This window comes from Pan troglodytes, chromosome 8, assembly GCF_028858775.2.
Source record: "Pan troglodytes isolate AG18354 chromosome 8, NHGRI_mPanTro3-v2.0_pri, whole genome shotgun sequence".
NCBI classification, from domain to species: Eukaryota; Metazoa; Chordata; class Mammalia; order Primates; family Hominidae; genus Pan; species Pan troglodytes.
In genome coordinates this window covers 77,779,986-77,924,164 of record NC_072406.2, presented here as the reverse complement: position 1 = coordinate 77,924,164, position 144,179 = coordinate 77,779,986, and the positions used below count along the sequence as shown (strand labels likewise).

General features: G+C 34.3%; 1 long non-coding RNA gene across 3 annotated transcripts; it reads right to left on the bottom strand.

Moving 5' to 3' along the window:
• Window positions 1–24,901: 24,901 nt before the first annotated feature.
• LOC107966702 (uncharacterized) lies at window positions 24,902–133,405 on the bottom strand. 3 transcript variants are annotated; one of them, XR_010146911.1, is made up of 6 exons: window positions 133,088–133,380; window positions 132,268–132,422; window positions 130,793–130,914; window positions 118,059–118,376; window positions 88,095–88,220; window positions 24,902–27,162 (listed from the first exon to the last, which is right to left on the bottom strand). It is a non-coding gene; the product is annotated as an uncharacterized LOC107966702 (long non-coding RNA). The 3 variants fall into 3 exon arrangements; XR_010146909.1 differs by lacking the exon at window positions 24,902–27,162 and adding an exon at window positions 29,528–32,268 and having other exon boundaries at window positions 133,088–133,405; XR_010146910.1 differs by lacking the exon at window positions 24,902–27,162 and adding an exon at window positions 73,906–75,102.
• Between the last annotated feature and the right edge of the window lie 10,774 nt (window positions 133,406–144,179).

Here is a 144,179-nt window from a genome sequence, read left to right as displayed (position 1 = left end):
TAAAATAAATCCTTCTATATGCATATATACACACATCTTAGTAGTTCCGTTTCTTGGGAGAGCCCTGACTGATAAAACGTCTTTGGAGGAATGGTTGAACTCAAGGCTGATTTAGGGAAAATACAACATGAGCCTAGAGCATCTTGTGTCAGAAAGTAAGCACATGTTCAGAAAAAGGGGGTAACATGTTGAAAGCACACATGAGTCAACCTTAAGGAGCTACTCATGGCTAGAATTGGAAAATTTTGAATAGCAAGATAAATGCTGATAGTAATTATTATAATCCATAGAATAATAGAAGCATATATGGATCCACACTGATAGCAATACATTAATTGCTATCAGTATTTAATCATGTTTTAATGATAGCAATATATTATTGAATAAATAGGTAAATTATGAGAGAGGAAAGATCTTCCTAACAAAATAATTTTGATTAATAAATTTAGGGGTAAAAGGAAAATATAAAAATCACCATTAAGCAAACATCACAGTAATGATTGCTGCAAACAAGACACACCGATGGATGCTAAATTTAGTGGGCTGCAACTTGAAAAGAAACAGATTTTTTACAAGGATTATCTTTCTGGGATGTTTTTAATTATAAAGGAAAAAAACTGTAGATCAATACTCTTCAAAAGTGTCAAGGTAATGCGATACAAAAAAAGAAGGAGGAACTGTCACATATTGGAGGAGACCAGGAAGATATATGCACAGTGTGAAAATAAGATTCTGGGTTGGACACTGAAATAGAGAGAAGTGGATACTGATGAAATTCATATAAAACCTGTTGTTTTATATGAAACATTTTGTTTTTATAATTATTTATGGTTTTCACTATTATTAAAAGTTATACTTGCACACAATATAAATTGGGGGTAAAATAGTTCTACAAGGGTCCTTGTAGCAATTCGCACATCCTAAATTCCCTTCTAACCTGAGGCTACCACTTTCAACTCTGTTTGACGTTTATTCTAGAATTTAACTGTATATGTCCAAATAATATACCCATTTAGCTACTCCTTGATTATTTTCTAAGTTTTAAGCATTATATACTATTATATACTGCCCCTACCTGAGAATATTAGAAGGTAGGTCTTTTTCAACCCTTTTCAAGCCCCTAAACCACCCCAACACATGTAGCCTCCCTTTTTCCCGTACATCTAGTCTAGTTAAATTGTAATTTTGATTTTTGTTGATTTCAGTATTCATGTTGTAAGTATGAAAACATTACTCAAGCTGAACCATCTATTTTACTATGGCCATTGAAAAAATTTCCTGCTTCAATTTTTTTTTTCCTCTGGAGTTAATAATTATCTTATTTTTAGGGATGCAGTGAAGGAAGGTTGCTTAGTTTTTGATGTATTTTTCACTTATTTAATGCTAAACATTCTAACAATTGTCTAAATCTTTCCCCAATGTCTTCATTCATGAATTATTCTATCAAATCAGTCTAACTGAGGAAAGTTTTCCTGGGGCCTTCTCTTCTGCTCCAGTCTGGTACACAGTTGTTACCTGTCATCTCTCTTCACTTATTATATTGGCTATTTCCTTCTGTTGCCTTTTGTCTTGAATCTCTTATTTTATGCACCTTTTGTACATTACTTTCTTGACTTCAACCTTGTTGAAACCTGAATCTGGTTCAGCCTGGTTTAGGTAGTGTACAGTTTTCAGAAACTTTCTAAGGAAGGATACTGGAGGAAAACATTTTATGACCTTTCATGAATGACTTTTGTATCGCCACATAACAGATTGTCACATAGTGGCTTAAAACAATAGTTCTGTGAGGTCAGGCAGCTCAACTAGGCTTTATACTCAAGATGTCACAAGGCCAGTATAAATTTCTTAAGACAATGACGTCTTATCTGGAGGCTTGGGACAAAGACCTAAGTAAGCTTCATTGGATTCCCCCATTGTTAGTATCTTTATCCCTTTTATTTTGGTCTGTTCAAATTTCCAGGAGAAAGATTTTTTTTTAAATTTTTTCCCTAACAATTTAGGCTTAGGTAACTAAATTCTGAGAAACTAGGAAACCTCAACACACATTATTCAGATATTCATATAACAACCTGATTTCAGTACAGTATCACCACTCTAAATTATTCATGATATCCATCACTCCAGACACTACTTTTACTGTAACTGTGAACTAAATCTCTATGGGAGAGCGGGGGCGGGGGGATCAGACTCTCTGTGAGTATGGTAGATGTTGGACTTGTTAAACCAAGTCTCCACTTTTATTTACATATGGGCACACATGCACACACTCACACGCACATGCACACACACATACAATCATAATGCCCTCCTTGTACGAGGAGATGCTACCCATCTCTAAGTCTTTTGAGGGATCTGTCAACTAAATTTTGTTGTTCCTTAGCTTTTCCCATTTCTGATATATAATTTGGCTGTATCAGATTTTCTAAATCAGTTATGCTTTGGCATGCCTTCCATCTTTCCCAATTATTCTTTTCTTGCTCTTGTCTCTTCTCTTCATCATTGTGCATTCCTGAATTTAAGAAAAGTCTCTTTTCTTTTCTTTAAAAGGACATTGAGGAAGAGGTTTGCTCAATATACATGTTGAATCACTGTATTTACTTGGAGACCCTCCATAATTTTAAACAAATATTCTTTTTCATTTGCAGAAAAATCCACTTCTAAATAGTAAAATATAAAGAATATGAATAATAAAATATATAATGCATGAAGAAAAATGCTGTCATAATCCCACTACAAAATAGCAACTTTTAGTTTTTAATACATATTTGTAGATGTTTTTCAAAATAAACATTCTAGAAATTGATTTTGTCAAAATAAAGCCACTAGTACATATAAATATACAGTAGCAAAAAATTGGAAACTATTTAAATATTAATAGGTGAAAGGATAAATTGTGATATATGCATTATAAGAAATGGTATATAGTCATGTACTGCATAATGACATTTTAGTGAACAACAGATTGTATATATGATGGTGGTTCCATAAGATTATAATGGAGCTGCCCTATACAGCTGCACCACTGTTTATCTTTCTTAGTATATTTTAACTGTACCTTTTATACATTTAGATACACAAATACCACTGTGTGACAACTGCCTACAGTACTTTGTATAATAACATACTGTACACCTTTGTAGCCTAGGAGCAATAAACTATACCATATAGCCTAAGTGTGTAGTAGGCTAGACAATCTAGGTTTGTATAAGTACACTCTAGGATGTTCACACAATGATGAGATTGCCTAACTATGCATTTCTCAGAACCTATTCCCATTGCTAGATGACGCATAACTGTACAGTCACTAAAAATAGTTTGTGTCCTATGCATTCACATAGAAAAATGCCCAACAGGTATTGTTAGGTGAACAAAGATCAATATTTAGAACATAATAAAATGAGTGTATATTTATTGATAGATAAAGTATATATATATAAAGCTAAGACAAATTTCTATATGACATAAAAATTTAGAAACAAATTAGGGTTTATCACTATGAGTGAAAGCTGAATATATACACACAGACAGAAACATGAAGGTATGTTTGTATGTATGTATATATTCATATATTTCTAGTGTGGAAGAACAAAATAATCAGCTATTTTGTGTTTTTAAAGTATGTTTCTAAGGATTATTTTAACACAAGAAAAAGAAAAACTCATAATTACTAACTAGGAAAATAATATGTGACTACATAATTTTTGCAGAGAATTTTTAACTATAAAATGAAAGGAAAAAATGTAAAAAAACTCTTAACTACATGCAAATTAACTCTGACCAAAATCATCCATACAATAAAAGCCACAAATAATAATGAAAAAACAGAAATTGTTTTAAAACAGTAAAATGATATACCCAAACAGGAAAACATATTTGCAAAATTATGACCAAAATTTTGATTATTAATATTTACATGCTTTCCAAGTCAATAAATATTTGTTTTTCCTATACAAAAGTTAATTAGGATAATAAGAGACACTAAATAAAGAAGGTAAGCAAATCTCCTAATTTAAGAAAAATATTCAAACAGCATTAAAAAGATATAAACAAATAAGATATGATTTTTATCGTTAGATTGGCAAAAAATTAGCGAATTGTGAATAATGAACTTACTACATATTGTTTATGGGTTCAAACTGGCATAATCTTTCTAAATAGAAATTTGGCAATTTAGGTAATAACTCAATGGTATTAAGTGTGTGAATAATGTTAAAAAATTTATCCTAAGGAAATAAGTATAAAAAAACACACATTAGCATTGGCTAGAAAAGAAAGTATTAAAAGTCAATATTTCCACACATTAGGAGAGTGGATATAAAAATTATAGGCCATCCATATAATATGATACTGTATAGCTATTAAAAGTGAGTATATATATCCATACTTGGCATAGAAGTATAAATTTTTGGTGTGTGTTTTATGATATCAATTATATTTTAAAAAGTGAAAAGACACTATATACACTTAGTGAAATAACTGACAGATGATAGATAACATTAATCATGTTTATCTTCAGTAAATATATTAAGACATTTTATTTAATTTTTGTGTTTTCATCTTTTATTTTAAATTCAAAGGGTTTGTTACATGGGTATGTTGTACGATGCTGAGGTTTAGAAATGGATAATCCTGTCACCCAGATGATGAGCATAGTACCCAATAGGCAGTTTTTCACTCCAGGCCACTTTCCTCCTTTCCACTTCTCATAGTCCTCAGTTTCTATTATTCACATCTTTGTGTGTACATGTACCCAACATTTAGTTCCCACTTATAAGTGACAACATTTGTTTTTCTGTTCTTATGTATATTTGCTTAGGATAATGGCCTCCAGCTGCATCCATTTTGCTGTAAAGGACATGAATTTTTTATGGCTGCGTACTATTCTATGTTGTATATGTACCACATTTTCTTTTTCTTTTACCATTGATGGGCACCTAGGTTGATTCCGTGTCTTTGCTATTGTGGATAGCACTGCGATGAACACATGAGTGCACGTGTCTTTTTTGTACAACTATTCATTTTCCTTCTGGTATATACAGAGTAATGGGGTTGCTGAGTCGAATAGTAGTTTTCTGAGATATCTCCAAACTGCTTTCCACAGTGGCTGAACTAACTTGCATTCCCACCAACAGTGTATAAATATTTCCTTTTTTCCTCAGCCTTGCCAGCATCTGTTAGTTTTTGACTTTTAAAAAAATCACCATTCTGACTAGTATAAGACAGTATCTCAGTGTGGTTTTGATTTGCATTTCTCTGATGATACAGTGATGATGAACATTTAGTTTATATGTTTGCAGTTTGTATGTCTTCTTTTGAGAAGTGTCTGATCATGTCCTTTGCCTATTTTTAAACTGGATTATTTGTGTTTTGCTGGTTGATTTAAGTTCCTTGCATTCTGCATATTAGGCTTTTGTTAGATGCATATTTTGTGAATTTTTTCCCATTCTGTAGGTTGCCTTTTTATTCAATTGATAGTTTCTTTTGCTTTGCAGAAGCTCTTTAGTTTAACTAGGTCCCACTTGTCAATTTCTGTTTTGTTTCCATTGCTTTCGGGGACTTAGCCATAAATTCTTTGCCAAAGCTGATGTCAAGAAGGATATTTCCTAGGTTTTCATCCAGGATTTTTATAGTTTGAGGTCTTACATTTGTATCTTTAGTACACCTTAAGTTAATTTTTATACATGGTGAAAGGTAGGGGTCCAGCTTTATTCTTCTGCAAATGGCTAGCACCATTTACTGAATAAGTCCTTTCCTTCACTGTTTATTTTTGTTGACTTTGTCAAAGATTGGATCATTGTAGCTGTGTGGCTGTATTTCTGGGTTTTCTGTTCTGTTTCATTGGCCTGTCTATTTTTGTACTGGTGCCAGGCTGTTTGGGTTACTGTAGCCTTACAGTACAGTTTGAAGTTGGGTAACGTAATGCCTTGGGCTTTGTTCTTCTGGCTTAGGGATTGCTTTGTCTATTCAAGTTCTTTTGTCGTTCTATATAAGTTTTAGAATAGTTTTTTCTAATTCTGTAAAAAATGGCATTGGTATTTTGATAGGAGTAGCATTGAATTTGTAAAATTGTTTTGAGCAGTATGACCATTTTAATGATATTGACCTTTTAAGGACAGTTTAAAAACATGTTGGTCTCATTAAAAAAAATTTTCTAAAATTTCCTAAAATTTAAATTACCCAGTAATTCCATGAACTACTTGAGTAACAAACAATTTTATGCAACCTAAAGAAACCTAAAGAAATGTCCAACTGTGACTTTAAGATAATCAAAACTAGATTTTCCTTCATGAGCCTGACATAATCAGGTGAAATCTTTTGAAGAGGTTCTAGAGTTCAGTGATTCAGAACCATGGATATTCTCTCTCTCTCCCTCTCTCTCTTTCTCTCTCTCTGTCTCTCTCCTTCCCTCCCTCTCTGTTTCTCTCCAACTCCCTCTTTCTCTTTCTGTCTTCATTATTGGCTTTGAAGAAGCAAGAATCTATGAATTCCATACCTATAAGGTGATAAATTCTGCCTACCAACAACCAGAGGAATCCTGCAGTCAGATTCGTCCCTATTTAAGCCTCCAGGGGAGAATACAGCCTGGCTGACACCTTGGTTTCATTATTTATCTTGAAACCATGAATGGAAACTCAGACCTAGACTGCTGACCTAGAGAAAAGGGGTGTTTCAAGCCGCTAAGTTTTTGGTAAATTGTTACCCAGCAATAGAAATCATGCATAGAGAAAAAATCTGAAAGGCTAAAATAACAATAGTTTTTTCTGCATACAAGAAATGTCAGGGTGAAGTGGGGTGTCATTAGTGAGAATGTAGGTGATTAAATGGAACTTGCATTTTTTACTTTATAATTTTATATTGTTTCACACTCTTCTGTACATACTATTTCTTAATTTTTAATTTAAAAGTAAATAAAAGACTTAGAAAGGTAAAATGCAGGTGATGATCTAAGGAAACCAAATCTAGGCAGATAAAAACTTATTTTTCTCATTATTTCAATAGGTGGTCTGTGAATTTTCACTTTTTTGACACTGTGTTATGTCAGTGTCATCGCTCAAGGTAGTAGATTTCAATGAAGAGCTATTCACAGAAAGGTGAAGGATTACTGGAAACCCACAAAAGTTGTGTGAAAGGTTACTGGAAATCAACAATGAAAAATCTTAGGGCTATCAAAAGTAAAGAACTGCTACTACCCACCTACGCAAGGTTACCAGAATTCAGAAGAACTATCATCATGCTGTCCAACAGGAGTTGTGGCCTTTGGTTGAAGAACACAACTGTAGTCCCCCAGAAAGTAAACAGGGATAATAAATATTCTGATCTTACTCTGTTTTTAAGTCTAATCTCCTACAGTTGCCTTCCATTTAACAAATATAACCAGAAGGCAGGCATCAAAGGAAATGCTGATGCAATATATAAAGATTAGCTTGGAGAGGCATAATCAAGGTGAAAAATGGATTTGGAAGGGCGGATAGGAGAATATATCGAAAACCATTCCTTCTGCCCTTCACATGTACTACTGATATTTTACCAGATCCTCTCAAAAAGGTTTCCACAACAATGTAGCACACATGCACACACAACACACACACACACACACACTTCCACAGATTGGCACTTGTTAACTACTACATAATTATTAGTTTCATTTGTCATATTCTTGCCTGATATGTATCATGGTGACTATCATCTGTGCATTTTATATAAACTGTTATAGAAGCGGAAATAAAATGATAAATTTACATAAGTCATTGTTGTTATAAAACCTGCTTCTCTGCTGGTTGTAAGGCAAAAATTGATAATGACTCTCAGGATATTTTATATGTGTTCCATTGACCTCTTTCCTTCTATAAGGACCTTAGCTAGACAGGGTTCTTTAAACAGTGACGTGAATCACAGATCCACTCCTACATGATACAAATTCTTAATGACTTGTTTTTACTGAGTTGACATTTTTTTTTTGACAAAAACTCTTGGCTAAGGGAATACTAACAAATGCCTCAATGAATCTCTTGGTTTCCAGGTGTAGTCTTCCTTGCCCTCATTAACTATCAAGGCCCAAATTCCTCTTGGAAATTGAAATAAATATCCTTAGCCAATATCTCTTTCTCTAGATACTGGTTTAGCGAAATGAGAGAACAAAAATAGTGATTGCATTTCTTTGTGAAAATCTTCCTGTCCTGAGTTTTATGACTTTCTAATTCACTGAGCCCAAGGTCACAAATTATGTAAGTCATTTATTAGGTATAATCATAAGGCAGTCACTCTAAACACCATCTATTGGTTTGCACAGCTGTCCTGTGGGCTTTGTGAGAAATACAACTCTATAGAGCCTATATTTTAAGACACATACCACATCCTGTGTATTACCTTAGTAGGGCATCAATCTATTCCAATACTTAGTATCCCATGATTAATTAGCCATCATTAAAGATGACTGTAAGTCAAAGCACTCTAATTAGTACTCAGTCTCTGTGGCTCATAGTGACCACTGTGCCCACTTTTTCTCTGATGTTGAAGCACAGCTACCTAGTGTCTGCTACTATTAACTTCTATAGTCTCAAGGACATTAAAAGATATGGACTCCTTCTTAAAAGTTGTCATAGTGGTTTCGTGGTTTCTTTTTTCCCGCCCATTTTGTTATGTTTGTTATCGAAAGCCTTCACATTTTTCTTTTTCCTGAGTATGTGCTCTCAGGTAATTCAAGGCAGATGTTTCATACTGCACTCCTTACAATTAGAATTATAATCTTGGCGACTAAATGCTACAGTGTCTTGATCGCCCAATGTTTTGCCTCTTCCTGAATCTGGTATCCTGCAACCACTGGTAATAATTTGAGAAATATGAAGTCATCACATGCCACAGATTACCTGTGTCCTGTTTCTCCCTGCCAGGTCAGTTTTCTGCACACTCTTCAAACAAGGAAGGAAGCCAATCCTATACATCAGCTTTGTAATTCAATTTCCCAGTGCCATTTCAGTGTAGGTCCAGATCCCAGCAAGTTAAGTACGTTCAAATATGGTAATTTGGAAGAGGTCAACAAAGAGAACATTTACAAAGCTATGGGTAGGGTTACATAAAACCAAAAAGGGATTGCAAGGTATATTAAGACTAGCAACAGAAAACAGCTTACACCACTCTAGATTGCAAGGGTCAAAGAATGTGGTTATTAAAAATGTTATAAGAGACAACCATCAATATAGATGCATATATTGCCCATCAGAGTGGAATAAATGCACCATCTCACTCTCCTTCTGCCTTCCAATTTTTTGGCAGTGATTTTTATTATTTGACCTCAATAAGAAACCAAAGTGTAAGAGAGCATACTTGTGCAGTCTATAAAGGTCGGTTTCCCAGGGCATGGAGAAGGATGGAGAAGGGTCGGGAACTGGTCTGAAATAGCCAACAGGGAAAATACAGAAAGCCCAGTTTCTGAAAATTATTCCATTCTCATATACCTGAAGGTGTTAGTAAATGCTTCTGGAAGAGGGTTTTTTTTTCATTTACAATTCATTAAACTATAATAATGAATGAATGCGTAAAAAAGAAGAACTTCTATCTCTATTACATGGTCTACCAGAAAACATTCCCTCTTTAATAGAAAACAAAGGAAAGGGAATTCTAGGAAATATCATTCAGCCTAGTCAATTTAACATTTGACAAAGTCATCAGAGTATACCTATTATAAACTTTACAATCATTCACATCTCTTTAAAAATATATTTTACTTCCAAATAAAGACAACAATATAATGTTTTTATCCGAATGATGCAATTGGCCTTGTGGAAATGATAACAACTCCTTCCCAGAAGATGTATACAAAGATCCTGTTTTGTCTTTAGGTGATGTTCATTCCTCTAGTTGATTCACACATAAATATTCTGCAACAGAAATACTAAGAGTAAAGTTAAATACCATTAACAAATTCTATGTTATGTATGAGGAAAATGTGAGAGTAGAAAAATATTTGGTTAACATATATACAAACATATGTAAATCAAAGTAATGAATATTTTTTTTTCTTTCTTTTTTTTGAGACAAGGTCTCATTCTGTCATTCAGGCAGGAGTGTAAGGTATTTTCTTTTTTCTTTCTTTCTATCTTTTCTTTTCTTTCTTTTTTTTTTTTTTTTTTTGAGACAGGGTCTCATTCTGTCATTCAGGCAGGAGTGTAAGGGCATGATTGTAGCTCACTGCAGGCTCAAATCCCTGGTCTCAAGGGATTCTGCCACTTTGGCCTCTTGAGTAGCTGAGATTACAGGTGTGAGCCACCACATCTGGCACACATTTTCATAATTATTTTAGTCCATACTTCTGAAACTAGTGACACAGTCATAGCTGGTATTTATAAATGGCAGTTATAACTACCTTCTTCCAATACCTACTCTACATCCACTTTGCCATGACTTAGAATGAGTGAAAGATAGGTAGGGTTAAATAGGGAGGGATATGTCTTTATTTGTACTGTTTCTTAATGTATAATCATCTAGAATTTACGAGGAATCAGGTACAGTGTTCTTTGTGTCATACTGTCACTTCCAGGGAGTAACAGAGAGAAGCAGATGTTTCCAAAGCAATTTCATCAACAAATAAGAATTCAACAGATGTCATCTCTTCTAAAAGTTAGCATGACTATCTCTTGTTTATATTTTCTTAAACTCTCTCAGATATCTCCTAGAAAAAGTACAGTAAAAAGTAAAATTGGCATTTTAGTTAGGTACGTATTTTTTACTTTTTTTTGTTTATTTTCTATTTTATTTTGTTTGTTGGTTTGTCTCTTTTTTTACCTAGTCCACTGCTTACCTCTTTCCTCCCATAAAAGCCTGTCACAAACTAAGCTTCACGTGAAAATTTTGTCAGTATCCTTTGAAGACTTTAATCTATGAAATTAATTAAAATATGTACAATATAGAAAAAAAAAACAGGCTTCTTCGGCTCTCCATTTGAGATTTCTCTACACTGAATTATTAATTAGAAATACCTGTGTATAGATACAGTTATTCAGATGGCCACTGATCTACCTCTTATGGCAAATATTTGTCTTTCACTTCTACCAAAAATATCAGGTTTTCGTTTTAGCTTTAGAAATAAAATTTTATGCCCACGTTTTCTGCCTGCATTCTTTTACTGTCAGTCATGACCAATGACACAGACTATGATTTCGAAAATGACCTTGAAAATATGCCTGCTATGTTTCCCTATAGTCCTTTTATTTTGTTGCTTTTGTTCTGACATCTGTAATATTTATAATAAGTCACTGAAATTTTCTTAAAATTTAATACCATATATATGTTTCTTTTTATGCAGAAGATGAGAGATATTAGATAGGCAAACACTGATAAGGCAGAAAGGACCTCACTCAAGTGTTATATCTGTGGGGAGATAGAGTAGTGAGGAGTCCTAGGCTGTCAGAAGTAGCATGAAGGGTGTAAGAAAAATTGCTCTCAAAATAATAATTTGCTTGAGAATTTAATCTTATGTGTGTATAGAATGTCAGATAAATATGTAGGGAAGTGTAACAGTACCTCTTTTTATTTATTTTACATTTTATAAAACAATAAAAAATAGAACTTTGCCTCTGGATAGAAGTCTAGTAGTCTCAAGAACAGGAAATCTGTAAGACCTAAATTGGATTTCTGCCTGAATGCATTTCTTCAGTACTATATTGAACCCGAAAGTTAAATCCCAACTAATTGAAGAGTTCAATTCAAGTCCTGTTCTTCAAGACAGGTAGCTCTAAAGTTAATACCTCCACTGAACACAATAAGAGATGCCTGCTATTTTCTTGTGTAGTTTCAAGAAAAAAAAAAAAACCCAGATGGCAATATTGTATTTACCTGAAACATAGAAAGAAATACAGTAAAGTTTTTGCCCAATTTTTAGAATACCCTATTATGTGGTATGGAATAATCATTGACTTTATTCTTATAGTACTAATAATTTTTAGGAGCTCAAAAAAATTCTTTGTGATAATGTTTTCAGAGATTGTACCTCTCAATTCATGCTTATTTTATGGTGAGGAACTTACTAACACTATTTTGGAACAAATTTATAGTTTCAAAACCAGTTCATTTAATATTGGGCCCTTTACAATCACAAATAACCTCAATAAATATCAAAGGTGTTTTTTCGTTTTTTTTGCACATACATAATTGGTGACAAAAATGAATCCATATAATTAGTTCCTGACTTAGTGAAATTGTGGTAGAGTTGAGTGATGCTTAAATATGAAATAATTAAACCTTAGAGCTTTTGAGACTTCTTTTGCATGAATGAAAGCTTATAGCAAAAACAATTTATACAAATGCAAAGCATTTTACAAAATATAATTAGATGTAAAATTTAAAATGAATAGTTACATAGCTAAATGCATATCCCAAATAATATTTACTTCTACATCACTTTAGAGTTAACAAGGCACTTTCTCATATATTACCACATTTGACCATCATAACAACCTATTTCATTATCATTATCCTTTTTATGCAGATGAGAAAACTGACCCCATGCTGTAGAGCTTGAAGTGGCATAACTGGACTTAGACACAGATGTTTTAATTCCATGCAACTATTCTGAATGCTAATAGAATGAATTTAACAAAGATGTATCGTGCACACCAATTCTGTGTGCAGCATCACACTCTGCATTGGTAGTGCAGCAAAGAAGTTGCTCTTGAGATAACTGTAGAAATACCTTGTAAAAAAATAAACATAACTTACACATGTAGCAAAGAAGCATGAGGTCAATCAGCAGCCCTATATGTCAGCTCCTTTTGAAAGTAAACCTTGCTTACTATATAAATTGGTAGCTTTTCTCCTTATAACTAAGGATAATGGAGGGCTTTTTAATATGTCCATTCAAAAAGCAAATTGAGACTATTGGTGTATTATCTTTGAAGTGCTACCAATGTCCAATATCCAATCTAAAAAAAAATCAAGATTTATTATGTTGCAATGGTGGAAATAGCTAAGGATCACAGAAAATTAGCACAAACTTCTTTATTAATATTTTTATGGTGTTCATTCTGTCAGAAGAAACCCACAAATGGCACCTCTGTCTGTTCCACTGGCATGAAGTTGTAACATCTAATAGAAGTGAAAAGATATGTTCATTTCCCCAGATACTCCGTAGAAAACTCTGACATGTCCTTGTTCACAGAGCAGAAATAAACATTTATTTCAACCATGGAAATCTCTTTGGGGAATTTAGATTCTGTGGCTATTCTGTTTTGTGATACAACACAGGTTTTATTCTACCTATTCTTTTTAAAATAAAACCTGTATTCCATGGTACATAACGAAGTGGCTCTTATTGATTTAAATCACAATCTTACGTGTATTACTTCTAAATGTCTTATTAGGTTGGCCTACCTGTAGTTACTGAGTCTTTATTATATGAAACTTTGTATTCCTCTAAACATGAAATTATCCAAGAAAAACAGATATGATGTGTTTTCTGTTTGATTTTCACCTTTATGCTACTGAGCTCAATCCCTATAATCTGTAGTCTCACATCATGGATGAATTATCTTTTGGAATCAAAGTCTGTCATTTCTGGTGCATTATGCTTTATGGAATAATCTGTAATTTAAGAAAGAGACTTCAGTGGCAATCTAACATATGGCATACTATCCTAAGAAGACCAATGCTTGTCTTACATTGCAATTAAGGTTGTTTAAAAATTGTGACGTTCAGTCTTTCAAATATGTCCAAACTACATAAGTACTATCCTAAACACAAATTGTAGCCATTGGCAGCCATACACATATAATTTTGATTAATTATATTGATCAAGTCTCATTTCTAGCAAGTTGAAGAGAATCTCAAGTGTCTATCTATATGCAGTTTGTTGGCATTGGGTAAAGAATATAACAAATTTTTCTTCTGCTTATAGGATTTTAAAGTGGAAATCAGACAACATAGTTCGGCATCATTTGAAATGCAAAATAATGTATGTGGTATTTGTGGTCTTTTAAAAACTTTGGTGAAGTGATTTTCTCAAAATCTTTTTCATTCTACATAAGAGTAACTAGATACAAGGTAATGCATTGTTTTACCTAGAAGCCAGATCTTTCAGCTGGTAAAGTGATTTGGAAAGTATTGCTTATGAAAGCAATTTGGGCAACCCATTTTGATTAGAATACTAAAGAAGAAAACCTATAAGCATTTCAATAAATAATATTTATGTACTCATTTAGGAAACAAATTTATAAGAAGTTGTTGAGATGTATTCACATAAATAAACACTTCTTTAAATCTATTGGCATATCTTAGCATAGTATGAAGCCAAGTTTTAATTAGGAGGAATGGCCTGTGGCTGTGGATTAGACACTGGCTAAGAGCTGTGAATCTGAATCTATACTCTTTCTTTAAATTAGTTTAAATATATATTGATTTGTTACAAATATTTGGGGTCAAAAATGTTTTGAATCTCTTGTTAATACATCACCAATTAAAATATACTGGCTATTATTGAATATTTCTAAACTGCAGTGTTACTCCCAGTATTTTCTTGAGATGCATGTGAGATTTAAATAAGTAGAGTTTAAAGGAGTAATCATAAAGAAACAAACAAACAAGCAATCTTTATGGAGCTGTTTTTGTTTCACAAAGTTAAGGCCCAGTCTACATTGTCGAGTAATCAATAAATTTTGAGCAATTGGGTAATTTAGCTATTTTAGTAGTAAATATCTGACTATACTAATTTGTTCTTTTATGTCCTATAATGTTACCAGGAAATTAAAGTTGTATTCTTATGGCTAGAATATAGAAAATAGCAAGAAAACAACACTGCCTTTTAATCCTTTTCATCCAACCAATGTAAAGCTCAGCACCTTACACATTATACAAATTAAATAAATGTTATCTCATTTTTAAAAACAAAGATTTTTAACCAATTTTTAAAACAGTTGAAGTTAGCTGGTAGGTAACTTCATGGATTTTTGATATGTAGTATAGAGACCTGGTACAAGCCTGGATTCTGAATCTGTTTTTTTCAGGTTCAAATCCTGGCTCTGGCACTTATTGATCTCAAGTGTATTAGTCACTCGTGTCTCAGATTCCTCAGTGTAAAATGGAGCAATACTATATACCTCAAAGGGTTGTTGTGAGAATACTTGAATGAATATATGCAAAATGCCTAGAACAGTACCTGCACATAATCAGTTCATTGTGTTACCTATTATTATTAATTATAATTAGATACAGTGGACATTATTCTATTTGCTCTAAGATTGTTGGAATGTGTCAAAGTCATTATTTGCTGTCTTTTTTGGGAGTAACTCACTGTATTTGATTTCTGAAACTCTGATTTCTGATCCTTTTATTTGCACTGCTATTATTCCGTTTACATATTGGCAAACTGGGTATTCTATTAGTAGCTTACTTCAGACTTTTTTTTTTTACATGGTAAGGGCTAATAAAATATATGACACTTTTCAAATAAAGAAATATATGTCTTCCAGTAAATCGGTAGAGAATTGCATTTAAACATGTGTAACATCATTCATCTGAGTATCTTAAAATGGCCTTAGGGACAAGTATGATTCTATTTAAGAGCCAGAGAAAATGAGATCTGAAATTACTTTTTCAAAAGGTCAAAAGGCAGAAAGCTAGTAACAAAATTGAGGTTTCTGAATTTGTACTTGAGCAGCCTAATCAGTAAGCTTACCTGAGTCTTCTCAAGTTGTCCTAATGACCTAGATGGGTGAACAGTTAATTTTCCACATGAGTGCATTAGACATAGGACCACTTTTCTCCATCACTCTCTTTGGCTCTTCATTGTCTTTCCCACGCTGATTTCCAAGAAGCCTGTGTGTTTCTTTGATGAGAAGTTTCTTGCAAAGCTGAAATAAGCTGAATAACTTTTTCCTAGTGTACACTGGAATTGTCCCGGTTTTTGCACAGACATGGTCTGATGAACTCTCAGAAAAATGGATGTAAAGCCTCTCTAGATATGGTATCCTGGACAGAAAGACCTTTAGTCTCCTCTCTTGCTACATGAGATAATCTTCTCTGGTTAATGTGGATTCCAGGGAAGGGGTTCATAACAATTGCATTGCTTCTGGAGGAACTTCCCTTAGTCAGATAAGGGAAAGTTCACAGAAAGCCTCTCTGAGAGTTTTAGGGGAGAAACAGGGTAGAAAGACGGGGTGGTAAGACAAGTTCAGAAAGATCTTCGTTCTGAGGCTGCTTCTTTAGTTCAAAGTACTTAGCATGTCAAAGTGCCACACTTTGTAGTGCCATTTTCTGAGCTTCAGCACATCTGTTGTAGACTTCTTTTTCTTTGTACCTCCAACGCAAGCAAGGTATTGATATATCTTTTTTCACTTATCTTACATTTTTTTCTCAATGAGATCTGCATTTGCTCTATCTTCATCATCTGATACATTCCATGAGTGCCCTTTTAAGACTTATCCCATGTCTTTTCAATCTTATATTAACCTCACTTTTCCTGTCTCAAATTGACTTCACATTGAATTACCAAGTATTTTATATCAAATCTACATTATCTTGTAATCTGGAGCTAAAGGAAATCAGGGTCTTCTCATGCAGAATTGGGTTTATGCCAGCTTGAGGTTTTCAGAAATCCAGATAGTCCACCAATATTTAAAGCTGGGCTCATAAACCCCTAAATAGCTCCTTGTTGAACCAGAGATGTGATGATTTGATGTAGGTCATGAACTCCTATGAAATTGGGTGTCAAGAATCCTGTGTGTCTGTGTGTGTGCAAATATGTATATATACATATATCTCATATGTATGTGTATGTGTGTATATATATATATATAGAAAAATATGTGTATGTATATATATAGAGAGATAAAAATAGATGACTTTTATAGGAGAAGTTTTACTGCTTTCATCAGATTCTCAACAAGAACCAAGACTCAAAAGAAGAAATGAAAAATTTGAAATATATATGTAATATAGGGGCAATAGAAAAATCATTTTAATAAATAGGAAAGGCTTTTTCAAATGCAAAGAATATGATATTGATAATAAAAACTTACAGAAGTGATCAGAAGAGTATTCATTAGAGACACTATAAACATTTGAGTTGGATATAAAATGATGAGTGGCGTTTACCTGTGTGGAGAGTAGGGGAACATTCAAGGAAACTGTTTCTATTTCATTAAAAGCCTGAAGAAAAATTTTGAAAAAGGGCCCACTTACAGGATAGCAATGCTAATAACTTCTATTTTTATCATCAATGACTACATAATCAGTCCTGTGTAAACTATATTATATAGATTTAGTGTTCACTGTACCCCTATAAGACAGGTACTATAGTGTATTTAATTATCCTATTTTACATATAAAAAACTGATGTTCAGTAATGATAGTAAGTTGATACGTATGATATATTAATAACCAATAAGTGGACAAGGCAAAATGTAAACCTTAACCATTAAACTCTGCCTAGCCAGTGCTAGCTGGAGTGGTTGGTTGATTTTATTATGAAAATAGAAATAAGATTCTGCAGGAATTAAATTGGCACATAAAACCCTATTCATCTCTCATTCAAATTTAGTTAGCTTGTTAATAAGAATCCACATCATCAATGACATCTTGGTCTGCTGTGACTGAAAAGCTGTTACCACTGATTTCAAATGTATAAAATTAGTATTTAACAAACTATTTTAAGCCTTTTTTCCCTTTTAAATGACTAAAAGTGTTATTTAATAATGGAAATTCTTGCTAGCCATTGTCTTCTTTACCATGTTACTGTCTTATAAGATACCCTTATTAAAATGCTAATTAAAGCTCTGAAAAAAGTTGAAGAAATTCTGCAACTCATTTTAAGTAAGAATAGATATTAACACCTTTCACTTTGTGATAATGTGCCTTGTCATTGCTAAATAATATAAAGCTGCTTTTTTCTTCATATTTAACAAAATGAATTGGAGACAAGCTGCTGACCTTTTAATAAGAGTCTCACTAGAACACTGAGTCAGAAAGCAAATTGAATTGGTAAGCAATTATTAGGGATTATACTTAGTTTTGGACTCTAATCAGTGTGAATGGAATGTGCAGCTACCATAGACATGGTTGGAGTTGAATCAGGAACTTGTATTATTAGACTACAGAATGCTTGTATGTTGAATGGACCAGAAGATATTTTGTCAGTCTTGTAAGACTCTAAGAAATAAAACAGATGCTAAATGCCTAAGTATAAAATGATTTTTAAAAATTAACCTGCTCAACATTTTTTCATATATTAAATGATTCAGAATAGAAACTCATAGTATTCCAGCTCATTGTAAATACCTTTATCTTCCTTGAAATAAACAAACTGACAAAAAATAATCCCAGAAATTTTAGAGTAGAAGGTGATGATTTTACACATTATTATTTTGTGGAAACTTACCTCATATTAGTCAAAAGGGCTCTCCTGCAGAAAATCGTTTTGGGATTTTTCAAGCCAGCCACTGTTTCAGTGTACTGCAAATGTCAAGGCACCTCCAGCTTTTGCTAAACTAAATGAACATACGAGTTAGCCACAGTTAAAAGGTAATAATTTTTTTCCCCATTTTTCCTTTAGGGAAAGGTTCTTGCTCTGTCCCCTAGATTGGAGTGCAGTGGCACAATAATGGCTCAAGCAGCCTCCAACGCCTGAGCTTAGACAATCCCAGCACCTCAGCCTATTGAGTAGCTAGGACTGCAGGTGCATGCTACCACACCCAGCTAATTTATTTTTTATTTAATTTTAATTTTTGTAAATAGTTGGGATCTTGCTATGTTGCTCAGGCTGGTCTTGTACTCCTCCTCCTCTCTTATTCTTTAAATCATTTCTAGATTACATATAATATCCAAGACAAGGTAAATGCAATGTAAATTGTTGTTACATTGTATTATTTAGGGAATAATGACCAAAAAAAGTCTGTACATGTTCAGTACAGATGCGACCATCCATTTTTTAAAAAAAATTTACAATCCATTGTTGGTTAAATGTATCAATGCAGAACCCATGGATACAGAGGGCTGACTGTATTTTTATGTTACAGAAACTTCTAGCACTGCAATGTTATCAATTTCTCTTATGTGTAAGTTTCTATTTTTGTATACTTAGTTCTTTAATCAATTAAAGGTGAACTTCGTGAAAATATAAGGAAGAGTTCTACTTCATTTATACATTTCTTTTATATTTTTGCACTGCTTATAGTGTGTTTAGTTTTCTTATAAGACCCTGTGACCATTGTTTCATTTCCCACCAATTGTTCAGATATACGTAAATATTTTACATATATGATAAAATTTAATTTGTCAAATTCTTAAGAAATCTGGTTGAGATTTTGATTGTTGAAATTTAAGTAATACATTTAGGGAGACTTGGCATATTTTTTATATTGAGACATTGCCACCAAAAAGAAGGCATGTCTTACCATTTATTAACATCTTACATTTATCATTAATCTTTCATATTTTTCTTTAAATGGTTTTTGGACATGTCTTTGAAGATTAACTTATAGGTGTTTTAAAAATTATTTTGTTATTATCAAATGTTTAATTTTCCCCAGTTAGTAGTTGCTGCTATTAAAAAGATCTATTAATTTTTTCATTTTTAATCACACTATTTTATTAGTTCTTATTCAAAGAGACCCTTCATACAATACCTCTTTATTGATCTAGAGCCCTCTGATATTGACCATGCATGTAATACCCTCTTCATTCTATTGTGAAAATACTAGTATTACAAATTTTGCCTACTAATTATTGTTCTTACCTAAGTCACACTAGATCTTCGGCCATCTTTCTTAGTGAGATACATATTACAGTCTTGCAGTATATGAATCCTGACGATGGGTGAATGCACAGATAAATGAGAAAACTTGAATTTGAGAGTGATTTTATGTGATTTCATGCCAGTCTCTTAACCAGTCTAAGGTTTTTTTTTTATTCACATCTATAAAAGTTGAGAAGAAAAATAATACCTAAATTACAGGTGGTTTTATGGAACAAGTAAAATAACTTTTTAAGCTATAAAATAATGAAAAATATCTCGTGTTATTTCTATTACTATAATACTTTGGCTATAAGTAATGTTATGCCTATAGGATTTTTCTTTTAAAAGTTCTTTGGTTTGATACATCTTGAGGGTACATTTTTCTTAGGTATTCTATATATTCGTTTATAGAAAAAAATACTGGGCCAATATAAGTGAAAAGTGGAAATTAAACTTCAGAAATTTCACACCACAAAATAATTAAATGTTACCTGTCTACGTAGAAATACACTATATGTGTCATTTGCCTAATTTAAAACTACATGAATTTTAGTTTTCACATTTTAATCCTAGAGAGTAACATGATGGGTAACTGAAAGTGGTCAATTTGATTTTTTAGTTTATTATCACCTTACTGTGGCTTTTCGCAAAGTTACTTAATCTGTCTCTCTTTTGCTAATTGTAAAAAAGAAAAATAATTGTTGAAATAACTATGGCTTAAAAAAAATGGATGAGCTAACCATATGGAATGTAGATTTTTTACAGATATTAAAATGTTACTTTAGCAACAATAATAATTTTATTTCAAGGAAGACTGATGAAATGTAAATTTTGGTCTCAAAAAAACACTCCAACAGGATTAGTAAAAAGGCCTATAAGATCTTTCAAGACCCTGACTACCTCTTTCAAAACATCATTTCTTGAGTAAAAAGTAATCAGAAACATTCTGTGTTCCTCTTGAAATTGATGTGATCTAAAAAAAAAAAATTAACACAAGAGAAATAAAAAAAGATGTAAGAAATTTGGGTCAAACTTAAATGTCAACAAATCCTCTCCTTTGTCAGGGACATAAAAGATGAAAATGTTTAAACTTTATTTAACTTGAAAAGAGCAATGCTTTAACACTTGGAATCTTCACTATTTTACTCTCTATTATTTTAGGAAATAAAAAAATCTCAGACTAGGAAGAAACATTAGGGTTATCTATTCCACTGCGGTCAATGACTTAACCTCTTTTATTGTATTTCACTCGAATGTTGGCTTATTCTCCTATCTATTCCCTCACACAAATTGTTTCAATTTGGAAAAACTGTACTGGCTAGCTATTGCTTATATTGATCTTGAATTTACTTCCTAGAGATGTCTTAGATCCTAGATTCAAATAAAGTAAAAGCAGAAGAAAGAGCAGCTGAAGCTACACAGTATGATGTTATGTGATAGATCTGTACCCTTATGTTTTGCAGAGAAAAGAACACAAACAAAATGAGAAAATAAAAAAAGAAGACACCCAGAAGGGTAATTGTTCTCGGTACTTTCTAACTGTAAGAAGAGGCATTGTAATTTAAACAAAGGTGTCATCCAGGAGACAGGCATGCATTTGGCATGATCCTAATATATAGTCCTTAGAAAGACAAGTAGAAGGAAAACACCACCCCTCACATACAATCTATAGTTGGAAAATGGATAAATTAATACAGATACAGACCTAGCAATTTATGCATATGTAAAGTTCTATGGCTTTATCTCTATATCTGCAATCATTTTTATATTACAGACACAGAAATTTTTCACGAGAACATGCTGGTATTTGAAATGTTCCAAAAAATCTGTTCCATTTAAGTAAGCCTATCTTAGTCTATTCCCCCATCTTCCAAAATCATGACGCAAAACAAATATCAACTAATGACAGAATCCAGAAACAAAGCTTTTTAGAGAGACAAGGAAAAGCATGGTAGTGGAGAGTAAGTTGCATCAGGCCAGACACGGTGGCCCACGCCTGTAATCCCAGCAATTTGGGAGGCCAAGACAGGCAGATTACCTGAGGTCAGGAGATCGAGACCATCCTGGCTAACACGGCGAAACCCCTTCTCTACTAAAAATATAAAAAATTAGCCAGGCGTGGTGGTGGGCGCCTGTAGTCCCAGCTACTTGGGAGGCTGAGGCAGGAGAATGGCATGAACCTGGGAGTCAGAGCTTGCAGTGAGCCGAGATCACGGCACTGCACTCTAGCCTGGGTGACAGAGTGAGACTCCATCTCAAAAAAAAAAAAAAAAATATATATATATATATATATATATATTTAATGATAAATGTAATAAATGAGACATTGTTATAAAAGATTTAAAGTTTTAGAGATGGTTAAAATTATGCATATATACACAGTAATAAAACTAACACTAAAATAAAAAATACCAAAAAGTGAACAGCAGTACCTTCCTCTGATTTTTATAGTGATTTTTTTCCATGTATTTTTCAACAAACATGACTCATTGCTATAACAAAAAATTGTTTAAAAATCCCCAAGATTTGCTATTTCATATTTCATATTACTTTAAGGAAACTGGTCTAATAAGTTAGTGACAAGATTAATTCAACCTGCATAGGCTATTTTCTGCTTTCAAAATGTATGTTTTCCACTTGCCATGAATTCTTAGATTCAATAAGGACCTCTCTGCAGGTTTCCTAACAAATCTTTAGATTCATGTCAGGTGTACATTCTGATTTATATACATTAAGATTACATAAAATCAGTGAAGCAAACACAGTCATGATTGCTAAATGCCAAGTCACAGAAATTCAGTATTAGTTCCACTAACTCTGTTCATTTCATATCTTAAAAAATGTTGATAGAGTTGGGGAGAAGAAAAATAAAAAGTCAATTGGGCATAGAATAATTAAATTGTGGGTGAAGCTAGAGATTGTTTCTGTCCCGTGAAGCCTTGACAATATTTGGGCAGTGTCTCCGCATTTCATATTTTTTAACTTACTTTTTCCAATAAAAATGATACATATTTATTTTCCAGTTAGGGAAACTTTTACTGGCTGGGACTCTTTTAAAATATGAAGTCTAGTCGCATTTTAAAAAGTAGCTTTTCTCATTAGGTTAAAAAATCAGGCCAGATAATTTAATCAACACAAACATTATTAGGGATACCCATAGACAAGTCTCATTAATGACAAGAACCATCACAGGAATTTTAGACAATGCCCTTTATTTCTGATGAGCTAGGAGAAAGACAGAATACATTCCAAATAACATTCCTTGGTGAACATACAGATTTTTAAAAACTATCACCAGGAGATCATAGTACAAAATATAATTTAGACTGCTAATCCACAAGAGACAAATTACTTACTATTACAAATTACTTCTTAGCTTCCCATTAGCTTATATAAGTTCTAATCATAGGAATGAGTAAAATCATGAGATTCTATGGTCCTTTTGCCATGTATGCTTGCTGTGTTGTAATAGTTTTGTTAGAGAAGATAGAAAGCTTACTACTCAGTGCCATAAGTGAGAAGGAACAACAACAACAAAAAGGATTGTGGCCAGACATGGTGGCTCATGCCTGTAATTCTAGTGCTTTTGGAGGTCAAGGCAGAAGATTATTTGTGGCCAAGAATTCAAGGTTACAGTGATCTATGATTGCACCACTGCACTCCAGCCTGGGTGACAGAGTGAGACCCTGTCTCAAAAAAAAACAAAAACACACACACACATATATATATAAAGAAAAATAATGAATGTGGAATGCTGTCATTGTCAATAAAATAGCATATAAAGTAGAGGAGAAAAGTTACCTACAGAGATGATGGTGTGACTTAGTTTTGTACATGGAGATCAATTTCAGATTTTGTTTTCCTTTCAGAAAGAAAGATTAAAAAGCATTTTAAGAGATAAAAGAGGCTTTTTCACAAGAATAAAAAGTTTAATTTATAAAGTACCAAGAAAATACATCAAATCAAAATATATATGCATCCAATATATGGCTTCAAATCATACGAAACAAAGATAAAGAGAAACTACAAAAAAGTAGCCATATTAACAATCATTGAAGGAGAATTGAAACTTACGTAACTGTGCATTCCAGTTATAGAAGAAAAAGTTGAAAAAAATAAGAAAGGGCAAGGAAGATTTGAGTAAAACCAAAATTTGCAGAATATGTTTTCTTCGAGCACATATGGGCCACTGATAAAAAGTGACTAATTGCAGATCTATAAACCAAACCTTAACATATGGTTAAGCACTGAAATCATACAGAATATACTCTCTAATTGCAGTACAACTGAATTAAAAATGAATAAAAAATAAAACTAAGAAATCTCCAAATAATTAAAATCTAAAAAATACAATTCTAAATAATACACATTTCAAAGAAGCTGCAAAAAAATAAATATTTGAAGTAAATGACAGTGAAAACAATCCATACATTGTTTGTAAGATACAGAAAAACAATTTCTTGAAGAACTTTGTTAAGTGAGTATATTACAAAAGAAGAAACATTGAAGATTAATGAGTCAAATATCCACCCCAAGAAGTTAGGCAAAGTTCAATACAAAGAAAATAAAAATAAAAGGATCCAAAGTAAGTAAAAATATACAAATAATAAAGAATAAAGCATAAATAAATAAAAAGCAAAATAAAAATACAAAAGAGAGGATCAACAAAGTAAAATATTAATTTTTTGAAAAGACCAGTAAAATTGATAAAACTCTGGCAAGACTAATGAGACAGAGAAAAAGAAAAAGAGAAAGAGAAATCTTATCACTGATATCAGGAATGAATAAGAAAATTTTATTGATTCACTTTAGGCCCAGCAGAAAATAAGACAATAAGATATTGTGAACGAATTTATTTCAGCTAAAATGAAAAACTAAATAAAATTGACAAAGCTTTTCACAACATATATAAAACAAGCAATATAGAAAACTTATGTAATTATATATTTAATATAGAAAAGAAATTAGTAATTTTATATTTTACCATTGTGAAAATTTTGTGACTTAATGTTTTCATTGGGAAAACTTACCAAATATTTGAAGAAACCATATTTCAAATCTTAAATAAATTATTCCAGAGACTGGAATGAGGAAACACCCCTTAAATCAATTTAAATGGTAATTATAACTTTGATATTAAAACTGAGAACATCAGTACAGGCAAAGAAAATTACAGATAAACTAAAAGATACTAGATACAAAATTCTAAATAAAATATGAGTAAGCACAACGAACCAATATAGAAAGAGAATTCAACATTACCAAGGTCAATCCTAAAAAAGCCAATCAACATGTTGCATCCCATTAACAAGCTAAAGAAGAAAAATCATTTGAGTATCTCAGTAGTTTTAGAAAAAATTATCTTATAAAATTTATGTTACTATACGAATAGAGTGGAGCTTACTTAATTAAACAAAGATTTTTTTCAACAATAAACAGAGAAGCAAAAACATAACAAAACAAAACAAAAAATTTTAGAATCATCATACTGAAAGTGAAACATTAAAATATTTTATCTGTACAAATAGGGACAAAAGAAAGACTCAAAATTACTACTTCTATTCAATATTGGAAAATGCTGTAAAGAACTAAAATAAATTAAAAGTATAAATATTGCAAATAGAAAATCTCTAAATGTTTACAGACAATAGGATTTTGTGTGTGTGTTTAAAAATTCAACAGACTCTAAACATTAATTTTTCAGAATTAATTGGAAAGTTGAGCAAACCTTCTGGTTTCTAGTACAACATTCAGAAACACACTACAAAGAAAAAGATATAATTTACAGTATATGAAAAATATCAAGTACATAGTAATAAATTTGACAAAAGGTGTACTTGAGTAGAAAAAATAAAAGTATAAAAATTTAATGAAAATCTTTAAGAAGGTCTAAAAAAATAGATTTATGGCATAGATTGCACTACAGAACAGTGAGTAACCTACAGTCTTTTCAAGTAATTAATGCAGAGGCATTTAAGTACTGATATGAAAATTATTGTACCTCCAATTTATACTGCAAAAATTCATTCCAAATAATGTATAGATTACATGTGAATAGCCAAACAAAGCTTTTATAATACAACGTAGGAGGCAATCTTTATGAATCCATAAGGGACCAGTTGAAAAGTATCATTCATTAATTATGTTTATTATTACAAAGTATGAGGAAGATTCCTTAAATTATTCAAAAGCATGAACATTGACCTGAAATGATACTCATGATATATAAAATGAGAAGAAGAAGTAAGAATAATAAATCCATAGTAATCAATGCCATTTGGCATTGACACTAAGAGAAGAGTATAGATTATGAACAGAATTAAAAGTCCAGAAATCAACTTTATATTTATGGTCAACTGACTTTTGATGAAAGTGCAAAGACAATTCAATAGAAAAAGAATAGTCATTTCACAAATGCTGCTGGAAAAATTATATATCCCCATTGAAATATTTTTTAATTAGAAAAAAGGGAACCTTGCACCTCTACCTAACATTATATAGAAAATTTATTAAAAGTGGATCAAAGACCTAAATATAAGAGCTATAACCATAAAAACAAACAAACAAAAGCATCTGGAAAAAAGAGAGAAATAAATTTTTTGACCTTGGATAAGGCAAATAATTCTTATATGTAATACCAAAATAATAATTCTTACAGGAAAAAAATTGATAAACTGCACTATACCAAAATTTGAAACTTCTGCATCTCGAATGACATCATTATGAAAATGAAAATATGAATGAAAAACTAGGAGAAAATATTTTCCAATCATATATCTGGTAAATAAGTTGTATCCAGAATATACAAAAATTTTCACCATTCAATAGAGAAGAAAAAATTTAAAAATGGGCAAAATAGTTGAGTATGTTTTCACCAAAGAGATACACAAATGACCCATGTTATTATTATGACTGCTTACTAAGCATCTACAATTCTCCATACCTTGTTAAAGATTCTCAACATTCCAAAACTAAAGATATTGCCTCTGTCCACCATTTTAAATGGCAAGAAAGTTTGAAGTCTTTCTGATAAATACATACATATGGTGATAATGGAGCTAGAGCAAGGGTTATTGAATTTAGCCTGAGCGGGGAGAGGGCTTTATGCAGGAGACACCTTGTTTCCAAGGAGACAAGACAATTGACTTCAACCTTAGAAGAGTCAGTTGTCTCAAAACATGTAAATTGAGAGTAGTCGGTTTAGTTTCACTTGCCTACTTTCATTAAATTATTTTTCTTTTTGGCTCTTAATGTTCTTATTCCTTCTGTGTTACCTTCCTCAAAAAACTAAGCCATTGGTCTTTATCTTCTGTGTAAAGTTTTCAGTTATCACGTCTCAGGTCCCAGGGTGGCTTGCTGCATGAGGAAATGGTCTTCATGTATTAATACCAATAGACTCTAAAGGCACATCAGACTTTTAAGGTTGCGTACACCTATGGAAACTTGGACAAAAAAAAAACCTTATAAACTTGCATAATGAAGTTCTCTCATTATTAAGCTGCCCCTATTTTAGATAGAAAATAAATGTACATTAAATTAGATTTATATTACTGTATTTAGTTGCCGGGTCCATTCCACAGACCCTGACCGAGCGACAAATGAAAGCAGTATTCAGACACAGGTATCCAGTGAAAGAGCAGGCTAGGGGACTGCCGGCACTAGGGGCCGAAGAAAGCAGTCTCCATAAGCCAGAGCCACTTGTATTTATTCAGTACAGATTTAATGACAAAGGCTTGGAGCCAACACAACCTGTGGATAATTAACATTGCCGTCCCCCCTTCCAGGGAGCAGTCTTGCACAGGGATGATCAAAGGTCAGTTTCCGGACAACATAAGTAAACAAATTTATCTAGATAAACTCCTTTACACTCCCTTGTTACCTACTTCTTGCCCTCAGCCTCAAGGTAAAAGAATTAGCCTCCTTCAGCTTTTATTCTCTCCCAAATCTTTGCAAAACCTCCCAGCCTTCAAAGAAGGTTTGCGTCTTTCCCTATAACTTTTCTTATAACTTTTCCCACCACCCAGATCGATATCCTACATTTTGTGATGATACATACCATTTTCTTTCTCTTTGTGTAGATACAACATAGATTAATTTACTATAAGAAATACCACTTTCAGAACCAGCCTCAGAACTTAGTGACTGATATGTTCTTCATCGAGCAAAATCATCTTTGAATTTGGAACACATCTTAGTGGATCCATGTATTAGCCATGTGATTTTCAAATATGTTACCTAACTTCTTTGAACGTAACCTGATTTTTAAAAGGGAATAATGATACCTACTTTATCAGGATTGAGTCAATCAAGGTTCAGTCAGGAAAATAGACACCACCTTATCTGTTGTCAATAGAAAGGGTTTAAATGTTGTGCTTAAAAAACAAATGGAAGATCTGAAACCACTGTCAACACAACAGAAGTATATGGCTATGAAGAGCTCAGTCCACGGCCATAGAAAATTCAAGATCTCTGCGAAGCTCATCCAGATAATCTCAGCTTGCAGCAATGATGCAGGTTCTTCTCAAATAGCTCATCTGAGTTACTTTGAACCTTGTAGCTGTCCAGGAGCAACTGTCTCTGGAGCATAATGGTCTCTCTTTGTCTCCTGCATCTTATGTATCAGACAGAATTTCTCATTTCTCTCTATGTCAAAACCATAAGTGGAAGTGAATTCACTAGAACTCAGTTCCTATTTTTCCTTGAATCAGGGAGAATTCAGAGGGGATGGTGCTGATACCAACTTTGTAAGACAATTCAGCACTGGTTATTGAGATATTAAGTAAGATTAAATGAAAGGGGTTTAGTATGTAGTGTCACATACAGTATATATTTAATAAGTGGTGATTATTATCATGAAGTAAAGTTCTAAGATGTTATATTCTCCCAAAGCAACCTAATCTATACTTAATAATTATTTACTGGAAAGACTGAATGTCCCCTCTAATTATTTATTGACACTTCTAGATAGTTATGTATGCCATTTTTTTGATTTTATATTAAATAGCTAAATTAAGACTATAGGAAAAATTGCCTTCATTATGATTTGATAGTGCTTTCATGTATAAAAAACCAAGGCTTATACTTTCAACATATTGTAACTACCATTTCTAAATCATAAAAAAAGAGAAAAGATCTTTCGAGTATGGTGTACTTTAGTAGGAAACTGTATATTAATGGTTACACTTATAACATCTAAGAAAAGTTGAAGAGGGCGCTTTAAATTCACTGCTTCTTAATTCTTTCAATATTCTTAACAGCCCATTTATTCTACTGTATCATGAGAGTTCCATTAAACCAATACATTAAATTATTTCAGTGAAATGTTTAAGGCACTTTTAAAATAAAGGCTGACTTCAAATTTTTTAGAGGCATTGTGGCTGACATTGAATAACCAGGATAGAACTGATAATAGAATACTTCACAGGGTACAAATACCTTTAGCAACCCTCTATAATTAGCAATTTAATTGTAACCTACCCTTCAGAAGATATCCAAAACCCTATATTCAGCTTACGAATAATGCATTGTACTCAAATTATATAGTGAAGTATTGAAACTTACAGAACTACAAACTATGCTTTCATTTAATATTTGAATGGATTAACAGTATTAGCAACAATTTAAAAAATGACATAACTGGTATAATTATGTATACTAAGTAATTTAATATCTGCAGAAGTTCATGAAGTATGTACAATAGTGATCATGGTTTTTATGTTGATGAAGAAACTGAATCAAAGATGACTGAAATAACTTGCCCAGTATACAAAGCAATCAAGTGACGAAACCAAGAAATTAACACAGCAGTTTGATTATGTAACTGTTTATTCTAAACAGTGTGTTTCTATAATAAAGAATATCAGGCCTACCCAGTCTCTCATTGCTCAGGTGAGTGTACCGAGGCCATACTTCCAGATTATTAGTCAATAATCTTATTATAATTAGAGAGATGACAGAATTACTATATTTTCTAAGTATCCTAAGAAAACCCTTAGCATCCTTACTATCTTTACTATCTTCAGGTAAAATCTAATATAAACTTATTTTACAACGTGATGATAAGTAGCAAAACAGGGATAATATCGGAATGTGAAAAGTGAAAAAGAGAAAGTGGTGGGAGACTATTATTTTACATGCAGATAGGTATCTATGTTTTCCAATCATTTATTTACCAATAGTATCACAATAATCTTTAAAATAAGTTGTTGTGGCACAGTCCAGCCACTAGTCAGGCCACACTGAAACCACTAAGGAGCTGTGTGAAAGCTCCTGGACCTTTGTCATCTTCAAAATTAGCAAACTCCAAGTGATTTTAGTTTATCAATTGGAATATACTTTAGGTGGTTTCCTAGAATATGAGAGAACAATATTTATAGAAAACCTGAGACTATTTTGAAGATTTTTACTTCTTTATGTGAGCAAAAAATGATAGTTGCTCTTTTGGTGGTAGTTCAGACTTCTATAGCTTAAAAACTTGAAGTAATGACCAGCTGATATAAACCTAATGAACTGACTTCACCATCTGATAGTCATCTTCTAGAAAGCACTATTATTATATGATAAGAGATAATGTGGGTTAATTAAGATTATCAAGCTTTTACATAACTTTGGGAACTCAAGGACTGAAACATTTCAGGGTTCACTGCTTTCATGCCAATGTAAAAGAAAAAATGAAGACATACTTAAAGTGTAATTCATTCTAAAAAGTTTACTAATGGAATTGCAAGAAGCTTTAATTACATCTAGTTTGCTGATTCATTTTCAATGCTTTTTTTCTTTGTGGATTTTAAATCAGAACATTTTAGAACCATGAAAATCTTTCAAAGAATATCTGATTCAGTTCTCCTAACATTTGCCTACAGACACTCAGATACTATCACTTCAAGTGCTTATTTAATTTGCAGATACCTGGACTCCAACCAAGACCTACAGAATCAGCGTTTCCGAGAAAACAAAAAAAAATTAATAAAAGCTCAGAATATGCAGTTTAGCAAGATTTTCAGACTGATTCATAAGTACAGTACATGTTAATAACTACCAATATGGTACAACTCCTCACTTTACATATAAATAAATCGAAGTTCTGAGAATTTAAGAGATTTACCTATGTTATTCAGCTAGAATCGGAAGCAAAAAGACATTATTGAATGCCTTATATGTCCAGTTAGTTTCGCTTCCATACACCCCATGTCCTTCTAGGAGTATAGCACAAACTAAAATTTGACTAGGCAAATATTTATTAATGGGCTGTAGGTAGAAGAGTTATTCAAAGCAGTATAGATATACCAAAAATTAGAATGAAACAATTTACTGAGATTACTATCAATCAATTTCAGCTATTCATACCAGGGTGTCTTAAGAAGTTTATTATTTCCTTGTTATCAAGAAATAATCCTTTAACAACTGAATGGAGAACTACTTATTTAACAATTAAGGGAAGGGGGAATCAGAGCTTTGCTGAATTGATTAATTTAATGGCTGGAATTAATGGTTCTCTGTAATCTTACCCATTAAAAATATCCTTATGTACTAATTGTGGGCTTGCCCATATGACTCTAACTAAAATAGTGGAAGAAAGAGTATTAGATTAAAATGAAAGATCTAGGTCCTCATTCCAACTCTGTTACTTGCTACTAATTAAGTGAAATTTTATAGAAATCTACTGAGGGACAATGTAGGACTCCTTCACCGCACAGACTAATTTTTTCCTACTGTACTCTTGTCTCCTCCTAGTATAGTGTCCATATCAGAGTGGACTCTCCTTAGATGTCACTGCCATTGCAAAGAGCATTTCCAAGATGTGGCTCCCAGTTATACAGAAGTCTGTTGATACACAATTGACTAAAATACTGCTGTCTTAGAAAAAAGACTTCTTTCCTTCCATTGTACTTTCTAGCAAAATATTCAAATAAAAACAAATGGGATTTTTATTTACCTTTATGAGTTTTAGAATTTCAAAACTATATTTTTATGCTTTTTTTCTAGAGGACTTGATTTACCTATTCTTTTCTTTGCAGAGGAAACTAAATGTGATTTTCCAAAAATCAAGGAATAATTAGGCATAATTAATCACTAGAAACCAAAGGAAGCAATCAGAGATAATTAGACAAGATCTCATATTTAAGTCAGTTGAGCAGTAGCCACTAATTTTTGTTTAGTTCATATCCTGAATATGATGTATTTTTCTGGTAAAACAAACATCACCAGAATACAGCATCAACATTCAACATTTTTGGAAAAATAAAACTTTAGTTCTTATATAATGTCATAGAAATTACTTCTGTATTACTCTGTTTTCACACTGCTGATAAAGACATATCCAAGACTGGGCAATTTACAAAAGAAAGAGGTTGAACTGGACTTACAGTTCCACCTGGCTGGGGAGGACTCACAATTATGGCAGAAGACAAGAAGGAGAAAGTCACGTCTTACACGGATGGCAGCAGGCAAAGAGAGAGCTTGTACAGGGAGATTCCTGTTTTTCAAAGCCTTCAGATCTCATGAGACTTATTCACTTTCACAAGAACAGCACAGGAAAGACCTGCCCCCTAAAACACGTGGGAATTCAAGGTGAGATTTGGGTGGGGACACAGCCAAACCATATCATCTTCTAAGCAAAATATCTTGAAAATTAAAGACTTACATTAGAAATTTTAGAAAGAATTATTTGACAAAAATTAAACTGTACCACAACAATAACTAGATTCTAGGGTAAACTGATTTTTCCAATGTGTGGTTGAATTCAATGGGACATAGCATCACAACTGAAAATATTATAGATGTACTGCTCTGGCAACTGAGTAGCAAGAAAAGAATGTGTTTTCTCTGCATTCTTTCTCCTGTATTATAAATGCTCATAGCTGGATTTCCTCTTTCACTGCAGTGAGAACTCACATTTTTGGCGATAACTTTTTGAGAAAAATTCAAGAATGAGTCCAACTCCCCAAGCAGACTACAGGGAAAATTTGCATTAAACCCTAGTTAGAACTTATAGCCAGTAGCTATAATCAGAGGAGACCCAGGCATTCTTTGTGGCGAGATTCTGTGGTCAGATTGCAATCTGTACTGCATTTGGTAGAGCTGACACCCAGTGCTGGGAATTCAGTCTTTCAGAGCTGTGCTTCTTCATTCATTGCAAATGAAATAAAAATCCTAAAATTTAGGGGAAAGGAGCAGAACATAGACTTATAGAATTAGTTTCATTGCTATCACATAACATAAAAGCTCTGAAAGAAGTCATAGTAAATATACAACATATTTGAATACTTTATAACTGTATGGCTTTTATAGTACTCTTTATAATTCTTTAATCTTCCAAATTACCATGATGCCATTCGTTGATATATACCTCCTTCCTCTTTATTCAAGAATCTCTGAATAAAAATGGGAGCTTCCCTTTTCATCAGAAAGGCCAAATGAATTTTATCTGTGCTTGATGGATTGCACTTGATCTTCCTTCTCCTCCCTCTTCTCTATTTTCTATATTCAACTTTATCAAGCTATAACTGATATAATAAAATGCACCTATTTAAGGTATAAAGATTAATGCATTTTGAATTTTTTTCTAAATTGTAATGCATGTAACCACTCAAGTAACCAGTATTCAATCAAGATAGATAATATTACTTTTATGCCCCAAAGTTTCTTTATGCCCAAAGGGAAAATGTCTACAGAGATTTCCAGGCCTGAAAATATGGAGATCTACAGGCACCATGAGGATTGCCTTTCCTTATAAGCTAAATGAGAAATAATTGGAGACTCTGCAGCAAAGGAGTGACTTGTTTGACTTAGCTGAGGGTTTGTATAATCAGCAGGTTGAATGAAATATGATGATGCTCCTCCTCATAGTTTATGGGATTAAAAACCTGCTTTGTGTTAAAAGAGAAAATTTGCTGGGAATGCATAAAGATAGCAAGTACCAACACTTCATGGTAATGTTCATTAAAGCTCTACCCATATTTTTTAACAGAGCTGCTATAAACAGAATAATTAAATAAAATTCAAAGAAAGAAGCTGAAATATTTTAGCAAGTCTTTTTCCTAACACCTTTCTCATTTTTAAAAAGTTTACCTTCTTGTTGACTATACATATTTTTCCTTGCGTTTTTGATATTGGCTAATGTCATTTTTAGGATAAACTTGAGGTTTTTTATATTTCTGTTTAAGCCTTTTATATAATCAGGGCATCACAATTAAGGTGTTCTCTCACTCTGTGATAATATTGTAACCAAGTCCAAACCTGTCCTGCTCACCACACAACAAACATTTTCAGGGTTTGCTGGCTCTCCGAAATAAAGTTGCTTTCCTTGCTCAAACAGGAGTTTGAGGAAGAAGAGCAACTTTATTTCGGAGAGCCAGCAAACCCTGAAAATGGTGAACTGATGTTCTAAAGAACTGTCTTAGGTCAGTAAAAATTTCAGGCTCTTATTATGTTAAAGGCAGGAGGAAGAGAAAGGGATTGTGAACAAGAGGTGACCAATGGCCACAGGCATTTGGGTACCAGTGAGGATCAGAAGAGGTTTGGAACTTCTTCATCCTTGGTCAGGTCACAATGTTCCTATAAATCTTTAACAAAACATAGCTAGTTGTTTACATATTTCCCTTTTAACCCCAGAGTTAGTTTCAAAAACTGCATGATTATTGTTTTTGTGTTTTCTCTTAGTGCTCTAAAATTATCCTAGCCTATGCACAGGAAAGGGTAAAGGCCCCTTAAACAAAAATGGAGTTAATTATGTTAGCTCTTTTGCTGATTCATTGTTACAATTCCCCACTGTCAAAGGCTCATTCCACAGTCTTGTAAGGTTAGGGACAATGGGACATCGTCTCTCATCTGGGCGCTTCCTGCTGAACATGGTCAATGTCGGGCAACTGTGGAAATGAAACTATTTGACCTGGCAGCAAGTTGGTGTTCAGGACCTTATACTTTCCAAATCTTTAGAAGGACCCTATCTCCCAATCAAAAAGGACGTAGGGACATGTCTGTGGGATGAGTGGTCCTGCTAGAAGCAAACTCATGACATGTAGTAAGCATAGTACCTAGAGTGTTAACATATGTGGCAATTGCTATATCTCTTAAAGCATCAGTTGGTTTTTCCACTGGGGCAGAAACCTGGACTTGGCCTACCATATCATATTTCAAGGGGACTCAACTTTAGCCTACATTGGGGAGCCACTCTAATCCACAACCGGGCAACCAGCAATGACTTATCTCAAGTTAAATTAGTTCCTCAACATATTTGCTCTTTTTTAAAAGATTATGGTTAATCTTTTCATCAATTGTTGTCACCAAGATGCCCATCTAAAGGTTGTAGAAAAGAGTGAGTCACAGTTTCCCCTGACATTATTGTAATCATCATAGTCTTTGAATCAGGGGATAGATGAGTGTTAACTATAGAATCTGTGGCCCCCGTAGAAGAAAGTCAGATGTTTGTACCAGCTGGGTGTGGTAACTCACACCTGTAATCCCAACACCTTGGGAAGCTGAGGCAGGTGGATCACTTGAGATCGGGATTTTGAGACCAGCCTGGGCAACATGAAATCCTGTCTGGCCAACATAGTGAAACACTGTCTCTACTGAAAATACAACAACAACAACAAAAATAGCCTAGCATGGTAACAGATGCCTGTAATCTCAGCTATTTGGGAGACTGAGGCTTGAGAATCACTTGAAAGCAGGAGGCGGAGGTTGCAATGAACCAAGATTGTGCCACTGCACTCCAGCCTGGGCAACAAAGCAAGACTCTAACACACACACACACACACACACACACACACACACACACATAAAAGAAAGAAAATAAAATTTAAAATGTTAAAAAAATAGAAGTTTGTATCCCACTGTCAGTTGCACCTGGGGCTCCTGTGGAGATACAAGGATGGGTTGGCTAAAAATATGTATTTAACTAGTTACAGGAGGATCTATATTCATGGAGGTGATTCTGACACATGCATATTGAACAAACATGCATGCAACATATGACCCTGATTACCTTGTGGTGGAGACTTAATCCTTGCCTGGCATGGCTTTAGACTTGTTCATAATTTGTGTCTTATTTCTAAAAGAATCTGTTCTGTCAGTTTTATAATCTCTATTTTAACATTAACTCTGATCAGTTGATGTGTCTAAACCATAAAATAGAAAGTATAATGATGCAAATTTTACCTCCTGTCCCATAAGTGTTGGGAACTAAATTGTTAAGACACTTTTGGAGAGGCCAAAGGACACACTTGCATTGTCTTGCCTTGGCCAAAGAAAGTGTCCATTCAGTTGGTGGGATGTTAGGGTTTTATTTTTATAGTTTACATTCTTCCTTTTTCGTCAAGACATGCCAGAGGCAACATCAATTGCCAAAGTTTATTTAGTTTAATGTCATTGCCAGGATGGTGTGGCTACCTGCCTCAGATCCATTATGTCACTTGGTGGGACCCCTATGGCCAAGCGGCTTAGAGTCAAAAGACTTACAGCCAATTAAACATTCTAGGCCATATGGGAATGGAAGTGGCCAGAGGGCCATTAACCAATAGAACCCTTTTAAGTAACATAAGAGTCAAAAACCCAAAGCCAAAAAGAATGGTTACAGGATTGACTTGTCTATAAGTTCTGTGTGTTGACTCATCAGCTGTATGGGCACTTGTGTACTTGTCTTTGATTTGGAAGTTCTGAGCTAATTTCATCCCTAAAAACTGGCACTTAACAATCTCATATGCCCACCTCTTTTACGATAGTCCCTGGGCTTAGAGGGAAGGTGGTTGATACTGTATAGCTTTAGCAGCAGTGTGTTGGCAAAGCAAAATAGATGGGCCCAGTGGGATTGAACAGTTTTCAAAATCTGGAGATATTAGATGAGAGAGAAATGTAATCTTTATTGTTTTACCCAATTTCTGTAAGTCCTAAATAGCTCAAAAAGAGAGATAAAAAAAGGTTTTCTTAGCTCTGTAAAACCAAACATAAAGAATTAGCAACATTTCAAAAAAAAAGGTCAAAACCCCTGTCTGATTTTGACAATGATAGGAAAAGGAAGCTCACAGATAGCTAAACATTCAAATTATCTAGAATCTAGGACTCAGATTGAATGAAAATTACTAAATGAATCTCAGTATTTTTTAATGCAGGACTGTTCATATGTCTCACGAGGTAGTTACTTTGATTGTTATGTTTTCTCAGGTCTGAAGATAAGCCTGTGGTTAACTAAAGTTTGGTGTCTGATACTGGCAGGAGTTGGTGCCATCTTTAGATAAGATCTTTGTACTCTGAATCAAAGCCCTATAAATTAACAGCACAGGATTAGTTAATAGCACATGATAAAGGACCTTTTCAAGGGGAGTGGAGGTGGTGATACTGGAGTTTATGATCTAACTGGAAGTTGTGAAAAGGATTCTTCAACCTCACAGTAATTTAATTTGTATAGCTTTGATAAGTCCCCAGTAATAAGTCTAGTTCAGAGACTTAGTTTAGAGTTTTGATTTTGAGGACGTTTTTCAAAGGTGTTAAAAGGCTTGCAACATTTTATCAACATAGAATAATAGTTACTCATTTAGGCAAGAGTGATAATCAAAAGACTTTACAAGCAATACAGAAAAACTTACATCAATATAAAAGCCTTAACCTTTTTAAAGTTTTTCTAAGTAATCAGAAACCTAATAAAGACAGCATAGTAATTATCTTGATAAAATGTAAACTCTTGTTTCTTAACTTGATTATGAAAAAAGCAAAGAAAAACCTGCAGTGTGACTGCTTCTCCTTATGGGAAGCCCATTTAGATAACCTAGAAGTCAGACTTGATAATAAAGGTATTTGACATTAACCATACACAGGGAGTGTGTTCAAGGTATGAGTATAGCAGGAGAATATATGACTCCTTGTAATTGCATGAGAAGTTTCCCAGTTACATGAAATGATTCAGAAATATGAAGAAAAGCAAAGAGGACAAAATCAAGTTAGATTTTTGGAAAACATTACTTTTTAGACATTCAAGATGAAGCATTTTAGCATCAGGCCACAACAACAATTAGAAACAGAGAAAAAGAGTTACAAGAGCTAAGATAAAAGTTGAGAGAGAGTGATCATCTCAGGCCTTTTAAAAGGGAGAGAAACAATGAAAATAGTGATACACAGCAAAAGCTGAAAATTCTTTTGTGATTTTTTGTTTGTTTGTTTGTTTAGAGACAAGGTCTCACTCTGTTGTCCAGGCCAGAATGCAGTGCAGCAGTTGTGGCTCTCAATGCAGCCTTGACCTGCTGGGCTCAAGCAATCTTCCTACCTCAGTCTCCTAAGTACCTAGGCCTATAGGCACATGCCATCATGTCCTGATAATTTTAATTTTTTTAAGTTTTTATGAAGGTAGAATCTCACTATGTTGCCTAGGCTATTCTTGAGCTCCTGGCTTCAACCAAATCTCTTCTCTCAGCCTCCCAAAGTGCTGGGATTATAGGTATGAGGCACAAAGTGCTGGGATTATAGGCATGAGCACCTGGCCAAAAGTTGAACTTCCGAGATATAAATCTAAGGAGTTTTCAAAAGGAGACAGGTCATAAAATTAAAAATAAAAACCTCTTATAATTTTATTAAGAGTAAATAAATACTTTCCTTTATAATTATAACGAACTTACATATACAATTCCTTTCATAAATTCCATTTCACAAACCTTATCATGACTTACAGAGACCATTTATGACATGTTTGGACTTTGTGTTTTTCCCATACTTCCCTCTCTTTTACAAAACCAGTCATTGTACTTTAGGATAAAAATTTAGCATACAAGATCCCTTTCCATACAAAATTATTCTTTTTTCTTTATAATTTTCCCTACAAAAATACATCTTCATATCCTTAAGTATCTTTGCATTATTCCTCCTACTTGTTTCTTCCTACCTTCTTTCATAACTTTTAAATAATCTACAAATTACATAATTACCTCTTTTCTTAATAAAAACACAACTTACAGAATTATGTATTAACTAGAATTCTTGTTCTTAGTAGACTTAAATTTTAGGAAGCAGCAAATTGTTACCTGCCTCTCAGATGTTAACATTTTATAGATGAAACCACTCCACAATTTTTAGTAACATGTTTTCCATATGATAACCCTTTCTTAATTGAAAATTACCCAGACATCCAACAAGCATCTACTATTCAATTCAAAATAATTTTAAGATTTTAAATTACAAAATTTATAATTGAGCATGTATCCCATTTACATGTACTTATTTATTTATTTATTTTTGAGACAGGGTTTTGTTCTATTGCCCAGGCTGGAGTGAAGTGGCATGCTCATGGCTCACTGTAGCTTCAGCCTCCCAGACTCAAGTGATTCTTCCACCTAAATTTCCTGAATATCTGGGAACACAGTTGTGAGCCAACATGCTCAGCTAAAAATATTTTTTAAATTTTAAGAAAATTTGTTTAGAGATAGGGGTCTCACTATGTTGCCAGGGCTGCTTTTGAACCCCTGAGCTCAAGCAATACTTCTACCTTGGCCTCCCAAAGTGTTGGCATTACAGGTGTGAGCCACTTTACCCAGAAATTCTTTATTAACATTTTATCCAAATTATTTCTGAAAACTGAGATATTAGACAAAGCTAGTCATCATTTCAAGTTATTTTCTTGTTAACCATTTAGTGTACCTTTGGAATACCAAGTATTCACCTAAGAAAGAACCTTAAAGTGAAACACATGAGCATCTTGCTGATAACTCAGAAAATTCAGGTGTTTTTATTGAATTAGCAATCTTAAATTAGTCTTATTTGTCAAAAAATTCACATAAACAAAGATTATTCTTTTTTTGGTTGGGTTTGTAGTCTTATAACTTTTGTGGTTGTGCCAACCCCTGACACCTTAAAATTTCTAGCAGAGGCAAAATATAAAATAATCTGTAAGCCCACATAAAAAATGTATGCTTACAATTCCAAAGGCATTTCTAGTTTTGTTTTACTAATAATTTTTAAATTATTTTTATTTACCAAAGATTACTAAATTTATGTGAACTTGAAAAGCATTTGGATTTACTTAATTTGTGAGTAATCATTTACTTATAAGCCAATTTGGCAACATGCTGGACATGACTTTAACATAATACATGTACATACACATATGAACACATATACACACAAAATCAAAGATCCTGTATCTTTTACCTTGGAACTCTAATCATAAGACAGCATCACAAAGTCACCAGCCTATAAAAGATATAGCTGGATCCAAATTATTTCTGACAAAATTGAGACCTGTCCACATGGCTAAACTTTGTCTGATTGGTAATCCAGTGAAGGTTGTGGACCAAAATTTTGGGTCAAGCACATTTCAGGGAAGTTTAGTAATTTAGAAAAGCCTCTTTTACCACCACCCCCTTTTCCCTTCAGTTTCAAATGAGTTTGCAGTGTTTATGTTTTAGCTAGAACTGACTTAACTGTATAAGAAAAACAAAATCTCCAAGTAACCTTGAATTGGTGTCAGCATAAACAGTGAGTTTTATCCCAACACCAATAGCTTACAAAGCTATTTCCTCTCACAGTAGATTCAAAGTAGGCAGAAAAATAAAGAGAAAAATAGATAGAGAGCTTTAGAAGACTTTACTTAACTCTATAATTGCAAGTTAACCATTTGAGCTCTGAATTTTTCTTGCTGTAATTTGCTGATCAGTTTAAAATGTGCAAAAATGGGCCATAGTATATAACCATCTAGAGTCCCAGAAAACCTGGCATGTCTTTTAACTTTCCCATTTTTTTAAAGATGTAACCCCAGAGCCCACAAAGACAACTGGAAGACAAATGCAAATGAACTGGTTCTCAAATTGGGTAAAAATCTAATAGCTGGCCGGGCACAGTGGCTTATGCCTGTAATCCCAGTACTTTGGGAAACCGAGGTGGGCGGATCGCAAGGCCAGGAGATGGAGACTGTCCTGGCTAACATAGTAAAACCCTGTCTCTACTAAAAATACAAAAAAAAAAAAAAAAAATTAGCTGGGCATGGTGGCAGGTGCCTGTAGTCCCAGCTACTCGGGAGGGTGAGGCAGGAGAATGGCACAAGCCCGGGAGGCGGAGCTTGCAGTGAGCCGAGATCATGCCACTGCACTCCAGCTTGGGCGACCGAGGGAGACTTCATCTAAAAAAAAAGAAAAATCCAATAGCTATTCCCCTCTCCAATAGGGTACTTCAGTCAATACACAAAGTGGCTTATTCCAAGGAAAAACCCAAATATGAGGTAAAAGGAGTTGTTAACTCTACCCACCAGAGTGACCTACTGAGTCCTGGAGCATGTCAGCTTCCCCAGACACACCACTTTTCCTAACACCAGTGAAGTGTTGCAGGCAGCTGATGCTGGGAAGAGGAAAGAAGGGAGATCCCCCAAGCCAAAGCAATTTTGGCAGCTGGGGTGTCTCTAGAATCCCAGCTATGGGGTCAGCTAGCAACAAGTAGCTTGCATTCAAAGTGATTGATGCTTTGCTTGGTAGTGTGAACGCTGCTGTTCCCAGTTGCTCCATCTGTTGGATACCAGGCAAGCTAGACCACTTGAAGTTTACAATCCCATGTTGGGCACCAAAAATTGTAGCTTAACCCAGGTTCAGCTGCTTGCTGCTCAAAAGCCAAACTCGAAAGAGAAGTGTTGATGAGAGGAAATGCAGGTTTATTCAGGAGCCAACAACCAGAGGATATGACCAACTAGTGTTGCAAAACTATCTCAGGTTTCTCAGGGTGGCCAAAATGGTTTTAAAGGGGAATGAGATTTTGTAATTATGAATATACATATATATTTTTTTTGAGACGGAGTCTCGCTCTGTCACTCAGCTGGAGTGCAGTGGCACCATCTCAGCTCACTGCAACCTTTGCCTCCTGAGTTCAAGTGATTCTCCTGCCTCAGCCTCCTGAGTAGCTGGGATTACAGGTACGTGCCCCCGTGCCTGGCTAATTTTTTTGGAATATACAAATTTTTAAAGGGAAATGGTGACTTGCCCAATAAAATGCTTAAATTTAGGTTAAATATGTCTCATAAGTATTAAAGGCAGAAATATTTTGTTGAATTATTATACTACTCTTTTTTGTATTTCATTTATGAATGCAAAGTATTTACTCTAATGCAAGGGTATCCAACCTTTTGGCTTCCCTGGGCCACATTGGAAGAAGAATTGTCTTGGACCACAAATAAAATACACTAACACTAACAATAACACTAACAATAGCTGATGAGCTGAAAACAAAAAAATCACAACAAAATCTCATAATGTTTTCAGGAAATTTATGAATTTGTTTTGGGCCACATTCAAAGCTATCCTGGGCTGCATGTGGTCAATGGGCTGTGGGTTGGACAATCTTGCTCTAGTGTATATCAAGATTTAACTTTTAGAGGCATTAGTATAGGTAATATTAAAAATTAGCCATTATATACACATACACACACATGCAACACACATGCATATACTGTGCTAGCATATACTATTAATTTATTTATTCAGCAAGCATATTTTGAACAAATCTGTTAGATTTCCTCAAATTTATTATATAATTCTCATATTAAGATGAACTAAGTTTATACGTAAGATAATTCAGAAGAATGCTGGATTAAATACCAACTCTAATATAATTGCTTCCTATGAATTTTATTTTTAATTTGCATAGAAGTGTAACCTGAGGCAGAGCGTAACATTGCCTCCACTGTTGCATGGATCATGATGAGATTTTGCCACACCAGGTCCTCCTAGGCTTTTCAGTTTTACTTTGGCCTCTTGGGATTCTAAAAGGCACTAGCATCTGTGAGCAAAGGTGAAACTAGGTGCAAAGCATCTAGATTCTAGGCACTGAAATCGGCTGAAGGACACCTACAACAAATACGTGTAAGGACATCTTGAGCTTTTTGTGGGAGTGTACAGGCATTGTATACTAGCACACAAAAGTCAGTGCTTAAAGCTGAAGAGCCCACTGTATCAGAAAAAGATGAAAGCCTTGGGCTTCATATAGAAGGCAAAACTGGAGTCATGTGACTCTAAGGCAACACACAGTGCTATAATCCAGTAGAACTGTATATTTTTTCATCAAGTCTAACTTGCCCAAAAACAATTCTCCCTTTGTATGTAATCTTAGAGGGTGAGGGAGGAAAATTTCTTCTTCCAAACCACAAGGGGAGCATTTAATTCAACTGAACAAAGACAATAATTCTTCCCCTCTTGACCTAAAGGAACAATAACAGTTTGCAAAAGCAACCAATTTATAAGCCCTGCAGGCTCAGAGCAAATCTGGCTTTTGCATCAGTGCCCAGAAACTCACATTTAATTATGGGCCTTGAGAAGGAGTAACTGGCAAAGCCAAATTAACAGTCTCTTCCTTAGATTTGCTGTGTGAAGTAATTCCCAGTTGCTTCTTTCTTGATTCCATATGCAATTGGAAATCTAGTGGAAATGTCCCCTCTTTAACCACAGGACTGATAGCTTTCCTCCTCTGTCATGCATCAGGACTTGTTTCCATAGCAGCCACTTTGGGGAATGAAAAGAGCTTACATGATACTCTTTCCATAGGTGAAATTTTAAGAATGAAGCATTAGCGTTCACTCGCACAAGAACAAGGATTGCTTGGATACATTTTCTGTAAAGATAGGGCCTGTGTTCTCTTTATATAACAAGGTGTTAAGCCATTTAACAAAGGCTCTTCTTACTTCAGGTGGGCTCAGAATCAAATCTATTCCCTGCCAACATTACAATCTTAGGCAGATTGCTCTCTATTAGCTCACAAAGGTGCAGAGAATCCTACTCAAGATTTTGCATTTATATTGTCATTTCTGCCCTGAATTACCTATCAGGGCTGCAAAAGAGAAACCTGTCACATGTGTGCTAATTTCTCTATTAAAGTACCCATTTTGTAGCCTGAGATCCAGAAGTATGAATATGGAGGGCTGACTGCAGTCCAGGTACCATGTAAATAATTTTTCAGGGGATTCCTTAGATTCCACAATTTTGAGGGCTCAAATTTGGAGCCATCATTGCATTGACTGTGAAATACAACTCAGCAAGAAGTATTGCTAACTGAAAAAACAAACAAAAACCAAGGCTAAATCATAGTTTTCACAACTGTCCTGTAATTTACCTCAAAATTCGTGGAACTCTTGCTTTCTGTTAAATTACTCACTGAATGTGAAATATTTTCATCTATTCCTGTGGTAAAATCATAACCTCTATCCTCTTTCAAACAGAAATCTCCAGAATTAATTTCACCTTAAAGGCCTATACCTATAAATCCTAAATGACTACCAATTATTACACATACATAAAAATTATTATAACCATTTTTGTGGCCACTATTTTTATTCCATATTCCATATCTAAGCAATGGTTTTATCAGGTTCCCAACTGGAAAAATGTAAGCTTCATCATGCTTTGCCTCACTTATGTAATGGCCACAAAATTATATGGATCTCATCTTACCTTATTTACAGCTCTTAAAATTCTTACCTCTTCCCACTACCTCATCATTTCCACTCACAATAATAAAAAGAAGAAAAAAAACTCTTTAAAATAATGATTTATTTACTTTTTAACTTTTCTTTTAGGTTCAGTCCAGGTTTGTTATATAGGCAAATATATAACAAGTGCAGATTTGTTATATAGGCAAATTGTGTGTTGTGGGGGTTTGGTATACAGATACTTTTCTCACCCAAGTAATCAGCATAATACCTGAGAGGTAGTTTTTCAATCCATACTCTCCTTCCACACTCCCCTGTTACGTAGGCCCTGGTGTCAGTTCCCTTTTCTGTGTCCATATGTACTCAATGCTTAACTCCCACTTATACATGAGAATATGTGGTATTTGGTTTTTTTGGGGGAACCATCCCCCAATATTTCAACATAGGTTCTTTCTATTTTCCCTAAGTGTCAGCTGGTCTGAGAAATAAAGAGAAAGAGTACAAAGAGAGGAATTTTACAGCTGGGCTGCCGGGGATGACATCACATATTGGTAGGTCTGTGATGTCCCACCTGAGCTGCAAAACCAGCAAGTTTTTTTAAGGATTTCAAAAGGGGAAGGGGTGTACGAACAGGGAGTAGGTCACAAAGATCACATGCTTCTAAGGCCAATAAAGATCACAAGGCAAAGGGCAAAGCAAAGATCACAAGGCAAAGGGCAAAATTAGAATTACTGATGAGGGTCTATGTTCAGCTGTGCATGTATTGTCTGGATAAACATCTTAACAGAAAATAGGTTCGAGAGCAGAGAACCAGTCTGACCAAATTTTACCAGGCTGGAATTTCCCAATCCTAGTAAGCCTGAGGGTACTGCAGGAGACCAGGGCGTATTTCAGTCCTTATCTCAACTGCATAAGACACTCCCAGAACAGCCGTTTATAGACCTCCCCCAAGGAATGCAATTTTTTTTCTAGGGTCTTAATATTTAATACTCCTTGCTAGGAGAAGAATTTAGTGATATCTCTCCTACTTGTACGTCCATTTATAGGCTCTCTGCAAGAAGAAAAATATGGCTCTTTTTGCCAGACCCCACAGGCAGTCAGACCTTATGGTTTTCTTCCCTTGTTCCCTAAAATCACTGTTATTCTGTTCTTTTTTAAGGTGCACTGATTTCATATTATTCAAACACACATGTTTTACAATCAGATTTCATTTTGTTCAAACACACGTTTTACAATCAATTTGTACAGTTAATGCAGTCATCACAGGGTCCTGAGGTGATGTACATTCTCAGCTTACGAAGATAACAGGATTATGAGATTAAAGTAAAGACAGGCATAAGAAATTGTGAGTATCATTCAGGAACTCATAAATGTACATGAAATCTTCATAATTTATGTTCAGAGATTGCAGTACAGACAGGCATAATAAATTATAAAAGTATTAATTTTGGGAACTGATAAATGTCCATGAAATCTTCACAATTTATGTTCCTCTGCCATGGCTCCAGCCAGTCCCTCCGTTCGGGGTCCCTGACTTCCTGCAACATGATTTTCTCTTCCTGTATTAATTTGCTTAGGATAATGGCCTTCAGCTTCATTCGTGTTGCTGCAAACACCATGATCTCATTCTTTTTATGGCTGTGTAGTATTTCATGGGGTGTATGTACCACATTTTCTTTAACAGTCTACTGCTGATGGGCATTTAGGTCTATTCTATGTCTTCGTTATTACTGAATAGTGCTGTGATGAACATATGTTTGCATATATCTTTATGGTAGAATGATTTATATTTCTTTGCATATATACCCAGTAATGGGATTGCTGGGTCAAATGATAGTTCTGTTTTTTGTTCTTTGAGAAATAACCAAACTGCTTGACACAATGGCTAAATGAATTTTCATTCCCACCAGCAGTGTATAAAAGTGTTCTCTTTTTTCTTCAACATTACCAGCATCTGTTATCTTTTGACTTTTTAATAATAGCTATTCTGAGTGTGAGAGGGTATATCTCATTGTGGTTTAGATTTGATTTCTATAATTGTAAGTGATGTGGGTGATTTTTCATATGCTTGTTGGCTGCATGTATGTCTTCTTTTGAGAAGCATCGGTTCATTTCCTTTGCTCTTTCTAATAAGGTTATTTTGTTTTGCTTGTTAAGTTCTTTAGAGATTCTGGATATTTGGCCTTTGTTGGATGCACAGTTTATGATTATTTTCTTCTATTCTGTAGGTTGTCAGTGTGCTCTTGATAATTTCATTTGCTGTGCTGAATCGCTTTAGTTTAATTAGGTCACATTTGTCAATTTTTGTTTTTGTTGCAAAGACTTTTAGCATCTTCGTTATGAAATCTTTACCAGGGTCTATGTATCTTCCAGGGTTTTTATAGTTTTTGCATATAAGTATTTAATCTATTTTGAATTGATTTTTGCATATGGCCTAAGGAAAGGGTCCAGTTTCAGTCTTCTGAATATGGTTAGCCAGTTATCTGAGCAACATTTATTGAATATGGACTCATTTCCCCGTTGCTTGGTTTTGTGAACTTTGTTGAAGATTAGATGTTTATAGGTGTGGGACTTTATTTCTTGGCTCCCTTTTTCTTCCATTGGTCTGTGTGTTTGTTTTTGTACCAGTACCATGCTGTTTTCATTACTGTAGCCTTGTAACAGAGTTTGAAGTTGGGTAATATGACGCCTCCAGCTTTGTCCTTTTTGTTGAGAATTGCTTTGGCTACTCAGACTCATTTTAGGTTTCATAGGAATTTTAAAAGTTTTTTTTTTCAAATTCTGTGAAGAATCTCATTGGTATCTGATAGGAATTGCATTGAATCTGTAAATTCCTGTGGGCACTATGGCCATTTTAATGATATTCACTCTTCCTATCCATGAACATGAAATATTTTTCTTTTTTTTTTCTTTTTTTTTTTATTATACTCTAAGTTTTAGGGTACATGTGCACAACGTGCAGGTTTGTTACATATGTATACATGTGCCATGTTGGTGTGCTGCACCCATTAACTTGTCATTTAACATTAGGTATATCTCCTAATGCTATCCCTCCCCCCACCCCAACCCCACAACAGGCCCCGGTGTGTGATGTTCCCCTTCCTGTGTTCATGTGTTCTCATTGTTCAATTCCCACCTATGAGTGAGAACATGCAGTGTTTGGTTTTCTGTTCTTGCGATAGTTTGCTGAGAATGATGGTTTCCAGCTTCATCCATGTCCCTACAAAGGACATGAACTCATCATTTTTTATGGCTGCATAATACTTTTTCATTTGTTTGTATAATCTCTGATCTCTTTCAGCAGTGTTTTGTAATCCTCATTATAGAGAGCTTTCACCTCCCTGGTTAGCTGTATTTCTAGGTATGTTTTTTTTTTTGTACATATTGTGAAGGGGATGGTGTTCCTTATTTGGCTCTCAGCTTGTATGTTCTTTTTATATAGGGATGCTAGTGATTTTTGTATATCGATTTTGTATCCTGAAACTTTGCTGAAGTTGTTTATCAAGTCTAGAAGCATTTGTCATTTCTGATTGTGTTTATTTGGAACTTCTCTTTTTAATTAATCTAGATAGCAGTCTATCAATCTTATTTATACTTTCAAAAAACCAACTTCTAGACTCATTGATTTTTTGTATGGTTTTTCACATCTCAATTGTAGTCAGTCAGTTCTGATTTTGGTTACTTCTTGTCCTTTAATAGCTTTGGGGTTCATTTTCTCATGTTTTTCTAGTTTCTCTGTGTTTGATGTTAGGTTGTTCATTTAAATTCTTTCTAACTTTTTGAAGTGGGCATTTTGTGCTATGAACATTCCTTTCAACACTGCTTTAGCTGTGTCACAGACATTCGGCTATGTTGTGTCTTTGTTTTCACTAGTTTCGAAGAATTTCTTGTTTTCTGGCCTAATTTTATTGTTTATCCAGAAGTCATTCAGGAGCACATTGTAAAATTTCCATGTAATTGTATGGTCTTCAGTGAACTTAGTGTTGATTTCCATTTTTATTTTGCTGTGTGATCTGATAGTGCACTTGGTATGATGTCAGTATTTTTTTTATTTACTGAGAATTGTTTTACGGCTGATTTTAGAGTACATGCCATGTACAGATGAGAAGAACGTATACTCTTGTTTTTTAGTGGAGAGTTCTATAGATATCTGTTAGGTCCATTTGGTCAAGTGTCTAGTTCAGGTCCTGAATATTTTGATTAGTTTTCTATATCAGTGATCTGTTTAATAAGGTCAGTGGAATGGCAAAGCCTCCCACTATTATTTCTCTCTTCTGGCTCAGAGAGTTTCTGCTGAAAAGTCTGCAGTTAGCCTGATGGGGTTACCTTTGTAGGTGATCTGCCCCTTCCTTCTGGTTGCCATTAACGGTTTTTTCTTTTATTTTGACCTTGGGAAATCTGAAGATTATGTGTCTTGGGGATGTCATCTTTTATAGTATCTCACAAGGGCTCTCTGCCTTACCTGAATTTTAATGTTGGCCTCTCTAGTGAGGTTTGGGAAATTTTCATGGACAACATCCTCACATATGTTTTCCAAGTTGCTTGCTTTCTCTCCCTCTCTTTCAGGAATGTCAATGGGTCATAAATTTTTTCTCATTACTTGATCCCATATTTCTCTGGGGTTTTCTTCATTTTTTTTCTTTCTTTTTATTGGATTGAGTTAATTCAGAGAACCAGTCTTCCAGCTCTGAGATCCATTCCTAAGCTTGGTCACTTTGCCTATTAATACTTGCAATTCTATTGTGAAATTATTGCAGTAAGTTTTTCAGCATTATCATATCAGTTTGGTTCCTTATTAAAATGGCCATTTCTTCTTTCAGTTCTTGTATCATTTTATTGTATTCCTTAGATTCTTTGGATTGGGTTATGGCTTTTCCCTGAATCTCAATGTTCTTCATTCCTATCCATATTGTGAATTCTACATCTGACATTCCAGCCATTTTAGCTTGGTTAAAAACCATTGCTAAGACACTAATGCTGTCATTTGGAGGTAGGAAGACACTCGGTCTTTTTTTTTTTTTTTTTTTTTTGAGACGGGGTCTTGCTCTGTTGCCAGGCTGGAGTGCAGTGGCATAATCTTGGCTCACTGCAACCTCCGCCTCCCTGGTCCAAGCAATTCCCCTGCCTCAGTCTCCTGAGTAGCTGGGACTACAGGCACGCACCACCATGCCCAGCTAATTTTTTTGTATTTTAGTAGAGATGGGCTTTCACCATGTTGGCGAGGATGGTCTCGATCTCCTGACCTGGTGATCTACCTGCCTCAGCCTCCCAAAGTGTTGGGATTACAGGCATGAGCCACCATGCCCTGTCTGGCTTTTTGAGTTGCCAGAGTTCTTGCACTGGTTCTTTCTCATCTCTATGTGCTGATATTCCTTTTATTTTTTAAGGTGCTATCCTTTGGATGGCTTTTTTTTTTTTTTGGCCTTTTTCTTCTTTGATGCCCTTGGAGGTTTGATTGTGGTATAAAGTGGGTTAAGTTGACTGGTTTTGCTTCTGGAACATGTTAGGGGACCAAAGCACACCTCAGCACTCCTGGGCTGTGTACTCTAACTCTGGGGCTGGTAACAGGTCCCCAGCTCTGTTTTCTGGCCCCTGGTGCTTGGGAACTTGTTGTGATGGAGGGCCTGAGGAGTTCTCAGTCTGCTGACCACAGCACTTCAGTGGATGGTGTTGGCCAAAGCACTTCATCTTGGCAGTGACAGCAGAACCCATGCTCACTTGTGTGTCTCAGCAGTCACAATGGCACAGAATGTATACTGTTATTTTTTGGTGGAGAGTTCTGTAGATATCTGTTAGTTCCATTTGGTCAAGTGTGTAGTTCAGGTCCTGAATATTTTGGTTGGTCCTCAACAGTGGCATGTTGGGGTGCATGTGCATTGGCTTTGGTGGGGCACCAATGGGAGTGGGGTGGAAGCATTCTTGCACATGATTGCAGTGGTGGCATAGCAGGGGTAGTTTGCTGGCAGAGACAGTGTTGCCAGCATTCATGCCAGTGCTGGTGGCATGGTGGGGTGCCTGCATGTTAGTAGGGGTGGGACTGAGAGTTGTGCTCCCATTGACAGTGGTGAGATGGCAGGATGCATACACACATGTGCACTGAAGAGTAGGAGAGGTGAAGTCTAGAAACAGACACTTCAAGAGAGAGGCAAAGAAAATAGGAATTTATGCTAAATGGGGTGGTCAAATATACATATTTAATAAGCTATAGGAGGACTCATGAATACTTATGAAATGAGAAACATGTGCATGAGGAATTGAGTGTTATGACCCTTCATGGGTCCCTGGACAAAGAAATGGTGTGTTAGTATGATTTGAGTGTGAAATTTCTGGCCCTTCAGTGTAAAAAGGTGAAGCAGAGGACATAAAAATCCTCACTGCACATTCGCCTAGACTGGCCAGAACCCCACTCTGTGGTCATTCTGCAAATAAACGGAGGGGCAATATCAAGTGTTTGGTTGACATCAGTGGTAGTGGAGTCCTCTGAAATGGCTGGTTTTCTGTTAGCCTTTAGGGAAGAAAGCCTAATGGGAGTTAGCGAGAGAGGAGTATAATGAGGCATGTCCAATCTCCTATCCTGCCATGCCTGAGAACTCTGTTTTCAAGGTTTCTCTGGTGTCTCCTTGGTCAGGAGAAGGTATGCTCAGTTGGTTGGGGGCTTAGGATTTTATTTTATTTCTCACACATGTGAGTGAGAACATATGGTGTTTAATTTTCTGTTCCTGACTTCTTTCACTTAACAATGTCCTTCATTTCCATCTACTTTGCCACAAATGACAGGATTGTATTGTTTTTATGGTTGAATTGTATTCCATTGTGTATATTACCACATTTTATAAATTCATTTATCTGTTGTTGGGAACCTAGGTTGATTCCAAATCTTACTATTGTGAATAGTGCTGCAATAGACATCAGGGTGCAGATGTCTCTTCAATATCCTTGACTTTGAATAAATGCCCAGTATTGGGATTGCTGGATCATATGGTAGTTCTACTTGTAGTTTTTGAAGAAACTTTATACTGTTCACCATAGCGGCTGTACAAGTTTACATTCTCACCAAGAGTGTGTAAGTGTTTCATTTTATCTGCATCCTCACCAGCATTTTTTTTTTGTCTCTTTGATAATACCCACCCTAACCAGATGAGATGATACTTCATTGGTCTTTGAAAATATTTAACAGTTTAAAAGTGCAGGCAATAAAAGCAAAATAAACAAATGGAATTATATTAGACTAAAAAGCTCCTGTACAACAAAGTAAACAATCAACAGAGAGCAAAGACAGCCTACAGAATGGGAGACAATATTTGTCAACTATTCGTCAGACAGGGGATTAATATTCAGAATATACAAGGAATCAAACATTTATATGGCAAAAAATCTAATTTAAAAATGGGCAAATTATCTGAACTGCTGTTTCTCAAAACAAGACCTACAAATGGTCAGCAAATATATAAAAATATGCTCAACATCACTAATTATCAGGAAAATACAAATCAAAACTACAAAAAATTCAGTCTCTCAATTGCTTTCCCTCACTCTAACAATATTATTGCCCTCAAATTAGTTCTCGACTCTTATATCCAAACGACCTTTAAAAAATGCAAATCTGATAATGCCATTCTCTAGCATCAGATACTTAGGCACTTAGATAATTAATGCCATTCCCTTGCTTCAGCTTCATTAAGAAAAAAATTCAGAGTGGAAGGAGAAGGTATCAACTAAAATTATACAAACAAAATGTATTAATTTCATTACCAGTCATGAATAAGTATAGTACTAGAAAAGAAATAAGCCTATATTATACAGAAACATTGATGTAAAAAAATTCCAGATAAGCGTTAGATAATGAATGAATTCTAGATAAGTATTAGATAATAAAAATTCCAGATAAGTGTTAGGTAAAGAACACAGATATGATTTAATACAACCTATTAATATAATTAATTACATTAAAAAAAACTAAAGAAGCTAATTATTATCTCAATAAATGTAAAAGGCATTTCTTAGTGTTCAATAAATATTTATATTAAACATATTGGAAAATAATGGAATAAAAATAAACTTTCGTAAAATAATATTTTTATTTTTGCTTTTTACTAGAATCTACAATAAAAATTACAGTTTATGCTATAACTTGAGACACATTTCTTTAGGAATAAGGAAAAGGTACCTATAACCAAAGTTCCTCTCTTATGTAACACCATATTGGAATGCTTTGTCAATAATAAGATAATAGCCTAAAAAGAGAGATATAGTGTGAGTTTTGAAGGGAAATATATAATTATCACTTGTAGCTGATATATATTTGTAGCTGATAATGAAGGAAAATAAACAGATACAGTATTTTTACTAATAAGAGAGTTAGCAAGGTTGCAGAATATATGATCAATGTACCAACACAATAACAGCCATTTGTTACAGAAATAACTAATTGTAACAAAAAATAGTTTTATAGTTTTAGGTTTTATTTCCAGCTATAAATCAAATTATAAATTTTGATGAAGTTAAACTTAATTTGGTTTTATACGATGTGAGTATTGCATGAAGTTAGAGTAAGTGCTCACTTATTTCTACAAGGATAGTCAGGTAACTCAATACCATTTGTCAAAAGACTTTCTTACCCCATTGCATTTCCTTGGCACCTATTTGTAGATTTTACATCTATCTATCTATCTATCTATCTATCTATCTATCTATCTATCATCTATTATCTATTTTCTCCAATAACAAAGTGCCTTGATTCCTGTATCTTTATACTAAGTCTCCAAGTGAGGTGGGATAAATTCTTTTAACTTTCCCTTTATTTTGGGAACAGCTTTGGTTATTTTCTAGGTGCTTTGCATTTTCACATACATTTTAGAGTATACTTGGCAATTTCTATCAAAAAAATAGTAAACTGCTATAATATTTACTGACATTTGGAACTACAACTCAATTAGGAAAGAATTGACATCTTTATTTTTATTTTTATTTTACTTTTTTGGATGGAGTCTCACTCTGTTGCCAGGCTGGAGTGCAGTGGCATGGTCTCGGCTCACTGCAACATCTGCCGCCCAGGTTCAAGTGATTCTCCTGCCTCAGCCTCCTGAGTAGCTGGGACGCTGAGTAGCATGCCACCACACCCAGCTAATTTTTGTATTTTTAGTAGAGATGGGGTTTCACCATGTTGGCCAGGATGGTCTCGGTCTCTTGACCTTGTGATCTGCCCTAATCAGCCTCCCAAAGTGCTGGGAATACAGTCATGAGCCACCATGCCCAGCCAAGAATTGACATCCTAAGGGAATACTGAGTCTTCCAATCATGAATATGGTATATCTTCACAATTGCTTAGGTCTTTTGAAAAATTTCTTTAATAACATTTGTGTAAAGTTCAGTAATGCTTTTTCTTAAACTTAGTTCTAATTGTTTTTGTTGTTGTTGTTTCTAGGCTTTACTGTAAATTAAAGTGTTTTCCTCTCTTTATTTCCCAATTTTTTGAATCTAATGTAAAATAATATAGCTGATTTTTGTATAGCAATCTTGTATTATCTAATCTTGCTTTTTCTAAATCTATTGCAATGATCATGTAACTTTTATTATTTGTTGTTTGATATTATAAATGTCATTGTGTGGTTTTCAAATGTTTAAAACCTTAAGTCCTTTAAATAGTTGCTGCTTGGTTGTGATATACTATTCTTTTTATATACATTGAGTTTAGATTTGCTAATATTTTGTAAATATATTCATTCATATTCATAAGTGAAATTGATCTGTGCTTTTCACTTCTGCATCATGTTTGTAAGGTTTTCATATTAGGGTTATGTTGCCCTCAAAAAGCATGTTAAGAAATTGGACAACTTAAATGAAATATACAGTGACCATTCCTCCACAACTTGCTAAAATAGTTAGTATAAGTTTGGTATTTTTTGATTCTTCAATACTTGATAGAATTAATCAGTAAACTTCTTTAAGCCAGAAGGATTTTCCTATCTGTGATGTTTTTTTCATGATAAATTCCATTAACTTCATAGATATAATGACTTTCAGAATCTATTTTTATTTCTTATGTCAATTTCAGTAAGTTATATTTTTCAGGAAATACACATATTTGATTGAACTTATAAAAATTATTGATGTAATATGGTTTAGTCTATTAAAATCATTTTAATGTCTATCAGACCTATATTTAAAATATTTTATCCCTGATATTGAGTTATTTGTGTTTCCTCCTTATTTTTCCTGATCAATTTAAGTAGCAGTTTGGTAATTAGCTGATCTTTTCAAAGGACCGGTTTTTGCATTGTTAATCTTCTAAAACATGTCTGTTTTATTATTTCATCAATTTATGTTTTTTAAAATTAGTCCCCCATCTTATTTACTTTTGGCCTACTTTGATCTTCATTTTATTTTCTTTTATCTTGAGACTGTTTATAGGAACATATTTATAATTGTTATATCTTCCTGATGAATTGTCTTACTTTTTATTGTAAAAGATCTTTATTTATCTCTCTAGTAATACTCATGATATTGGAGTCTGCTTAATCCTTTATTTAAATGGATACACCAGTCCTCTGATGTGCACAATTTGTGTGGGTTTATCATTTTTCTTCCATTATATTCAACCTTTCTGCATATTTATATTTAAAATTGGTTTCTTGTAAGCAGCATACAGTAAGATCTTGCTTTTTTCCTTTCTAATCTATTCTGCCAATCTCTTGCTTTTAATTGAAGTATTTCGATGATTAACATCTGATGTAAAGATTGATGTGGTTGAATTTGAGTTTATCATTTTATTCTTTATTTCCTGTTTGCTCCATCTGTTTTGTTGTTGCTCCAGTGTTTCTCTTTTACTGCCTTCTTTTGGCTTATTTGTATTTTTCTAATTATCCCTTTATAATTTGCTTATTTTCTTTTTGGCTTTCTTAAAAATATTATTATTATTATATATATTTTTTGAGATTGAGTCTCACTCTGTCACCCAGGCTGAAGTGCAATGGCACAATCTTGGCTCACTGCAACCTCCGCCTCCCGGGTTCAAGTGATTCTCCTGCATCAGCCTCCTGAGTAGCTGGGATTATGGCCATCCACCACCACCTGCAGCTAATTTTTGTATTTTTAATAGAGACGGGGTTTCACCATGTTGGTCAGGCTGGTCTCAAACTCCTGACCTCAGGTGATCAACCCACCTTTTCCTCCCAAAGTACTGGGATTGCAGGTGTGAGCCACTGTGCCTAACTGCTTTCTTTGAATTATTTCTTTTTTAAGAGGTAGCTCTGGAAATTGTAATCTTCATATTAAACTTTTCACAGACTATTTAGAATTAATATTGTATCGCTTCACAGAAAAGATAGAAACCTTAAGAATAAATTATTCTTCCCCATGAACTATTATGTTATAGTGCTTATATGCATTCAATGTATTTGTATTTTAAAAACTTACCAGCAAATATTAACTACATTTAAAATACATATTAATTTTGAAAACTTAAGAGAAAAAAATGTAGTATTTTATGTGTTTCCACCTATTTCTATTGATCCTCACTCATTCCTGAATATCTGATTGGCCCTCTAGTATTAATTATCTTCAGCCTGAAGAATTCCTTTAGCATTTTTGTATGTAGCAAGTCTGCTGGCAATTGACTTCATATAAAAAATCTTCATTTTGCATTTACATATAAAGAATATTTTCATTAGTTATAGAATTTCATTTTCACATTTTTCATTTAAAATCTTTTTTCACTTTTTTCTATCATTTAGTGTTTCTTATGTGACACCTGTAGTCATTTATACTAATGGATATGTTCTACCATGTGTCATGCATTGTGTCATTTTACTCTAGCTGCCTTCAGATGATTTTCTTTATTTCATATTTCTATTATTTTTATTAAGATATGTCTAGCTGGGCGTGGTGGCTCACGCCTGTAATCCCAGCACTTTGGGAGGCCGAGGCGGGTGGATCATCAGGTCAGGAGATCGAGACCATCCTGGCTAACATGGCAAAACCCCGTCTCTGCTAAAAATACAAAAAATTAGCCGGGTGTGGTGGCGGGTGCCTGTAGTCCCAGCTACTCTGGGGGCTGAGGCAGGAGAATGGCATGAACCTGGAAGGTGGAGTTTGCAGTGAGCCGAGATTGCGCCACTGCACTCCAGCAGCCTGGGTGACAGAGCCAGACTCCGTCTAAAAAAAAAAAAAAAAAAGATACATCTGAAAGTGATTTTTAAAAATTTATTGTTTGTTGTTCACTGACATTTATAGTACACACCACTGTGCAATAAAATACACATTCTTCTCAAGTATACTTTTAACATTAACCAAGACAGATACTATTTTTGGAGAAACTTTAAAAAATTTAAAAGACTAGAAATCATGCAATGTATGTGTTGTTATGATAATATGTTTAAGTTAAAAAACAGTAATAGAGGCCAGGCACGGTGGCTCACACTTGTAATCCCAGCACTTTGGGAGGCTGAGGCGAGCGGATCATGAGGTTAGGAGATTGAGACCATCCTGGCTAACACAGTGAAACCCTGTCTCTACTAAAAATACCAAAAAAAAAAAGAAATTAGCGGGCATAGTGGCACACATCTGTAGTCCTACGTAATTGGGAAGCTGAGGCAGGAGAATTGCTTGAACCTGGAAGGTGGAGGTTGCAGTGAGCTGAGATTGTGCCACTGCACTCCAGCCTGGGCAACAGAGACTCTGTCTCAAAAATATATATATATCAGTAATAGGAAGATAACTGAAAAATCTCCAGTTTTTTGAAAACTAGCAAAAGTATTCTAAGTAACTCATGAGTCAAGCGAAATTCTCAAGATAAATTTGCAAATATTTTGGAGTGAATGAAAATGAAAATGCAGCAGATCCAAATGTGTAGAATTATTCTAAAGCATTGTTTAGAGATTTCTTTTGGTCTCAAATGCATATAGCAGAAAAAAAACTGTGTCAAATCAATAAATAAAATTTTCACCTTAAGAAACTAGAGAAAGGATAGAGGATTAAATTCAAAATTACTAGAAATAAGAAATAGGCCAGGTGCGGTGGCTCGTGCCTGTAATCCCAGTACTTTGGGAGGCCGAGACTGGAGGATCACCTGAGGTCAGGAGTTCACGACCAGGCTGGTCAACATGGTGAAACACCGTCTCTACTAAAAATACAAAAATTAATTAAGTGTGATGGTGGTCGCCTGTAATCCCAGCTACTTGGGTGACTGAAGCAGGAGAATCACTTGAACCCAGGAGGTGGAAGTTGCAATGAGACGAGACTGTGCCATTGCACTCCAGCCTGGTTGACAAGAGTGAGACTCCACATCAAAAAATAAATAAATAACTAAAAACAACAAAGAAATTAAAACTTGAGATGAAAATAATTAAATTGGAACAAAGAAATAATTGAAAAAATCAGTGAAATGGAAAGATAGTTTTTTGTTAAGACATCTATAAAACTGAAGAAACTCTAGCCAAACTGAGCAAGTAGACAAGGAGTTAAGACAATAACCAATATCAAAAATAAAGAGGGGCCACCACTATGGGCCACACAGCCATTAAAAGTATACTAAGGTATGCTAATTTTCTAATGCAATAAATTACCACAAACTTACTAGCTTAAAGCAGTAGATATTGATTCCCATGGTTCTAGAGATCAGAAGCCCTCAAACCAAGACATCAGCCAGATTGAATTCCTTCTGAGGACTCTAGCAGAGAATCTGTGTCCTTGCCTTTTCTAGTTTCTAGTGGCTGCCTGCATTCTTTTGACCCCTGCTTCCATTTTCATATTGCCTTATCTTTTATTTCTTTTACCACATCATGTTCCCTGATTCTGACTCTACTACCTTCTTTCTCTTATGACAACCCTTATGATTAAGTTGGGTTCCCCTGGATAATTCAGGATAAACATCTCATCTCAAAATTCTTAGTTAAATTACATTGGTATGGTCAATTTTGCCATATAAGGTTGCATATTCACAGGTTCTGGAAATTAAGATGTGGAAATCTTCAGGGGGTAGACATTATTCTGCCTGTCATATAAAGAACTCTGCAAAAAGCTCTATGCGTATAAATTCCACAAATAGTTGAAGTGAACTAATTCCAAAAAAGCACAAATTATGAAAACTCACTTAGACAACAGATAAGCTGAATAGTCCTGTATCTACTAAAAATTGGATTTGTAGTAAAAATATTTCAATCAAAGAAATCTTCAATGGTGAAAAATTTCAAACACTTTAGGGAGAATTACAGCACAGTTACAGTTACAAACAGCAACTTTCAGAAAAAATGAAACAATACTTCCAAATAAACTTTATAAGGTGAGCATTACATAAATATCAAAATCAACACAGAAATTACAATACTAGAAAACTATAGAGCAATAATATTTATGAACATAAACTCAAAAATCTTTAGCAAAATGCTAATACATTTATTTTATCAACATATAAAAATAATTTTGAACAACAGTTTTCCCCATGAATGTAATTCAACTTATCATCCAAAAATGATATGTCAATCTTAAAAGATGTGGAAGCATTTGACAAACTTTAACGTTAATTCATGGTAAAAATTCTCAGCAAACTAGGAATACAGTGGAACTTCTTTTTATCTAATAGAGGGTATCAATAAAATGCCTTTAGCTGTGATGTTACTTAATAGTAAAAGACTGAATACTTGCTTATTCTCTAAGACTGGGAACAAAGTTCATATTCAGCATTGTATTTTAAGTTTTAACCAGTGTAATAACACAAGAAAAAGAAAATGAATCCACAATAGAAAGGAAGAAATAATGGTTTCAACTCACAGGTGATATTACTATATGCATAGAAAACCCAAATAACTCATAAAAACTTCTAAGAAGTTATACATGAGTTTTCCAAGGCTGCAGAGTGCAAGGTAATATACAAAAAGTAATTATATTTTTATACACTAGCAATGAAGCAAATTATTTCAAATTATAAAATTAATAGCATATATAAAATCTCCTAAAACTAAAATACTTAGATATAAATAAAAGTTTTCATGATATATACACTGAAAACTAGAACACACCAATTTAAAAAAGCCTAAATACTGTATGGAGAAGTACAGCATTTTAATAGATTCTAAGATTTTATATTGTCACATTCAATATAATGCTAGTAAAAAATCTCATTAGGCTTTTTACTCACAATAAACTTTTAAAAGACTTACCCTAAAGCTCTACTACTAAAGGAAATATTGGCCGGGCACAGTGGCTCATGCCTGTAATCCCAGCACTTTGGGAGGCTGAGGCAGGCAGATCATCTGAGGTCGGGAGTTTGAGACCAGCCTGACCAACATGGAGAAATCTCATCTCTACTAAAAAAATACAAAAAAATTAGGCAGGCATGGTGGCACATGCCTGTAATCCCAGCTACTTGGGAGGCTGAGGCAGGAGAATCACTTGAACCTGGGAAGCAGAGGTTATGGTGAGCCGAGATCATTCCATTGCATTCCAGCCAGGGCAACAAGAGCGAAACTCCATCTCAAAAAAAAAAAAAAAAAAAAAAAAAAAAGAAAGAAAGAAAGAAAATATTGAGTTTTGGATTAAACTTTTCTTCCACAGTGTATTTGCCTTTGTCTGCAATAGACTTGAAGGTACTGTCAACCAAAAACTTATTCTAAATTATGTTTCTCCTTGAAGTTTCAGGTCATAAATCCAGGTGGATGTTAACCCCGAATCTAAAATGTAAATTTGTGGTTGAAAAGTTTCATGATTTTTTTTTAATTCTCCCAAAGTCAAAATTGGAGCATGCATGTATCCCCAGTTACTACTTAGCTCCATTCACTGAGGATTTTTTAATTTTGAAGTCTTAGTTCCATTTAGACATCTCAATCCAAACTTTAATTCTGCTTACAAATTTGGCTTTGTTATTTGAGTCTTTTATGTTGACCCTTTGGTAAATCCCAGCCTCTAGACAGCCAGGGATCAGTAGATCTATACAATATAAATGCTATTTTTAGAACTACTTTATCTTTATAAGTTCACAATTTTAAAAATTGTCTCCATAAAATTATATTAATTTTGCATCATATCAACTTTAAATACATATATGCCAACAGTTATGAATATGATCTAGAAGTTTCACAAAATTTTCATTTCACTATGTTGTGAGAAATGGCAGTCCATACCTTTCCTTTTAAGGAAATCTAAAAATTTCTCTAATGCATATGATACAAAGGTAGAGGGGTATATGTGTGTGTGTGTGTGTGTGTGTGTGTGTGTGTGTGGTGTGTGTATAATAAGCAATAGTTTCTTCCTTTAATAATCTTTTACTCTAAAAAACAAGTAAATTTAATTACTTTTGACTTGGGACACGGATTTTATATTCTGTAATTTTCTTGTTTTTGATGGCTAAATATTAAAGATGATAGAATAATCTTATTATTGCTCATCAAATCAGAGTTGCTTTTTATTCTACAAATGTACTTCTTCAAATATACGTTTATTCTTCAAATATTGGAGTGAAATTATCACTTTTATAAATTGAAGAAATTGATATGTTAAATTATCTCTTCCCCAAATAAAGTTTATTTTAAAAAGATTTTGTACTTGCTGGAAAGTACATAATTATTATTTTGGAAAATTACGTTATGTAATGCTTATGAACAATAAAGGATGTTTTTATTCATTCAAGTAGTAGGGAAAAAATGAATGTGTCATTTGAATACAAAAGTGTCATTTTATCAAATATAAATGTGTGAAATTCTTAACATTTTGTTTTATTCTTTGATGGTATGCATTTCCATTTTAGAAAAAGAATTAGTACAATGTAATTATAGCATAAAAAGAAATGTTGCTCCTTATTAGGCATTCATATCAGACAAAGGATGTCTTAGGAGTGGTAATATAGTTTGAGAGGAGCTACAGATTATACACGAAACTTGCCTTGAAATTTCATTCCCATATCACCCATATTTTATTTACTTGCAATGTACATTTTATCTGGGCAAGTTATAGACTAAGTCAGTCAAAGAGGTTCTATATAATCCAGTCAATACAATCAGAGAAAGTATGTTTCAACATGAAATAATGTCAAAATGTATTAAAATGGCACATAACATTCACAGATTGTTTGACAGATGTTTTAAATCTCAGGTTATTTACTTTCAAATATGAGAAATGTGTACAACATTTTTAAAGAAGATGCTATTTATAGTGTGCTAAATGATACCTCTTTGCTCTTGCACACTTTCAAGTTTTGTAAAGTTCAAGCTTGGTAAAACATTCAAATGAGTCTTTGCTTTTGGTTCAGAGCTTTGGAGAAATGGCAGTTCCTCATCTCTGCCAACCTCATCCACTACTTCTTTTCTCTTTGGTTATTATTATTATTTTTAATCATTCAGAATCCACCAGTTTGCTTCAGATATTTCCTGGCTACATCTTCTCTTGTTTCTTCACTGGATCATCTTTTCAATCTTCTGCGGCAATAGGGACATTCTTGAAATGCTCATTCATTTTTCTAATTATCATATCCCTCAATGTTTCTCATATAACATTTTTAGGATGCCCCCCATACTTATATATCTAATGCCATCAATAAAATTCACCTAGTAAGATTAGCATCTTCTTAGAAGATTCATCTTTCTTTCCAAATTTTTTCCACTTACTTATTTCCTAATCTTTGTTCATTATATCCATATTCTCCAAAGGCCTGAAATTTCAAATTCATGTTTAATGTTACTCTTTTCTTTATATTGTTCACTTTCCCCATTGAATCAGTTACAAAGATATGCTGGTTTTCTCTGAAGAAAGTCACAGGCTTCTTTATCAGCCATTTCCACTGCTCCATCCAAATCCAAGTCTCAGAATCCTTCTTTCCTTTAAGTATCATCACTGTGCAATCCATCTTAAACCTATTGCTAGCATTATCTTTCTAAAACAGTTTTGAACATATCACTTCTCTGTTTAAACATTTTCCTATATTATAATGCCCTGGTACCATTGTATGTTACTAGAGATCTTTTATTTACCAAAATTATCTTCAATTGTTGGCCTTAGAAACACAATACCCTTGAACCAAATTCTACCTCTGCTGTGTTCCTTTTGTTCCTCTACCACTCTATCTCAATGCCTTTGTCACTCACTCTGCCTGAAATATACACTTACAGTTGTTCTCTCACTTCCACTTGTTGAAAAATTTATTACCATTTAAGGACAAATACAATGTCACCATTTCCATGAACCTGTTCTGAATGTATTAATCAGTAGCAATATCACCTGTTGTTTTACTAAGCCTAAACAATATTTGATAGGATAATGATATTGAACCTATATTATTTCCTCATTAACTCTAAATTCCATACTTTGGGAGCCATTTATACTGCACTTAAGAAAGTAGTGTGAATGCAGAAGATGGTCAAAGACTAAGTAAAGCAAGTATCTTTTAGGAAGGAATCCTTGCTTATGGACAGTTATTGTAATTATTTCTAAACTGTATGATTTTGTCCCTTTTGTGAAATTGTTGATTATTTTCAGATGCTTTTTAGCAAAAGAGAGACATAAAATTGCCTTACTGAGACACCTTGTAAAGAAAAATTTAAACTAACAAAGACTATCAGTGTTGTTTCTCCACATTTGACTTTCCACCTCTCCTATTCTTTCTTTTTACATTGGCATGGCTAAATACTAAATGCTAGTACTTAGTAGCATAGTACAGGTGCTCAAACATTGGCCTTATAAACTGGTTCCCTATGTTCCTGTTTCAGCTTGGCTACTAAAAAGCTCTATGACCTGGAGCAGTCACCTTGCCCGTTCCTATTTGTCCTATCTTTAAAATGAGGAATTGGACTTTATTATCTCTTGATTACTTTCAATATCAAAATCCTACAATTATTTTTAGTGATAAAATCCAGATTTAAATTTCTATTTTACACCAAGTTTCTCAGGAGTTCACCTAAAATGACATCAAAAAACACCACAATGGATCGAGTTCAAAAATCTCCTGTATCAGGCCAAAAAAGAGAGTGGTTTATCATAGTCACAGTGAAAGCTGCAACCCTTTTCCAGTTGGGTGAAAGCCACCAAAAAACTGATCTTGCTCAGCCGTGGCCACTGCTGACTCAGGCCTTAATACAGCTAGCAAGTATCAATGTACATATAAGTTATGATTTAGATCTACTACAACTATTAAATGCCTTTGAAAGTGATGACTAGGAGCCACTTCAAGAGGCCAATGCAATTCATTCCTGGAAGAGCTTACAGAGTAAAACTTAATATCCTTTACTTTCAGTCCCCATTGCAACTGAATTTCAAATCTATGTACAATTAAACCAAATCTTTGATTTTTCTTATAACAATAAACTATATAAGGATTTACCTAGTGCTGTTCATTCTGAAGTCAGAAAGTCTTTATGGAAAAATCATTTGTATATCCATTACAAGCTCTCCAAACTTCCTAATAAAAGGTTGCACACACTTTGCTGTAAGATGCCAGGTTTTGGGAAGTGTGAAACATATTCTGACAGTTTAATTGAAATAGCTATTGAGCATGAAGGCAAAACACCTGTTGAGAAGGGAAATAAACAACAGCAAAAATCCCGGCTGAATTTTTCAGACAAAGTAGAGAAAATCAGAAGGACTCTTTATTCAGTGATAATAAATTCATGAATCAAGTGGGACAATTGTTATCAGAATTTAGGTATCAATCATTACTGTTGATCTACCGTCCTTTATTGAGCCTTCAGTTGCTTCCTTTGCCTGACTTATTAAAGTGGTATGAGAATGCAACAAAATAGTAGAATATAAAGCTTACATACCTAGAAACACTAGTCATTAAATATCAACTGTTCTTTGAGAGACATATAGAAATCAGAAGATTTCAAATAAGAATCTGAATTTTGCATTTCTTTAGAAAAACTACGTGGGGGGCAAGGCAGGAATTCTTGTGTTTCCTTTAGCCTGAATGGCAAAACCATGCTGGAGTTGAGTTACTGGTTCAACAGTTTAGCGTATATTTTGCATTATGCCTACTGCCTTCATCATTTTACCACTGGACATTTACACATTTGTTTATGTGATGTTCAAAATAGCTATTACCAGCCATTTTATTTATTTAAAAGTTTATCAGTCTACATATATTTTAAAACATGTTAGAATAAAACCACGTATCCTCATGCCACCTTTTAAATCCTCATAGTTGGTCAAGCTAGAGATTTTTACTATAAGGTACTAATTTCATACTATTTTTAAATTTCAGGAGCCCTTATATTTTCTAGATATAAAAAGCACATATGTGAGGCAGTAACACATATATTGAAATTAATGTTAGTAAACCACAATCAAATAAAAAAGTTCAAAACTATAGACTAGAAGGTGTATATCTTTCACATAAATCTTGAATATAACAGTCAGCTTTGATTTTACATGAAAATATTAAAGAGATAATCATGACAAATTACTTCAATGTGCTTGACATGTATATCCTGCCCTGCTTTCTAATCTAATTAATTATATCACACTCAACTGTTGAAATAGAAGTAAATGGTGAAACATAAGGATCTTCCTGGAGTGTGAACAAAAAAGGACAAGATTAAAAAAAAATCCCTCCTTCTGAATTTTCTTTCTTATTTTTGTTTATAATTGACACATAATAATTGTACATGTTTGGGGGCATACTGTGATGTTTCAATAGATATATGCATTGTTTAATGATCATATCAGGGTAATTAACATACCCATTACCACAGCATTATCATTTCTTTGTGGTGATAACATTCAAGATCTTCTTCTCTAGCTATATTGAAATATATAATACACTATTTTTAGCTGTAGTCACTCTGCTATGTAATAGAACACCAGAATTTATTCTTCCTATCTAACTGTAACTGTGGTCTCATAGAAATAAAGAGTAGAACAGCAGTTACCAGAGGTTGAGGAGAGAAAAGGGGATGGGGGATGGAGAGAGGTTGGTCAATGAGTAAAATTACTTTAGATTCCACATATGAGTGAGCTCATGCAATATTTGTTTTTCTGTACCTGGTTGATTTCACTTAACAGAATGTCCTGCAGGTTTATCCACGTTGTCACATATGACAGAAGGTCATTCTTTTTGTAGCTGTATAGTATTCCACTGTGTATGTTTATCATGTTTTCTTGATCTATTTGTCCATTGATGGATATTTAGGTCAATTTTATCACTTACATAATGTGAATAGTGCTGCAATAAACAACATAGAAATGCAGATATCTCATTGACTTCTGATTTTATTTATCTGAATATATACCTCACAGTGAGACTGCTAAATCATTTAATAATTTTATTTTTAATTTTTTGAGAAACCTTCAAACTGTTTTCCATGTCTGTACTAATTTACATTCCCACTAACAGTGTATGAGTGTTCCCCTTTTTCTTCATCCTCACCAGCATTTGTTATTTTTTGTCTTTTTGATAATAGCCATTCTAACAGGTATGAGGTAATATCTCGCTGTGGTCTTGATTTGTATTTCCACGATGATTGGTGATGCTAATCATTATTTGTCAAATATCTACTGGCCATTTGCATGTCTTTATTAGGTTGAGTTATATTCCTGCTATACCTAATTGATTGAAAGTTTTTATCATGATGGGATGTTGAATTTATGAAATGCTATTTCTGCATCTATTGTAATGGTCATATGTTTTTTGTACCTGATTGTGTTAACGTACCACATTTATTGATTTGCATATTATAAACCATCTGATATAGGTTGGATATTTGTCCCCCCAATCTCATATTAAAATGTAATTCCTAATGTTGGAGGTGGGGCCTGGTGAAAGGTGATTAGATCATAGATGTGGATTCCTCATTGACTGGTGCTATCCTTGTAATTGTGAATGAGTTCTCATGAGATTTGGTTGTTTCCAAGTGTGTGGCACCTCCCACTCACTCTCTTGTTCTTGCTTTCACCATGTGATGTGTCTGTTCCCACTTCGTCTACCACCATGAGTAAATATTCCCTGAGGCTTCCCCAGAAGCTGAGCAGATGTTGGCACCAGGCTTATATACCCTGTAGGGCCAATTAAATCTTTTTTAAAAAATAAATTACGCAGTCTCAGGTGTTGGTTTGTAGCAACGCAAGAAGAGCCTAACACATCATCCTCAAATTCCTATGATGAATCACACTTGATCATAGTAAGTGATCTTTTAATGTGTTGATGGATTCAGTTTGCTAGCATTTTGCTCAGGATTTTTGCCTCTATGTTTCAGAGATACTAACCTGTAGTTTTCTTTTATTGTTGTGTCATTATCTGGTTTTGGTGTCAAGGTAATGCTTGCCTGATAGCATGAGTTAGACATATTCCTTCTTCTTCAATTTAACATAGTAGTCTTAGAAGAATTAGTATTAGTTATTTGATAGTTTGGTAGAATTCAGCAGTGAATTTGTCAGATCCTAGGCTTCTCTTTGATGGGAGAATTTTTTTTTATTACTGATTCAATCTTGTTACTCTTTATTTATTCAGGTTTTCTATTTCTTCATAATTCAGTCTGGATTCATTTTTTCTAGCTTTCAAATTTCTTGATTTATAGTTGTTCATAAAAGTCTCTTATGATCTTTGTATTTCTGTTGACAAATTCTGTGTAATATATCTTTTTTCTTCTCTGATTTTAGTTATTTGAATCTTTTCTCTTTTGTTCTTAGTGTAGCTAATTTCTTTTGATTTTCAAACAAAATTGTTTTTCTTTGATGGATTTTTTTGTATTGTTTTAAAATCTCTGTTTTTTTTTTTTTTTGTTTCTGCTGTGATCTTTGTTATTTCTTTTCTTCTACTAATTTTGCATTTGGCTTTTTAGAAATTTTCTAGTTCCTTGAAGTGCACCAGATGGTTTTTAATTGGATATCTTTTTACTTTTTTGATGTAGGAATTTATTGCTCTAGTGTTTCCTCTTTGACATACTTCTGCTATATCCCATAGGCTTTCATTTTCTATCTCCAGAAATTTTCAGAAATTTCTTTTCTTAATGGGGATACAAGAGCGTGCTGTTTAATTTCCATGTATTTGTAAAGCTTCCACCATTCCTTCTGTTATTGATTTCTAGTTTTATTGATTTCTGGTGTTATTTCATTGTGTTTAGAAAAAGTACTTGATGTGATTTTTATTTTTGAAAATTTTGTAAGACTTGTGTTATGACTCAGCATAGTCTATTCTAAAAACTGTTCCATGTGCACTTGAAAAGAAAGTGTATTTTGTAGTTGTTGGATAGAATGTTTTGTAAATATCTGTTAGGTTCATTTTATCTACAGTGCAGTTGAACTCTGATGTTCCTTTGTTGATTTTTCTCTCTGGATCATCCATCCATTGCTGAAAAGGGGAGTGATAAAGTTTTCCACCATTATTGTCCTGCTGTCAATCTCTTCCTCTAGGTTAGTATTTGCTTTATATATTTAGGTGCTTCAGTGCTGAGTGCATGTATATGTACAAATGTTATAACAGCTTTGTCATTACATAATAATCTTCTTTTTATTTTACAGTACTTGACTTGAAGGTTATTTATGTAAGTATAACTATTCCTGCTTTTTATGGGGTGCACATTTGTGTAGAATGTGTTTTTTCTTTTCTTCACTTTCAGTCCATTTGTATCTTCATAAATGGAGTGAGTTTCTGTAGGCAGCATATGGTGTGGGTGTGGGGGGGCTTTGTATGTCTGTGTGTGTGTTGTGTGTGTGCTTAATCTGTTAAACAACCCTATGTATTTTAATCAGTGAATTCATTTATATTCAAGGTTATTATTTCTAGATAAAGACTTTACTGTCATTTTGTCACTTTTTAAAACTGTTTTGGAGAGTCTTTCTTTTTTTATTATTATGCTTTAAGTTTTAGGGTACATGTGCACAATGTGCAGGTCTGTTACATATGTATACAAGTGCCATGTTGGTGTGCTGCACCCATTAACTCGTCATTTAACATTAGGTATATCTCCTAATTCTATCCCTCCCCCCTCCCCCCACTCCACAACAGGCCCTGATGTGTGTGGAATACTATGCAGCCTTAAAAAATGATGAGTTCATGTCCTTTGTAGGGACATGGATGAAGCTGGAAACCATCGTTCTCAGCAAACTATCTTTCTTTCATTTTTCTGTCTTTTTTGTGGTAAAGTGATTCTCTCTAGTATGCTTTGGTTCAGCACTTTTTATTTTTAGTGTATTTATCATAAGTTTTTACATTTTAAACCAGTCTTTTTCCAAATTTTGGATTTTGATATGTAAATTTACTTCTTTTTACATGTTCTTTCTCTTAAACAATTGTTGTTATTATCATTAATTTTTTTTCTTTTAGATACTAAAAGATGAAAGTGATATTATATAAAGATGTAAGTGACACCTATGGTTCCAGCTACTTGGGAGGCTGATGTGGGTAATTCATTTGAGCCTGGGAAGCAAAGGTTACAGTGAGCTGAGATCACACCACTACACTCTGACCTGGGTGATAGAGTGAGATGCTGTCTCAAAAAAAAAAAAAAAGAAAAGAAAAAAAGATGTAAGTGATTTATATACACTTACAGTTTCTTATTTTTTTTGGAGGGAAGGGGGCAGAGTCTCGCTCATTCATCTAGGGTAGAGTGCAGTGGCATGATCTCAGCTCACTGTAACCTCCGCCTCTTGGGTTCAAGCGATTCTCGTGTCTCAGCCTCCAAGTAGCTGGGACTATAGGTGCATGCCACCATGCCCAGCTAATTTTTGTTTTTTAGTAGAGATGGGGTTTCACGATGTTGGCCAGGCTGGTCTTGAACTCCTTACCTCAGGTGATACGCCCACCTCAACCTCCCAAAGTGTTGGGATTACAGGCATGAGCCACCACACCTGGCCCAATTAGTTTTTGAGTGTCCTGAATTTGTTTACTTACTATGACCAATGAGTTGTATACCTTAAGATGTTTTCTTTTTACATATTAGCATCCTTTTCTTTCAGATTAAAAAACTTCCTTTAGCATTTTAGTAGGTCTAGTGTTGATGAATTCCCTCAGCTTTGGTTTATCTGCAGACTTTATCTTTTCTTTATGTTTGAAGAATACCTTTGCTTGGTACAATATTCTTGGTTGGCAGGTTTTTATTCTCCTTCACTACTTTGAATATATCATATCATTTTCTCCTTTCCTGCAGGGTTTTTGCTGAGAATCTGATGAAAGCTGTATTAGGGCCCTGATTAATGTGATATGTCTCTTTTCTCTTCTTTTTTTCAGTATTCTTTCTTTGTCTTTGATTTTTTTTATCATAATTTGAAGGGTGTTGGGGAATTCCTTTTCAGTTAATTTGATTAGTAACTTCTATGTTTCTTGTAAGTGGATGTTGTTTTCTACATGTAGATTTAGGAGGTTTTTAGCTATGATTTTCTTAAATATGTGTTCTAGGTCTATTCTCCCTTTTCTCATTCGGAAACTCCTATTATGTGAAGGTTAGTTTACTTTAAATAGTGTCCCACAATTCCTGAAGGTCTTCTTCACCATATTTTTTCTTTTTTCTTTTTGCTCCTCTGATTAATTTCATACGTCTTCAAGCTGTTTCCTCTGATTATGTCTACTGTAAAACCTTTCTATTGAGTTTTTTCAGTTCAGTTATTATATTCTTTATTTCTAGGATTTATTTGGGCTTTAAAAATGTTTCTTTATTTGTCAAATATCTCATTGTATTTATGGATTGTTTTCCAAATTTTAGTTAATTTTCTATTTATATTTTATTGTGATTCCCTGAAAATTTTAAAGTAGATTATTCTGAATTTGGAATTCAGACATTTTATAGATCAGTTCTTCTGTGTCCATTATAGAACTTTGTTTATTTCTTTTGTTGGCGTCATATTTTCCTGATTTTTATTAATCCTTTTATCTTTATATTGATGCCTGTGAATTTGAGGAGATGGTCACCTCTTTCTGTTTTTGCAGGTGTTTTTTGTGGTCTTAGATCATTACAACTTAATATCAGAACTTAATTGCTGTCCAGCTTTTGACTCCTGAGTGGGGAGGACTTAGTGTGTATCAGAATTTAAATGCTGCACTGGAGTGAAATCACTGCTCTGCCATTGTTTGTTATTTGGAAAAGACTTATTGTGAGCACCAGAACTTACTAAATATTTCAGCTGCTTCTGGGTCAGGGGAAGGTGCCACATAAACACAAAAAAGGACTCAGGCATTTCCAGGGCTCATAACCTCTGCAGTGCTATGAGACTTGACAGTCTCCTCAGCATGGCATTCCTGCTGAGCAGAATGCAGAGCAGCTACCAAGATCCACAGGACAGTTGCTGCAATCAGCTCTCCTGATTTTATCTTCAGTTCACTCAGGTCATTCAGCCCTCCTGGAACTCTCAGTGTTTTCCATGGGATGAGACCCATGTAGACTTCCCATGAAGCCTCCTCAACTGATAGGGAAATTGAATGTTTATTTTCAACTTCCAATTTCTTCCAACTCAGACATCCTAAATGTATAGAAATTTTCTGTGAGCTGTTATGTGGCTTGGGGTAGTGGGTGGCAGATTCTAAAATCGTCATTTATCAGTCACAGCTTCTCTCATTTCTGCAGGCTCCATCAGTTCCTCTGCTTCTCTCTCAAGTTCTAGTAACTTCTGGGTAGTTTTATTGTCTTTGAATAGTTACTGCTTATACCTTTGTGGGGGAAGCAATGTTAAGTGTCTTCTAATCTGTTATCTTGCTGGACAGATTTTGTAAGTTGTGAATATAATGTAAAACTATCCATTAGAGAACTAGAAAAAATATATACTTCTTAGCTGACCAATTTTAATGATTTTGGCTGTACTATAACAAACTGTTTTGAAGTTTAAAGTCATGTATTATGACTGAATGGAATAATTCAAGTTTTTTATGGTTTATATTTATTTATTCAAAGTATCATTTTGTTCATGTATTGTCTTCTTGATTTTGTTGAGTTGTCTACCTGAGTTCACTTATAGCTCATTGAACTTCTTTAAGACTTACAGAGGGAGAAAAGTAGTTCAGAAAGTAGGAGAGTAGAAAGGATAATCCTGAGGGAAAAAAAAAGAAAAGAAGAAACTTTTGAAAATAAATTGATCCCATAGTGTAAGAGCAATCTTAGAAAATAGGGTTTGGTCTGAAACTATTTCTTGTTCTACCATAATTATTTATATATTACAGATGAGATAAAACATTATTGAACTTCTACACAGAAACCACCAGTGCTGATTTTTCTAGGCATTATAAAGAAAAACACACTTAGATGCTTCCTATGATCTTGTCATCTATTTCAGTCAATGTTAATATTGAAATCCTCATTTTCAATGTTCTCCCCCAAACACCTTTGATTTTATTTATGTTAGGCATGAATGAAAGAAAAAGGATATTCTGTTTATTGGAAATGGATCATGAATAAAAATGGTTTTCACAATCCTAAGGCTAGTTGTAGAGAAGAGAACTGAATTTGCAGTTTTGGCTGAACTAATTGGTCCCTTTACTCAATGGGAAATGTGGGCTACAAATGTCATGAGCTAAATAAGGCATATCTATGTTCTAATCCTATCTGTAACACTTACAACTTTGGAGAAGATAGTAATCTTTCTCAACCTGCATTTTTTAATTGATACAAGAAAAGTAATAACATTTTCAGTTGCCTAAAGTTGTTACAAATATTTGTTGAGATAAATGTAAAATATATAGAGAGCTTAAGGTATAAATTGCATTAAATATATTTTTATTTTTAATGATGGCATGATGATTTTAATAAATTGAATTTTAATTATTAAAATGCAAAAAATGCAGAAAAGAACAATAATTCTTCAACCTCTTACTGTTCAGAATAAATAATTTCTTAAAATCTTGCTGTATTTCCTTTGGATTTTATCATTATGTATTTACTAAAAGTGATATATGATTATTATATAGTTCGAATAAGAGAGAAAAATATATAATAAAATAAAAACAATTTATTTCACAGCATAAAAATTATCATTTACTTTAGATTAACCTTATTACTACTAGAGATAGACATGAAAGATTATATGATTGGAAGGAAGATAGTGAAGTTTAAAATCCAGGTCAGCTAACATCTGAGCCTAGAGTTCCTCTTTAAAGAACATTTATTCTCAACTTATGATTTATGAGGAAATTTGATACTATGTTTCCAAGTTGTGATTTTTATTTGTACATCACACTATAATATAGCTATCAGTAACAGTGATGTCAATCATCGCCTTTGGTTTTATAGCCCATTATTTTCAATTACTTGTGTAGTTTTATTTTATGTCTTAATAAAAGAATTTTTACATCTTTAAATTACTATTTTCTTCTTATAGCCAATAAGTCTTATACTCTAAAAATTTAAAAACTTTCTGGACCAGTTGATTATAAGCATCCACTATAAATATTAATCACCAGGCCAAGAATATGTCTTAGTTTATACTGTATTTAGTGCTATGCATGATATCTTTTTTTTTTTGAGATGGAGTCTCACTCTGTCACCCAGGCTGGAGTGCAGTGGCATGATCTTGGCTCACCACAACCTCTGCCTCCTGGGTTCAAGCAATTCTCCTGCCTCAGGCTCCCTTGTAGTTGGGATTACAGTTGCCCGTCACCATGCCCGGCTAATTTTTGTATTTTAGTAGAGATGAGGTTTCACCATGTTGGCCAAGCTGGTCTCGAACTCCTGACTTTAGGTGATCCACCCTCCTTGGACTCCCAAAGCGCTGGGATTACAGGTGTGAGCCACCGCACCCAGCCGCATGATATCTTTTCAACATTATATATGAAAGAGAAAAAACACATTTACCAAAATCATATGTTGTAATAAATATTCTTGCTTTGTTTTGGTTTTCTGAAACCTGTGGAAATACCTTAAAAATTTCTAGAGGTTTTGGAATCTGTGTTATCCCTTTTGGCAGAAGTGTCACAATCTCATAATTTACTATGAAACTGACCATGGGTTTTCTGCAGTTGGCATGTTCTGAGCAGAAACGAGAGAGGAAATTGTTTTGTTTAGGCAGTTTTATAAACTTACCATCACAGCTGAACTAATCTGATCAAAACTCATGGTTCAAACTCTATATATATATCATGCAGTAGTTGTTGGATTATATATATAAATATATATATATATATAAATCTCCTTGATTATCCTATGTCCTTAATCATACTGTAAGTTTTAGAAATGTAAGAAATTTAAAGCAGACCAATTAATTTCTCTCACTGTACATTTAAGCCAACAAGGGCCCAAAGAAACACATTCCATAAGAATAAAGGACACAGCTAGTTAGTGGCAGAACTGGGCTGAAAACCAGAAGGGTATCTTGACATCTAACCAAGCCCTCTTTCTTTTCTTGCTGTTGTTTTACTGACCACATTTCTCATTTTCTTTCCTGCTCTTTAGACCCAGGCAGAACTTCTCTTAATTAACATTGATAGATTGACCACTGGAACTGTGCTGGGTGCTATTTTCTCATGTAGCTCTATTTCATGAGGTTTATCTATTTTTTCATCATATTAACTTTAAACCAGTCTCTCACAGGTTTTTTAATACTTCTTAACAAAATTATTGAAGATATGGAAATTATTTTTGCTAAAAACTCAAAAATTTATTTCAACTAAACACAAGGATAACTCTATATTGAGTTGGGTTTTTGCTAAAGATCTAGATTTTTTATATTGGCATCCTTAAGTAAATATTATCTAATATATATACATGATGCCATCCAAAGTACTGGAAACATTTGCTAAAATGCTTACATAAAATATTTAGTCTTTATTTTAAGAATATATGTCTGATACAGGGCAAAGTCAGCACTGGAAGATTTCCTCATATTAAAATAAAAGTTTTTTTTTTATTATTCAAAGTAAGCTCAATAGAGATCCAGGGAATTTTTCCAAACACAGTAGAAGAAATACTTGATAAATTTTAAACTTTATTAATTGACAAAGACAATTTGGCAAAAGTTTATAATTAAATTTTTTGGCCAAAAAATAAATATAATTACTATTGTCAGTAACAGCAGCAGTATCATTAAAAATGAATATTTTACATATCTTTTCGGGACTCAATTATGTTTTATTCTTAGAAATACCTCCTTAGGCAAACTCTGATTGACAATGAGTTTGGCAAATCTCAGCTTTATTTTGATGACATCATCAAATGTAGCATTGGGAAGAGAGGTGCACAGTTGACTCTTGTGTGCCATTATAAATTGGCTCCAGCAAAACACTGCATAAATAGTAACTTTGCTGTAAATATTACTGGATAACATTATATTAGTATGGAATTCTTGTCATATTTCACATATGAGTTATTTGAACAGACTCTTAATGACCTTTCAATACAATGGAGAAAGACTTATGTTCTAAGAAGAAAAGAGATAATGTAACTGCCCAAGGGGTTTTCCTTGCCCTCTGCCTAGACAGAGCCGATTTATCAAGACAGGGGAATTGTAATAAAGAGTTTAATTCATACAGAGCCAGCTGTGCAGGAGACCAGAGTTTTATTATTACGTAAATCAGTCTCCCTGAAAACCTGGAGATCGAGGTTTTCAAGGATAATTTGGTGGCAGGGGTTGGACAGTGGGGAGTGCTGACTGGTGCGGTGAGAGATGAAATCATTGGGAGTCCCAGCTGTCCTCTTGCACTGAGTCAATTCCTGGGTGGGGGCCACAAGACCAAATAAGCCATCAAGTACAGTGTCTGTAAAATATCTCAAGCACTGATCTCAGGTTTTACAAAAGTAATGTTATCCCCAGAAGCAATTTGGGGAGGTTCAGCATCTTGTAGCCTCCAGATGCATGACTCCTAAATCATAATCTCTAATCTTGTAGCTAATTTGTTAGTCCCACAGGCAATCTAGCCTCCAGGCAGGAAGGGAGTTTGTTTTGGGATGAGGCTGTGATCATCTTTGTTCCAAAGTTAAACTATAAACTAAGTTCCTTCAAAAAATAGTTCTGCCCAAACCCAGGTATAAATTAGGAGAGCGTAGAGGTTAGAAGCAAGATGGAATCAGGTAGATCTCTTTCATTGTCATAGTTTTCTCAGTTATAATTTTTGCAAAGGTGGTTTCAATAAGATCTTCCACACTGTATCTCCTGAGTTGAGAGGCTTTAAATATAAAGGTGAAAGTAAAGGTTCTTTATTTTTACTCCAAATATAATTTCTTCTGTTTTGTGTAAGCTACAATAAGAACTCTGAATATCTATCATTCTGATGTTCTTTTAAAAGGCAGTGGGAGTGAATGGAAATGTAAAAGAACCTGTAAGCTTCAAGACAAAATAAGAAACAAATGGCCTGTATTTAATTCATAAATAAGATGTAACCCCCAATATATCTTCAACAAGCAGGATTCTCCCAGAAAGCGAAAGTCTCTCATACAAAATCTTTTCTTGTTGCACATATGGAAGATTGTGCAGTTACAGTTACTTTGTATTCTATTCCATAGAATGCTATCAGTTTTTGGTTAGATAGATTTAGAACAATAGTTATTAAGCTGTGATTTTTGGCTCCAAATTTCACTGTAACCCTCTCAGCTGGTCCAATAAAAAACTTTTTCTTAATAATGCTAAGAAAGTATTTGCCTTTCTCACTGTGTATGCATTTGAATTCATGATACAAAAGCAGTGATATGTAAAATCATTGATGTGTTATCAGGAATTGAGGCAGTGATACCAAATAATTTTTCCCGCCACACATGTGAAAAAAAAAACCTGTTTCACCTAAGAATGTCTTAGAAAATTATTAATTTTATTAAATCTTTTAATTTGAAAACATGTCTTTTTATATTCTATATGATGAAAATGAGAAATATATATAAAGTGCATTTCTGCTGCCCATCCAAGTATGAAGATTGTGTCAAGAAAAATAATTGTGCAGTTGTTTGACTCGTGAGCTGATGTAGCTATCTGTTGATACTAAACACCATTTCCACTTGAAAGAAAGACCGTCAAAGTATTGTTATTCAGAATTTAGTGTTACGAAGTTAAGGAACAGAACTGTTTACTTAAAGGAAAACAACTAACAGTGTGTGTTGCAAATAATGAAATTTTAATTTCAAGAGAAACAGAATTTTGCAAAACTTTTATCCACCATTATGAGCTTGACAGTTTCTCAGTACAAGAAAATGTTTCTGATGAGCTCAATGGTGATATTAACATGTGATTATTAACATTTAGCCTAGTTAAGGGTATCAACTTTTGTGAAATCTACACAACCCAGTAAACTGATAATTTTTCAAATGATCAGTGACCTTACCAAAAATTCACTTTATATCTAAGATATATCAGTGAAATTAAACAGATTATGAGAAGTTCATTGATACAATTTTCATTCCAAATTGCAACTAATCTTTAAGAAACTACTATTTTTAAAGCTGGGTGTAACATCAAATTGGACTAACTGCACCAATCATAAGGCTATTAAAATACTCCTCCCTTTTTCAATTACATGTCTATGTGAGTCCAGATTTTCTTCACATATTAAACCAAAACAAAATATCACAACATATTGAGTGTAGAATCAGTTGTGAGTTCACATATATATTAAGAGAATGAGAGATTATATACACTGGGCACAAAGAAAGTGTAAGACCAGCAAATTTTTTATTGATTTAAGATTTTTTTTTGCCATCAGGTAGACTATATGGAGAATTATAAACCATATATCTTCCTCTAGAGCTATTGTTTTAAGTATGTTTTTGCATTCATCTTAAGACTTCAGTTTTCTCTTCATGTGTAATGGAATATGTTGAAGGCTCATAATGTGCTAATAGTCAATGTAATGATTTGTAAACTATATTCTACAACTCATTGGAAAATATAATAAATAGAGTAATAAAATATTTGGGGCACATTGTCCAATATATTGCATGTGTTTGTCGGTTTTTGCTGATTATAAACCTGTACAGTACTTTAGAGTCTTTTACAAGACTACTTATCAGGACTGAAGCAATAGCTTTGATTAAATTGATGAATCTCCAGAACAATACTTAAAATACATGAGGGTTAGATATTTTGATAACTCAGGTTGCTTAAGATAAAAAAACAGCTTTTGCATGGAACTTAACTAGAATTTACTGGTAATATTAACATCGTTTATTGTGGAAATTTACTAGGTCAGCCTTCTTAATCAAAGTCATGTTAATGAACAGTGAAATTTAATCCAACAAATATTAATTATGTATGTCACAATTAGTGGACTATAGGCTGTGAATTACTGTGAAGTCAACATTTAAAAAAAAACAGTATCCATAATGCAAATGTAAAGGAAAATCTGGGTATACTTTTTTTCACTATTAAGTTTGGGGCACAAATAACCTAGAAACATTTCAAATTAATGATTTTATTTCTTTACAGACTTAACCTAAGAATCTGTGGGAAAGCATCAGTGCCACTAGTAGGCTGCAATTTGTTTACTTTTTATGATTCATTTGTCCCTGTTTATGAAAATATATTATTAAAATGGAAAATAAGACTGAATGCAATTGTGAAAATAAAAAACATTTTGAATTTATCTGTCCCTTATATTCTGTCAAAAATTTCCTTGCATAATATAATTTTTACTTCTTCCAAAAAAAGTCAGAGGGTACAATAACAGTTGTATAAGTGAATTTATACAAAACATTTTTCATTAAAAAAATAGTAAAGTTTAAGTTCAATAACTATTATGTCAATACCTGCTTAAGTTAACAATATGCTAAACCACAGTTTTTCTATGAGAAAACTGACTTAAAATTAATTTTAAACAGACATTTTATGTCTGTATTTTATGCAGACATACGATAAATATTTATCATCGACTCTTATGGGCTAAACACTATTAGATGTAAGAAGGAGCAGAGAGATGAATAAGAAATTACTTTCCACACAGAGTTAAATATCCAATAAACATGGTCTCTAATTTTTTCCAATAGATTAACATTATCTTGGATTGATGCAATTGTTCCAAAAGTGAGTTCTTCAAACATACTTAAAAACATCAGTACTTTTATTTATAGGTTTTTAGCAAAGCATTTGCTTCTGAATAATGAAAGAAAAATTCTAGCAGTGGATATTTTTAGGTCAATAACTATGCAGCTTTTAATCTACTTTCAGCATTTCTAAAATAACAGAAGCTATTCCTAGAAAATCCATTATATTTTTCTGTCCACTGAATTTGTTGAATAATGATAAAGGACTAAATTCACTTCAGTTTTAACTCCCCCTCTCTTCCTTTTGGCCAGAGACAAGAAATCAGAAATAAATATTGAAGTACCTAAAATAATTCTCTTCTGTTTCAGTATTCACAACTTCTTTTTTTAATCTTTACTTTTACTTTATTTTATTTTAGAGACAGGATCTTGCTTTGTTCCCCAGGCTGGAATACAGTGGCATGATCATAGCTCACTGCAGCCTCATAGTCCTGGGCTCAAGGGATCCTCCCACCTCAGCCTCCCCATTATCTGGAATTACAATGTGTGCCACTGCATCTGGCTAATTTTTTAAATTTTTTTTTGTCGTTGAGACAGGGTCTTGCTATGTTGCCAGTCTGGTTTTGAACTCCTGACCTCAAGTGACCCTCTGGCTTTCACCCCACAAAGTGCTAGGATTACAGGTATGAGCCATCATGCCTGGTCCACCACAATTCTTTTAAATTTACCCTTTTACTCAATCTTCCTTTGTAAAAAACACTATTATCTTATTTACCTTGGGTTCTGTAGTTATTAGGTAAGTTAAAAATTACTAATTGTAGACTAAGACAAAACAAAGCAAAATAAAAGTCCACGAATCTTTACAACAATTTGAAATAATTGAAGGACTACACACTATTTAGAGAAAAAAATTCCTAGCATAAATATCTTGAGGAAATTTAGACCTAGTCTTCCTATATTTATTTTCTGTTTTAAAAAATATCATTCAAATTTCATCCACATAGGGGTGATAAGACATATTTCACAGATCCATACTCATTCATTCATTAATTATTAAATATCTACAATGTGGTCGAGTATAAATTATTAAAAATGAAACATTAATATGAATCAGATGTATTAGTTTCTTGCAGCCTCATAACAAAAAGTAGACATGCATTTATTCAGATGTATTGCAAGCATAAATAATGACAAGATCAGGGATATAAGAGATGAAATTCCAGATCTTAAGAAGTTTATTAGCTAGTGGTGAGAGAGATTTAAATATGTACAATTTTAATACAGTGTGATAAAGTATTGCAAATAGAACAGTGCCTAATTTTCATAAAGTTTTTAGGTTTTTAGGAGCGCTTCCATAATGTCAGAAATGTTTTTTTTTTAATATAAGAAGCAAATTAGCTGTACATTCAAAAAACTACAATGAATGAAAGAAAGGATTAAGTTCTGGCTGGGCACGGTGGCTCACGCCCGTAATCTCAACACTTTGGGAGCCCGAAGCGAGTGGATCGCTTTAAGTCTGGAGTTCAAGACCAGCCTGACCAACATGATGAAACCCTGTCTCTACTAAAAAACACAAGAAGTAGCAGAGCACGTGGCGCATGCCTGTAGTCCCAGCAATTCAGGAGGCTGAGGTACAAGAATCGCTTGAACCCCGGACGTGGAGTTTGCAGTGAGCCGAGGTCGCGTCACTGCACTCTAGCCTGGGCAACAGAGCAAAACTTCCTCTCAAAACAAAACAAAGAAAGGATTGTCGTTTTAAAACGATGGAGAAAATACCCAGTTTCTGAATAAGTGACACTAGAGAAGTCAGACTGCATGGGTGTGAATCTGTATTACATCACTTACTATTCTGTGTGACCTTGAGAAATTAGCCCCGTTCTGGACAGAGTAGGGAAAACAATAGTACTGATATCAAAGACTTATTTTAGAGATTAAATGCGGAGGTAGAGATAAAGTGCTTAAAACTATGCCCAGCACTCAGCAACTACTCAATGCATACTATCATTACAGGAGCTTATATAAAATATTACTTTATTTTTTTAATCGTTTTTTTAAAATTTTTAATATATATTTTATTATACTTTAAATTCTAGGGTACATGTGCACAACGTGCATTGATAGACTGGATTAAGAAAATGTGGCACATATACACCATGGAATACTATACAGCCATAAAAAATGGTGAGTTCATGTCCTTTGTAGGGACATGGATGAAGCTGGAAACCATCATTCTCAGCAAACTATCACAAGGACAATATGACTTTCAATTGGAGAAGGGGTGGATTTATTAAAGAATTCACAGATACCTATCACCCAGATTTTTGTTTCTAATATAATTCTCCAGTAAAATGAACCAAGGCTCCTTGTAGAAATGGCACGTTCTAGGACTTAGCAAGAATAAATAAAACAAACATAAACAACAAAACAAATAAAATAAAACATAAACAACACCATAATGATGGGGATATGTCAAAGAGACACAGGAGCCATTGAAAGAGTTCCCAGTTGTCAAAACTGAGACAATTTGAGCAACACAATAAAGTGCTATTGGATTATAACCCAAATAATAAAATAAATATCAGGGAGTCCATACAGATATAAATAAATGAATAAATTAATAAATGGGAGAGAAGAGACAATACTCCCTTACAGAACAGTTTCAAATAATTTATGTAGATATTTGCCCTCAAGGAGGTGGAAAATGACTCTCACTTCTTTTAGTTTGGATTTTTAAATGGTGACTTTCTTTCACAGAATACAGTATGGCAAGAGGAAAAAAGGAATGACTCTAAAGCAGTGAAACCTGACAAGCACTACCTCAGGTCAACATCAACAGTAATGTCATGTTGAAAATATGTACTTTTTATATAATTTGATGAGAATGGCACTTTAGCTCTGTGGCCTTCTTCAAAAGATCACATAACCCCAGTCTGATCAAGAGAAAAACATTAGATAAACCTCAATAGAGAAACTTAATAAACGTCAAACAAGTCAACTAAGATAAAATGTGACACTTCCACCAAACGTCTTTCCAAAAAAATACCTGTTAGCTGACTCCAATCACATCTCCATTACTCTTTTCTTGTAAAGTGTGAATCAAGCCCAAACATGTAGCATTTATTGACCAACATAAAAAAAATCTCTGGACTTTGGAAATGGTCTTTTAAAGATATTTCTATGCCTTGGAGCCATTTGTGACTCAGTAAGAATGAGTTATGTTTATGGGTAAAAGAATGAGTGAGAATAGTAGCACATATAAAAAACAAAAGAAATGGTGGATGAAGAAAATTGAAAATGGGAACCCAGCAAAAAAAATAAATACTAAATCAGGGCAAGTACATAAAAAATGTGCACAAGTACAAAAAGGGATAACCTGTTATGATATTGTATTTTTTAGCTCCAATTGTCTTAATTTTGTGTGTGTGTGTGTGTGTGTGTGTGTATGTGCATGCCTGTGTGGAAGGTGTAGGTTGCTGTTGCGGTTTCACATATAACAATGACAAAAGACGTGCCTCTAATGTTTTCAATCACTTGAGGACTAATTTTAAAGACTGCAGCGGGATGCTATCGTAAGTGATCTGTGTTACATATTTCTTTAGTGCCCATTATAAACCAAATGCCATTTGAATACTTAAAGGTGAAAGTTCCTGAATTCATGTATTTTCTTGGTCTTCTGAAGCACCAGAATTTTATAAGAACAGAAAAGTAAACATTGGTTTGCACCTCTTGAACCCTACACTTGAATACAGGAAAGTTCAGTTAATGGTATCTCAGTATGCTGCATGTTATGTGCAAGTCATATGGCATAACTTAAGGTGTGTGTGAGTTTGAAATATACTGATACAAGAAAGCTTTTGAAAGTTTGTTGACGGTCTGCTTAAAATCATTTCCAAGAGAGAAATGTTTCTCAAAAAATATTCTCAGTGAGCAGAAATAATGGGACGCTCATTCAAAGACAGGAAGCTGTGTAAAATGCTCTGTCCTCTATCCCTCTCTGGTAACTCACAAAGCACCTTAGTTTAGAAAAGGCTGCAATAAAGACACTAGTTTTCCTTTTTAATTTTTACTGTAGTCTTTTCATGAACTTATTTGGCATGTTTTACAATTTATTTTTTAAATAATAATATCCAGAGGAATTATGTTCCACCATTTACACGATGGAAAACATTGCTTTTATTATGCAATAGAAAAAAAAAAGAAATAAGCTGAAGCCAGTGTTCTGGGGCCAGCAATGCCTTTGCCAAATCGTGCAAACTTGGGCAAATCCTTTAAGGCTTCCGTGTTGTTTCTTCATCATACATTACCTTAGATATAGGATTTTATTTCGGAATACCTTTTGTTCAGAGTTGCATTGTGCAATGTAACCTCATAATGGAGAAAACTCCCATTTACTCTTCACATTATCGGCCACAATGTTTTTGGATCTTATGCACCAGTACTATTTATTAATTAATTTATTTATTTTAATAGGTGGACCACAATGGATGGCCAACTTATATTTTAGGAATGTGGAATTCACAACAATATCCAAAACCTATTATATTTTTGTCAGTTTATTAATGAAAATGTACCAACATCAAATTTTTAGAAAAGAGAAAACTTAAGAATAAGGAACATAAATTATATTAAATAAATATATTCACTGTAATTATATTCTTATGTTGCAAACAACCCAACTTCAAAAAGACCAATGCAAGGCCAAGGGATGGAACTTTGAGAAGTATTGCTTCTCCAAATATAGGTATCTAAATTCTCATAAAATTCCTGATTATAATATTCCATATTTGAAATGTTTCTAGTATTTATTAATAGTACTTTATGTTGCTATTTACAAGTGAAATAAGGAATATAGTAATTCCAACCATTTAATTTAACTTAGTTCCATTTAGCCAAGGATTAAGAGGCTGTACACATTAAATCCTTCATATCTTTTGGACCTTATTAGAATTATGTGTCAGTTACAACAGCTTAAACACTTGAGATATTATAGCATTAATTGTAACCACAGTATGGTTTTTCTTCCTTCTCTCTCTCCCTCTCGCTCTTGGTTGCTGACTTTTAGTTAGGTGCATGGACCATGGCTGCCAACTTTACTCACAGCCTTGGCCTCATGACTAAGTTTGGAAAAATGATATTTGAGTAAAAGTCAGGCATGTGATTTGTAGGTCACCTGTTTAAAAATGAAGCCTCTTAGCCAGGCATAGAGGTGTGCACTTGTAGTCCCAGCTACTCAGGGGGCTGACAGAAAAATTGCTTGCACCCAGGACTTTGGAGATGCAGTTAACTATGATTATGCCACTGCATTCCAGCCTGAGTGACAGAGCAAGACCCTGTCTCAATAAATAAATAAATAAGTAAATGAATAAATAAATAAATAAATAAAATGAAGCCTTTTGCCTTAAGCTTCCTCTTTTCTTCTTCCCACTAGCAGACTGGATATAGCGGTGGCTAGCTTCAACCATTGAGACAAGGACAACTCTATGAAACAGCATAGTAAGAAAATAAAAGAAATACAGGTCTTCGAATGGCCTTATAGAGCAGAGCTGTTATGTTTTGCACCACTCAGCTCTGTCTCATGAGAGAGAACTGTATTAATGTTTTATTTAAGCCACTATATTTTGGAGTATCCTTACTACAACATCTTAACTTTAACTAATGCAGGTATTTAAATAGCAAATAATTTCAGTCATTGTAAACAAAATGAAACAAAAATGGAAGATAGAAAAAAATCACTACTATTTAAAAGTTCAATTTATTAGGTTTATACTTTTTTCTGCTTAATTTGTGAATTTACTGAAAATAAATGCATTTTGTGATTAGCAACTTGATTAGGAATTTAAGAATTTATGAATTAGTTAATCCAAAATAGTATTTAAGGCCAGAATAAGCAGATACGGCAGTTAAAATATCCATTTCAGGTAGCTGTTTTATTAACAAAGGTGCATGTTAAAATTATAATTACAGAATAATATTAGTTATTCTTAATAGCAGCCAAATAATATTTTTTTTACAAACTGCCTCCTACATGAAAATAGAATTTTAGATTGTGTCTTTTGTGAAACTAATTTATTAAATGTAAATAAACTGATGTATTTAGTAACTATTATGTGCCACCAATATTCTCAGTCCAAATATTGTTACACTTGGATTTGTGATCAAATCATTATTCACACATAAATTGGGGTTTTACTTCTAAAGATGTGTTGTGGTTGTGCAAGTCTATGAGAAGTTATTCATGGACAGACATTTAATAATCTGCTTAAGCAAAGTACTAAATGTGAGATTTCTGGGTGTAACCCATCCTGTGTGGGGAAAACATAAATGATAATTTGACCAACTTTAAATGAAGATTCTTTGTGGGCAATATTACACCAGTTTTTTTTTCCCAACTGAGAAATGCAGCAATTAAGAAGTATACATGGGAAAACATAAACTTCAAAATATGGCATTATTTCTGGTTGAACTTAACAAGAGAATGTGACTTCTAATACCCTACCCAGGATAGCTACCTAATTTATTGGGCCTATTTTGAGACAGGGATAGCAGAATATTAAACCAAACATTGTACTCTTCTAAGCATGGGACTCTGTACAAGTGCACAGGTCATGTATCCATGAAGCTAGCCCTGAATTTCTCTATATTCACATATAAATAGTGGAATTCATTTTTCAGAAGAATATCTTTCTATTGCAGCCACAAAGGGAATTCTGACTTTCTTCCCACTTGTCAATCACAGTGTGCCCTCAAGGCCAAGAGGGTCTGAAGGGACCAAGCTTTGGGCTAGATGTGGAGAGAAGGGAGATGTTCTCTCTATGCTTCCATAAAGAAAATGATTCTACTTTATGGGCTAAACAGTGTGTGCTAAAGGGAGAGAAGTACTTCTCCTCTCAATTTACAAATTTTTGTCCACTTGACGTATTGGATTTGGTAGTAAATGTGTTTCTTTCCTGGCCAGGGGAAATTCCTGGTCAGCCCCAGGAGTGCTAAAGTTAGAGGGTTGGGGCTGGAGTTAGGGCATAATATTAATTCTGTTCCCCTATCTCCAAATTCTCAGTCAATTGGGTGATTTAGAAAAAAAAATAGGAATCCAAATATCAGTTTCTGTGTATATTACTAGAAGAAGTCTATTGAAGAACTTGGTTTGAACTGAAGGTCAAAGTTAGGTTTGATACTATCCACCCGCGACTCCACCCCTGCCCCACCAAATTCACCTCTGTACTTAAATGTGGGAAAATTTGGGTCTCCATAGCAGACACTTTCCAAACCAGCCATATAAAAGATCTTGTCTTGTCTCATCCTATGTTCTAAAACAAGAGATTTGTGATATTAACAAAGAAAACTGTGGACACAGTTATAGCTGACTTAAATCATATTCCTGTTATTGGGACAAACCTATCAAAATGAATGGAAGAATGAAATCATCTTTCCATTAAAAAGACTAAAGTTCCAATTTTATAGGATAGTAGGAATCTGAGGAGAAAAAAAAAAAAAACAACTACTAAATTCTTTCTATGTCACATAGCTCCAGCACCTTGGCAGGCATCTGAGTACTATGGAGAAGGAAGCATTTGCTTTCCTTTCTTTTCCTTTCCTTCAACTCTGCCATGGTAGCACAAAAATAGCAGCTATAGTAATATGTAAACAAACGTTATTTTAAAAAATTGGCTGCAGGCCAAAATTTGCTGATCCCTGTTCCAGAACTATTAAATGACTCAATTTAGGGAATGTTTCCCTAGGATTTAGAATACATTCAGTTGTGAATTTTCTTCATATTTAGTGAGCTTAATTTTGTAAATCATGAAATTAAAATTATCAAATAAGAAAATTGTCATACATTTTGAAGAGTTGTATTTGATACAAAGTATTTAATAAATGGTGCTGGGAAAACTGGCTAGCCATATGTAGAAAGCTGAAACTGGATCCCTTCCTTACACCTTATACAAAAATTAATTCAAGATGGATTAAAGACTTAAACGTTAGACCTAAAACCATAAAAACCCTAGAAGAAAACCTAGGCATTACCATTCAGGACATAGGCATGGGCAAGGACTTCATGTCTAAAACACCAAAAGCAATGGCAACAAAAGCCAAAATTGACAAACGGGATCTAATTAAACTAAAGAGCTTCTGCACAGCAAAAAAAAACTACCATCAGAGTGAACAGGCAACCTACAAAATGGGAGAAAATTTTCGCAACCTACTCATCTGACAAAGGGCTAATATTCAGAATCTACAAGTGAACTCAAACAAATTTACAAGAAAAAAACAAACCACCCCATCAAAAAGTGGGCGAAGGACATGAACAGACACTTCTCAAAAGAAGACATTTATGCAGCCAAAATACACATGAAAAAATGCTCATCATCACTGGCCATCAGAGAAATGCAAATCAAAACCACAATGAGATACCATCTCACACCAGTTAGAATGGCAATCATTAAAAAGTCAGGAAACAACAGGTGCTGGAGAGGATGTGGAGAAATAGGAACACTTTTACACTGTTGGTGGGACTGTAAACTAGTTCAACCATTGTGGAAGTCAGTGTGGTGATTCCTCAGGGATCTAGAACTAGAAATACCATTTGACCCAGCCATCCCATTACTGGGTATATACCCAAAGGACTATAAATCATGCTGCTATAAAGACACATGCACACGTATGTTTATTGCGGCACTATTCACAATAGCAAAGACTTGGAACCAACCCAAATGTCCAACAATAATAGACTGGATTAAGAAAATGTGGCACATATACACCATGGAATACTATGCAGCCATAAAAAATGATGAGTTCATGTCCTTTGTAGGGACATGGATGAAATTGGAAATCATCATTCTCAGTAAACTATTGCAAGAACAAAAAACCAAACACCGCATATTCTCACTCATAGGTGGGAATTGAACAATGAGAACACATGGACACAGAAAGGGGAACATCACACTCTGGGGACTGTTGTGGGGTGGGGGGAGGGGGGAGGGATAGCATTAGGAGATATACCCAATGCTAAATGATGAGTTAATGGGTGCAGGACACCAGCATGGCACATGTATACATATGTAACTAACCTGCACATTGTGCATATGTACCCTAAAACTTAAAGTATAATAACAATAAAAAATAAATAAATAAATAAAAGAATTTTAAAAATGGGGGAGAGTGAAGAAAATAACCAAAATTTAAATTTTAATTATGCCAGGCATTTTGGCTTAGAAACCATTTAGAAAATAACTTCCATCAGGAAAAGAGTTGGTTTAATGAATTAGAGCATTAACACTAAGAGCCTTAGGTTCATGACTCAACTGTTATTACTCTTGCCATTTGCAAAGCTTGCTTAGGGCTTCGTTTTTGAGGCAAACGAAAAAAGGATTTAACTCCGTTGGTTCCACAGACATTAATGGAATCCATTCATCTACCTTGCCATGCTCTGCCTAGAAATTTACTCTTTAATTCTTATATTTACAACTTTAAGTATGGCCTGTGAGCTTGCCTTAGGGTTAAAAAAAATCAGACAAAAACTGAATTTACTAACTCTGATTATTTAAAAATAATTTCCATGAAAATGTGATGTATTAGTTGCTTATTCATAAGATACACTTCCTGGACATAGTTTCTCTTATTCAGACTCCAACCTTCAAGACCAAATGAGACAAAGAATGAGTCAAATTTTCCTTTGGTGCTAATCTCCATTTCTCCCTTCTAGAAGAAACACTAGTTCTTTCATTTTAAAAAAGTTGAACTGTATAAAATTCAATGTGCTCCTCAGATGTTAGCTAAATAATTTTTTAATGTTTCAATGAAAACAAATGCGTGTCAGAAACATCTTGAAGAATCCATATTCTAAATATAGAACTGCATTTTCTCATTAAATTTCTGTATCTATATCAAACTGGCAATGTTAGATAAATTCCAAATTAAGTAGATGTTATAAGTAGACTTTTTAAAGGGGTAAAAACAATGTTTACTTCTGAAAGGATACATGGAATAGTCAAAAGGAAAGAAAATAGTTTTAAAGAAATAGCCTTCAGTGCAATCAAGGTAAATTTACCATTGACTACTGAAACTGTGCCTCTTTCAGGATATCAAGCTGGGAAAAGTTAGCCAGTGATATTTGTAAATATCACTGTAAAATATCCAGTAAATATTTGTATTATCAGTCAAATATTCACAGTCCCTTCATTTGAGAGGATCTTACCTGCCCGTTGGCATGTCACCTGTAGTGCCTCTTGAGAAAGGAACATATAGCTCTTCACCCAGTTGATGTTAAGCTTGGTCACATGACTTGCTTCAGACAATAATCCATGAGCACATGTGTCACACACTGTAGAAAGTAAAAAAGTTCCCTTCAAAGCTCGTCTTGGTTTAAAAATAAAATAATAGACACTAGAAATAATAGCTTCTTACTCTAAAGCCTCCTATCAACTATTAGTTCTTACACTTTAGCCCAGTTAGTTGCTTTGTCTTACCCAGGCATGTCTGGACAGGCCCAGGCAAGTCTTAGCTCATAGCTTATGCCTCTTCCTTATTTGGAAATGTTATTGCTTCCTTAAACCTTTCATAAGCAATTTTCTCTCCTTCTTTGTTCTCCCTTGCACTTACCTATTTAGAAAACTTTTAGGTTATTAGCAAATCGGGTATCAGTTTAAGACTGTGAGGTCCAGCTCCAGCCAATAGAGGCAGGACACAGCAGTAAGGACAAACCAAATGCGTAAGGGATAAATATGTCTGCTTTTCCTTTGTTCAAGTGTGCTCTCGCCATTGTTGCATCTGTGAGCAGCACCCTTTCTGCAGAAAGTAAAGGTTGCCTTGCTGAGAGATTCTTTGTCTCCGTGCTGACTTTTCTTCACAGTACTGATTATCTATTTTTAACACACACAATATCCAAGTGGCAGTAATAAGACCCATGATGTTTCTATAATTTGCCTTTCACTTTACTTATGCTATATGATCAGCATGCATCATATCTAGGCTGCTTGATTTGAGCAAATCTGACCTGTAATCAATCTATAGAATCTGACCTGCCATATAGGTAAGAAATAAACTTTGCTATTTTATAAGCCAATGAAAATATGAGGCTAATTATTATTGTAGCATAACACACACACACACAAAGACTCACTGATTAATCACTCATTATATAGATAAGATGTTGCAATTGTATGGTCACTGAAATTACAAAAGCTAAAGAAGTCAGGTTACTAACAGTATTGATAATAATTGTCACTTTTACTTATAGTAAAATAGATTCTTTTCCTCACATTTGTATATTCTGGAGTTTTCCTGCATAGAGTACCACTGTATTACAAAGACTCAATATTCCGTGTTGACTGAGAAATCCCTTTGCTCTATCCTGCCAGTATTTAAAGGGTCTCTATCTTCCATAGAGAAATTATTTCTATAGGTTTCCCTTTCAGAGTAATTCCCTGAATTATGTCACATCACTTCTAGGCTCAAAACCCTTCAGTGCATTTCCATCTTATTAAGGCTAAAATACGAAGTTGTTACCATGGCCTTCAAGGCACTACATGAGCTAGATCCTCTCTTATCTCTCTAAACTCATGTCCTTTTACTCTGACTACAAAATACTTTTTATTACCTATGTCAACCTCCTTCTTTTGTTTTTTAAATACACAGAACGTGCTCCAACTTTAGGACTTCTTACTTGTTTGTTCTGTGTGGAATACGAAATACTACTCACTCAGACTGGACCATCACTCTCCATCTCCTGATTTTGCATTCTTCTTCATCTCACTTACCACCACTTTTCATATTACATACTAAAGTGTTTTCTCTCTCATTCTCTAGAATATAAGTTCCATAAAGGCAGTGACTTTTTCTGTATTTTGTTATGGCTACATCCTAAGTGCTAGGAATAGTGCTTGGAACATAACAGATAATCAATAACTTTTTAAATATATGTGTATTTGAGAGTAATAGATTCCATATGGTACAGTATTAGAAATAATGCTAGCTATAACTGAATTTACCTTTACTGCATTGAAGGTTATTCCTTTAAAATGATTTTCTTTCCTTTCAACTATATCTTTCAAATGTATTTATCTGGGTATCACTTCATTTCCCCAAAAAAAGTAAACTGTTAGCAGCAGTTTAACTGAGATTTTTACACTATTAAGAAAATATTAAACAGAAGTATTGCTAAAGAAGAAATAGTACTGAGAATCATAAGAATAATAATAGATATCTTAGATCATGAAATTGTTTGATTTCAATACAATAGCTAACCTAACCATTACATAATAATAATTTTTATTTAGTACACCCACATTACTTAATTTAAATGAGCAGTATGTCAGTATGAGTCAGTTGACTTGTGGTTAAGTCTCTTTTTTCACATATGAATTATATGGTTATCCCTAGCTATAAGGAATGTATGAAAGGAAAAAAATGAAGTCAAAGAAATTTGAAATGGATTAAATCGATTATCATAATTCAACATATTAAGTTAGAAAAGCAGTAATGGATTGTCTAGGTACATTTATAAGAGTCAATGAAAAAGAGGGAAGCAGGGATTATGTCAAGATACTTCATTAGCAAGAATTTGGGTGAAAGTTATCATTTTAAAAATTCTAACTTTTTAAAATTTTAGTTTTAAGGTAATATTTTTAAAATGTTCTATAGGCAAAGATGTGACAACTGAACAAGGGGAAGTTTGCAGGAATAATTTTTTTTATTTTAGTTATATTAAATTTGCAATGGAAGGCTTGAGTTCAGGGTTATCTAGGATAGGTTAGAAATTTTGGTTTGGAAATAGAAGTTCCTAGAAGGGACTAAAGAAAGAAAATAGAGAAGGATTCAGCACCAGGACCTGAAGAAGTCCATCACTTAAACATTTACTCAAGTAGGAAGAACAAACTATGGGGACTAAAGAGGAGTGACCAGTGAAGATAAAAATAAAGATGGTGTGTAATAGGAAGAAATGGGTAGTCAACTGTGTTAAATCTCTGACAAGTATAATTACATGAAAGTTGTAAAAGTGAATGGAAGGATATGTCTTCCACTTCAAAAATCTTGAGTTGTTAAAATAATGTAAGAATGATGAGGCACCATCAGGCATTGTACTTTATGTAATATACATTTATAAGACATATTCAATATGAGAAAGCTTCTTAGGAAAGAATCTTACTGGATGAAAGGGGACTAACAACGAGATCTTGAAATGAGTGTGAAATCGTCAAGAGAAATTGAGGGGTAGGGAAGAGGAGAGAGAAAACTGATAAGAGAAATGAAAGGATGCAAAGGCAAAACTCGTTTCTGAAAAAAATGCCTTTCTTAGGTGTGAATTTCATTAGTAATTAACATAAAACTGTTTAGACAGAGCTCACTGTGTGTTAGGCTTTGTGACAATGACTTTACATGTCTGTATTAAGCTATACAACTATGGTAATCAGGTAGGATATATTACAATGTTAATGATGGCAAAAATGAGAAGAAATTTAAATAAATCTAATAAATATTAAATTTTTATATGTCTAAGAAATGTTAGAAGTATCAAAATTTAATTTGTTTAAGATTCCAAGGGGTTCTACCCCTTAACAATGAGGTTACTTGGCTAAATTATTTTATTGTAAATGTCAGGGAGAAAAGTTATTCAAATAATACTCTCTGGAAGTACATCCTAGCCATAAAAATGCTAGACTATTTTCTCTGCTGCATTGTTTGTCTCTCTTTTTTTTTTTTTTTTTTTGAGAGGGAGTCTTGCTCTATCTCCCAGGGTGGAGTGCAGTGGCCTGATCTTGGCTTATTGCAACCTCCACCTCCCGGGTTCAAGCTGTTTCTGTCTCTTATTTTCTGTTTTACTTCAGGTGAATTATCAACACATTTCCACTCAAATAAACATATTTTATATTTTAAAAAATTTTTCATAATTCAATTTCTCAATTCTATCAATAGGACAAGCAGCTTAATGAGTTAATTACAGATATGAGCTTACTTTTAACCTATGCCTGATTTAAAAGCATCTACATTTTCTTCTTACAAGCTTTAATTGAATAACTACATAAAAATTATTTTACATCAAGGATACTTCTGAGTGAGTTGGTGTATGAAAGCTCTATTCATAACACAAGTTCACAGAGATTAAGTCAGCCAGATTTTATATGGCAGGAAGCCATCATAAATGCATGCAGGCAGTTTGACACACAGACCATAGGTATTGTGTAAAGAAAACTATGAATAACTATACTGTTCATAAACACTGTCTGAGACTTACATCTCCATGACATTTTCTTGAGCAAAAAAAGTCCCTTAGAGACATGAGCTTTTATAAACCCATTAAAATGATATCTTGTAAGCTGTTGCTTCCATTTTCTAAATACTTGCTCAGTTTTTCTGGAGGCCTGTGGTATATTTTTATCTGGCATGTAGCTGACTTAAATATCTTAATATTTTCAAATGCAAGGGCCAGCCTTCAATTATTATTTTATAATTTAGAAGTGAACTTTATGACTATTTTCTTCAAGCAACTTATTTCTTCATCCAAATGGCTCCTGAATAATTATGTATTATCTTACACACTATATGGATGGAGTATAACTAATATCTCTGCAGACTGGCATATGTTCACCACAGTCGACATTGTTGCCTTTGAAACAAATGGCTCTGATTATTATAGATAGATATGCTAATCACAGACTACATGGTAAAGGTGAAAAGAAGAGTATGTATTTTTTCAGAAGGCACTTACAACATATAACATTACCTCTTATTATTCTACTCTCAAATTTTACAAACTTAACATTGACATTTTTAGCAGAGGAAATATAAATTGACAAATTTTAAGTCTGGTAATCCTGCTGAGCCACAATTCAACTCAGACTATTTTACAGTGTTGATACATTTTAATATGGATATGCTCCCTTAAAAATTCCACCTTCCACCATGATTTGAAGTTTGCAACAGAATTAAAATTGAGTGTTAATTTTCTACACTCATACAGACAGGAAAGTACCTACAATGAAACCAAAGATACAAAATGAATGGCTAATCTATGTATTAGAGGCTAGCTGTGTATATTCAATGTTGAATGGGTTCTATTTTCTTGAGAAAAATTACTAAAATCACCAAGCACAAAGGTGTAATCAACTGAAATATTCACCTAAATGGTAGCAAAGAATTGTTACACATCCATTGTATGCTACCATGACTTTTAAAACCTACATAAAGTTTACAATTTTTTACGTTTTTTTAATCACATGAATGCTTATAAATTATATATAATACACTGTTTTACAGTTTAGGCATGGTTATGATTCTATGCAATGGTACTGGTGCAAATTATGTTTAATAGCAACATCGCAATATGTGTGTTATGACATATTTTTTTTTTCTTTTTGAGACAGAGGTCTATCTCTGTCGCTAGGCTGGAGTGCAGTGGCACAATCCCAGCTCACTGCAACCTCTGCCTCCCGGGTTCAAGCGATTCTCCTGCCCTTGCCTCCCAAGTAGCTGGGATTACAGACACGTGCTGCCACACCCAGCTAATTTTTGTATTTTTAGTAGAGACAGGGTTTCACCATGTTGGTCAGGATGTTCTCTATCTCCTGACCTCATGATCGGCCCACCTCATCCTCCCAAAGTGCTGGGATTACAGGTGTGAGCCACTGCGCCCAGCCATGATATATTCTTAATAGCTTTATTGAGGTATAATTTATATCTCATAACATTTTCTCATTTAAAAAGTATAGTTCAAGGACTTTTAGTGTATTCACAGAGATTTATAACCATCACTACAATCTATTTTAGAACACACCAGATAAAATCTCATACCCATTACCAGTTACTCCCTATGTCCCAACCCAGACACATACCCTCTCAAGCTTTTGAAAACCACAAATCTGCTTTAGTTTCTATAATATTTGGGGCCTTTTGAAGAACATTTTCTTTTTAAAATTATATTTTCAATTGATAGATAAAATTGTATATATTCATCATGCAAACATGATGTCTTGAAGTATATACAGATTGTGGAATGGTTAAATCTGGCTAATTAATATATAAATTACCTCACATAGTCATCATTTTTATGGTAAGCAAATTTAATATCCACTCTCTTAGCATTTTTAGGAATACAATTTATCATTATTAATTCTAGTCACCATGCTATACAATGAATCTCTTGAATATATTCCTCCCATCTACCGACCAACCAACATCTTCCCAACCCCTTCACAACTTCCACAGCCCCCTGGTAACTACTATTATTCTACTCTCTATTTTCTTCTCCTTATCCTGCTCTTTTCTTCTTCTTTTCTTGCTATATTGCCCAGGCAGGTCTTGAACTCCTGGGCTCAAGTGATCTTCCTGCTTCAGCTTCCCAAACTGCTGGGATTACAGGCATGAGCCACTGTGCCTAGCCCTACTCTGTACTTCTGTGAGATCAACTTTTGAAGATTCCATGTAGAAGTGGGATTAGGCAATATTTGTCTTTCTGTACCTGGCTTATTTCACTTAAATAATGTCCTCCAGTTTTACCCATGTAGTGGCATTTTATGACTGAATAGTATTCAATTTTTTAGACAAGCCACATATTATTTATCCATTCATCTGTTGATGAACGCAGGTTAATTCCATATCGGTTATTTTCAACAGTGCTGCAGTAAACAGAGAAATGCAGATATCTCTGTGATGTACTGATTTTATTTCCTTTGGATATATATTGAATAGTAAGATTTCAGGATCAAATGGTTTTTTCACTTTTTAATTTTTCGAGGAAACTCCAAACTATTTTTCATAATAGTTTTACTAATTTACATCCCCACCAATAGTGTACATGGGTTCCCTTTTCTCCACATCTTCATGAGCCATTGTCATCTTTTGTCTTTTTGATAATAGCCTTTTTAACAAATATGAGGTACTACTTTGTTGTGGTTCCAATTTGAATTTTTAAGTGATTAGTAATGTTGACTACTTTTTCATATACTCACTGTTCATTTTATATCTTCTTTTGAGAAATTTCTATTCAGGTCCTTTGCTTATTTTTTTTGTAATTCAACTTTTATTGGAGTCTAAAGCAAAGTTCTGTGTTCACTTCCTTCTCTTTCTTCCAAGTGGATCATATTTCTTTTTGTGCTGTACAGCCTGGGTACATGTGCAGGATTGTTACAAGAATATATAGTGTGATGCTGAGGTTTGGGCTTCTATTGAGCCTATCACCCAGATACTGAATCTCCCAACAGGAGGTTTTTCAGCCCTTTCCCCTTCCTCCTTTTGGAATCCCTAGTGTCTACTATTCCTGTTTTATGCCAACGTGTACTCAAAATTTAACTCCCATTTATAAGTGAGAACATAAGATAATTGGTTTTCAGTTTCTGCATTAATTCACTTCAGATAATGTCCTCTAGCAGCATCTGCATTGCTGGAACTCCTACATATGTTATTTGCTCCTTTTATCTTGTTGCTTTCAGTATTCTCTCTTTGTTTTTTGTCACTTTGACTCAGTTTAGTTTTATTTGGATTGAATCTGTTTTGGTAACTTTGACTTTCCTGTACCTAGATATTTACATCTTTCTCCAGGTTTGGGATGTTTTCCACATTTCTCATTCAGGTCACTTATCGTTTCCTTATTCTGTTAAATCGTTTCTCTGAATTTTATTGAAGTCCATTAAGCCTTCTTAAAACAGTTATAATGGATTGTCAAACAGTTCATATATCTTCGTTTCTTTCATGCTGGTCACTGGCATGTTATTCTATCCCTTTGGTCATGGCATGTTTCCTTGATTGTTCTTGATCCTTGTAGCTGTACATTGATGTCCGTGCATTTGAAGAATTAGGTAGTTATAGGTAGTTATTCCAGTTCTGCTGACTGGTTTTTTTGGAAAAGCCCTTCAAAAGTCTGTTCATCCAGGCAGAGTGAAAAAGGAAAGAAGAAAGAAAGAAAGAAAGAAAGAAAGAAGAAAGAAAGAAAGAAAGGAAGAAGGAAGAAAGAAAGAAAGAAGAGAGAGAGGGAGGGAGGGAAGAAGGAAGGAAGGAAGGAAGGAAGGAAGGAAGGAAAGGAGAGAGGAAAGAAAGAAAAAAGAAAGAGAGAAAGAGAGGGAGGGGGAGAGAGATATAGAGAAAGAAGGAAGGAAGAAGGAAGGAAGGAAGGAAGAGAAAAAGAAAGAAAGAGAAAGAAAGAAAAAAAGGAAGGAAGGAAGGAAAAGAAAAAGAAAAAGAGAAAGAGAAAGAAAGAAGAGAGAGAGAGGGAGGGAGGGAAGAAGGAAGGAAGGAAGGAAGGAAAGGAGAGAGGAAAGAAAGAAAAAAGAAAGAGAGAAAGGGGGAGAGAGAGAAAGAAGGAAGGAAGGAAGAAGGAAGGAAGGAAGGAAGAGAAAAAAAGAGAAAGAAAGGAAGGAAGGAAAAGAAAAGAAAAAGAAAGAAAGAAAGAGAAAGAAAGAGAAAGGAAGGAGGGAAGGAAAGGTAAACTCCACAATGACTATGAATCTTTGTAGGTGGGCAAATATAAAGGATACATTCCCTGAGTCAGTAAGAGTGTCCTATACCAAATACTATCCGGCAGCATGAGAAGCATCCCAGATAGACTGTTTTTCCTAATGTGGTTGTTGAGTTTCCTCTTTTTGGCAATTTAGGGTCACCTTAGCTATGTCCAATATTCCAAGTCTACTTCAGCCTTCTTGCACTCCAATGTTTCTCATGTATACATTAACTATCTAAATTTTTCAGTGTCCTATTCTGTTGATGGAACCAACAATGCTTTCTGATATGTGGGAACAAACTACGGGCTAGATGTTATGTTGTGGAGAGAAAAGAAGAAAAACACCTATTTTCAGGCAAATAGTTTTTCTCAGCAAAAAGCTTTTCTGTCATATTGGTTAATAATTTACCCTGATTAACTTTAATCCAAACTCACTAAGCTCCAGATAAAGTGAAAAGTGGCTGATCCACTTGAAGAAAAAAAAATCCAGAAGAACATATGGTAACATTTTATTTATTATTATATTAATATATGGGTAGTGTAACCATATTATTTATTGTCCAAACTTTGAGAGAAAGAGGGATCATCTGACATAATATAAGACATACAGTTATAAACCAGGATATATCACCAATTTAGTTACAGGTAAGAAATTCCCTTTTCCTTCTCAGGTTGGTGCTAATGGATAAAATATACACTATGTCTTCTTGAATGTGCTTGTTCTAACTCCTAACCATCCTTAGTAACTTCACAAGGAAGGAAGAATGACTTCAATTAGTAAGATTTGGTAAACAAGTAACCATGCTATCTTCTGATCTACTTTTCTAGATACTTTGCTGGGACACAGAAACATTCTTCTCTATTACAGTCATATAGATTTGGTCCAGTTTTTGTCTTTCAGGACCAGAAGAGAGAATAGGTCAGGTTAGGTCCTTCCATCCCCTATGCAAACATTTAGGGGAATTTTAGCTTTGCAGAAGAACTTTAAAGAAGGTCCCAAGTTCTAGATATCTTCATAGACATATCCAAGCAGTGTTCTCCTACATAGATTTGCTACTATTGTTGGTATTTCAACTTTTTGAATCATGTGCCTATTTTTCAAGTGGGCCAGTATGTTAATTTAGAGCGATTTTCATAACTGCTTCAAGGAATTTTGTTGGTAAAACTACATTTTATCTACCTGCAGTGCAAAATTCAATGACATTTACATAGTGAAAATATTATAATGAAAAATTTTAAAGCGAAAATTACCTAATAGTGAAATGCTCTTCAATGGTATTGCCACAGTAAAACAAACAAATGAAAAAAACTTTCTTATTAGGATATAGATAAAAAGGTAAACAATCCTATTTTAACATGGGGCAAAGGATTTATATAGACATTCTCTGGAGAAGATATACAAATGTCCAATAAATATATGTAAAGATGCTCAATATTATTAGTCATTAGGAAATAGCAAATCTAGAACTTCTTGTTTTGAAATAATTTATATTTACTGAAAATTTTTGAAATAATACTGAATCCCCATATATTCTTCAGCCAGTTCATTACTTTTAAAACACTACATACCATGATATATACAATTATCAAAACTTGGAAATTAACATCGATAGAATACTATTAACTAACCTGTGGACATTATGTGAATTTTGCCAGTTGTTCCACTACTGTTATACTGTTGGACTTAGATCCTATCCCGGCTCTTACAATGTACTGTATCATCATTACTTCTTAGTCTTTTTCAGTCCTTTATAGTTTCTCAGTCTTGTTTTATCTTTCATTGCCTTGATACTTTTAAAAATAACTGGCATATTATTTTGTAGAATGTCTTTCAATTTCAGTTTGATATTTTGATGTTTGATGGCTTAACCAATGTTATGCATTTTTAGAAAAACATAACCAAAGAAGCTACGTGGTGTCTTTTGAAGTATATTGTATCAGGAGTTCTGTGATTCTTCATTATAATGCTACTATTTTTTTCTTTGTATTTAATAAATATTTTATGTGGAGATATTTTAAGGCGATGCAAATATCCTGGTTTTCAATATTTCTGTACTCATTAATGTTAGATTCCATTCATTATTTCTGCCTGGAATATTATTACTGTGGTATTTGGCTGATGGTGATTTTCTCTTTCCATCAATTCTTTTACACTTCTGAATTGGAAGTCTACTTTGAGGAATAACTATTTCTTGCTATGATTTATTTATTTATTCTTGTATCTATTCATTTATATATTCATTCAATTATTTATTTAAGTATGGACTAATTGATACTTATGAGTTATAATTCCTTATTGTCATTATTTTGTTGTTATAATTATGTAAGATTGGTCAGAACAAATAAATTCCATCTTTGTCCCAATTTTCATTAGTCATATATACACACTTACCACCATCCTATTGCTGGATTTTTCTCAGTCATCTTATAGGTGATGAAACTAATTCTTTAGTAGATACCTTAAGATGGGTACATGGATGAAATGGAATTCTCTAAGTATTCTGAAAACTGCTTTTTTTCCTCACAATAACCTTGATATTTGATGGAAAGTATAATTGCATATAAATTACTTTATTCAGATCTACTTTTATTAAGTTAAAAAATACTTTCCACTTCTGTCTTATTGTGCATATTGTTTTTCATTAATCCTTTGCCATTTTAAGTTTTTTCTGTTGTTTTTGAAGTTATTTGACTTTTTTTTGGCCTGGAAATAATGTCGAATATTTTATTAAACTAATATTTTTACTATATTTCTTTGTTCATTTTGGTTTTATTTTTCCAAGTACTTGATGAACCTTTCAAATATGTAGAGTAAAATATTTTAACTCTGACAGTTTATTGTATTAAAGTTTTAAGTATTTTTTTCTATTGCTTTTCTTTTTCAATAAAAATGTGATTCTTTATTGTCTTCCACTTTATTACCTTATTTTTGAAACTTTTTATGTCTGTATCTTATTTTTTTTAGCTTGATTGATTCCTGCCTTACTTCAGTGTTGCTTAATAAATTTTTATTTTAATCTAGTCCCTTTTGGAAATTCATTACTCTGTAAACACAGCAAAATCAAGACATTTACTAAATTTTTTGTTTGTTAGTTTTTATGGTGGATAGAGAAGTCATGTCTCTTGAATTTTTAGTTATTTTTTGTCTTTAGCACCATAAATTTTTCCCTTAACCACCTAATTACCAAAAGTTGTTTCTAATTCTCCTTTTTCATTTTTTTCCTCCTCCAGAAGCTACAAAGTTTTATTCAAATTAAATATACTGGTAAGTCCTTTCCCTTTATCTATTCCCTGGTCTTCCCTGAAACTTCTATAGTATTTTTAGACTTAGGATCAATTATTCTTTCTGACTGTGGTTTTACATTAAAATTAGGCCCTGTTGTTTCCTGCATATTTCTCCATTCCATGCATTTTTCTTACCTGCCTTTGCTTCATAGAGTAGGAGCACTAGAGTTCATGTGCCATAACTTGGCATTTTTTTCTCCTTTTATACTTTTAGGTAATTTGACATTTGGGCATTTCTTGTCTTGAAATTATGCTGAGGTTTTCCTGTAGTTTTACTTTTTTCTCCTCATTGTTCTATATTTGTGGGGAAAATAATTGAAGATAGAGACCTAGATAGTCATTGTTTTTGGCTAGCTGGAAGTCTTAATATGATAATAATTCATACATGATTACTTTAAAAAATCAAAATTTATGAAGGAAAAGGGCTTAACACATTTAAGATTAGTTGAAAGGAGGATAAAAATAGTACATATGGAACAAGACAAACTGTAATTCCTGGAATTATTGCATAACTTCAATTTTTTGTTAGTGTTAGAATGTTTCAGACACTTTCCAAACACACAAAGAAAACTATAAAAGCTTTAAAATACTAATGAATGGTTTTCCTGTTAAAAGGAACTTAACAGATGTAGCTGAAGGAAACTTTATTAAGTCTAATATCTTCATCAAAAAGCACCATAACAGACCAGCTCTATTAGAATGTCCCCAAACCAAACACTTAATATTTAGTTGCTGTACAACTAAATCTATCACTAATAAATTACCCATAAGTTGCAAATTGTGTGAGTTAAAACTGAGATAGACAGATATCTCAATTCTAGAAAAGAAAAAGACCACAACAAAGCAATGGTTAGAAATGAAATTAGCCATTTGCCTACTGAAAAGACCTCAATTCCAATGGGAGACATGACATTGTACTGAATTTATTCTTTAAGATGCCTAATAAAATATTCAAATACAGAAAACTCAACTCCATCCTAAGTATGTGGCATTTGATATGGTTTGAAAAGTAAACACCAAGGAAAGAGGAAAGAATGAAAATGAAATATGCTCAAAAGAAACCAAGATTAGTGGGTCATTTACTCCAAAAATCTCCAGTCACTTGGTTGTCATTTATAACTTAAGGCTATATGCATTCTCCTGCTCTCTTTGCAAGGGTATAGAAATTTCTTCCAAATATCTAGAATTATATCATTTAAATCAATCAACATTTTCTGAGGCCCTTTGTTATGCTAGGTGTAAGGAAGTAAGATACAAAGATAAATAACAAGACTTATTACTCATCTTTTTTCAGAAAGAGTTTTGAGGGGTATGACCATGAGTCTTATCTTCAAGAGTCTATCTAGCATTGACACAGACTTATATACAAGACAAAATAGAAAACATACAGTTATGGAGGTAAATATGTTGTAGAGTAATATTAGGTAGTGAGATGACATTTACAGCGGAAGTGTACTTGAGATGGATGCTTAAGAATGGATAAATATTTTAGCCAGATTAAAACATGAGCAAAGGACCTGGATAGACAGTTTTCCAAAGAAGACATACACATGGCCAACAGGTATATGAAAACATGCTTGACAGACAACTCATCAGGGAAACGCAAATCAAAACCACAATGAGATATCACCTTACACCTTTAGACTTAAGAAAGTCTAAAGATAAAAAAATGTTGATGATGATATGAACAAAAGGGAACACCTGTACACTGTTGATGAGAGTGTAAATTGGTGCAGCCATTATAGAAAATCATATGAACATTTCCTAAATTGTTAAAAACAGAACTATTATAGGGTCCAGCAATCCCACTTCTGAGTATACAGGCATACCTTGGAGAAATTGCACATTCCATTCTAGGCCATCACAATAAAGCAAATATTGCAATAAAGTGAGACACACAAAAATTTTGGTTTCTCAGTGCATTGAAGTTATCTTTACACTACACTGTAGTTTATTAAGTAGCAAAAACATAATGTCTAAAAAGAACAATGTACATATCTTAATTTAAAAATACTTAATTACTAAAAATGCTAACAATCATCTGAGCCTTCAGGGAGTCATAATCTTTTTGCTGGTGGAAGGTCTTTCCTCCATGCTGGTGACTGCTGACTGATCAGGGTGTTGGTTGATGAAGTTTGGGTGGCTGTGACATTTTCTTAAAATAAGACAAAAGTAAAGTTTGCTGCATCTTGACGATTCCTTTTATAAAATATTTCTCTGTAGCATGTGATGTTGTCTGATAGCATTTTACCCACAGGAAAACTTTTAAAATTGCAGTCAATACTCTTAAACCATGCAACTACTCTATCAACTAAGTTTACATAACATTCTGAGTTGTTTTTGGTTATTTCATCCATGTTTACAATATCTTTACCAGGAGTAGATTCCACCTCAAAAAACCAGTTTGCCCATGCTATGTCCAGTATGGTATTGCCTAGGTTGTCTTCCAGGGTTTTCATAGTTTTGGGAGCCCTCATGATTTAATCACTTCCCAAAAGGATCTAAGTTTCAACATAAATTTTCAAGCATGCACATTCTGCAGTTGAATAACAATTGGAGAAGATTGCATTACCCAATATTATATTTATTATAGTTGTATACTAATAATGCAGTGTGATAGTGAAACAGGAATATAGAAATAAACCCATGCAACTGAATAGAGAATTAAGACATAAACCTATGCCCAGGTAGAGTTTGAATATCATCAAGATAGCTTGCCAATCAGTAGTAACAGACTTACTATTAAAATGTAGTTCTAATTTTAAAAAATAGTCTACCCAAATGGAAAAGAACCAGAAAAATCATTCTGGTAATGTGACAAAACAGGGTTCTATAACACCTCCAAAAGATCACACTAGCTCTCCAGCAATGGATCCAAACTGAGAAGAAATATCTGAATTGCCAGATAAAGAAAAAAGAATTTTAAACAATGAATAAAGCCTGCAAGAAATTTGGGATTATGTTAAATTATCAAAACAAAGAATAATTGGTGTTCCTGAGGAAGAAGAGAAATCTGAAAGTTGGAAAACTTTTTTGCGGGAATAACTGAGGAAAATTTCCTGGCCTTGCTAGAGATGTATACATCTAAATACAACAAACTCAAAGAACTCCTGTAAAATTCATTACAAAAAGATCATTAGTAGACACATAGTCATTGGGTTACTAAAGTCAAAGGAAAGAATCTTAACAACTGTGAGACAAAAGCATTAGGTACGCTATAAGGAAAAACCTATCAGATTAACAGCTGATTTCTCGGCAGAAACCTTACAAGCCAGAAGAGATTGAGGTCCTATCTTTAGCCTTCTTAAACAAAATAATTGTCAGCCAAGAATTTTGTATCCAGCAAAAACTAAGCTTCATAAATGAAGGAGAGATGACAAAAAATGCTGAGAGAATTCGGCACTACCAAACCAGCATTACAAGAAATGCTAAAAGGAATTCTAAATCTTGAAACAAAACCTTGAAATACACTGAAACAGAACCTCCTTAAAGCATAAATCTAACGAGGTCTGTAAAACAATAGCACAATGGAAAAAACAAAGTTTTTAGGCAACAGCTAACATGATGAATAGAACAGTACCTCACATCTCAATACTAACATTGAATGTAAATGGCCTGAATGCTCCATTTAAAAGATACAGAGTAGCAGAATGAATAAAAATCCACCAACCACGTATCTGCTGTCTTCAAGAGACTCACCTAATACATAAGGACTCACATAAACTTAAGGGAAAGAGGTGGGAAAAGATATTCCATGCAAATGGAAACCAAAAGTGAGTAGGAGTAGCTATTCTTATATTAGAAAAAACAGATTTTAAAGCAACAACAGTAAAAAAAGGCAAAGAGGGACACTGTATAATGATAAAATGATTAGTCAAATCGGAAAATATCACACATGATTATCTCAATAGATGCAGACAAGGCTTTTTGATAAAATTCAATGTCATTTCATCTTAAAAACTCTCAATAAATTAGGTATTGAAGGAACAAACTTCAAAATAGTAAGAGCTATATATGACAAAACCACAGCCAGCATCACGCTGAATGGGCAAAAGCTTGAAGCATTTCCCTTGAAAAGTGGCACAAGAAAAGGATGCCCTGTCACCACTCCTATCCAACATAGAATTGGAAGGTCTCGCAAGAGCAGTCAGTCAAGAGAAAAAATAAATGGCATCCAAATAGGAAGAAAAGAAGTCAAACTATCCCTGTTTGCAGATTACATGATCCTATATCTAGAAAAATCCAATGTCTCAGCCCAAAAGCTCCTTAAGCTGATAAGCAACTTCAGCAAAGTCTCAGGATACAAAATCAATGTGCAAAAATCGCTAGCATTAGCTATATACCAATAATATTCAAGCTGAGAGCCAAATCAGGAATACAATCACTTCACAATTGGCATGAAAAGAATAACATGCCTAGGAACACAACCAACTAGGGAGGTGAAAGATCTGTACAAGGAGAACCACTTCCCAAAGAAATCAGATATGGCAGAAACAAACAGAAAAACATTCCGTGCTCATAGATAAGAAGAATCAATATCACTAAAATGGCCATTCTGCCCAAAGAAATTTATAATGTCAATGTTATTCCTATTAAAGTACCATTGACATTCTTTACAAACTAGAAAAAAACTATTTTAAAATTCATATGGAACCAAAAAATAGTCTGAAAAGCAAGGCAATCCTAAGCAAAAAGAGCAAAGCTGGAGACATCATGTTACCTGATTTTAAACTATACTACCGGGCTACAGTATCCAAGACAGCATGGTCCTGGTACAAAAACAGACACATAGACCAGTGGAACATAATAGGGAACCCAGAAATAAGACCACACACCTACAACTATCTGATTTTCGACAAAGCTGACAAAAACAAGCAGTGAGAAAAAGATTCCCTATTCAATAAATGGTACTGGGCTAATTGGGTAGCTATATGCAGAAGATTGAAACTGAACCCCTTCCTTATACCATATACAAAAATTAACTCAAGATGGATGAAAGACTTAAATGTAAAATCCCAAGCTATAAAAACACAGAAGACAACCTAGGCAATACCATTCAGGACATAAGCACAGGCAAAGATTTTATGAGGAAGACACCAAAAGTAATTGCAACAAAAGCAAAAATTAGCAAATGGGATCTAACTAAACTAAAGAGCTTCTGCACAGCAAAAGAAACCATCAACAGAGTATATAGACAACTGACAGAATGGGAGAAAATTTTTGCAAGCTGTGCATCCAACAAAGGTCTAATATGTAGCATCTATAAGGAACTTTAACAAATTTAAAAGAAAAAAAGCAACCCTATTAAAAAGTGGGCCAAAAGGCTGGGCACGGTGATTCATGCCTGTAATCCCAGCACTTTGAGAGGCTGAGGTGAGCAGATCGCTTGAACTCAGGAGGTCAAGACCAGCCTGGGCAACCTGGAGAAACCCCACCTCTACCAAAAAAATATAAAAACTTAGCCGGGCATAGTGGTGTGTGCCTGTGGTCCCAGCTGCTTGGGAAGCTGAGGATTGCTTGAGCCCAGGAGGTGGAGGCTGCAGTGAGCCCAGATCACGCCACTGCATTCCAACCTGGGTGACAGAGTGAGACCCTGTCAAAACAAAAACAATAAGAGTGGGCAAAGGACATGAACAGAGAGTTTTCAAAAGAAGAAATACACTTGGCCAACAATCACATGAAAAAAAACTCAACATCATTGATCATTAGAGAAATGCAAATCAAAACCACAATGAGATACCATCTAACACCAGTCAGAATGGTTACTATTAAAAAGTCAAAAAATAACAAATGCTGGCAAGGTTGTGGAGAAAAAGGAACACTTATATACTGTTGGTGGAAGTGTAAATTAGTTTAGCATTGTAGAAGACAGTGTGGCAATTCCTCAAATAACTAAAGACAAATCCCATTCAATCCAGCAATCTCATTACTGGTTATATACACAAAGGAATATAAATTATTCTATTATAAAGACACACACATGTGTATGTTCATTGCAGCACTATTCACAATAGCAAGGACACGAAATCAACCTAAATGCTCATCAATGATAGAGAAGATAAGGAAAATGTTGTACATATACACCTTGGAATACTATGTAGCCATTAAAAAGGACAAGATCATGTCCTTTGCAGGGACACAGATGGAGCTTGAGGCCATTATCCTTAGCTAACTAACACAGGAACAGAAACTCAAATACTGCATGTTCTCACTTGTAAGTGAAAGCTAAATGATGAGAACACATGGACAAATAGAGGGGAACATCACACACTGGGGCCTTTCAGAGTGTGGGGGATGAGAGGAGGGAGAGGATCAGGAAAAACAACTCGTGGGTACTAGGCTTAATACCTGGGTGAGGCAATAACCTGTACAACAACCCCCATGACAGAAGCTTACCTATGTAACAAACCTGCACTTGCATCCCTGAACTTAAAAGTAAGAAATAAATTTAAAAAAACAAAGTAAAAAGTAAAACAAAACAAAATTCCAAATGCTATAGCCATTGTGGAGATAGCTTGACAATTTCTTATAAAATTAAATATGTGCTTATCGCAAAGTTAAGAAATTTGCTCCTAGTTTTCTGCCCCAAAGAAAAAAAAAGTGTATTGAAATGCTCCTGGAAGCTTTATTCACAAGATCAAAGAAAATAAAACAATCCAAAAGTTCTTTGGCTGCTGAATAGGCAAACAAATTATGCAATATTTATACAATGGAATTCAACCCAGCATTAGAGAGGAAAGAACTACTGATACACACAGCAACATGATCTTGAAAATATCATGCTAGGTAAAAGAAGCCAGACACAAAAAACTTTCGTTTATGCGGAATTTTTAGAAAAGGCAAAACTGTAGCAATAGAAAGCAATCAGAGATCAGACCACAGTGGGCCAGGGGAATGTTTGCAAAAGGGCACTGTGAAATGTTGGGAAAATGAACATGTTCTATATCTTGGATTGTACCCTTAAAAGGAGTTGATTTTTTCTTATGTAAGTTATATTTCAGTAAAGCTCTCATAAAAAGGGAATACTTATTACCATAAATAATTAGAAAAATACAGCAAAATACAATGAATCAAAGAAAAATTCATTTCTCATCATATAACTAGTATTAAGATCTGTAGTAAACTTTTAATTGAAGAATAGAAGACTATATAGAAAGTGAAAAATCATAGTTGTGCAACTCAATGAATTTTTACAAACTGAACACATACATGTAACCATAACCTATATCATGAAACAGAACATTGCTAGCACTTCCAGACGGATACTTCGTGCTTCCTTCTGGGCAGAAACCCTGTAATCAGTAACACCAGGGCTTAGTTTTGTCTATTTTGAATTCTCTCTGTAATATATAAAATATATAAATGTATATGCAAGTGAAATCACATGGAAATGTTTATTTTATATATGGTTTCTTTAGCCCAAAAATGCCTTTGCAAGATACACCCACATTGCAAAGTTGCGGTTTGTTCATTATTATTTTGTAGTTTTTCATTGTATGAATATAACACAATTTATTAATTCTGTGGTGAATGATCACTGAGTTATTTACAGCATTGGAGTTTTAAGAATAAGATTTCTGTGAACATTCTTGTGTCTATCTCTAGATGAATAGAATGTATACCTGTTAATACATAGGAGTGGGATTGCTGCATTTACAGTATGCATGTAAGTAAATTTTATAGATATTTTCAAACAGTTTATCAATGTATTGTGCCAATTATACTCTCACATGCAACATAGGAAGATTTTTATTGATCTACATAGTAATGTTTTAATTTTTTTTACAGAATATCTCCAAGTTGATTTTTTAAACTTCTATAACTCTTAATAAAATTGGGTCCATATGGTATACAGAAAAAAAACATTAAATTAAAAATAAAAAGAGGCTGGGAGCGGTGGCTCATCTCTGTAATCCCAGCACTTTGGGAGTCCCAGGTGGGTGGATCACTCGAGGTTAGAAGTTCAGGACCAGCGTGGCCAATATGGTGAAACTCCATCTCTACTAAAAATACAAAAATTAGCCGGGTGTGGTGGTGCACACCTGCAATCTCAGCTACTCTGGAGGCTGAGGCAGGAGAATCCCTTGAACCCGGGAGGTGGAGGTTGCAGTGAGCTGAGACATGCCATTGCACTCCAGCCTGGGTGACAGAGTGAGACTCTGTCTCAAAAAACAATAAAATAAATAAATAAATATACAAACAACAAGAAAAAGAAAATAAAACAATTTTAAATAAAAAAAGTTCTTAGGTTTATGTGTCTGTGCAAATATATAAACGCACATATATACCTATATATAACTATATATACCTATAAATACCTGTATGTGTATATATACATATGTGCACATATAGGTGTATATATACCTATATACACCTATATGTGTATACACACACACTATATATATATACACACACACACACACACTTGGAGTGAAAAATATAAAGTATTTTCTCTTCCATGGAAAGAAACATACTTAAAAAAAAATGACAAAATGTACAAACCAGAAAGAAATAGGGTTAAAATTAACAATTTTATTTTAAAAAATTGTAAGCTATAGCTAGTTAAATAAACATGAATACCTTAAATGTACACTATTGAACAAAAAGCAAATATATAATTTGATATAATTTTTTTGTGTTGTTTTTGAGACAGTATTTCACTCCCCTCACCCAGGCTGGAGTGCAGTGGTACGATCACAGCTCACCACAGCCTTGACTTCCCGGTCTCAAGCAATCCTCCCACCTCAGCCTCCCAGGTAGCTGGGACTATAGGTGTGCTGCCATGCCCAGCTAATTTTTGTATTGTTAGTAGAGATGGGGTTTTGCCATGATGCCCAGGCTGGTCTCCAACTTCTGGACTCAAGTGATTCTCCTACCTCCACTTCCCAAATTGCTGGGATTACAGGTTTGGGCCACTGCACCAGGCTTTAAAATTATTAAAATAAAACAATAAAGTATTTTTTAGATAACTTGTTTTAATCATAAAGAAAAATTTTTTAAATGGAATACTTAGAGAAAAATTAGTAGAGAAGTGCACATAGGAGACTCCAAGGTTAATAGTTATATTTCTATGTTAAGTCAGACAATGGCATATGGTGTTAATTTTATTCTTATTCATTAAACTCTACCTATAAATTAAGCATAATGTTTTAAAAAGATACTTTATTAGAACAGTTTTAGATTTACTAAAAAATTGAGGAAACAGTATAGAGAATCCACATACCCTACACCTGGTTTCTTCATTATAAATATCTTAGATTACTATTGCACATTTTTTTTAAATTAATGAACTAATATTAATATATTATCATGAACTAAAGTTCATATTTTATTCAGAAATTCTTAATTTTTACCTAACGTCCGTTTTCTGTTCTAGGATCCCATCTAGGATACCACATTGCAGTAGTAATTATCATTAGGTTTCCCCTAGCTGTGAATTTTTCTCTGTCTGTCCTTGTTTTTGATTATCTTGACATTTTTGAATAATATTGGTCTGGCGTTTTGCAGAATGACAGAATTTTCTTGGCACATTTGTCATGATTAGATGGAGGCTATAAGTTCTTGGGGGGATGACCACACAAGTAGGTGCCATTTTCATCACATCATACCAAGGGCACATACTTTTAACAAGACTTATGACCACTGCTGTTAATCTTGATCACCTGGCTAAGGTAATGTAATATATACATTTTAATGCCTAATATTTTTATTATGTAGTATTTTCTAAGGTCAGAAGAGCAAAACAATGTTAATTATCCATGGAGAAGGAATTTTACAGTTTTTAAGTTACCACTTGCTCAGCTTCTCTTCCCTAGTAGTGTCTTGTGTCTTCCTTTGAAACTAACTCTAGAAAAATAAATTGAGTTTAAAACTACCCATTGTTACCCCTATCAAACATCAATAACTTAAAAGAATAACAAATATTCATGAATGTTTTTAGGGAAGAGCATTGATTTTGACCTTATAGATTGATTTCAGGTTTGCAAATGATGTCTTAGATTTCCATTATTAGATTTCATTTTCCCTGTTGTGCCCTAGACATGGGGTCAGTAACCCTGGGCTTTAGTCTCCTTTACTAGATTACTTTGTAAAAAAATCAACTTTATCCTTTAACAGCTCCATTTTATCATTTTCCCTAGAAAAGCTCTCTCAGGAAGTCTAAGGGGGGTGGTAAATTCAACAGATATGAGGACTTGGCCTCTCCCCCTCACTCCTGGAATGCACCTGCACCTGTGTGGCAGTCATAGTTATGTCTATATGCACTGGCAGAAGCTGCCACAGGAGCAGTTTTTGTTTCTTTTTTTTTTCATACTTTAAAAAGAGCTGTACAATTTTTTTTTGTTTACAAGATTTATGGATTGTGTTATTTATATTGCTTAAATTCATGTTTGGTGCAGAAAGTCATCTAAATTCTCAAAATAAATCTTCCAATATATGTTCTCTTTTGACACTGGAACTTTAGTTCAATATTGCTAGGTGACAATCAGTAAGGTAATGAGCTTCCAAATGATGAAACTAAGCAGAAGAGACCAAACATCTTCTCAAAGATAATGCCAAATAATGTGTTAAAAAAACAGGATTAACACATCTTTTCCTGTTTTTCTTCTTCCCATAGTAATTTAGATTTTACACTGTGCCAAAGTAGAGCAGATAAATGTAGCTGTCTTAACATTATAAACAGTACCTGGTGTTCATATACTGCTTCAAAGTTCCAAGCTTATTTTAGTAAAACTAAAACATCATAAAAGAGCCCCAGAGGTCTAAACATATTCCTATATAACTTTGCCCCTCTCCTCTTGCTGCCTTCATTTCTGTTACCCACATTCTGCCCTGCCTGTTATCTGTTGCATATGATTTGTATCTTAGCCAGGCATTTGAATCAGTAGTTTGTCGAACAGCAGTGGACAGAGTGACAAAAAGGAATGGAACCAGTGAAAAAAGAAGAGCAAGAAAAAAACATTATTTTTTCTTTTAAAATTATATGCTATACTGAGGGGAGGTTTCAAGATGGCTGAATAGGAACAGCTCCAGTTTACAGCTCCCAGCATGAGCGACACAGAAGACGGGTGATTTCTGCATTTCCAACTGAAGTACCGAGTTCATCTCAGTGGGGCTTGTTGGACAGTGGGTGCAGGACAGTGTGTGCAGCCCACAGACCGTGAGCCGAAGCAGGGCGAGGCATCGCCTCACCCAGGAAGCACAAGGGGTCTGGGAATTCCTTTTCCTAGCCAAGGGAAGCCATGACAGATGGCACCTGGAAAATTGGGTCACTCCCACCATAATACTGTGCTTTTCCAACAGTCTTAGCAAACAGCACACCAGGAGTTTATATCATACGCCTGGCTCGGAGGTTCCCAGACCCATGGAGCCTTGCTCACTGCTAGCAGAGCAGTCTGAGAACTAACTGCAAGGCAGCAGGGAGGCTGGGGGTGGGGTGCCCGCCATTGCTGAGGCTTGAGTAGGTAAACAAAGCGGCCAGAAAGCTCGAACAAGGTGGAACCCACCGCAGCTCAAGGAGGCCTGCCTGCCTTTGTAGACTCCACCTCTGGGGGCAGGGCATAGCCAAACAAAAGGCAGCAGAAACTTCTGCAGAGTTAAACGTCCCTGTCTGACAGCTTTGATGAACATAGTGGTTGTCCCAACATGGAGGTTGAGATCTGAGAATGGACAGACTGCCTCCTCAAGTGGGTCCCTGACCTCCGAGTAGCCTAACTGGGAGGCACTTCCCAGTAGGGGCCAACTGACACCTTATATGACCAGGCACCCCTCTGAGACAAAGCTTCCAGAGGAACGATCAGGCAGCAGCATTTGCCGTTCCGCAATATTTGTGGTTCTGCAGCCTCCGCTGGTGAGACCCAGGCAAACAGGGTCTGGAGTGGACCTCCAGCAAACTCCAACAGACCTGCAGCTGAGGGTCCTGATGGTTAGAAGGAAAACTAACAAACAGAAAGGACATCCACACCAAAACCCCATCTGTACGTAACCTTCATCAAAGACCAAATGTAGATAAAACCACAAACATGGGGAGAAATCAGAGCAGAAAAGCTGAAAATTCTAAAATCAGAGCACCTCTTCTCCTCCAGAGGAATGCAGCTTCTCACCAGCAATGGAACAAAGCTGGACAGAGAATGACTTTGACAAGTTGAGAGAAGAAGGCTTCAGAAGATTGGTAATAACAAACTTCTCTGAGCTACAGGAGGATGTTCGAACCCATCGCAAAGAAGCTAAAAATCTTGAAAAAAGATTGGACGAATGGCTAACTAGAATAAACAGCATAGAGAAGACCTTAAATGACCTGATGGAGCTGAAAACCATGGCACAAGAACTACGTGATGTATGCCCAAGCCTCAGTAGCCGATTCGATCAACTGGAAGAAAGGATATCAGTGATTGAAGATCAAATAAATGAAATCAAGCAAGAAGAGAAGTTTAGAGAAAAAAAGAGTAAAAGGAGAGGAACAAAGCCTCCAAGAAATATGGGAATATGTTAAAAGACCAAATCTACATCTTATTGGTGTACCTGAAAGTGACAGGCAGAATGGAACCAAGTTGGAAAACACTCTTCAGGATATTATCCAGGAAAACTTCCCCAAACTAGCAAGGCAGAACAACATTCAAATTCAGGAAATACAGAGAACACCACAAAGATACTCCTCAAAAAGAGCAACTCCAAGACATGTAATTGTCAGATTCACCAAAGTTGAAATGAAGGAAAAAATAGTAAGGGCAGCCAGAGAGAAAGGTCAGGTTACCCACATAGGGAAGCCCATCAGACTAACAGCTGATATCTCAGCAGAAACTCTACAAGCCAGAAGACAGTGGGGGCCAATATTTAACATTCTTAAAGAAAAGAATTTTCAACCTGGAATTTCATATCCAGCCAAACTAAGCTTCATAAGTGAAAGAGAAATAAAATCCTTTACAAACAAGCAAATGCTGAGAGATTTTGTCACCACCAGGCCTGCCTTACAAGAGCTCCTGAAGGAAGCACTAAACATGGAAAGGAACAACCGGTACCAGCCACTGCAAAAACATGCCAAATTGTAAAGACCATTGAGGCTAAGAAGAAACGGCATCAACTAACAAGCAAAATAACCAGCAAACATCATAATGACAGGATCAAATTCACACATAACAATATTAACCTTAAATGTAAATGGGCTAAATGCTCCAGTTAAAAGACAGACTGGCAAATTGGATAGAGACAAGACCCACCAGTGTGCTGTATTAAGGAGACCCATCTCACATGCAGAGACACATATAGGCTCAAAATAAAGGGATGCAGAAAGATCTACCAAGCAAATGGAAAATAAAAAAAAGTAGAGATTGCAATTCTAGCCTCTGATAAAACAGACTTTAAACCAGTAAAGATCAGAAGAGACAAAGAAGGCCATTACATAATGGTAAAGGGATCAGTTCAACAAGAAGAGCTAATTATCCTAAATATATATGTACCCAATACAGGAGCACCCAGATTCATAAAGCAAGTCCTTAGAGACCTACAAAGAGACTTAGACGCCCACACAATAATAATGGGAGACTTTAACACCACACTGTCAACATTAGACAGATCCACGAGACAGAAAGTTAGCAAGGATATCCAGGAATTGAACTCAGCTCTGCACCAAGCAGACCAAATAGACATCTACAGAACTCTCCATCCCAAATCAACAGAATATACATTCTTCTCAGTACCACATCGCCCTTATTCCAAAATTGACCACATAGTTGGGAGTAAAGCACTCCTCAGCAAATGTAAAAGAACAGAAATTATAACAAACTGTCTCTCAGACCACAGTGCAATCAAACTGGAACTCAGGATTAGGAAACTCACTCAAAACTGCTCAACTACATGGAAACTGAACAACCTGCTCCTGAATGACTACTGGGTACATAACAAAATAAAGGCAGAAATAAGAATGTTCTTTGAAACCAATGAGAACAAAGACAGAACATACCAGAATCTCTGGGACACATTCAAAGCAGTGTGTAGAGGGAAATTTATAGCACTAAATGCCCACAAGAGAAAGCAGGAAAGATCTAAAATTGACACCTTAACATCACAATTAAAAGAACTAGAGAAGAAAGAGCAAACACATTCAAAAGCTAGCAGAAGGCAAGAAATAACTAAGATCAGAGCAGAACTGAGAGATAGAGACAAAAAAACCCTTCAAAGAATCAATGAATCCAGGAGCTGGTTTTTTGAAAAGATCAACAAAATTGATAGATCACTAGCAAAACTAATAAGAAAAGAGAGAAGAATCAAATAGACACAATAAAAAAAGATAAAGGGGATATCACTACCAATCCCACAGAGACACAAACTACCAACAGAGAATACTATAAACAACTCTATGCAAATAAACTAGAAAATCTAGAAAAAATGGATAAATTCCTGGACACATACACCCTCCCAAGACTAAACCAGGAACAAGTTGAATCCCTGAGTAGACCAATAACAGGCTCTGAAATTGAGGCAATAATTAAGAGCCTCCCAACCAAAAAAAGTCCAGGACCAGATGGATTCACAGCCAAATTCTACCAGAGGTACAAAGAGGAGCTGGTACCATTCCTTCTGAAACTATTCCAATCAATAGAAAAATAGCAAATCTTCCCTGACTCATTTTATGAGGCCAGCATCATCCTGATACCAAAGCCTGGCAGAGACACAACAAAAAAAGAGAATTTTAGACCAATATCCCTGATGAATATCAATACACAAATCCTCAATAAAATACAGGCAAACCGAATCCAGCAGCACATCAAAAAGCTTATCCACCATGACCAAGTGGGCTTCATCCCTGGCATGCAAGGCTGTTCAACATATGAAAATCAATAAACATAATCCAGCATATAAACAGAACCAATGACAAAAATGACATGACTATCTCAATAGATGCTGAAAAGATGCCTTCGACAAAATTCAACAGCCCTTCATGCTAAAAACTCTGAATAAATTAGGTATTGATGGGATGTATCTCAAAATAATAAGAGCTATTTATGATGAACCCACAGCCAATATCACACTGAATGGGCAAAAACTGGAAACATTCCCTTTGAAAACTGGCACAAGACAGGGATGCCCTCTCTCACCACTACTATTAAACAGTGTTGGAAGTTCTGGCCAGGGCAATCAGGCAGCAGAAAGAAATAAAGGGTATTCAATTAGGAAAAGAGGAAGGCAGATTGTCCCTGTTTGCAGATGACATGATTGTATACCTAGAAAACCCCATCGTCTCAGCCCAAAATCTCCTTAAGCTGGTAAGCAACTTCAGCAAAGTCTCAGGATACAAAATCAATGTGCAAAAATCACAAGCATTCCTATACACCAATAACAGACAAACAGCCAAATCATGAGTGAATTCCCATTCACAATTGCTTCAAAGAGAATAAAATACCTAGGAATCCAACTTACAAGGGATGTGAAGGACCTCTTCAAGGAGAATTACAAACCACTGCTCAATGAAATAAAAGAGGACACAAACAAATGGAAGAACATTCCATGCTCATGGATAGGAAGAATCAATATTGTGAAAATGGCCATACTGCCCAAAGTAGTTTATAGATTCAATGCCATCCCCATCAAGCTACCAATGACTTTCTTCACAGAATTGGAAAAAACTACTTTAAAGTTTATATGGAACCAAAAAAGAGCCCTCATTGCCAAGACAATGCTAAGCCAAAAGAACAAAGCTGGAGCATCACGCTACCTGAATTCAAGCTATACTACAAGGCTACAGTAACCAAAACAGCATGGTACTGGTACCAAAACAGAGATATAGACCAATGGAACAGAACAGAGGCCTCAGAAATAATACCACACATCTACAACCATCTGATCTTTGACAATCCTGACAAAAACAAGAAGTGGGGAAAGGATTCCCTATTTAATAAATGGTGCTGGGAAAACTGGCTAGCCATATGTAGAAAGCTGAAACAGGATCCCTTCCTTACACCTTATACAAAAATTAATTCAAGATGGATTAAAGACTTAAATATCAGACCTAAAACCATAAAAACCCTGGAAGGAAACCTAGGCAATACCATTCAGGACATAGGCATGGACAAGGACTTCATGTCTAAAACACCAAAAGCAATGGCAACAAAAGCCAAAATTGACAAATGGGATCTAATTAAACTAAAGAGCTTCTGCACAGCAAAAGAAACTACCATCAGAGTGAACAGGCAACCTACAGAATGGGAGAAAATTTTCACAATCTACCCATCTGACAAAGGGCTAATATCCAGAATCTACAAGGAATTTAAACAAATTTACAAGAAAAAATCAAACAACCCCATCAACAAGTGGGTAAAGGATATGAACAGACACTTCTCAAAAGAAGACATTTATGCAGCCAAAAGACATAAGAAAAAATGCTCATCATCACTGGCCATCAGAGAAATGCAAATCAAAACCACAATGAGATACCATCTCACACCAGTTAGAATGGCGATCATTAAAAAGTCAGGAAACAACAGGTGCTGGAGAGGATGTGGAGAAATAGGAATGCTTTTACACTGTTGGTGGGAATGTAAACAAGTTCAACCATTGTGGAAGACAGTGTGGTGATTCCTCAAGGATCTAGAACTAGAAATACCATTTGACCCAGCCATCGCATAACTGGGTATATAACCAAAGGGTTATAAATCATGCTGCTATAAAGACACATGCACATGTATGTTTATTGCGGCACTATTCACAATAGCAAAGACTTGGAACCAACCCAAATGTCGATCAATGATAGACTGGATTAAGAAAATGTGGCACATATACACCACGGAATACTATGCAGCCATAAAAAAGAATGAGTTCACGCCCTTTGTAGGGACATGGATGAAGCTGGAAACCATCATTCTGAGCAAACTATCACAATGGCAGAAAACCAAACACAGCATGTTCTCACATGTGGTGGGAATTGAACAATGAGAACACTTGGATACAGGTTGGGGAACACCACACACCGGGTGCTGTCATGGGGTCGGGGGAGGGGGGATGAATAGCATTAGGAGATATACCTAATGTAAATGACAAGTTAATCGGCGCAGCATACCAACATGCCACATGTATACATATGTAACAAACCTGCACATTGTGCACATGTACCCTAGAACTTCAAGTATAATAATTAAAAAAAATTATATGCTATACTTTCTTATATCACTATCCCTATCCAACTCAGTGCAGTTTGTCAACTGCCACCATACTCTTTGCAAATTCCACCATAAACCCATCATTCCACCATATTTCATTTTTATACATAAAAACTCTTTTTGTCTTTTCACATGTGTCAAAATTGACTGTATTAGTCTGTTCTCACGCTTTTAATAAAGACATACAAGAGACTGGGTAATTTATACAGGAAGGAGATTCATTGACTCACAGTTCCACATGGTGGGGGAGTCCTCAAAATCATGGCAGAAGGCGAATGAGGAGCAAAGTCACATCTTAATGGCGGAAGGCAAGAGAGCATGTGAAGGGGAACTCCCCTTTATAAAACCATCAGGTCTCTCGAGACATATTCACTATTGCAAGAACACCACAGGAAAGACCTGCCCCATGATTCAATTACCTCTCACTGAGTCCCTCTCATGACACATGGGAATTACAGGAGCTACAGTTCAAGATGATATTTGGGTGCGGATACAGCCAAACCATATCATTCATCATATCTTGATAACATTATTTTTTCTTGGGATCAACCCAGAAAAAGTTTTTTTTTTTTTTTACTTTTCTTTAATGTTCACAGGAATGAAAGAGAAGACCAACATGTTCTTTGCTTTTTTACTGATGCTTCTAGTCCAGACCTTTATTCTGCGAACATGTACTAACAACTTCCTTTTTGTCATTTTTCCTAGAAAAGTTCTCTCAGAATCTTTTTAGGCAATTCAATGCCATTCATCATCTTGTTTATTGCTGTCTTTTCAATCATAGTTTACTCTTTCATCTTAATTGATTTCACCACTTGGATCATAGTACTTGATATAAATCCATTTCCTTTTATTGATTTTACTTATTTTCATGTATTCAGCAAAGAGACATAGAACACCTGCTATATGATACTGTTTTCCCCTCAACTATAAAAATGACCACATTACATCCCCTGTATGCCCATGCTTCTGCCATTCCTTTTGAATTTCCCTGTTCCCTACCAAGTTTCCAAGTTATCTCCCTTCTTTGTTTCACAGCAGGATTTTAAAAATATTTTTCTACTTTAACCACATTGACATCCCTAATACACATTTATAGAAATGCATATATTGAACAATCTAAACAAATATATTCTTTAAAACCTATGAAAACTATTCACTCAATGCTTTCTGATCCAATACTCTCCAGATCCAGTAACCTTTTTCCAACATTAAAATCTCATCTAGGATGAGCTATGCTGTGCTATCATAACAACTGAAATCTTGAATCCCAATGATGTATTAATACTTTTTTACTCACTTATGAAAAGACAAATACAGGTGGATATTGCTGGTGGTTTTGTTCTCTTGAGTAGTTCTCCTTCATTTATTGATTCAAGGGCCCAGCCTTATTCTGTACTGTGGTTTCCCCATCTTCAGATGTGCCTTAAATGTCATCCTGGTGTCATTCAGATAAGCAGGCATGAAAGAAGCAGGGTAGAAGAAAGGAAGGCATGTGTAGTCAATACAGCAGCTTTTCATTGCTTTAGACTTATCATTTTCACTCCTTTATCAAGAACTTGACTCATGGTTCAATGCAGATTGCAAAGGGATCGGGAAACGGAGTTGGTCTGTGTTCCTGGAAAAAGAAAGGCCGGTCTCTGTCATAGTTCTTCTCCAAATGCACCTCTAAAGCAGCTTCTATGTAAGCTCTCATCAAATTGTATTATAGTTACAGTATGTGGTCTGTTTTTTTCTCTTAATCTTTAAATTCATGAAGGTAAAAGGCCAAAAATTAAACTTTTTCATACTCCCAGAGGTTAGAATAGTGTATGCCTCATACTAGGCACATAATAAATGCTACTCATGGATAATAACTACTTTCCTCTTTTACTATATTAATATTTTAAGGTGTGGACTACTTGCTATTTCTTATTCTTTGCCCCTTAGTGTCTTACTTTGTTTTCAAAATCTCAAAGCCTTCCTGTTTCTCTAGATGTTTACATACTTTCATTTCACAAAAATAAAAAGTCTTCAATATATTATCAATGGCTCATTTTTTCTCAGTAAACCCATTTCAACTACTACATACATGTTTGTAACTCACTTGTATACCAAAAGCCTTTAAATATCTCCCAATTTTCAGCCCTACATCTGTAACTACCAATAAGACAACATTTACTTTATATCCCTTGTATATACTTATTTATTTAGCATATCTAAGACATGATTAATCTCTTTCCTACAATTTTTCTTTTTCATTTCCTATATTTTGTAATAGAAGCATTGATTTCCAACTGTCCAAGACTACATAAACAAGAATAAGCATATATTTCAGAGAAGAAAAATTTAGTCTTCACATTTTCTTAGAGTAAGCACTATTTATTTTAAAAGAATAAGAAGGTAAAATCTCAGGATATTTTCGAACCCCCAAAAGGTGATCACTAAACAAATATGTATAAAATTAGTCAATAAATTTGTTTTATTTTTGAGTTGCAAAAAAAAGTGTTTGAAACAAAATAAAAAGTAAAATGCTGTGATATGACAAATAATATTTAGTTCAATACAAATGAATTAAGCACAAGATTGAGATGTGCATGCACACATGTGTGTGTGCGTGTGTGTGTGTGTGTGTTTAAAATTGTGAAAGATTCAGTTTAATATCAGAGCACTATCATTTTGGGTACAGGCTACAACCAAGAGAACCAAAGCCTAATAGAGCAGCTTAGGTTACATTTAGCTATGTTGACTGAACGTAGCATGTAGATTCTTGACATTGGGAATTATGAGTAGGCTTAAGTTGTATCCTTGACTCCAAGGTGAGCAAAGCAGTTGAAGCTCTCAGAGTTGTTTTATAGAAGCATTGGCCACATTTCCCAATGCATAAAGAGTTTTCAAGAGGAAGATAAATGCCCCTGATGGCCACTGAAGAAAAGCATACTTTTTTTCTCTCTGACTAATGGTCCTGATTATTATGGGATAATACTATTATTTATTTATTAGAAATGTTACCAATAGAAAGGTTAATAAAATAATTGCAATATTATTATCGGATTATTATGGAATATGGTTGTTACTGTAATATGAGGAAACTGAATTTGTAAGGAATCAATGAATACATTATAATGCTAAATTTATGTTATTTTTAGCATAGACTATTCCTTTCTTTGGATTTGTGTTATCTCACTATCTTTACTAATTCCTTGGTGCTGGTAAATATTTAGCGGTCATTAAAATATCCTAAAATTCTGCATGCCAAGTTGATATCTGTCCTTTATAATCAACTTAAACAAGTCTGCAGCTTTTAGGGGAGCATTGTGGAGGCAGCAAAACTTTATTTTTCATGACTTGACTTTTGCATTTGTTTTCTTTTTCCATAAACTCTGACAAAGCTGAACTATACTGTGAAATAGTCAAATACACTGCTGACATGTTTGCTGAAGTTCCTAATCTTTTCTCTATTTTTTCTATTAGATCCTTAAAGTACCAGTTCATAAATACTTCCTCTCTCTGCAGCATTTTCTCAGGTATATCTTTCCACAAAACGTTTTTCACTAAATATTAATTAACAAATTATATCGTGAGAACCTGCCCCCAATATTTCAACATAGGTTCTTTCTATTTTCCCTAAGTGTCGGCCAGTCTGAGAAATAAAGAGAAAGAGTACAAAGAGAGGAATTTTACAGCTGGGCCTCCTGGAGTGACATCGCATATTGGTAGGATCATGATGCCCACCTGAGCTGCAAAACCAGCAGGTTTTTATTAAGGACTAAAAAAGGGGAGGGGCTGTACTAACAGGGAGTAGGTCACAAAGATCACCTGCCTCAAAGGGTAAAAAGGAGAACAAAGATCACATGCTTCTGAGGCCAATAAAGATCACAAGGCAAATGGCAAAGTCAAAAACTCCTAATAAGGGTCTATGTTCAGCTGTGCACATATTGTCTTGATAAACATCTTAAACAACAGAAAACAGGGTTCAAGAGCAGAGAATCAGTCTGACCTCAAATTCACCAGGGTGGGGTCTCTTCCAAACCCTAATAAGCCTGAGGGTACTGCAGGAGACCAGGGCGTATTTGAGTCCCTATCTCAACCACATAAGACAGACATTTCCAGAGTGGTGGTTTATAGACCTCCCGCCAGGAATGCATTCCTTTCCCAGGGTCTTAATTATTAATATTCCTTGCTAGGAAAAGAATTTAGCAATATCTCTCCTACTTGCACATCCATTTATAGGCTCTCTGCAAGAAGAAAAATATGGCTGTATTCTGCCTGACCCCGCACACAGTAAGACCTTATGGCTGTCTTCCCTTGTTCCCTAAAAATTGCTGTTATTCTGTTCTTTTTCAAGGTGCACTGATTTCGTATTGTTCAAACACACGTTTTACAATCAATTTGTACAGTTAACACCATCATCACAGTGGACCTGAGGTGATGTACATCCTCAGCTTACGAAAATAGCAGGATTAAGAGATTAAAGTAAGAAAAGCATAAGAAATTATAAAAGTATTAATTTGGGGAACTGATATGTGTCCATATTAAAATGAAATCTTCACAATTTATGTTCCTCTGCTGCAGCTCCAGTGGGTCCCTCTGTTTGGGGTCCCTGACTTCCTGCAACAAAATTATTTATTAGAAATATTACTAATAGAAGGGTTAATAAAATAACTGCAAAGAATTTTATTCAGAAATTTATATCTATCTCTACAATGCCAGTAAGTCTCTTCTGGAAATTTTGTTAGCATTTTTTTATATAGGTTTTACCTTGTTTCAGTTTACAAATATTGTTGTTTCACTCTTTAAATGTGAAGTTGTGTCTTCCATGTATGTTTTATTTAACAATAGCTTTAACTTAATTCATTTTTAAATTGTCAAAACATTTATTTTTAAACTTATTGAAATAGCAGCAGAATTTTCATAAATTTGTGGCTTCGTTTGCTACTGTTGAGATAGTTACAGTGTATTACAACATTTCAAGTTAGAAAATCTGAGCTTAAATTCTGCTTCTTCAGCTTACTATTTCTGTGGAGGTGAACCTCTAACCTTCTATATTCCATTCTTCTTTACACAAAAACTAAGAATATCATAGTAACAGTTTAAGCATAAACTATTACTATTTTGACATAGGATTTTTTTCAGTGCTGCTTTGCCAGCCAGAGACCTCCACAGCTGGCAACACCCCCACCTGGGCTCTGCTTGGTCCTGGGCTCCTGGGTGGAGGTACCTGGCCCATTCAGCCATGTGGGCTGCACTTGGCATGCACCCCAGCCCGATCCCGTGCTCAGCCTGCAGCTAGGCCAGGTGTACCCTTGCCCAGCTGTGTTACAGATTGTTCAGTCCTTCTGCCTCACTCAGGCCCATGGCTCTGGGGCTGACCCAGCCCCACTGCTGCTTCTTGTTGTGTAGGATGGCTGCCCAGCGCTAGGGGAGGGCAAAGGGCCACAGTGTTACATTCTTTCTTATACCTGCATTTGGTGCATCCTGAATTCTTGTCCCGTGTCCAAGAAGAATGAGGTTATGCTGACAACTGAAGGGTGACAAGTACAGAGAAGAGTTTTATTGAGGGACAGAACAGCTCTCAGCAGAGAGGGGACTCCAAGTGGGGTGGTCCATCACCCAAAGGCAGGTAGTCCTCCCACCACCCAAATGCAGGTAGTCCCAACATGTGGCTGAATCTGGGGCTTTTATGGACTCAGAATGGGGGAGTGCATGCTGAATAGTTTGTGAGTATGCCAAAAAAGGTTAAAAGAAAGGCACCTCTTAAAGGCGGGCATGATAGTGTAAAAAACCAATTAGAGAAGAGTGGGTATTTGTAAAATAGGTGAAGGATGGAGATCAATCAGAAGAAAGTGCACCAAATGGGAAGAGAGGTTCTCAATCCAGTCCGTGGACTTATCCGGGACTTGTAGCCAGGCTTCAAATTGTCTTCAGCTTGAAGGCTGGATTTCACTGGGGACCTGCCCCTGTCTGCCTAGGATTTGTCTGTCTCCTGCTACTATTGATTTTACATATGAAGCATTTAAGCCTTTTGAATTTTATTCAAAAGTCATTTATTTATCCATTCCTTCATTCTTTTATTCATTCACCTATTCATGTATACTGTGATAATGCAGAATGTTCACCTGAGCAAATTGCTTTCTGGCAATAAGTTTAGAAAATACAAGCACATTTAATATTTCATCTCAACACCAAAAATCCAACATTTTCAAAGTCCAGAAAATCTAACAATTTCAAAGCCCAGAATAAAATGCTGAAAAGGTATAGTGATTAAGTGTGGAAAGAGCACAGAACTTAAAACAGCTGTCTGGAATATCTGTTGCCTTCATTCTGCATCACGTATCAAAGACTGAAATTAGGAAACCACCCCGTAAAGATGGGACAGATTTGCACAGGAATAGTTATGGCTCCTATTATGTTGTTCCCATTCACTCAGCAGTAAACAACATTCTTGATCATTTTCTCTTTAAACACTCTCCTCTTTTGATACATCACTCTCTTGATTTTTGTCTTCTTTTATTTTTTTATTTTATTTTTTTTTTTTTGAGGCAGGATCTAGCTGTTGCCCAGGCTAGAGTGCAACAACACAACAATTGCTCACCACAGCCTCAACCTCCTGGGCTCAAGCAATTCTACCTCCTCAGCCTCCCACTCAGCTGGAACCAAAGGCATGTAGCACCCCACCTAGCTAATTTAAAACAAAAATGTAGCAGTGGGGGTCTTGCTAGGTGGCTGTGGCTGGTCACAAACTCCTGGGCTCAAGCAATCCTCCTGCCTTGGCCTCCCAAAGTGCTGGGATTATAAGCATGAGCCACTGCACCTGGCCCAACTTTTGCCTTCTTCTGTGCTATCTCTTGCCAGTTCTAAATTCTCTCCCAAAGTATTCCAAGTCCTTTACTTGTCTACAGCTTCCTTTTCATCTTACACAGATACCCAAATAGTCATCTCAAACTAAACATGTCCAAAATAGAGCTATTAATATCTCCTGTCTTCTCATTCTCCCCTGTCCATTGTGTCCCCTCAGATTGTTTAATTCTTTTGTGCTTCTCCTCTCGGTAATTAGTAATATACCCACAGTTGCAAAAACAAATACTAAGATGCAGCCTTGATTTATGCGTTTTCCTAATTCTTACTACAATAAATCCATCATCAAGTTCTTTCTACTTTACATTAAATATGCAAATATAATATTTGCACACATACCACCTCTGTCCTTTTGTCTCTGTTTCCATGATTGTCATCCTTGTTCACGCTGCCATCATCTCTCCCCTGAAATACGTGATAGACTGTAACTGGTTTTCCTGGTTGCATACTTACACTCTACATTACAACATCAAGACTAATCCTTATAAAATATGTATTGGATAATATCACTCCCCTGCTTACAACAATAAAAGTCAAACTACTTACCTATTGTCAGATAATAACCCATGTAAAGCACTTAGCATAGTGTCTTACACATCATAGGCCTTAAATAAATATTAGTTCTCTCTTCTCTCCCTCTTTTCTGTACACTTTTATCTTTCCACATGGCCATTTGTTAGATCTAAAATGTTCTTTAAAATTGCTATTAGATGTTTTCTTAGTGCAGCTTTACCTGAATTTCTTGCTGATTTTGTCCAAAGGAGTTATTAATTCCTCTATTTCTATGCTACCACAGCTGGATGCCTGGACTTCTGTTATAGACCTACTGGCAATGATTTGCAATTTAAAACAGGAATGTTAAATATAAATGATGACATATATGTGATTTCCTTAAGAGCAAATCCATGTTTGACCTATTTTTGCACCTTCAGTATATGTGACATATAGTAGGTATTCACTAAAAGCTTCTTTAAATGACTAAAACACTTTACAAACCTAGTAGTACAATGGAATCATTTGTTTTCTTAAGTAGGTCATAGACAACATAGGAAAAGGTATATAAAACTAGAGAGAAAAGAGTGGGAATAGACAGTCACAAAATAACTATTCCATACAGCATGACAATTCAACTTTAAAAGAAGGTGAAGGAATTATCAGAATGTTGGGAGTATGCTTAATACTTGTTTAAATCAAATTAAAAAACTCAAGGTATTTTTTAAACATAAGCTAGGCACAGAAAGCCAAATATTATATGATCTCTTTAATGGAAGAGGTTTATGTGGAATCTAAAAACATAAAACTCATAGAAACAGAGAGTAAAATGGTTGTTGCCAAAGGCTGGGGGCTGGAAGAACTGGGGAGATGTTGCTTAGAGGACACATTTCAGTTAGACAGAAGGAACAAGTTCAAGTGATGTATTCTACTTCATGGTGACTGCAGTTAATAACAATATATTGTATTCTTGGAAATTGCTGAAAGTGTAGATGTCAAGTGTTCATACCACAAAAATATATGACATAATGTATACATTAAATAGCTTGATTTAGCCATTTCACAACATAATACATCTATTAAGGTATATGTTGTACCCCATAAATATATATAAATTGTATTTGTCAATTAAAAATAAAGATATGTATATAGAGAAAATACAAATAGGCAGAGATAGCTATTAAAATAAACCTTTTGATAATAACAATTTCAAATTCATAGTTAAATATGTAAAACACAGACTTCGGGGGGCAGGCAATCTGTACTTGATATCTGAGTGTTATCATTATGGAGCCAGTTTTATTTGACTTCAGCATTTAATTTACTTGAGATCTGAAAGTTCTGGAGAAGTTATAGACACATAATATAACCAAAATGAGGTCTAGTATTTAAGAAAATGCTTTAAGAAATGTTTCTGTTGTTGAATTCTACAAATAATTTTTATTTATATTACATTACCTTAGAGACTGCCATCAGAAAGAACTTTTCTCTAAGAATGATGGAATGTTAAAAGCCCCCAAAAGGCAGTTAAAATAATCAGTTGAAAGCTTACATATCTCCAAAGTAAATAAATATTTATACTTAGTAAACTTAAATAGAATCTTATTTTAGAAAACATTTATATTTAAATGTGTATATAACATGTACAATATAATAAGGTATAGATATGTCATGGCAATTCTTCTATCTGTAGTAGGTTATTATTAAACAATTTTACAGCATAGGGCATGTCATATTTCTATACTAAAAATAATATAGCAGTACTCGTTTTACATATGTCTTTGCTCAAAAATTCAATTTATTTAGAATAAATAGCTTAAAGGTTAATTTTTCAAGAATTCTTTTATTGTTTAAAATTTTGGTTAAATATCTAGATGTATATATTTCTATACCACAGAATAACTGATAATAATATATATACAAGAAAGTCTTGCCCTAATAAATGACCTAGTAATACAATATATGGTATAACTTTGGAGGGGAAAAATTAAGATTTTTATTTTCCTATTATGGATTTAGACACATCTTAATTAAATAAATACAACATTAAAATTATAATATTTGATTTCAGAATACTTATTTTTGATTACTTGATTATCAAGAATTAGGTATAGATGTCTTTTTTTATGTTTCATGTAAAAAAAGATGAAAAAAATTTATTTTATATTTTGCCACTATTGTTTTTAACAAATCATAATACTTAAAATGTTTGTGTCCATTTTATAATGTGGTTTTGATTGCACTTCTTATAGAATTCAAATAAATATATTTGGTTTTTATTAAATTTGAGGATCACTTTCTCTTAATGAAGAACTTAGTATTCAGAACTGTAATCCTTTTTTTTCTATATTTTGCTTTCTTTTGGTTTTTTTCTTTCCCTGTCTTTTATATGATGAAATATATCTCCCTCCCGTTTTTTAGAGTTTTTGTAATTTTGGTTTGTTTCACTACTCTTTGTTAAGCTATGCATTCTCTTTCTAATTATTCTACTTGTTAAATTTTTATTAAAAACAAAAATAGCAATGACATATTTTACATATTTATCTAATTATAAGCTCAAAGCAGGAAATAGTATGTATTGACTTCCACATACATATGTTTGTGTACGTGTATATTATGAATAAATTAGTTCATCTCAAATATGAAACTTTAACATCTTTACCATGTTTTTGGAATAGTCTAGGATTTTAGACACTTCTTAATTTTGTTTTACCTTTTATGTCACATATTCTTCATTAATAGTTATTAATACGTTGTATTTTCTAGCTGTTCTTGCAAAAAGTAGTTTTATTTTATGTTTCAACAGTCTCAGCGTCAACTGTGACACTTTCTGTGTTTGGCTTTCTTGTTTTGGAATTGTTTATCTTGATGTGCATCCCATTGCACATTGTTATGTTTCTCAAAAGATTATTTAAATGTTATGTGTTTTTATGATCACTCGTTTTTTGCTTCATGCATGCATTATTGCCTTAAACATTAAAAAATACTTGTTTTGATGTGCTTTTTATCTTTATATGTGAAAAATCTTTGCTGGCTAATGTGTCTTTTGTCACAATTGTTTCCTCCTTAATTCTCTTAATGAATTAAGAGATTATTTCATTTTCTTCTGTCATTTTATGTGGTACAATACATCTGAATCTGTCCTCATTTTTCTTACATAGGTTTTTCATTTTCTTTTTCTGCTTGAAATTGCCAACATATATCTAAATGTTGACCTACTTAATATTATACTGACTTTGGTATTTCTTTATCTTTTTATATAGTTATCTTTACCTTTTCAAATTAACTTGTTCCTAAGGCTGAAAGAAATAAGAATGAATGTTGCTTCTTTTTTTCTTTTTCTGATTCCTACATCAAGAACACCAATCATATCTTTGTTGGCTTTCTGATATCTTCTCTCCATAATCATTCATTAATGTAACTATTTTTATCTATTTATTGTTTCCTCCTGTACTTTTGCAAATGTTAACAAGCTTGCTCTCCTTTCCCTTTGTTGAAACTGGGTACTATAATTTTTTCATTTTACGAAATTATACAATTTCATTACGTTAAGATAATACTCGTGTTGCTCTAATTGTTAATTTACAATGGTATTTTATTTCTGACATTATTTTTATTTTTCAACATCGTTTTTATTTTTTCTATCAACCATCTTCCTCTTCATCAGCTTTTGTATTACATGTCTTTCTTTTTCTATACTGTAAAACTTTAATTCTTGATTTTTTAAATATAAAATGATATCCTCTGAAATTCATTTAATTTCTTGCCATTATTATATTTTTAGATTTGTTATTCTTTTACCTGTTGTCATATATATACTTTCCTGTCTTTGTGCCAGATAAATCACAAATAAATTTAATGATTATATGTATATATATAAAAAAGCTTTGAAAAATATTTAAACATTTTTTGAAGGCCATATAATTTTATTAACAATAACACATAAAAAGATAGTATACTGCTGTGTTAAAAATTAACACTTAATATAAATATATTACTAAGAACTACAGCTTAAACATAAAACAACTTAGAAAAAAATTTAGAGAATTGGAATTTGGTAGATTCAGATTCATACCATGGCTCTACAACTAACTAGCTGTGTGTGATAAAGTTAATCTCTCTGTGACTTCCTCACTTTCATTATCTTTAAAATAAATATAGTGAATTTATAAATAAATTATTTAAAATAAATATAGTAAAATAAACATAGTAATTTTTATATTATACTTATAAAGATTTATAATAATATAAACAAATTTAGAGAAATGCCTGGCTCCTAGTAAATTCTAAATCAATAGTAGATATAACAATTATTTTGTTAAAAAGTATTGAAAATGAATTAATTAATCCTGAAGTCTCAACTACCACATATTTATTTTTTTGTTATCCTATAGTTTCACTTTTTATTATTTTCTCTTCTTAATTTAATTAGATTCTTTCCAAATTTTTTGTATTTCTTAATATTATGACTTCCGTTAAACTTTGCATGTAAAACAAACTCATTATATACATATTCTTATTTCCATGCAGTTAAAAATATGCCCCTATAAAACCATTGGTTTATAAGACGGATGAATACAAAATGGGGGGAAACCACTGGTTAAAAAAATCATCTAATTTTTCCAAGCTTAGTAACATATCAACCAAGAGCAGATGGGGAGAGAATTTTGTATCCCTCCCTTTACTGACTAAATTTGCATCTTCAGTAAAACCTAAGTTTTTTTTTTTTTTTTAGCAAAGTCTTCAACAATACCTCCTACCCTCTACCTCCCAACCCATGCCAGATACTGTATTGTACCTGACAGCTGCTTGTGATAGTGCATGCAACCTTTCCTGGGTAATTAAAGAATACAAGCTTTAACCCTTTCCCTATATAGACTCAATAGTATCAGAATAGCTCTGATGAATGGGACCAGATACTAACTTGTTCAAGAAAGGAAAGGAGTTCCTTGGTAAAGAAAGGAAAACAGGGCTCTAGAAGGAAGAACTAATTATGCATCAGAGGATGAGTTTGGAGTGAAGGCTTGGATAAAACTTGACACATCATGGGAAAAGTGGAGCAATGGGACTGGTCTCAAGTGTAGCATATGGCACAGACAGAAACTTCAAACTAACTTCTCTAGGTCTGTGGGTGTGTATAAGAATAATGGCTGTTGGCCAGGCATGGTGACTCATGGCTGTAATCCCAGCACTTTGGGAGGCCAAGGCAGGTGGATCACTTGAGGTCAGGAGTTCGAGACCAGCCTGGCCAACATGGTGAAACCCCATCTCTACTAAAAATACAAAAAATTAGCCAGGCGTGGTGGCAGCCACCTGTAATCCCAGGTAGGCTGGGATCAGGAGGCTAAGGCAGGAGAATCACTTGAACCTGGGAGGTTGCGGTGAGCAGAGTTCACGCCATTGCACTCCAGCCTGGACAACAAGAGTGAAACTCCATTTCAGAAAAAAAAGAAAGAAAGAAAGAAAGAAAGAATGGCTGTCTAGATGAAATACAGAGCAGAAGCATTGGGAACTTGGGCCCTCAGTGATGTGGGATTACTATAGGAGGAGTATGTTACTCTGGCAGAAGAGAATGCCTCCCTTTCTCACATCCCTTTTGCTTCTCTCAGGGAAGGTGTGGAAAAGGTTTTCTCCCATCTCCCAGAGATGTATTTTTTGAGAAATTTCATCCCCTCAGCAGGCTTCAGAGAATAGCTTTTTGCTTTAGCTTTACTGCTGGTAATGATAAAGATGTTTCAGTTCTCTCTCTGAGAGGTGCTTGAAATGAAAGATACTGAGCAGATAATGGTACTGATCCTCCTTCTGGAAATGAATTGGCAATGATTTGGATGTGGCACAAGATACAAGCTGAGGGTATCTCATAAATCAACAGCTAATCTTCAGTTTGATGGTGTAAGCGGAAAGACTCATTAATTAAAAAACAGCCTCTAATGCTGCTTGTAGTTTCTCCATTTTTAAGTCAATGCATATAAATCCCAGTGTCAATAAAGAGGCGGAAATGATCAATCAGAAAAGAAATATAGAAGAATTGTAATGAGACTATCTACCCTTTGATGGGTAACCCTGAGGCAACAGAAGGGCAATTGCACAGCAGCAAGATGAGGAATCAAGAGTTACAGCAATTGAATTTATTGAGATAAAAAATACTAATATCTAACATATATTATCAGCATTTCATCATCATCCTAAGTCTTTTGTTTTTATGTAATAATTTTTAATCCTCTTTTACCTCTCATTTTAAAGATGAGAACAAGAAGATATAAAGAGTGTCACCAAGGTCTTGGCAAGTTTGCCAAAGTCTCATATCTCCTAATCTGCAAAACTGAGATTTGTGCAAAGAAAATTTGGTTTCTGAGCTTGGGTTTTTAACCACTGTTACAGACTGAACTGTGCCCCTTCAAAATCCTATGTTGAAATCCTAACTCCCAGTACTTCAGAATGTGACTGTATTTGGAGATAGGATATTTAAAATGGTAAAATAAGATCATTAGAGTTGGTCATAATCCAATACGTCTTGTGTTCTTATAAGAAAATGCAATAAGAACATAGACATGCAGAGAGTTCATGTAATAATTGGTATTTATTATTATTATTATTGCTATAATAATTATTAAACAACGAAAAGAGTGAGAAAAGAATTCCGCCATTGAAAATGGACTCTTACTGCACTGATGCAAACAACTATATTGCCATAAAAATACTCACTGATCGTTTCCAATTTCTAGAGGAACCAGGCAGAGAGAAACAAATATGCTCCAAGTCTTGATCACAGGAGTATACCTTACTTAATTATTAAAGGCCATAAATAGTTCAAAGTTTCTTTGACTCTGAAAAACAAAACACAGATCAGCAATATTCCAAGCAAAGGTTAAAAAGATTTGTTCAGTTTCGTTTCTTTTTTTTTTTTTTTTGAGATGGAGTTTCGCTCTTGTCACCCAGGCTGGAGTGCAATGGCTCAACCTTGCTCACTGTAACCTCTGCTTCCTGGGTTCAAGTGATTCTCCTGCCTTAGCCTCCCAAGTAGCTTGGATTACAGGCATGTGCCACCATGCCCGGCTAATTTTTTTTTTTTTTTAATTTAGTAGAAACAAGGTTTTGCCATGTTGGTCAGGCTGGTCTTGATCTCCTGACCTCAGGTGATCCACCTGCCTTGGCCTCCCAAAGTGCTGGGATTTCAAGTGTGAGCCACTGCTCCCAGCCTGGTTTCAGTTTCCTGAGTTCAGTCCATTTAGTTAACTCTTGTTTTGTTTGATATTCATGAGCATTTCAGCTCCTTATGAGTCCTGTATATTTTTCTTTATTTTAATGTTACAATTTCCAAAGTTACCAGAAGCCTGTGTTTGAGAGCACCTGTTAAAGTTCTATAGCTCATTATAAACCATCTTTGAGAAGGATTAAACAAGGCAGCAATTGTCTGTGAATAGCAAAATGTCCAGGGTACTTACAGTTAGAAACACGATTGACAAAGAAGCTTGGTTATCTCCGTGGTTTACAATAACTTAACATAACGACCTTAATTATGATTGATAGCATATATTCAGCCATTAGAATTCTAGAAATCTCATACAATTTTGGAACATGTATTACGATTATTCACCCAGATACAACCTAAAGAAGACTGAGCATAATTTTTGCAATCCCATGTACCTAAACATGTCAAATAATCCTGTTTACCTCTCTTCTCTGGACACTTCAGGGGCCCTCTGACATATTTGAAAAGCCAGGTGCCAGGGAAGACAATTTTGAAACTGAGGTTTGATTTTGGGAAGGCTGTTAAATGTTTGAGGTTTAAATAACTTGATATTATGAAATAGAATTCCAGGTTACCAAAAGTTATTTATTTTGCCAAAATCATGACTCAGAAATTTTAAAGAAGCAAAAACCTGTTATAACCCTTTACAAATGTGCCAAAGAGCAGATTAGCACCTTAGGAAAATCTTGTTATGCTTTTATTTCAATTTACAGAAAAACCAAACAATACTCTTTTCTGAATTTAGTCAATATGTTCACATAGAATCTCTTCTGCGAGATTAATTTCCACAGTTCTCCCACCACTTCTTTGAACCTTCAGCTTTTTCCTAATTTAACTCAAACAATCCTTTAACCCTAAGCAAAAGTTTACATTTCCATGCCTTCTTATAACCTTTTATTAAAAAACACATTTTACTGTTCTTACTCACCTTGCATGTAAATATATTTCTAGTAGTTTCAACTCCTAGCAATTTTGAACTTTAAGGTAAAACTTGGAGAGTTGCTTTAATTGTGTGCTAACTGCAACTAAGGTGTGCCTTCTTAGTTAGGGGCGTGGTTAGTTCCATATGCCATGAGTGAGGCCCTTTAAGAGACAGGGGACATGCAGATATTGAATTAGAGAGGGCTCATCCCCTAAGGCAGGATTGCTAAACAAATCCTTGCCGCCAGAGTTATAAGCCATGGCCTCAGGATGTAAAACAAAATAGAGGATTTATTTCACAAGCAAAACTTTGCAGAGCATACAGTGATAGCTGGGGAGCAGAGGGAGTGGCCTAGTAAAGTGTCTTCTTAAAAAAACAAGCAAACAAACAAAAAAAAAACTTTAAGGGTTTACTTGTTGAGGAGGTGGAAAAGGGGAGTGAAAAAAGGTTTAAAAATGCCTGGGGAAGAACTTCTTATTCGTCTGCAAGTGATTTCAACAGCAGGGTTAAAGCTTAATTACTTTCTGATAAAGTTTAACCCCCTGGCAGGGGAAAAGGAAGGCTGCGGTGGCTTGTGTCTGAGAACCATCTAGCCAGCTGTGTGGGACCCTTGGGCCGTGCATCCCGTCCCGGGCACAGAGGGGAGGGGGGAGTGAGGAGCCCCCGCTTTCCTGTCTGTCCTGAAAAAGGAAGGAAAAGGCCTTTCCCCCGACGACCCCCAACGGAGCAACGGAGTTTGGGGTCATGTTTCCCCCACCCTCAGTAGTCTGAGGATGAAAATGCTTAGGATCAACAGTGAGAGGTTTTGAGTCCCCATTTCACTCACTGTTTCTTGAGCTCCCCTGTTGCGCGCCAAAAAGCAGGACTTTCCCTTAGTTCAGCTAAAGACTGGGTCCTTGTCCATTCCACGACCACGACAATTTAGGCTCATAGATGGTTTGAAGGGTGAGTAAAGCAGGGTTTTGTTGGGTGAAAAGGAAGGAAAAGGGGAAACAGGGACCCTCAGCAAGGCCAGAGGCCCCTGCTAGCGTGCTTCCCTCCCAGCCGTTTGAATTCCAGGTTCCACACAGGAAGAGGAGGAGTCGGACTCCTGGCTGCTGCAAAGGGCACCAACTTCTGTATTTTCACTCCAGTGCGCATTCCCAGTGCGCATGCTGGTTGGAGATTCTCCAGGGACCCCCTCCCACCTGGCTGTCTCACTTTCCGTTCTTGACATCAGACATATTGAAATTCTCTGGGGACCTATGTGAAAAGTGAAGTTAATTGCAATGAGAGAACTGGAGTTTGGGAGCTAATCTGATTGGAGGCTGGCCGCTGCAGGTGATCACATCCAGGCAACTGCTGTTTAATTAAGGCAATGCGATTAATCACAGATGTCACTCACTGGTAGCAACAGATGACACTGTACAACATTCCACCTATGAAATAAACATAAAGTAACGTTTGGAAAGACAGAGACTGAGTTAGGTCTGAGATTCTCCTTTAATGTTTTAATCTGTCGGGTTTTATTTGAATTCTAAGGATACGTGAAGCTTTATTCTTCTTACTTTCCTGAGTATGCCCTCAAAACTATGTCATTAATTTTGAGTTCTTGTTTTAGTTTTTAAATGGAAACTTTCACAAATAAACATTGCAACTTTTTTGCCTTTCTTAGGTATAATATAAATTTAATAAACTACTCAGATTTAAGCTTGATGAATTTTGGCAATTGTACACACCCATTTAACTACCACTCTAAACCAGATATAGAATTGTGCTGTCCAGTATAGTTCCCACTAGTCACATGTGGCTATTTAATCTTAACATTTAATTAATTAAAGTTAAATACAATTTAAAATTTACTTTCTTAATCACACAAGCCACATTTCAAGTTCTTAACAGCTCCTTGTCGGTGGTAATAGCCGCTGACATATAGCTATTGGACATACTGGATAGCACATATTTAGAACTATGTAGAAAGTGATAGAAATGTCTTTGTAAAAATTAATAGCCAGCAACATTAGAAAGTGGCTTCTTTTACTCATAATAATTTTTAAATCTATCCATAATATTGCATGCATTCCTATTTTTTTTCCTTTTTGCTACTATGTAGCATTCCATTTCATTGTTATGCCATAATTTGTTTAGCAGTTCTTGACTTGGGATAAAAAGCTGAGTTAAAAATAAAAAAATAAGAAAGTAAATTTTTTAAAATTTTGCTGTTCTTGGAAGTTTGGAGTACTCTACTTTTAGCTATTAGGAATTAGGCTATCATGATACTTTGTAAAATTCATCTTGTGAACATATGTTTGTTTTATTTCTCTTGAGAAAACACCTAGGGGTGGAATTGCTTAACCACGGAATAAGTGTAAATTTATATTTATAAGAAACTCTCACAGGAAAAGAAATGTATAAGAATATTATTCAGCAGTAAAATACTATTTCACATCCAAAAGAATGTTGGGGGGTACTGACAATACAAGATATTGGTGAAGATGTAAAACAGATATGAATCTCATACGTTGCTGGTGGGAGGGTAAAATGTTGTAGGTTCTTTGGACAACAATATCTTATTGTGGTTTTAATCTGCATTTTCCCATTGACTGAAGCTGTTAGACAGCTTTTCATGTGTTAATTGGGCATTCTTAGATCTTCTTTTGTGACATGTTCATTTATTTCTTTTGCACTTAAAACAATTAGTTATCTGACATTTAATAGACAATTTTTAGGAGTCCTTTTATGTATTTTAAGTATGCTTATTTTGTCTGATATGTTATTGCATATTCTTTTTCAAGATTTATATTTTAACCTATGTAAATTATAAGGCTAAATGTCTAGTTAGTTATAGGAAGGTGTGGAGCACCAGATTAGAATTTTTTTTTAAGTAAACCACAATATATCAGAGAGTATGCTATAAGTGCAATGAGTCCAAAAAATATCAAAGCCAAGAGAAGTAAATAGGGGGTCTCTATCCAAGAAACTTTAAAAGCTATAGAAAAGAACACAAAGGAAAGAAAAAAACTCCAAAGCCTGTAATTATTTAAAGATTTAATTTCTTATAACTGTCTTTTTAACATTTCTAAACTTGTATGGCAAACAATAGCATATGTTTAGACAATGGAAAACATAAAATTCAATAATTGCTGTTTTTTTAATAAAATAAAATTGACCATTTACTATTTGGCATATTCAAATTATATAAATTATATAATAGATGCCATATTGAAGATGGCTGGCAATTTTAGCACAGAAAATAGAACAAAGACAACCAAATCTATGCTCTTATAATAATAATGATTTTTTAAAAGCCTCATATATTTGGTTTCACTTATTTGTGTATAGAACTTCTAATTAGTAAAATTGCCAATATATTTTTATGAATCCTTTGGTTTTACCTTCTGGATATCTAGAAAACATAGATTTCAAATGTATAAATGATATTTAAAATTCAATTCCAAATTTTTAAAATATTCAAAATATGATATTCAGAAGGTAATAGTATGTGCTTGCAAAATCTATTCATTTTCTCTTAACATTTTGGAGGCAAAATCTTTTACTTCTTCTATACAAAAAAACCCATAATTTTTAGTTTGGGCTGGGAGTCCCAATCTTTAACTTGGCTACATGTGGTCAAATTGCATGGCTCCCCAAACAGAAATGATTGTTTGGGGAGCACACAACATGACATCAGAAAAATCTTTGGATTTTATCTAATATACATATTCAACATAATACACAATTCACCTGAAGCTGTTTATAAATATCTATTTGTCCCATATTCAAGTAAGAACACAGATGATTCAAGTATGCAGGTATAACAGTCAAATGTGTTCTCTCCAGTGTTATTTGCTGTTAAGTTTAAATGATATGCAAGGAAGAAGTCAGAGCTAACAATAAATCTTTATTTTCTACTCCTTTCTTATTCATCATGCACACAGACACATCTATAGACACAACATAAAATCTGCACAGACACATCCACACAGTTACAAGCATTTATATAGACACACACACACACGCAAACACACACACTAATATAGCCATATATTCCTCAACTAATATGACTTTTCTTAACTTTCCACATGCCCCCTAGTTGTTCTAGTCTACTAGGCAGTCATTATAAGAAATAATTATTCTATAGTTTGAACATGTAAGTATAGATATTCTTAGGCTAACAGATTACCATATTGCCTGATTTAAAAAAACAAAAACAAAACTCAGTCTCAAAAGTGAACAATGTCAGATGCCACTCTTGGTTTTGAATATTACTTTATCCTAGTTAGGGCCACGGATGCACATTTTTATTTCAACTTTAAGCTATGAAATGTAAAGTTGTTTACAAAAATATATGGGAGTTCTATTGTTTGAGTTATAAAGTAGACCTTGATCTGAAGAATAGAAAGAGATTTCTAACTGTGCTCTCCAGAAACTGAAAAGCCTGGTTGTATTAAGAGTGAGTGTTCTTTCTCTGGAAGTACTGAAGCAGAAACTGCACAGTCACTACTCCTAAACCTTTCTGAAGGCATCAATCCATGAGGCAGCCAGTTAAATGAGATGCCCTCTGAGGTTACTTCCAAACTGTAGTTTCTGTAATTCTACCAATTTCTCCTGATTTTAACATCTCAACAGTTTATCAGAGCGAAGTGTCTTCTAACATGATTGCTTTGCCTAATTATTTTTAGAACAGATGAAATTATATATACATAAACATTTTTAAAAAGACATTAATAATTAGTTACTGTCTCTAATTATTTACATATGACTTTTCTAACTGAGACTAAAACTTTTTTTAGAATTGTGTACGTACGTTTTTTAAGAATATAGTTTTCAAGTTAAAGTAAGACAACTGACCAAATTATTTGAGAGCAAGTAGATATTCAAAGAAAGTTTAGATCTTTACAATTTCTTTTCAGATGGAAGAAATGTATTAACTCCTCCATTCTGTTCAGAGTAAGCAAAAGTTGTTATACCTTCAACATGTTCTGTTAATGAATTAATTGGGAAATACCTTTTAGTTTTTGAAATTCCAGGATTTGTGAGGTTCAAGTATAGAAGTTTTTGAGGAAGGCGAAATGAAAAGGAGCCCTGACTGCCTGAGGTGGAGATGAAAAAGTACGTTAAAAACATTCAAAAGAAACATAAAGGCAGAGACAAGCATAACTGGATTTTGCAATAGGATTGCTGAGATAGGTTCACGTTCAAAATCATATGAAGCATTCTGTTTTCTTGGTTACTGGTTAGCAAGAGATATTTTATAGGGAACTCATCTGCAACCATGGACACCTTTTTAATTAATAAAGAATATTCATATTTTAGAATATCAAAGCAAGAAAAATTGCACAGACAAGTCATTGTTTTCTACGTAAAGATAAAAAACTGTTTCATGCATAAATTCAAGAAAATTGAGAGTATCCTGTTCTATCTGCATAATGTGGCATTGAGCAAGGTTTGGAGTTTTTAATTGTTTTTCCATTGTTATTTTGAAAAGCATTTAGAAAAAAATACCAGTCTGATTTTCTTTCCACAGGACTCAAATGACAATCTTGCTCAACCTGTCTTAATGCTTTACAGATTATTTTTGTACATTCTCATTGTATTCTTGGAGTACATTACTTATCAATTGTGTTCATGACACTTCCTACAGATATTTTATCTCTTTATGAAGATAGTAAACTAGAAAAATTATGTCATTCATTCTTTTTCTTATTTATTCCTCCAAAAATTCTTAAAATATTGCTTTATTGTCATTCTAAATATCTGCTTTATTAACCTACCCATAATGTCATATTTTGCTCTTTCAAAAGTAATACTAAGTTAACCACACAAAGTAGACCTCTAAGCATGTATATAACTATCTATATACACCATACTACATTCCTTCATGGTTGGTAAGTAGTATGATTTTGCCATTACAGCCTAACTCATCCTTCTTTACAGTGAAAACATCTCGAAGTCAAGAACCACTAGTTTTCATTTCTTCACAGAGATTACCATGGTCTGCTTAAGTATTATTTGCTGAATTTAATCAGAGTAACACTAGAATTAGTTAATGGCTGTGAAAACTATGAAATAGACTATAATTCTTTACATGGCAAAAGTATATGGTTCATAAACCTTTCAGTTCTGTTTTTCTATTTCTCTATTTTGGTAAGTGCCAGCCATAGGTCCTTAAGCATACCTCAGTTAACAATGGAGGATATTGGTAAGTTATGAAGGCATACATTCCCCAGAGTTTAGCTTTAAAGGTATCCATACATTTAATGGTCATTCTTGATTATTTGTGTGTGCTCATCAGGAATTATCATGGCTAGATGCTATTCAGTAAATTCCCATGTTTTTTAACTACTTACTTCTGGAATCTAAGAACTTTGAAACTTCTCTTTATTTTGTGGCTTTCACTGAACTATGTACTATAAAAGATACACTAATTAAAACATAATGAATTTGTATACTGTACTTAATTTAGCAAATTGAGTATAAAATGAATATACAATGTATGTATACATTAGATGTAGAAGTATACATACATATTGTAGTATGTATACTACAATAGAAGAGTGTCCACTATTTACATTTTAATATACAATATTTTCTAACACAATTTAGGTGTGTATATGTGTGTATTTGTGTGTGTGGTGTGTGTGTATTTTAAAACACTACTAAACTCTCTCCAAAAGACCTTAGTGATTTAAACTTCAAGCACTGACATTTCAATGTTCATTTTTATTTTGTATTATTAATATTAAACCAACCAAAACTATGCATTTGCCTTTGTGTAAATAGATGATGGTATCACTGAAATTTTAGTAAGTAATTTCTTGTGTTCATATTAATGCTAGTCTGCTTTGCATTCCAAATCTCCTTGATCCTCATCTAACCCAGCACACATACAAACATGGGCTTGTGAATGTTCACATTCACATAGGAGTCCAAAATAGGCAGATTTCTTCATATTCATATAAACAGAAGATGCTAAGAATTCTTATTATGTGTTGCTTTATTTATTCTTATCATTTGAAAGATGATGTTGTTATAGAAAATTGTCTAAGTAGAATTTTTATTTTGCAATTTCCTTGTGCCCACAAGTAAAATACCAATATCTCTATATATTCAATATTGGATTTATGAAAAAGAAGAAATAATTAAAGAAAAGGAAGATACTAAAAAATCTAGTAATTTCCCCAAACTGAAAAATCTATATTTCTGTGCAACAGGCTCTTTCAATAACAGATACGTGAAAATATAATCCTATTCACTCTGTCAATGAGATATTAAGAACTAGAAATGCCTGAATGACTCTAAGAATTGGAAATTCAGATTTTATCTATCTCAATTTAATATTCACATAAAATGCAAATTTCAACTGTATTTTAAGATAAATATTGGTAAATATTTTTGAGTGTTTTCAAACATTCATTTGTGAAGGTTTTGTTTTTATGTTGTGATAATGTCTCATTATTTACTTCATTGGGTAATTAGAGGATGTATATATGGTCGCATAATATATTTCAAGTGTATTTCAGAGCTGACACTTATTTGTTGAATCATGTATGGTAGATACACAGTGTAAGCTAACCACGTTAATAAACTATACTATTATTCAGGATTCTAATCTGTGGAGAGCAGTCACAGGGTTCTGCAATGTAACCTTTTCAAGCATTCTAGAATAATTAAATCATGAAGGAAGGGAGTAGCCCAATTAATTGAGAGCTATGGCTGTATGTCTCTTACCCCTCAACATAGAAAAAGAGACCCAACAACTGGGACTGTTTCGTGGGTATGTCATTGAGGTTAGTAAACGAAATAGTGGAAATTAGGGAATTTGCAATTTCCTAATGACATATAATATAGAAAACTTTTTCATAAGCTTGCTTGTGCCTCTGTATGTTTTCTTTGGTGAGGTGTCTTTTTAGATTTTTGGCTCGCTTTTTGAATTGGGTTTTATTTTTTATTGTTGGGTCTTAAGAGTTCTTTATATATTATGGTATCTGTTTTTACAAATATTTTGATTTTTGCAAAACACATGGCTTGTCTTTACATTTCCCTAAAAATGTCTTTTCAGAGCAGAAGTTTTTAATTTAATGAAGTTCAATTTATAAAAACAGACCTGCCTCATTTAATTGGGCTTTGCTTTATTGCCCTTCACATATCAGCTTTTTAGAAATTGAAAGTTTGTGACAACCCTGCACTGAGCAAGTCTATCAATGCTATTTTTCCAACAGCATGTGCTCGCTTGTGTCTCTGTGTGACATTTTGGCAATTTTCCCAATATAGCAAACATTTTCATTGTTACTATATGTGTTATAGTGATGTGTGATCAGTGCTTATTAATGATGCTATTGTAATTCTTCTGGGGTACTATGAACTGCACTTATATAAAACAGCAAACAAATAATAAATGTTCTGTACATTCAGACTGCTTTACTGACTGGCTGTCTCACCCCCTGCTTGGACCTCCCTATTAACCAAGACACAATAATATTAACATTCCATCAATTAATAACCCTACAGTGGTCTCTAAATGTTCAAGTTAAAGGGAGAGTCACACGTCTCTCACTTTAAATCAGAATCTAGAAGTGATTAAGTTTAGTGAGAAAAACATGTGAAAAGCTGAGATAGGTTGAAAGATGGGCTTTGTGTGCCAAACAGCCAACTTATGAATGCAAAAGAAAAGTCCTTGAAGGAAATTAAAAGTGCTACTTCAGTAACACAGGAATGATAAGAAAGAGAAAGAGCTTTATTGCTGATATGGAGAAAATTTTAGTAGTCTGAATAGAAGATCAAACCAATCACAACATTCCCTTATTAGGCCAAAGCCCAACCCAGAGCAAGGCCCTAACTCTCCCCAATTCTGTGAAGGCTGATAATGGTGAGGAAGCTGCAGAAAAAAAGTTTGAAGCTAGCAGAGATTGGTTTGTAAGTTTCAAGGAAAGAAGTCACCTACATAACATAAAAGTGCAATGTAAAGGAGCAAGTACTGATGTAGAAGTTGTAGGAAGTTATCCAGAAGACCTGGCTAGATAACATAAACAACTAAACAACCTATTTTCATTATAGATGAAATAGCCTTCTATTGGAAGAAGATGCCATCTAGAACATTCATAGCTAGAGAGGAGAAGTCAATGCATTTTTTCAAAGCTTCAACGGATAGGCCAACTCTCTTGTTAAGGGCTAGTAAAGCTGGGGACTTAAGTTGAAGCCAATGCTAATTTTCCATTCTGGAAATCCTAGGGCTGTCGAGAATTATGTCAAGTCTACTCTGCCTGTCATCTATAAATGGAAAAACAAATCCTAGGTCACAACACGTCTGTTGACAGCATGGTTTACTAAAGATTTTAAGCCCACTATTGAGAGTTACTATTAAAAAAAAATCCTTTCAAAATATTACTGCTCATTGACAATGCACCTGGTCATGCAAGAAGCCTAATGGAGATAAAAAAGAAGATTAATGTTGTTGTTTTGTTGTTTTTATGCTCCTCATATAACATCTATTCTGCAACCCATGGATCAAGGAGTCATTTAGACTTTCAAGTATTTGTATTTAATAAATACCTTTTGTAAGACTTGTGAACCCATACTATCTGAGACAGGTCTCAATCAATTTAGAAAGCTTACTTTGCCAAGGTTAAGGATGCACCTGTGACACAGCCTTAGGGGGTCCTGATGACATGTGCCCATGGGTACAGCTTTCTTTTCTACATTTAAGAAAGACATAATACATCAATCAATACATGTAAGATCTACAGTGGTTGGACCTAGAAGGGCTAAGGGGTGAGGTTCCTGGGTCATAGGTAAATTTTAAAATTTTCTGATTGGCAATTGGTTGAAAGAGTTATTATCCATAAAAAGGAATGTCTGGGTTAAGATAAGAGGTTGGGGCTGGGCATGGTGGCTCAAGCCTGTAATCCCAGCACTTTGGGAGGCCGAGGTGGGCAGATTGCCTGAGGTCAGGAGTTCGAGATGAGCCTGGCCAACATGGTGAAACCTCATCTCTACTAAAAATACAAAAATTAGCCAGATGTGGTGGCAGGCACCTGTAATCCCAGCTGCTCAGGGGATGGAGGCAGGAGAATCGCTTGAACCCGGGAGGTGGAGGTTGCGGTGAGCTGAGATCATGCCACTGCACTCCAGCTTGGGCAGCAGAGCAAGACTCCGTCAAAAAAAAAAAAAACTGATAAGAGGTTAGGGAGACCAAGGTTTTGTCATGCAGATGAAGCCTCCAGGTAGCAGGCTTCAGAGAGAATATACTGTAAATGTTTCTTATTAGACATAAGTTCTTCGTTGACATTAACACTTGAGGAGTATAATGAGGTATGTCCAACCTCCTATTCCATCATGGCCTGAACTAGATTTTCAGACAAATTCCACAATACCCTTAGCCAAGAGGAGGGATCCATTGAGGTGGTTGGGGGGGTGCTTAGAATTTCATTTTTGGTTTGTAGACTATAGCTGCTATAGATAGTGATTCTTCTGATGGATTTGGGCAAAATAAATTGAAAACCTTTTGAAAGGGATTCACCACTCTAGACACCATTAAGAACACTTGTGATTCATGGGAGAAGGTCAAAATATTAACATCGACAGCAGTTTAGAAGAAGTTGATTTAAACCCTCATGGGTAACTTTGAGGAGTTCAAGACTTCAGTGAAGAAAGTAACTGCAGAATTGTAGATGGAGCCTGAAGATGTGACTGAATTGCTACAATCTCATGATGAAAGTTGAATGGGTGAGCAGTTGCTTCTTATGGATTGGCAAAGAAAGTTGTTTCTGAAATGGGATCTATTCCTGGTTAAGATACTGTGAACATTGCTGAAATGACAACAAAGAATTTAGAATATTTTCTAAGTTTAGTTGATAAAGCAGTGGTAGGGCTTGAAAAGATTGACTCCAGTATAGCAAGTTCTATTATTGAAACTGCCATTGCAAAATCATAACTGCAAAAGTTATTTACAGTGAAAGGGATCTGACCTAATTGACTTCATCTTGCTTCTAACCACCGAGCTATCCTTGTTCATTGGTGGGTGTAGGCCAAACTAACTTTGAGAGGAACTTAGTTTATAGTTTAGCTTTGAAACAAAGTTGGTAACAGCTCTGTTCCAAAACAAACCCACTTCCTGCCTCGGGACTGGACTGGCTTTGCAGGACTATCAAATTAGCCACAAGAGTAGAAATATGGTTTAGGAGTTATGCAGCTGGAGGCTACAAGATTCTGACCCTCTGAAATTGCTCCTGCAGACAACATCTCTATTGTAAAACCTAAGAACTTAAGATATTTGCAGACCCTGCACTTGATGGATCAGCTGGCACTACTCAGATCGATAAACTTGTTCATCTGGATTTTTGGCCCCCATAGAGAAACTGACTCAGCCCAAGAGGACAGTTTTGACTCCCTGTGATTTCATCTCCAACCCAACCAATCAGCACTTCAGATTCACTGGCCTCCTACCCATGAAATTATCTTTAAAAACTCTAATTCCCAAATTTTCAGGGAGACTGATTTGAGTAATAATAAAAATCCAGTTTTCCTTACAGCTGGCTCTGCATGAATTATTTTCTTTTTGTTGTTGCAATTCTCCTGTTTTGATAAATTGACTCTGTCTAGGCAGAAGGCAAGGTGAACCTGTTGGGCAGCTATACTGTGGGTAAAATGCTACCAAACAGCATTGCATGCTACAGATAAATCTTTTGTTAAAGGAAGAGTCAAATGATATGCCAAACTCCACTGCTGGCTTATGTTAAGAAATTTTCACAACCACCCAGCCTTCAGCAACCTCTACCCTGATCAGTCAGCAGCCGTCAACATGGAGACAAGATCCTCCACCAGTAAAAAGATTACAATTTGCTGAAAGCTCAGGTGATTATTAGCAATTATTTTTGGCAATAAATTATTTTCTAATGAAGCTTTGTACTTTTTAAAACATAAGGCTGTTACATACTTAA